Consider the following 126428-nt stretch of genomic DNA (forward strand, 5'->3'; position numbering starts at 1 on the left):
CCCCCCCCCCCCAGATTCCAACTCGAGTCTCAACTATCTTCCTTCCTTCCTACTCTTACCTTCACCCCACACCTTACCCTCCCTAACCCTAGCACCCACAAACCCTATCGCAGGCACTAAAAGGCTAATTACAAACCCACACCCACATCATCTCCAAGTGGCTTCGAATACCTTCGGGTCCCGGGAGAACATCTCATCTGGGCTCATTCCCACCCCCGATATGAACATGGGGGGGGTGGGTAAGTCCCGTTTCAAGATGATTGGTAGAGTGTGATTACCTTTTACTTGGCAAATGGGGTATTGAGCAAAGAGAGATGACGATGATGATGATGATACCGGGGATATGGGAGATATATTGGGGGGGGGGGGGGCGGAAATGTATCGAGTTACGATTTGATTACACCCAACCCAACCCAACCCACTGTTTTGGACAAAGTATGAGTGCATGGAACCTTTTTGGCTTGGTGTTATGAGTGGGAGGAGGATTTCACATTGCGTTTGCTTCAAACATGCGACACGCTGCGTGCGGGGGGGATTTCCTAACTTCTCCGAGGCGAATAACATGTGATGTATTTCATTTTCATTCCTGAATGCCCTCCCCTCTTATCTAATCCAGACTTTTCTCCAGCAGCATACACTAAGGGGTCGGGCACAAGTAAACTTTGTGCCGACGCCCCGTGGCTGAAAATGCTGGAGGCGGGGAGGGGGGGGGAAGGCAAAGAAAAAAAAGGGTTATGTACTAATCCAGCCTGATCCGAGACGAAACCCCCTTCCCAGCGGACAGGTTTTAACCAAGAAAAAACTATAAATATCTTCAAGACATTATTCGACCTCTTTTCTAAAATAAACTCGACCTCGCCTGCTTCCGGCCCTCACTACATACCTCGTAGCAAGGGCGTTTGACACGAGGCTTCGGTGGGGGTATAAACATGGCAAGCAAAGAGGCAAAAGTAGCCGCTGCTTGCCCCAATCCCCCCCTCGTAAAACTCGCTAAACTTTCATGCAAGAGAATGAGAGATTATGAGAGAAAGAGAGGAGTCAATGAGACAAAGCAGGCATGAAGAAGAGAAGCTAAGCAAGCAAGACACATAGCCACAGATCTAGAGGCATACAATCTCAGATCGAGGAAACAAAAGAAAATCAGAACAAGAGCCCGCTGAAACGTTCCTCATAAAAAAAGACACCTGACTCTGACGGCTCAACGACTTACAGCGCCATACCAGGAACCGGCTTCCGATCAGGAATGGGAAGAGGGCCGGTAGGGGCTGGGGCGTTGGGGTTAAAAGGACTAGGACCGGGAGCTGGGCCACGTCGTGGGTTACTAGCTCCACCTGCCGAGTTGGATCGTTGACGACCACCAATCTGAGGTGGAGGTGCCATCTGGGGTCCGCCGCCGTAAGGACCGGGGGACATGGAACGTTGCGGGCCAGCAAAAGGTGCGTTGCTGTTGGCACGGCCGCGAGGAGGACCTTGCTGGGGAGCATTGCTATTGGCACGACCACGAGGGGGTCCTTGTTGAGGACCGTTGCCGTTAGGCTGCATTTGACGAGGGCCGGGGCTCATGGGACGAGGACTTTGGGAGTTCATAGCGGGCGAAAGAGGACGTGGCTGAGGTCCACCAGCTGGACCCATGGGCGGGCGGATAGGAGGGCCGCGCATGTTACCTGGGGGAGGGCCTTGACGGGGCTTGACAGGGTGCTTGGACAGACATGTACGAGGAACGACACCTTGCTGAGAACGGTCCATACGGATACAGAGGGCCTAGGGATGATTAGCGGGTTGATTCTGACAAAGTAAAGATGACTGCTTACCCATCCATCATCGTATTCATGGAGCATGCGAACGAGTTGGCCAGCGCGAAGTTCAAGTTCATCTTGCATAGAAGGCTTAAAGTCAAGTTGGACACGATGTACGTTGTTGGAACCAGGAGCGAGGGCCGGGCTCTGAGGGGCGCTACCAACAGCGGCGCCAGCGATAGGAGGAGGACCAGTGGGCGCGGGACCAGGAGACGCAGGGAGACTTTCGGTAGCTGGGGGACTGAGCGGAGCGTTTGTGGAGTTGGCACTGGCTGTCGGAGGGGCAGGGAGCTCGGCTGTAGGGGCTTGAGAAGTAGGAGGAGGAATTGACTTGGCTGCAGTCACAGCAACAGCGACAGGGGCAGCATCAGCGGCAGCGATTGCTGCAGCGGGATCAGCAAAACTGGCGCTGGGTCTTGACGAGTGCATGGCAGAGTTCAGTGGGGAGGCATTAGGAGGCGAATCCGGAATGGAGGCTTGTTGAGTATCGACAGCAGCCTTGTTTCCGAAGGGGTTGCTAGGTGGGGGACCAGATGGCGTGTCAGGATCTTTGAAAGGGTTAGCAGCAGGAGCGTTGGATGCTCCAGGACGCTCCCAGGCACTCGTTGGGCGCTCAGCAGCTGCCGAAGGTGAGAGGCTCTGGGCTTTAGTGGCTCCAGCGGCAGCGGCTCCAGCAGCACCACCAGTGTTGAGCAAGTTTGCTGCACTCTTGCGCTGCTCGAAGCTGGGGTCGAACTGAGTAACAGGGCGAAGGCTCAAACGGGGCGCAGTCTCAGCGCTGTGGGCAGAACGAATGCTAACAGCTGGGGCGGCAGCGGCCATGACCTGAGGTGGTGGTGGAGGAGGTGCGCTTCGCATCTCAGTCTTCTCATTCTCCGCGGCAGCAGCAGCAGCCATCTGCTTCTTCTTACGGCGGTATACAAGGAGGATTCCGGTCAGGATAGCGCAGATGACGACAAGGATACCGAGGGCCAGACCAGCCATTGCGCCAGTAGACATGCCACCGTCGGAGCCGGGGGCAGCAGTGGAGGAAGCTGTGGCAGAAATGGCGGCAGTAGCAGAGATGAGGCCTGCAGCAGATGAAGCTGGGCTTGGTTCGGGAGACTTTGTTGCGAGCATCAGGGTGGACGCTGTCTTGGTCGAGCTCGATGGCTGGTCGGTCTGGCGAGATGGCTGATCGGTCTGGCGGGACGGCTGGCTGGTTTGGCGTGCAGGCTGGTCATCGTCGTTCGAGTCCTGAGTAGAGGATGGTCTTCTTGTGGGCCTAGCTGTCTCCTCGGGCTCGTCATCGTTCTGGGCAGCGGTGGTACTCTCGCGAGCGCGGGTGGCAGGTGGAGGGAGGGCAATTGGCTTCTGGGTGGGCTCAGGGGCGTCGTCGCCTCCCTCGGTAGCAATTACGATCTCGGTGACAATCTCGACGGGTCCTTGACGTTGTCGGCGCATGAGATGCGCGTGGGCGTGCTGGTAGGCCATGTCGTGGATCATGGCGTACAGGCGATTAGGAGGTTATGGGACCAGGTCCAAATATCGCTTCACAGGAACCGGCTCTTGTATCGAATGTGCGGCGTGGTGTTTGCAAGCAGTGAAGGCGGATTAGGTACGACGTGGCGGGGGGTAAAGACTGGTGTTGTTTATGTTTAGGTGGACTAGGCACTATACAGAAAAGAGGGTAAGTTGTAGGCTTGTGTAAAAGAGCGAAATGCAGCAGGCAGCGCTGGGGGAACGAAGGACAAGACGACAACCCGGCCGCAGGAGTACGTGATGTCGTCAAGGGAATTAAGAGGCGGCGTGAGGGTGAGCGAGCGAAGGGGCCGGCGAAGAAGGAAAGAAAGTAGTAGCAGCGCGGCAGAGAGAGAGAGACACACACAGGGCAAGAGCGACCATGCAGCCACGCTCGAAACGCCGGGGGGTGCCTTGCCAGGCCGAACCGTGGACGTTGGCCCGTGCCACCTGTTCATCTTTCCTGAACAGACATTAGCCTGCGTCTAGCGCCAGGTACCCGCGGCCCCTGATTGGCCACCCCATCTAATTTCCAGCCCATCTTGACGCTCGTCGCCCGCCCTGGTCTGCAGATGGGCCGCCCTACACCCCTTATCAACCATCAACTATCAGCAAATAGCTACGCACAGCAACAAAGTTCGCTCTACGGTCTCGCGCTGACCCCATTCTTTGTCGTACTATGACGTGGCTGATGCATACTGCGCCTTCTCCTTCTCTCAATACCCGCCGGCGGCATGGCGTGCTCGCGGAGCAGCGCGGTAAGAGGATCCCAGGACCTGCCAGCTCGTAATTACCGTGCGGCTCCATGGCACATACTGGCTGCTTTCTTAGGCTGGCCCCCGGCACGTCGTAATTTCGCTCGTCATCAAAGCGGCATGCCAGCGCCGCAATGCCACACCCGAGGCTAATGCCAGGCTGTATGCTTGCGACAGTGGCTGCGCTCGCGTGCTCTGCTCTATTGAACCATGTACAAATGTGCAGGGTACTGTCCACATCACATTGCTCCATGAGCGCACGCGGGGTATCAGAAGCAATCACATATAGCAAGGATGTCTAGTGGCCGTTGGAGCCACCACGAGCAGCACCCATGTCCACAACAAACAAACAAAACATACCTCAACAGTGCCCACTCCATTATTCCGAGCACGAGGCTGAGAAGAGCGTGCTTCCGGCTATAACCTGGTGTTCCATGCTAGCTTCTGAAGTAACATGCGTACAGAGGTCAACGCTACTTCAGCCAGGCCCAGTGGCGCTTGGGGGCGAAGATAATAATCAGCCAATGCTGTGGGGCTGAGAAAAACCTGCACCACGCGACAAAGCTACTCCAATTCAAAAAAAAACTTTCGATATAAATGATTAACTTTGAAGATTAGTCATCAAAAACATATCGAGCCTTCCTAGCTCAGTGGTAGAGCGCGTCACTAGTAATGACGAGGTCGTCAGTTCAATTCTGGCGGAAGGCATTCTTTTTGCCACACGGGACTGGTTTTCCCCACGAGTCACCATCATGAACCTCTGGGGCAATATGAGCACAGTTTTTTTCTTGCTTGTAACGCTGTTGAGGCTCATGCGCTCAATCCCCAAGATATCCGCTGATCTGCTTGCAATCATTTGAATGTATGGTTGGTCCCAGACATATCTTCAGCACAACCCTCGACTATTCCATAACACGTGAGCAGTTCATGTACAATGTACCAAGCCCCAACATGGCCGTTGCTTGCTAGATTGTCGGACATTGCATTGATGCGGGAGAAGACTCGCAGGTCAGGTTGCCACTTTACTTCGTATATTGAAAACGCTCACCAGACCAACAAGATGTGTCATTTGCATTTCGGGTGTTTGATACGGGAGTCCCTTACAATAGACGTGCAGCGGTGTAGATAACGGCATAACATCTCAACCCAATGGAACCTCTGATGATGGCCGAGTCAAAACCCTGTATGAAAGACAGTGACCCCATGGTTCAAGAAAGCGGAGCAGTCGTCTCGAAATATTTTTTCTACGGGTCGCACAAGGTGGTTTGGTGGAGCGTTCGAGCGGTGTACGTATGCGAGGTGCTACTAGAGGCTGACTGATAGTTGGTGGGGAAAATCTTGAGAGCTTTGGCACAGGATAAGTGGGGCCAGCTACCTACTAGCGCCTAGTTGACAATCCGCATCTTCTTCGCATCCCAACATCCCGAATTCACATGGAAGCAGGAAAACCCAGTAATCACACGCCATAGCAACAACTCAAAACTTTCGCTGCGATCGCGAAACTTACCCTGTCAGGTCGCCGGGGCGACTCGCACTGCTACAGCACGCTGGCGTCTATTAGAGGATCAGGATTCCGAGTTTAATTTCAGGAAAGGCGTCGCGTCTCGAACACATGGCCCGCACAACTCCTATTCAAAACAGGCCATACCGTTCGCACAAAGTACCAGCATGTACAAGATGTCGTTCGAGAAAAATCCGCTGTCATATCGATATTCCTGGAGAACCATGTCTGTCGTGTCGAGAAAGACGACTTAAGTGTCAATATGTCGAGGGCTCCAGCACGAGTTCTCCTACCGAAGAAGGCTCAGATAAAAGGCCTTCGAAGCGACGCCGACACAGTGAGCCGGAGGAAGGGCCATCTAGGCCTCGCTCGGCCCCAATCTTACATAAAAATGTTAATAATCCCTCGGCATCCATCATGCTTGCGCCACATTTTGCGGAGGACATCGATATCTTCAATCGCCATATTTCGCAACATCGAAAAGCCGGCGGTGAGACTGAGCACTCCAACTACCAGACGTTGTTGCACGATGCTAAAGACCCGGTCGTGTACCTTACGGTGCCGAGGTTCCGAACTGGTCTACCACCCAACAGCGGCTGTGGAAGAGAGCAAGTGGAGATTGTGGAACAGATCATGGGACCCTTCAGGCGGGAAGTCGTCGAACTCTACTTCAGCGAGATCCACTATCATCTCCCCATTCTAGATGACGAGATGTGCGAAACGTTACGAACGGACCAATACGCCAAAGTGCCAAACAATCTCATGTGCGTCATCTATGCACTTGCATCGGCACATTGGGCCAAATCAGATACACTCAAGATGCATCCCAAACCAAATTCATATTATGTTTGGAACAAGGCCATTTCCGCGACCCTGGAAGACTTCCTTAGCCCGGGAATGTCAACCATACAGGCCGCGGTGCTCGACCAAGTCGGCCGTCCTTCGGTTTCCATCATCGGCAACATCACTCTCTGTGGACGGACTGTATCCTTGGCACAAACTTTCGGTCTTCATAGAGATCCTTCAAAATGGTCAATTACAGAAAACGAAAAGTCACTCCGAATACGGCTGTGGTGGTGCGTTCTCATCACCGACCAATGGTCTAGTGTGGCATATGGCGCGCCCCCTTACGTTTCGAAAGGCTACTACGACGTTCCGCGGCCAACTGTCACATCACTCATCGGAAATAGGGCCAGCCCACAGCAGAAGCAAGCTACTACTTGTTTCATATATTTGTGTGGCCTGACCGAATTACTCGCGGAAATCTTGCCTTTTGTTTATCAGATCAATCCAGACCGGTTACAGCTTTCCCGGGAAATTGATCGCTTCAAACTAGAATTGAACGACTTGGAAGCACAACTTCCGGAATGGCTTCCTCTACCAAATCGCCCAGGAACAGCTATGCTTTGGCTCTCATTTCTCTCAATCAGACTCGTTCTTGCCCGTGTAATCTTCCGCGCAGCAGTTCTCGATGGTGATGGCAGCATTGGCCGAAATCGTATGGACCAATTACGCATTGCATCTTCAGCTGTTCTCGACTTCATACTTGCTATGGGTGAAACCCAGTTTCTGGACTTTTGGTTGCCATACGCAACTCACCTCTTGGTACATGCCATCACGGTATCACTTCGCTGCACCGTCGAGACGCAGGATTCCGAGATACGAAATACGTCTGTCACGCGCCTTGAACGCGTCATTGCGCACATTCAGCATGCGCGGGACAACTTTGACTGGGACATTGCAAATTACTGTCTAGAACGGTGCGCTGATCCGGTATCAAAGATTGCCTCGCTAAATGCAAGAGAGGTACCACAACCATCGGAAACAGAGCCTGCGAGCGTTGTTGCAAATGGCAATGGTACTGAAATGCATACGATGCCTAACTTTGATGACGCTTCTTTCCTGCTGTCGGATATCTTAGATCCCAACGCATTTGATTTTTCGTGGGATGCGTTGTGGGACACTCCGTCTGGCATGACAAACTTTTCCATCTGAGAGTAGATGAGCAGCGAAGTATAACAACTTGGAAAAAGGAAAAACTGGCGATTTCAGTGTGGGACGATCTATCAACTAATATTATGCTAATGAGTGGAAATGACTTGATATGCTTCTTTCTATCTCTAGTTATTCGTAACGAAGGTTCTACGATCAAGTATGATAGGCATTTAGATATTTGCTGTGCAAATTAGATTCAGTTCATATTTCTGACATCGATTGTATTTTCTGGTGAAGATAAAAATAACTCTCTCCACTCATTTGTGACTCCGTTGACTGCTATATCTTCTTACGTACTCTATGTTCTGTGTAAGCTGATATTTTAGGACCGATGTCGTGATCCGCTAGTGGCTCTCCTTATTGGCCATCTCCCTAGCCTCAATGGGTGACCCACATCAAAGTCTGTAATCAGTCCAGCTGAATGGGACCACTTGATCTGAACCTCACCCCCCCGTCTGTCATTACGATCATTTTTCCTTTCTAACCAAGCAGAAAGACCCACAGGGAAGAGGATTAGAGTAACACGCCAACCATGTTCTGCACTCGTATTTCCAAATCAGTGGCATCGCGCTCCCTTGTCAAGTCCAGTCATGCGGTACCATCCTCCATTCGGAATCTTGCAACAGTCGCACCAGTGCAGACAGCTACCCGCAATCACAAAATTGTCGTGATTGGCGGTGGCTCAGCTGGCATTGCTCTCTCCCACCAACTGCTTCGAAAAGGAAATTTTGCCCAAGACGACATTGCCATTGTTGATCCCGCGGAATGGCATCACTACCAACCCGGCTGGACCCTTGTTGGTGGTGGTTTGAAGAAGAAAGAAGAGCTCCGTCGCCCACTAAAGGACTTGATCAACCCCAAATTCAAGTTCTACAATACAGCCGTAGGAAGCCTAAACCCAGAGCAAAACTACATCACTACCGGTACCGGGGATAGAATCGGATATGAGCAACTTGTCGTCGTACCTGGAATCACGCTGGATTACGGAGCTGTCCCCGGTCTGAAAGAAGCGCTTGAAGAGAAGGAATCAATGGTTTCCACTATTTACGATTATGCATACTGTGACAAGGCATATAGCAATATCCAGAAGTTCAAAAAGGGTGATGCGGTATTCACCCAGCCAGCGGGTGTAGTCAAGTGTGCGGGTGCACCCCAAAAGATCATGTGGCTTGCGTTGGATTACTGGAAGAACGCTGGGCTTTACCACCCTACATCTTCCAGCGAATCTCCAATAAACATTGCCTTTGCAACTGGCTTGCCAAAAATGTTCGGTGTAGACAAGTACGTTTCGAGAAAAGCTCCCAGCCTCGACCTTACACGCCCGTTTCGATGCTAACACCCCCCCGACAGATACAGCCAAACCCTCGAAAAGCTCCGTGTAGAACGCGGCGTCCAAGGCCTCTTCCAACACGACCTAACCTCCATCTCCGGCAACACTGCCACCTTCAACGTACCCAACCAAGACCCCGTCAAACGCCATTTCGACTTCCTGCACGTCGCCCCCAAAAACGTGCCCTGGTCCTTTGTCAAAAACAGCCCCTTGGCAAACGAAGCCGGCTACGTCGCCGTCTCAGACAGCACAACCCAGCACACCAAATACCCCAACGTCTGGTCCATCGGCGACGCCTCCTCACTCCCCACCAGCAAAACCGTCGCAGCCATCACCGCCGAAGCACCCGTCCTCGTGTCCAACCTGCTCAACCACATGCAAGGGAAGCAGCTAGAAGCCGAGTATGATGGGTACACGTCATGCCCGCTGCTTACGGGGCAGAAGGAGGTGCTGCTTGCGGAGTTTAAGTACGGCGGTGTGCCTAAGGAGACGTTTGGGAGGGTGTTGGGAGTGGATCAGGGAGTGCCTAGGAAGGCGTTTTATTGGTTGAAGAAGGAGTTCTTCCCCTGGGTGTATGGCAGGTATCATGTTAAGGGGGAGTGGGCGGGGCCGAAGGGGTTTGCGAAGTGAGTATAAGGGGGGTTGGGAGATAGGCCTTGGGTCATGTGGTTAGGAATGGATGAGGGAAGAGAGAGATGCACAATATACCCTTGTGAAGACGCTCATGTACTTTTGGAGTAATAAAAAACGTTTGCTGCACAGTAGTAACGTCCCTCACTACGTAGCGAGAAACGCCATATTAGTCGTGAGCAAGCGGCACAAAAGCACAGACCAAAATTCCTTAAGTAGTAACAGGTTACACAAACGCGTCTCCTGTTTACATAATCAGTCCTCGAGCGGCTGAGCCTACTGATCAATGAGGCAAGCACCAGCTGGAAACTATTGCTACCTTCAAGCTAAGCATTCTATCGATAGCTGTACCGAAACTTTTCTTTAACCTCCAACAACTGGAACGTACCTTCTTCAACACTATATTTTGAACAACAAAGAGCAGTAGTATGGCAACCAGCCTCCGCCGTCACGGCCCCAAAGTGACTGAACACGGTCCAGAGAACAGTATGTCAAGTGCATCTACAAATAAACATCTTCGAGAGTTGATATGATGAAATAGTAGAAGAGGTGGTACAGAAAACTATAGTGTCCTACGCAACACGAGCGCTCGTGCCATACAGAAGGGATGAAGAACAACCGGATTTACGTGGAGGCCAGGCTACCGTGTTCAAAGCAACTAGAACGTTACCATCGCGCGGACTTCGACGCAAGGTTGAGACTTTCGCAATTAAAGAAATATATATCGGAGACAGAAGAGCCCGGCGTCAGCTGCACAAAGAGATCGAACACCTTCGGCTTTGTCAACACCCAAACGCACTCCAGCTGAAAGAGGTATACGTGATTGAGCAAGAAGGGTGGACGGACAGAACATTTCTTGTGACCCAACCATGGGCGCAAGCATCACTACAAAAACTACTTGAAGATATAGCAAATTCTCGCGATGGCATGAGCCGACATTGCTCATGGTACAAACCCCACAGTCTTGACCCTTGGCCGAGTATCGTTCGGGAATGCGTTCTCGGGCTCGAGCATTTACATAACAATAAGATTCGACACAAAGATTTGAAACCAGACAATATTCTTCTCGTCGATGAGTCGGATGGTGCTTCTCTGGACCCCAAAGTCCGTGTCGTAATTGCGGATCTAGGAATAAGCAAAGGATACGTGGAAGCCGAGAATACCACTTTCAATGGCACAGAGCAATATCTCGCCCCCGAACAAAAAGCTCAAGCATCGAGTACTTATCATTCCGACATTTTCTCACTCGGTTGCAGCATTTCATGGATCCATGCCCTCCTGAGCTCGAGGCGGTGGGAGCTGTGCCAGGAGAACGAACAGGGTATCTTCCAGCTAGAAAAGCTATACCAAGTTGGTTTCTCCTATAGCTTCAAGGAGGTGCCCCCTCTCTTGAAACAATTACGCCAAACTCATGAAGGTACTAAGCAACCAGAGATGGTCGGGTTTCTCGTTACTCTGGAGGACATCATTATATCTACACTGCTCAAAGAGCCCGATGAGAGACTAAGCCTGCAATCGGTTCTTGCGAAACTCGATGATTACGACGCTTCTTGGCTATAATCGGAGTCTTTCATGATACTCGATCTGTGCATCACTAGCGGCAATCACACTCAAGTCCTGGAAATCGATTTCTCTTCTGTCACAAATGACGCAGAAGCTTTCGACCTCATCCGAGAACACTGTTCAAAAGCTACCTGTTACTACAGCCTGGATTGGCTTCGGTGGCCCGAAGAAGCCAACTTAATAAAATTCTCGTCAACGAATGCATTTGAGGTGCTCGAATGCTCATCCACAGCTTCAAGAACTAGCTTACAAGCCGGGGGGTACTACGAAGATTCTGCGAGGACAGAGTGTTTTCGTGGTAGTCTTTTCATAAGATACTTTTGGAACCCATTGGTGCCTAAGCCTATTTCAACAGGCAGGCAATCTGAGAAACTTCCCAAACGACGTGTAATTATCCATCATCACAGGGACGGATCACACACAGTCTCGACTATCCAGGATCCTCGCTGGGGTGTTCAGATTGTCAAAACATTCCCCTTCAGTATTTACTTGGTCACAGTGACTTTCACTTTGGCTCTATTCTTGGTTGGATACTTGTTTTACTCGGATCGTATTCCTCCTGAACTAACCCCTCTGCCTATATATGCATGTTTTACGTCCGGAACTACGCTTATTATTTGGTCTATATGGTTTCGATATTATAAGCAGCTATGTCAGTGGCTTAGCTAACATTATGGTTTTGTGGGTGGGTGGGACCAAGAGGTCCAGAGGCAAGCAACTTTAAACATGGAGCAAGGCACGCGATGGGAATCGAACACGAGCTACCATGCCGATGACCTAGGGCGAGGAAGGTACAGCGCAGAGCAAGACAAACTTACTCCATGTGGTTTTGTTCCGGTACACTGCATACAGTGTCGGACAATCAACGGCTATGGCCGGCTAGCAGGGCCGGGATCGCTTCAGTGGATGAGGCAAGCTCCATGTCATTGTTATTGTATTCTCTGCAGTTGAATAACAATGGAACAAGAAATACCCCGAACGCAACTACTAGAAAGCTAGAATCTTCTCCCCCTCCAATCCGGTGGACAAAATTCCCAAGACTCAGCGCAGGCCACCACCCTACCAAAATCGTAGCTAGTAGTGATGGATACAAAGTACAAGCTATCTGTGAGTCTTTGGGGGGGTTTTTTTTTCACCGGGTGCCCCCTTAAGTATACCGAGTGTGCTCGCGTCCGCCTCTTAGTCTTGCTTTTGCTGAACATCGAGCCGTCGACATAGCTGCTCGGAATATTGGATCGTAGCGATAGCACATGGCTACATCGTTATATGCGGTGTAAGTTGTCCCAATGCCTAGGAGCGTTGCTATTAATATCACTTATTACCCTACATTCTTTACTCTCACCTTCTTATAGCCTCTTCTACTATTAAAAGCTAAAGTATCTCTTACTTTTCTTAGCATACATGATTTCTCGGCAAGCAATGAGAGACGTTAGACCCCCCAGGGTGCTTACGTACATCACAAGAGCACTGCTCAACACCACAACTTCACAAGCACAAGTGGCACATTGATAGAGACAAAGGATCACATTCAATCATATATACATGGCATTTGTAGTTATCCTCTTTTCGCATCAGTCCAACCTTGACCCGCCCATTGCATCCACTACAAATACACCCCCTCCTTGCGCCCCAGCATCCGCAATTACAAGCGCGATAATCCAGCAATCTCCCTCGGGGCATGGTAATTAGGCACCTTCATGTCGAGCGCGCTACCGCTGTAGCCCAGGTCCTCAGCAGTGAGCACGGCGCACTTCTCGCCGATGAGGAGCGCAGTCGAGTACGTGTTGCAGCCGACGTTGTCGGGGCAGATTGAGAGATCGGCGACCTTGAGGCCCTTGACGCCGTGGACGTTGAGGCGCTCGTCCAGGACACCGTGCTTGACGATTGAGTTTCCGTTCTTGGGGGCCATGGAGCACGTGCCGAGGGAGTGCCAGGTGGTTTCGACGTGGCCTGTGTAAGTATAGTTAGTATGAAAGACTGGTTACTTGGGAGTGTTGAGGTGTTAATTGTGGGTGTGGGAGGGGAACGTACGCTTGACCCAGTCTTCAACGTGCTTGATGTCCTCGTTAGTGTAGTGTAGGTCCTCAAAGACTTCTTGCTGGTTGGAGTTCAAGAAGGTAGGCTCGGGGGCGCGGCCCTTCTCCACAGGGAGGGTCCAGGATCCGTGCTGGATGTTAGCGCTGAGGTTGCCGGGGAGGGCGTATGCGTTGGTGGTTGCGAGGTCCATGTCACGTGCGCGGGCAGGGCTGTCATAGGCGTAGAATGGGTGCATGGACTGGACTTCTCCAGCGTAGGCTTCCATGCGACGAGCAGTCTCACGCGACTTGATGTATCCCCAGACCATCGGGGCCATGTCGCGCTTGTCGTTCATGAAGCCAGCGTCGAAGTCGGGTGCCTCGTATGGATTTGGTGATACAATGTGCGTAGATCCACGAGAGAAGGGGTATTCTAGGAAGTGGAACATCGTGAAGAACTTGCCTGGTGGCATAACCATGTGGTCACCGAACCAGCCAGCAATGACCGAGTAGTGCATGACTGGCTTGTCGGGCTTGTTCTTGAAGTAAGAGTCCCAGCCAGAGCGGAACTCCTTGCATGGCCAGCTGTCCATCATGTTGAGTTCTTCCTCAGTTGGTCGAATCTTCACACCAGCTTCAATGCCGTTGGTTGCGAGTGGTCCGGTGCCGTTGATGTTCCATTGCTGGAAGACTTGCTCTTGCACCTTGGGGTCACCACGAACAAAGTCGTCAAACGACTCTACATGTGGCTTCGCGCGGTATGTCGCGAAAGTCAGGCTATAATGATGTCAGGTAAACTGCATTTCAGCCGTCAGAAAGTAGACTTACTAGTGATCCTGGAAGTTGAGACCAACACCAGGAAGATCAACCAGGGGCTTCACGCCGGCCTTTCGGAGCTTCTCTGAGTCACCAATACCGGAGCGCTGAAGGATGAGTGGTGAGCTCATGGTACCACCGGAAACAATAATCTGCTTGCGGGCGCGAATGGTCCTGGAGTTAACCTGTCCGGGTGAAACAGGCTTGGTAGGAACGACCTTGACGCCGACAGCACGGTCACCCTCGAGAATAACCTTTGATAGAATATTAGCAGCATGAAAGCGTCATGAGAGAAGTTACATACCTTTTCAACCTTGTTGCTGGTCAACAAGTGCAAGTTCTGGTGAACGGCGCGGGTGCTGTGGATGTAGCCGTGAGCAGAGTCAGAGCGACGTCCGGTATCACGGTTGATCCACTTGAGCCAGTGCTCAGCACCGTGGCCGGTGACCAAATCTTGAAGATCATCGGTGGTGGGAATGCCCTGGGATTCGGTGGCACGAAGGAAGTCTTCCTTGATAGGATATGTGTAGTTACCAAAAGAAACCTTAATGGGTCCCTCGAATCCGTGAATGTCGCGGTTGTTGCAGGCTCGCTGATAAGTCTCATGCTTCTTCATGAGAGGAAGGAGTTCCTTGGTAGTCCAGCCCTTGGCCTGGAAGTCATCATAATCGGAAGCAGAGGCACGAGTGTACATCTGAATTGTGTTAATACTACCACTTGATCTGGTCTAATCATGATAATCTTACCATGAAATTAATGGAGGATCCACCTCCAAGGATGTGCGCACAGGGTACAACAGCACGGCGTCCATCGAGCCATTCCGAAGGTCTGGAGTAGTAGAAGGAAGCAGTCTTGCTGTCCAACTTCATGTTCCTGGGATAGATACCCGGACGGAAGACCCATGGGTTGTTGAGATTATTTTCACCAGCCTCAATCAAGAGGACCTGGAGATTATGATCAAGATTGGCCAACCGGCCAGCAACGACACATCCGCATGATCCTCCACCACAAACGATAATATCAACCTTGTAGTTGTCAGTTATTGCGATGACATTACGGCAAGCTAGTGCTTTGGTCATCGTACCTCGTCCGGAATCGTCATTCTGATGGCTCAAGTAAATATCAAACTGTAATTGAAACAGTATACACTTGCTACAAGTTGACCGCAGTGAGCAAGTCAACTGGGCATGATAGAGATCTCACAAAGGCAGAAACGACGTCCCTTTAAACTGTCAAACCCCGCATGTCCAGAATCTCCACGTTCATCGAGGACCCACTCTCTAGGCTGTGTCACTATGCACTTTCAATAGCCGTCCATCCGGATAGTAACACGGTGCATGCATTGTGACGAGGGATCATGTACCATTACCCCAGCTTCCCCACTCAAACAGGGGTGGCATACAGATTCTAACTTCTGCTGGAATGCATGATGGGCCCCTGTCCAAGGCATTCAAACAAAGGCGAGACTACAAAGTTGCGGATCCGCAGAAGGATGGTTGTTGTACCGACGATATACAGGGGTGGGTCTGGAGATGATGATTGGTCCAAAGAGCTAGGATAAAGCTGTTTCCCGGGACTGGGGTACAGGCCAAAAGCGGACGGGGGGAATGCTGCAGTGGTCGTATGTTGGTAAACTGGGTGCGGAGAAGTATCACATCTAGTAAGGAGAAATGCTCGGTTGCGTGTGCAGGCCCACTGTCAGATGTAAGCTGTGCGGAGCCGGAGCTGGGTGGTGAAGATGGCGCGTTCAGGCTTCCAATTCCAGCGTATCAGGTCCTCGGAGAGGAGACAATGTACACGTCCTTGACTAGCAGCGAGTGACACGTGCAACGAAGCAGTCGAGACGAGGCGCGGACCAACAATGATCTACACGAACTCAAGTTGCTGGGGATCGTGGGGAGTTGATTCGGAGGAAGTAGTATGGTAGCTGACTGCATCGCACCGTTTGGAGCTCCCTGGAGCTCCCTGAAGCTTCCCCGTCCTACCCGGATGACGGCTCTTGGCTCCCATGCGCCTGCGGTAGGTTCTGTTGGGCGCACGTTGGTCTGCGGGGGTCATGCCGCGCTGACGCTCTTTTGGATGCACTTCTCTCTCTCGTGGAAGAATGCGGATGTGGGGTGCAGGACTTCCTGTGCCTCATGCTGAGGGGAGTGTAGCTTGGCGTGAACGCTAGTGCCAGAGAGTGCGGGGTTAGCCCCGCCCCGGCGTACGGGGAAGTGATAGACCAGCCACTGCAACCATCTCCTCGAAAGCCGTGTTATGCTCTGCCGTCAGCACATCTTATCACAGGTGGTGGCATGTGTCGGCTGTTGAATGTCTACTAAGCTGCAAACTATGTGACGTTATCTTTTGCGGCTGGGCACGATCCGACTCCAGAGCGTAGCCATTATACATTGACTCGCAAAAGCGAGTATCGCCAGAGGCTTTGGTTGTGCTTCTCAAGTCTGCATAATATTGGCTGCGGGAATGCGGAGATCAGCAGACGTCTCGGCGCACCAAGGATTGCATGTTAACTGTGAATCTCGTATGAGGCTGATCGATCGAGAAGACACATAGCAGTGCTACTAAGATCGTATCATACCCATCGCCAATCCAATCCAGATATGCGGCCTCGTGGTGTGCTCTGCAGCTCGAGTAACTCTGCGTGAATTTCTTTTGGGCACACTCAAGTGTCAGAGATCTCCGCCTCAACTCCAGTAAACAGCATTGTTGCAAGTCTCTTATGTTGAGGTTCGAGGTTGAGACAGCTAAGCAGGGAAAGTAACTTTCCGCCGAGCGGTCAATCCCCTGTACAATGTAAGTAGTGTAGTCGCAAGCCCTGGCTTAGTCGTCCCAGGACCACTCACTCGACGGGGGTGCGTACTGTCGATCCGAACGGTCCTATTCAAAGTTTACCAGCCTCGAAAGGTTTCTGGTCTAGCCTAGTAGATTCGCATGGCACCGAGACTGTGTACAGAATAGAGTGGTTTCAGTTGTGTCGAACCGTGTGTACATAAGCCGGTACCTAAAGTTCATTGGCCGTCATACGCCCATATGAGGATCCGGTCAGCCCACAAGAAACTTTCCAATAATCTCCAGAACGCCCACAAATCTAATAATACATGGTTCTCGTATGTCAAAACACCTCCCAACACAATAGGGTTATCGATCTTATAATAGCATCCAAATTCCACCAACGCCAAGGATGCATTTTGAAAGGAGTGTAGGTGAAAGACAGGGGAAGTACAAATACCCAGCGTAATACAAGAGGAACAAGATAAACGGAATCCTAGATGACCTCGTGTCGTTCCCAGCCGGTTGGCTTTTGATGCGCAAGGTCCTTTGTTGGGTGTGGCACTTCCGGATTCCGATACTCGCTAACGTAGGGGTTGGGATCCTCCTTCTGGTCGAGGTTACCAAAGGTGTGGTTGACTTCTCGATGCTTGCTTTCATCTGCGCGGACTGGGGTGGTGTTAGCGTGCTGTGCAATACATGTCGATAAAAACACACGTACTGTAGAGAAGCAGATCGCGCATTGTGCGGTGACCCTCTGGCATCTGCCAGTAATCAACCGCAATCTCGGGTGCTTCCATCTTCTCCCATTTGGGAAGACGGCCTTCGTCAAGGTCTTTGATCTGACGCGTGTATGTGATGACTGCCTCCTCTTCAAGGTATCCAATGAAGCGGTGGACAGTGCGAGGGCTTAGGAGGTAGGCGAAGAACAGGGCGTTGCAAAATACACCTTGTGCTCCAAGTACCATGAGGCGCATAAAGGGTCCAGGGCGTTGCATCTTCAGGAACACAAGCAGGTGCATACGCTCGTTGTAGCTTTCTTCTAGTAGGCTCTCGATCCTGGAGAGTGTGCATTAGTGAATGTGCAATGCCTATTGCGCAATAATACGTACCATCCATTGTCTCGCTTCATCCTCCGCATAGAATGCAGGTGGCGTAGCATACCGGCTACCATGCCAGGAACGCCTGCAACGCTCTCTAAGAAGACATTCCGAATCAAATACTTCTCTTCCGTCATGGCGAACTGCTTTCTTGCTGCCACTGGGTCTTTGGCATCCACATCCACAGGCTTTGGGTGCTTGTATCCTGTCACCCTATCGAGACCCCAGCGTAGGACCTTGACGGCGATCAAAGCAACTTTATCGGACATGGTCTTGGCTTCACGGTGAGCAACGATGACTTGGTTCATCTGCTCTTCTGTGTATACTGGGAGTTGTCAGTGGCTGATGAGTCAGACAAGCTCAATGTATGTACCTGGATGTGGCCATGCTGCCTGCGTTTTGCGAACTTTCTCTGTCGGATGCTTCTCAAAAAACTCTTTGATCTTGGCTTCACCACTGGGCGAAGAAGAAAAGCTTCGTCTAGCGTTTGAAGTCTTGAAGTGTTGGGTCACGATGAAGGTGGGTCGAAGTCCGGCATTGTAGCTCTGGAAGGACTTGATAAGGTGAGCGGTGCCCCGTTTTGAGGCCGCTGATCCGTATATTGCTGCTCTAGTGGACATCATATACGGCGAAGAGTGTGTGTGTGTCAAAAGAGGTGAGTGGAGAACTGAGGATGTCGTCCAGGTGGTGTAGTAGTGAATACTGATGTGTGGTATGAGAGACTACTGAGGCACTCATGAGTCCTTTAATAGTCATTGATACAAACGTAAACGAGACGCCGATAACCAAAAAATCTTCGATTAGTACTCGTGCTTTCCGTAGACAGCCACTGATGACGCCTAGTCACCAAGGGTGAAACAGGAATGGCCATGGGACGCCGTAGCAACATTACGGCATCTCCATTCCACGGCAGCGCCTACGAGCAAATAGGCATTGTCTAAGATGCCGAGACAGTAAGCAGACCTGTCGAGAACAGACGCATAGGTCGCGTGCAGAGACGAGTTCGAAGCGGCTGAGCAATTCAATACTCAGCTAACGAGAAGAAACCGGAACAAGGCAGCCAAGCCTCCAACTTCCGATTGCAGACATTGGTCAAATACCCCTGCAAAACCGACACCTGAAGTTGTAGATCTCTTATATTTAGTACCGATGGTATTGCAATATAATGGAGAGCTGATATCCCGGTTTTCTAGATGTTTTAAAGTCCAAGTTGACCGTGTTGGTCGCATCGAATGCTTTGCAACTCATCCCGGGAGATGTTCGTCGGGCTTTCGGGGACTCGCTATCCACAAAGGAAGACCCACCTGCACCCTAAAAACCCGGCAACAACGATGACTGCATCTATTCACCGATGAGCCAAACGCCATCCGATTGGAACTCCAAAGCCAGTGAAAGGCTGCCCGCGCTTGCGCATTTCAAATACTCGCTACCAGTATACTGTATATCAAAGGCTACTCAAACAACAATGATAATAGCAAACCATGAACAGCCAGGTGCATCCCAGTTGAACAAGTAGAAGCTTAACAGAACGAAGAATATCTAAAAGACACGAATACAACTTCTAGAAGGATTGGAAGAGTAAGCGCATCCTTCTACGCCGAGTACGCGAGATAATGCATGTTGCAGCTCATCCACACTGTGGCGCAATCCCGGTCTTTCTGTTTTAGGTTAAAAATACGCGAACCCGCAGCTTCGTGGTCGGATGTGTGATACTTACGAAGCACAGAGAGATAGCCACATTGTCTGCAACAAGCTCAGGTGGGAATACAGATGACATCAGGTGAATCAGGCACGCAGGTATCACAGCTGCCTGTGAAATATTTGCAAAAACTAGTTTCCATCCGTCAAACATATCCATCCCTCGTCAACTTGGTAGTTGGCCCCCAGTAACGAAGCTAGCCTCATCGCTGAGGAGGAATGCAACCACATTTAGCATTTTGCAGAGCGACAACATACCAGGAGAGACGGCATTTGTTCTGATGCCGGGATATTCCTTGGCAGCGCTCCGGCACAACCCAAGAACGGCATGTTTGCTAGCAGCGTAGCTAGACAAATTGGCCCACCCAATAACTGCATTGACACTCGCAGCTGGAAACATGAAGAAGACATAGACGATGATATTCCAGCATATCCCAACCACATAGCAGAGATAACCGACTAGATGAGGGAGGCGGAATGCCTTGTCGTGGGGTAAGAAGGATGGGGATCGCTTTCGCCAAACGAGTAAGGCTGTTGGAATGGCGAAGGAGAATTAGAGTACCTGAATTGCCACACCGAAGAATGAGTTGAAGGATAGGAGAAGAAAAAAGGGTTCATTAGAATGAAGGACATAGGATGAGTCGAGGGGGGTGACTGCAAACCTGTAGTAGAGGCCGAAAATAGTAAATGACCTTGAAAAGTTGAACAGAAGGGAAGATGGAAAGTAATGCACATCCCAAATTATAAATCTTGGACATTTTTTTCAAGGTAGATGTAAAGTGTTGCGATGATGTTGAAGACTTCACAAGGCAAGAACGAGTGCTAGGGGTGAGAAACGTAGGATTGGTTGAATTGAATCACCAGAGCAAAGACGATGTTGGAGGTGATGAGGAATATTCCAGCTGCCATGGAGAGAACCGGGAGAACAAGGCAGCTGTGTCGCAGATGTAGGACACTATTACAACAAGAGAAGCGTAAAGCAGCGTCACGGTGCCGCCTTGTGCAATAGCAATGACTGAAGATAGTGACGATGCCAGCTAACGTCTGGATGCGCTGAAGATGTTGTTTTCATCTTAAACGAAGGTGGCTGTATGGTCCTTGAACACTTCCTCTCAAAGGACCAGATTGAGTGTATCACCAACGATCTAGAGCCGTCGCTTTGCGCTTTGCGTCCCGGATTGGACAGTGGCGATGAGCATCCGACTCGGTTTTTTCGGCGAGCAGATAAAACGACTCAACAACTTGGCTACTGTGCATATTTCTTCGTCCAACAATGGTGTACTTGGTTCGGACAGTTTCCATGGGATCTGTGATAAGATGTTCCTGCAAGAATCTGGTAGCTTTTGGGTAAAGTATGCTTAGGTAATCAATACATTACTAACTACTATGCATACGTTATCATTTACCAAACTTCTCTGGATAAGTTCCAAGTAAGCCCCTCTAATAGCGGACGCTGAAGCCACTCTCATCGGGCTTTGTGGCAATGTCAGAGTGGTCGACTTTGGAGACGGATGAGGCTGGTGGACCCTTGTGCAGGTGGTGGACGAAGTCGTTGAGCTTGTCGTCGGTGGCCTGAGCTTCGCCCTGGACCTGGAAGGGGTTAGTGCGTGTGAGGTGTGGTGTGGCGCGCCATGCCATGGTAATAGCATTGTGAGTGCATACGCTTCCGTCTGATGCATTGGTCACGAAGCCCGTCACACCAAGACTGCGGGCGGTCTTCTGGGTGAAGGACCTGAAATTGACGCCCTGTACACGGCCCTCGACCTTGTACTGGATCTGTGCAAAGTGATTAGCTTCTGCCACGACAGCAGCCACTTGGCATGACAGCGACGGACGTGACGCACTCGCTTGGCCGACATTGTGGGTTTAATGCGTTTGCTTGGATGGGGGGGCGGAGGGGCACGGCAGCGCTTCAAGTACAGTGCAACGAATTTCGATGCTATAGGCAGGGAGAAGAGTACAGCTATGCAGCAAGACAAGACAAGACAAGACACACGAGGGCCAGTCAAGCCACTGGCTCGTCGGTGATACTATGGGCCAGGCGCGGTGCAGCAGGGCGACGTCATCGCAACTGGCGAAACCTAGACGCTACTGCGACTGCTACTGCTGCTGCTGGTACCAGAGTACCGTTGGGGGAGGTTACCCCTGCGACGTCGCGGATGGTGGACGGGTGCGGGGCCAGCGTGAGAGGTGCTTTTGCTGGGAAGATGGATGCAGTCGCACGCAGAGAGGGAGCTAGGAGGACAGCCTCAGCCGCCGCAAGGGGCCAGCGCGGGTCAACGGGCGAATTTCTTTTTTTGCCCACATGTCCAAAGTAAAGTATGTACAGTCAGCGCCGTGTTGCTCGCAACCGCAATGTGTTCACGGCTGCCGGAAATTAGTCGCCGCGAGGGAGCGCCGGGCGGTGGTGACGCTAGTCTCGCGTTGTTTTCGGATACAATCTCGCGTCGCTCCCCAGTCGATGAAACCTCTAATCAAACGCCCCCCCTTTCGCCCCAGAGTCACATAGCAACAACCGCACTTCGCCCAGGTGGCTCCGCAAACAACTGCGAGTCCTTGAAAACCGCCCTCACGCTCCGTAAATGCCGAGGATTCGTACAAAGCACCGAATCTCTCTGCTGATAAGGAGTCTGACGACTGCCACGGCTTTGCACCTTCCCCCCCTGTCAACCACAATGGACACCACCACATCCACCTCGCCGCCCCAACGCTCCACGTCGCCCGACCCATGGGCTACGCCCTCCCTTGCCATCGGCGCCATCCCGCCCCTCGACCGCTCCGTCTCGACAGCTTCGTCGGTCTCGTCAGTTTCTGGACGCTCAGCAGGCTCCCGGTTGTCCGATGGCGGCAGGCGGCGTGGATACATGAGGCCTGAGGGCACCGAGTTCTCCGAGTCTGCAAAGAGCAGAGAGAGCGTCATGAACCTCGGCACTATTGCCCATCTGCAATACTACTTTGCCAGAACTGGTCTGCTTGACACCGCGACTGGACGAATAGCAAAAGGTCGCAAGCCCGGATCGCGAACAGCGAGCGGCAACGAGCCACTCTCGCCGGGGCTCGATGCAGAGTTTGGTATATTATCGCCTGGATCACCAATGAGCGAGCATCACATGGGCGAGGGCTTCGTCGAGTCGCCGCTTGACGAGACGCCCTCCATGACCTGGGAGGACCCTGAGCCCATGATGCTCCCGCCTACCGTTAGCACATACAAGAACAACCCCATCTACGTACCCCCGCCACCTGACATGACAGTACTTCGTCGCGAACTACGCGAATCGCTCGCCGAATCCATGAAACATCTGCACGAGCTCGAGAAGGGCTTCTCTGACATTCAGCCAGACGGAAAGACAGCAAAGAACGGTGGTGCTGATGCGTCGGGGTGGCACGAAGTTCAGGGCTTAAACTTGCTGGATGTCACGACGCTGGCCATCAGGGCTGCCAAAAACTACTACACTGCACACGAAGAGCCACAGCGACTTTATGCTATCAAGTCGGAACGTGAGATTCGCAAGGAGCTGTATGATACACTCGAGGTACTGAAGCGCCTGGCTATTCGTAACTTTGGAAACGGTGTTCAGCCATACGAAGTAACTCAACTCAAGCAGTGGGTTGACGATATCAGCGCGCTTCTAGATACGGAAGAAGAGAAGGAACGCGAAGAACAAGAGGCACGTGAAACATGGTCGTGGCGCGATGGCGACTGGACGGGCAAGGAGCGAGAGCGAGAAGTTCTCTTTCTCCGATCGTTTGACGAGACGAGCGCCGAAGCCCTTCCAGAGTGGACAGCCCCTACTGACACCGAACTCCCGACACCCTTCCTTGCTACACTCCAAGACGGACTGAGACTGGTGCGCCTGCACAACACGCTAGTGCGAAGATCGAAACGACACTTTGAGCAGATCAAGACATACCACACAGACACAACGAAGCCATACCGCTGCGCCGACAACCTGCGCTACTGGGTCAAAGCGGCCGAGCTGCGCTGGGACATTAAGCTCGACGTCGACGTCATGGGCGTGGTGCAGGGCAAGGATGCGGAGGCGTGGCGCAAGTTTGACGCCGCTATTCTACAATGGAGCCAAGGGGTGCGTGAGGAAATCACGCTCGAGTGGCTGAAGCAGAAGAACCAGGCGAGAACACCTACACTACAGATCGACCCAAACTATGAGGCGCTGTGAAGTGGCCAGATGATGGCAGATGCGAGGGCTGGTTCGCCGATTTCTTTCGCTGTTTATGTTTTTTTGCAAGTATCATCCTTTTGTAATTTGCACGATGATTACGTCTTCAGACTCTCAACTCCTTCTTGGCAGAAGTCTTAGTAGTGTAGTTTACCCTTTTTATTTCTTTTGTCTTTTCGGGAGAAAGCCCTGGATGGAAGCTGGGCTCCCTTAGTATCATTCGGCTCAGAGGGCGCTGGATGGCTGGCGACTTGAGATAGATACCCCCTTTTTGGATCAGCGGCTTGCAGTCAGATGTTGTATGAAATGGAGTCTCGTTGAGAATGAAAGGTGGTGCCAGGGTGTGTGAGTGTGTGTGTGTATGTACTATGTAATGTCTATGTAGGGTTATACGGAGATGTATCATTGGTAATAACAGTATTTGTCGTTGTCATAGGAAGAATCGTAGTAGTCATCTGAAAAGGGGGGGCCGGGGCCCAAATGGTCCAGACGTGTCTACATGCTAAGTAGATGTGCAGCAGTGTGGTCCACGTGGTTGGAGGGGCGCATTTGTGTACAAAGTGTACAATGTGGGTACATGTGTATGTAGTATACTGACAGGTCGTATATGTGTGCACAAGGCGGGCTTGGGGCGCATAGTGAAGTCATGTGCTCGTATATCCAAGGCATATATAGCCACTGCACACGCTCGACGGCCGACCGAGCGCCTCTTTAGCGTTGCAGAGTTGGAGGGGCTGGACGCATTGACAGCATTGCGCGCAGGGGGCTTGCTTGCGGAAATTGAGCATAGCGGCACTCGGTGTCTCAAAGGCGGGACGCTGTGAACTGTCCTGATTGCTGGGGGAACGTGTCGTCCAGGCGTGGCTCATTTGCATACGACGTCTTATCGCGGCGGGAACAGCACAGAGGACACTGAAGCCCATTTGCATTCTCGCCCTCTGCTGCAGGCCGCCTAGTGCCTACGTACTACATACATACCTTACATACACAGCCGCCTGTCCATACACATACCACCAAAAGAAACGCGTGAAGGCGGCTGACGCGACGTCGGAGCCGGCCACCTCCCCAAGCCCTCGAAGAAGCGACTCATCTCCCGGTGCAGCGCATCCGTGCATCCAGCGCACCTCCGGCGTGCGCAGCCCTCGCCCTCGACTGAACGCGACCTGGAGATCTTCTCGAGGTCCAAGCAGAGAAATGCTCGATGAGCCACCCGGATGCGCCGCCTCGAGTGAACAACAGCAGCAGCCCCGCGACTGCCGTTGACCTGCCAGCGAAGACACCGCCCAATCCATCATCAGCCCCATCGCCAGCAGCGTCATCGCCCAAACCCCTTCGTCCCACGCCTCCACACCTCGAAAGCACCACCAAACTCGCGCGAAATGTCTCTCCGGGCCTACTGGCGCGCATGAAGTTCCTCAACCAGCCCGCCGACACCCACTCCGCTACCAAGCCCACCGTCGACGTCGGCCGCATCGAGCAGGATCGGCTGCGGCGTCTCGACGAGTTCCGCAAAGCCCGCAACCTCGACATCGAGCGCCGCGGCACTGCGTGGACGGCAAGGCCTGGCCAGTCGACGCCCACCCTCACGCCCCTCATTCCCCAGTCGACGGGCGGGAGCGTGCCAGCTCTCACCATGGAGCCCGACTTTGAGAGCGACCGCAGCAGTGTCGTCAGCACCAGCGACAAGGTTCTGCCCTCCGAGTCGGATGCCGATGGTGAGCTCGACATGCAAAAGTATCGCTTGCCCGACGTCACCAAGCCCGAAAAAGCACTCGGCCAGACGCTGGTCGCGACTGCAATGACATCGCCCATCACAAGCGCGACAACAACACCCCCAGCAACCACACCTGCAACTGCAACTGCAACCACCACATCAACAGTACAAGAGGCACCCATCATCAGCCCCTCGCAACCACCACAACCACAACCACAACCACCATCCACGGTAGCCGCCCTCCTACCACCATTGCCCATCCAGGCAGAACGCACACTACCCCCAACGCCGCCGCCCAAAGACTCGCCGCCGCTACAGGACTCGCCGCCGCTGCCACCACTGCCGCTGGCCGACCCCGACGAAGCTTCCGTCCTCGACGACAACAATGGCATCGATATCGAGTCCTACTTCCAGCGCCGCCACTACCCGCGTGCCGGCTCCATCTATACCCTCTCCAAGGCTAGCTTCACCAACCAGATCCAGCAGCTGACCTCGATGAAGCTGCCGCCTACCACCATCGCCTCCGAGATCACCGCCCTAGCCTCGCCAACCCAGGCCGCCCGCGCACTGCACAAGGCAGCCAACGACATCCGTCTATGGGTCTCCAAGATCAAGGAGGTCCTCAGCGGCCTGGACGCCGACGACGATGTCGAGTGGGCCGCTGCTGCTGGCCGAGAGGGACTCGCCGAGGTTGACACCGCAATCAGCAAGTTCGAGGGACTTGTCAATGTCTACATCGGTGCTATCGAAGACCTCCAATCGCGCTCAGACATTGCCCTGCTGCCTACAAGAGATCAAGTCACCCTCGTGAGCCAGATGGAAGACATTGTAATGAGCTGGGGTGAGATCAAGCAGACCCTCAAGGGTATCAAGAACCAAGTCGAGATTGCCATGGAGTGGGAAGAGCTGTGGAACAATGTTTTGGGTGAGATTGGTGCCGAAGTCGAAAACCTCAGCCGCTTGGTATTCGAGATGGAGGAGCGCAGACATCGTGTCATCTCAGATTCAGTCGCCGAGGCGCCAGAAAAGTTCGACATCAAAGAGCTCGAGAACATTGTCGAGGATATCCCGCGAAAGCAAGCCATTCTCAACAGCAAGCGGTTTAGCATGCCCACGCTGTCCATCCTGTCTCCTGTTTCGCCGCTCCCTCAGATCGAACAGGAAAACTCTCGACTACTGGCTCTCTTCGCCAAACTGCAGCCATTGCGTGCATCGCTCGACTTCCTTCCCATGCGACTCAGTACTTTTCAAATAAGGGCAAAGACCATTTTCCCCTCTGCTTGTGACGAGCTGGACCGCAGGAGGGAGCAGCTCGAGGCCCAGGAGAAGAAGTTGGAGGCCGAAGCAGACGCACTTCGAGAGGAACTGGGTGAGGATAAGTGGGTACACAGCTTCCGCCAGGCTGGAAGCAAGGCTGTCGCCATGTACGATTCATGCATGAAGAGCATACAGAGACTACAGCAAGCCATCGACGACACTGACGACGAGAAGCTAGCCTCACGCATTGCCACGTACAAAGACAAGAGAGACCACTACCCGCCGTCTATGAGGCGTGTCCTGGAGTTGATCGACATTGAGATGAAGCACAGGTCTACCGTCAATGGCGAGATTCTGCGCATTCAACAGGATGTACGGTCCAAGGTAGAGGATCTTGAGACAGTCACTGGAAACATGGACGCCATCCTGGAAGACTTTACTGCCAGACGCAAGCTTCGTGACTCTGTTTCTACCGTCCTCTCTGCTCGCACCGAAAACTCGTTCGCTCATTCCAACATGGGCACACCAGGCAGCTCTCCCGCTTCAAGCGTCATCATGAGCCGCAAGAGTAGTGCCACGAGCTCCGCTGTTCTCCCGTCGGGCAAGAAGCCCCGTCAGCCCAGTGCCGCGTCATCCAAACCAGTGATGCCCGCGAACCGACGATACTCGAGCATGCCGCAAAGCACAGCTGCTCCTCCTCGCAAGTCCCTGCCCTCATCTCGTCTGGACTTTACACCTTCTCGCGCCACAGCTGGCACATTGGCTAGCCAAGCACGCGTGAAGACTCCCACCGACAAACCGGGACCCAAGCCTCGCTGGAACTCGGATACGCATCTGCGTGACACAATCATTGGACACAACTTCAAGCCGTTGTCTCTGAGCACACCATCGCCATTCCGAAAGGACAAGGACACGCCGAGTGGATCTGCACGAAGCTCTTCAAGCCGTACGTCCATTCCTGTAAGAAGCCCATTAGGCCGTTCCTCGAATCTCTCGCCCGCGATGTCTGCGAGGTCCACGTCGACCAGCCCTGCCTTGCAGCGCCCGGGACGACTTCTGGCGAGTCCGATGGAGACACCGGAAACACCTGGAGATGCCAGGCCGGCGCCTCGGTCAACACCGGCATCTTCCCCCCAGGCGAAGACAACCACGCCTGGGTCAAGCCGCCGCGTAACCACTGCAAGACAAGATGGTATGAGTCCTGGTGGTGAGGAGAGCCCTGCGGCCCGTCGCGCGTCTCGGCCTTCCAGTTCGTCAACCAATCATCGCACCGGTATGTTCAGCTCGAAGCAACGACCTTCGTCAGCCCCAAAGCCCACAGAAACCAGCCCCGCTTCGACCTCTGGGCGTACGATCAGCAGGCTCGGCAATGTGAATGGAGGAAGGGCCAGCAGAGCCGGCGAAGCACGCACCGATAGTCGTATTAGCGGGCGCCAGTCAAGCCAAGGACAAAACAAACCTGTCTGGAGGTAGGCGCTCACAAAGCGGACATTTTCTGCCGGGAGCTCCGACCTTGAAGTGAACGACTCCCCTATCCAGTCTTCTTTCAAGCAAATAACGGCATCCTCATGTCGATCAATGTCGTATTGACAGCCTTTTGTTCCCCAACACTTCATTTCACCCCCGGATCCTGGCTTGATTCGCACCACCCCTATTCACTAGTACCGATTTTAGCTAACTAGTTGCCTTTTTATCGTTTTTGCGCCTTTTCCTGTTACGGTGTTCAGGAGCGGCTCCCCCCTTTTATTCCCGATGTATGGCATCGACTATCGATCTCAACTCTGGAAATCATCATTTGAGTGATTTTTCCTCACTTGGGCGTTTTTGGTGGTTGGGAGAAAGTATCCTATACCCCGGAGTTTTTGTTTTTTTAGCACTGTTTGCTTGTTTGCTTAGCGCCCCCTCTTACTTCTTCCAACAGCAGCCGTACGGCATGTTCGGAATGCGGCGATACCCCCCTCATGTCAAGCTTTGGTGCGTTTTTGAAAGCGTTGTAGTTTGTTGTCAAGCATGGCGAACATTGTATATGCAGACTAGATTGGTATTGTAGGGTTCGATGGGCGTAGCATAGGAAAGGAAGAAGCGAAGTGTTTGGTGAGGTGGTGGATATCGAGGTGAAGCAAACTTACACTATGTGTATAAGTTGGGAGTTTTGCCATTTGATTAGTAACGTGCATATCCATGCGTGGCGGAACACCAACTGTAACGGACACAAATACAGGTACTTAGACTTTGCATCCTTAGACAACTTCTGAATATATCTACAAGTACCTAATACAAGAATTACTATCATGTGACACCTTCTTTTTAATGTACGCAGCAGGCTTTTGGAGACATAACCAGCAGAGCGTTTTATTAACACAGAGCTAATACTATCTATCACATTTTGTCTATTTATTGGCATCTTCGTCCCCATGTTGTTAAAGGAGATACGAGTTACTACAGCATCCAATAGGCCAACGACAGCTACTTTCTTTCACTTTCTATGCGCATTGCCGAATATATCTATCAATCATACACCGGCGACCTGTAGTAGAGGTTTTATCCTCTACATATTATCTGTCAGCAAAAAAACTCATCCCGATTCATTTAGAGGCTAAGCTAGATCCCGTAAAGAATTTGCCAGTCTTGACTTTCTCTTTCTTACCTTTACAAGTCAAGAACCCAGAGGACCCAGAGTCACATTGGCAGCAATTCCCATCACCCCTGCACTCTCCTACGTTTTACATTTTAGCCAACAAAGTCCCTTTTAGTAAGATGGGTTTGTTTCGTTGCACATACCTCCTACGCCTTTTAGGAATCGAGTGTCGCAGGTGTACTTTGCGGTTGTGGTGCTGAGGGTTAGGCTGAATGCTAGGGCGAGAAGGAAACGCATTTTTTTGGTTTTTGAGGAGAGAGAGAGAGGTGGGGGGGGGGGAGATGGGAAGAACGAGGAGGTGAAATAAAAAGGTATGGAGGTGTATGTTAACGTATATAGCGCACTGTGCGGAATCGGATGAGCAGCAGTAGAGAAGGTATTTAAATAGATTAAATGTCTTACCCAACGGGATTATTTCGCTGGTATGGCATGACATGGATACTTGGACAATCGTATCAGACGAAGCGGAAGATAAACGCGGTAGTTTCTAAACATGGAACAGAAGACCCGGGTTGGAGGGAGGGGTCCCAAAAGTAATAATAATTACAGTTCTTAGTCTCTCAGGTAATATCTTACATCAAATCTATCTAGAACGAGTGAAAGTTTTGTGTCCCTGTAAAGTAAGCACGCTGCTTTTGGATATGCTGGATAAAAGCATAAAGCAGTAGTTATATATTGGTATTAAGCGGAACTTGTTAATAATACCAGAGTCTTTGAAGTTTTGATGGAAAAGATGTGTTGTAGGACGAACGCTTTATAGGAATCTATGTAACATGATCAAGTAGTTCTTATACCAACAAGCCCTAGAAAGCCCAGAAGGAAGTCTCGTCCGGATCGTTCGTATTGAATTTACTCAGCCCCGAACTCACCAGGTGGATATGCTTTCCAATTGTAGTCACGGAAATAAAGCATGGGCATGGTCTAGTTAGTAAGTGAGAGAGACCACAGAGTAGACCGTACACACACACCCTTTCCTCTTTCCCGTATTTTAACTGGCCCTAAGCTTACTTGCAGTAAGTACTGTAACCCGTATAGCGGTGGCTAGCGCCGCCCTTCACTCGGACTTTACTGGGACTTTGTATCTGCATACCTGCTGTTTCGTTTCTGTACTTGAGTGAGTTTATTAAGCTATATGTCTTTTTAATCTCTATTCTGTACTTTTTTGTTGCTGAACCAACTTATATACTACCGTCGATACATACCCTCTAACAAGGAAAAGTATTTTCTGTATTGTTTAAACTGTTTGAACGTAGCGTTATGCGCTGACATTTGATTTGAAGGTACTGCTAGGAACATGGTGTTTACTATAGCCAACCGGCAACTGGAATCAAAGACTTCTTCAGCTCTAATAAGAGTAAAAGCTTCTTTATACACTAGTACTTTCACTAAACGTTGTATCATTCAATCGGCTAGCGCTTACATAATAAAATAACGCACTATCTAGTGCTGATATTGCCCCTTTTTTTCTCCTCTTTAGGCAAACCGAATGTTTATTTTGCTAGCCCGAGCTTTTGCAATCTCTTCTCTCTTACTGGAAAGTCCGTTTTTTTGCTTGGTCTGGTTGGGGAGATTGCTGGCCTAGGTATGCTAGTAGATAGGTAGGTTAGCTTAGCACGATGTGTAAGTAGTAGAGGGAAAAGTATGGCAGTGGTCGCATAGGGCGTGGGTAGAGGTAGACATAGGGTTACTGAGACCTACAGGTAGGAGTAGAGGTGGGCTTACATAAGATCTGAATTCCTACGACCCAATTTACTCACCGTACGCTGGTTAGATGGTTATTGGATGCGAATGTTCACCGCTTGCTGACACGCATTCAATGGTACTGAGCATTGTGCGTTTTATGCTAATACCTCTGTAGTCCTGTTGGTTATTCTTGCTTACAAGGACTACAATACAGCTAAGGGTAAAGAGCACATTACCGGTTTTGTCCATGGTGTACACATTATTCGGCACAAGCAAAGAAGTCATAGAATTAATACCACTCAGATATTGAACATAGTAATTTTCCCTATTCACCTTTTTAAGTATTCCCACCTCTTTCTTCGTTTCCCATTCACTTCTCTCAACCCTATCATCTACCACCGTACATCCACACATCATATCCTCGCATTTCACCCACACCTCCACCCCTTTCGCTCCATGATGAATCCGCATATTCTCCAAAACCCTTCACTACCGTGCTTATCGCATAGTCCCCGTGCATAATATCGATCTCTTGGTCGTAAAATCGCGCCTCGGGGGCGACCTACCCAGCACCTTTTTTGCTTTTGCTTTTGTTTCTGTTTCTCGCGAGTGGGTTCCTTGTCGCTTTCGGTGCCGGAGGAGAAGGAAGAAGAGGGGTAAGAGGAGGGTGCGGGGGTGTAGGGGAGGAGGAAGGGGGGGAAGGTAGGTTCGTGGGGGTGGTTCTGGGGACTGCCTGGGGTATTGGAAGCGGTGGCTGCAGAGGGATTCTTGTTGGTGTGGGAGCGGAGGAAGAAGTTTGTAAGAAATGTGGTTAGTTTCTGGAGGAGGGTGGAGATGCTGTATTCAGGGTTTGTGTTGGTCGAGGTGCTGGTTGCTGTAGAATCGTTAGTGTAGAGACTGTAGTTGTTGTTCTTGGTGGTAGAAGATTCAGCTCTTGTCAAGTTTCGTGCGTCAAGGAGTTCTTGTGGATGTAGTTCCCGGCCAATGTGGGGGAGTGTGAAAATGGTTGGGTAAGTTTTCTTGCTTGTTGAGCTTGGAGGAAGAGCAGTGTACTGCTTTGCTGGATTTGAGGTCTGTCCTTGTGCAGGGCCAGTGTACAGAGTATTAATAGATGATGGTGTTTGTTGTTGAGTGTATGTAGTCATTTTGAAGGAGGTGGTGCCTATTCAGGCTGCTTTGCATATGGTGCGGAGGTATGTATATGTGGAAATGATGTTCGCTCAGAGACGGAAAGAATATGTGATGTGAGAATAGAGAAAATGCGGGCATTTCATCCTGAGGTTAATATAATAGATGGGCAGCGATGCGTCGTTAACCACGTTGCTTATGAGGTGCTGTTACCTTGCTGTCGGAGGACATCACCTGCATCCAGCTCATCATGTACCATTGAATAATATTGCCAACAAGGATATTGACAGTAATTGTGGAGAATGAAAATGGTACGAGGTATGCTTCATCAACAGCATTCCATTACACCCTTCGACATTAAAGATCTTTGACCAAAGTCACCACAATACCATTCACACCAGGACCACCACTCTCTCCTCCGTCCAATACCTGCTGGCAAAGCTTAAACCCAATACTTTCGTAAAACGCCCGAGCCTTTACATTCGCCTGCACCATATCCAAATGCACCCCGCTCGCCCCCAACTCCCTAGCTTTATCAAGGAACCTCTTCATCAGCACAGTCCCCCACCCCTTCCTCTGATATTCTTTCAAGATATCAATATGAATATGCGCCGGATACCGCCGTAAAGTCTCCGGCCACGGCTGCAGCATACTACAATCAGCCTCATACACCGCTTTCCGAAAATGCCTAATATCCTCTTTTTCCATGAGTGACGCAGCATCATCGTCGCCACCGATGTGTACATCAGGAGGAGGAACAAGCGTGCGGTCTACACTTGGAGCAAACTCTTCGCGCCAGCGCTGCGCAAAAGACAGTGTGTCTGCTGTGCCGATGCAGTACCCAACTACGCGCCCGTTGCCGTCGTCAAGCACGAAACATGTTTCTGGTGTCAGAGCGACATAGGGCCTGTACCATAGGTGCGAACCTATGGTACGTGCGGGTTCCCAGTCGAGAACTGAGTCGATGGTTGAGAGATACTGGGAGGAGTGTGGTTAGCACATGCCAACGGGTGATTTGGTTGTGATGAATGTATACGTACTACGTGCATGCCATGCTGGAAGTCACGGGATGCGTCATATGGTCGTACAAACGGCGTTGCTTCCGCCATTTGGTGTCGGAGTTGGAAGGCTTGAGGGTTGAATGTTTCTAAAGCTACTTTCACTTTTATATAGCTACTCTGAGTTCACGGCACGAGAGAAGGAAAGGCTGATCGAAGCGATATGATACATAGTTATACGTGAAATACGAAATGTATGTCAGATAGTGGCAGTGCTAGTCGCGAGGCTGCGGAGATGGAGGGGTTGCATCCGTTTGTGATTGGCTGCTCACTACGGTAATATATATTTCTTGTCATCCACATGAACACTGAAGATGTGTGTGTAGGTGCCTAGTTTGGGAAGAGATAATCAAAATGATGTTCAGGGCCATTTGAGTCCGAGGAAAAGTTAATTTTCTTGCGCGCGACAAGGATTTCTTGCTACCCAATGCAACAACTCTATAGTCAAGAATAGATATATTGTGAACAAGTAATAAGAAAGACAGAAGGTGTGAAGATTTCTTGTTAACTTATTATGTGTCGGACTTTTCGAAGATTTCAGGTCGCTCGTTGATAAACCCGGAATTCCACTTCCTCTTTTAGTCTCACCCGCCCTTTCCGTAGGTTCGGCCCCACGCGTTGCCATAACCCGGTCACTAGCAACGTCCAGATTTGATTTTTCGTTTGTTCTACCAAAGCTGCGAAGATGATTTCGGAGATACGATGATCCTATTGGACTCCCGTCAAAAACAAATAGCTTCCGTTGCCGCAAACAGAACGGTCATCTTGCCTTATCTCACATTGCACATATTTAGTAATCACACGCAACGGATTATCATAAAAACACCTCTAATTCCTTTGCAGACAGCAATTTATATACAGTAATCCGAGTAAGCGTTGATTCATAGTCCGTGTTACGAATAACAACAAAGTCATTCACTCAAGCACATGAGCTGTCCGAGCCCAGTGACAATAGTGTTGGATAATAGTGGCCCACCAAACGCCAAAAGACAACGATCACCTCCCCCAATACCATGAAGATCCGCCATTTCCCCCCACCCTAAGTAAAGTATATGTAACGGAAAGGGGTATGCAAGGCCCAGCATTCCCAATTGATGAATGTCCACAAAAACACTGCATGATACCAAGAAAACGCTCACAGGTAGCGATAATCTGGAGCACGAGATCTGCGATTGCGACCTCGAGGATTAACTGGTTGCCTATCATATGCATCATTATCCTGTTGTCCCTGTGCACCGCCCCATTGCCCTTGCATTTGTCCTCCGCCCCATCCATACTGCTGTTGCTGGCCAAACTGCTGACCATACTGCTGCTGTTGACCATACCCAAAGTTCTGCTGGGGAAACCACCCTTGTTGTGGCCCTTGCTGTTGGTGTTGCGGTGGAAAACCCATCTGGTAGCCATTTTGGAAGCCCATTTGGTTTGGCATCTGCATGGGCATTGGCATCTGCATCGGCATAGGCATCGGCATGTTCATTGGCATGCCCATTGGTTCCATTGGCGCATTTTTGAGCATTTCCATTTGCTGAATAAATTCCTGCTCCATCTTCGACGCGGGGTCGGCTGCTTGACGCATTGCTTTTGGTGCGGTTGGTGGCTTGATATCTGTCGGTGGCTCTTTGCGCTTTTTAGAAGAAGTAGAGTCAGTATCGGAGACCTCGTCCGCCACTGCCGCAACAGAAGCACTAGTAGCACTAGTAGTATTTGTAGTGTCATTTGCGACGGGAGAATTAGCGTTGTCAGTAGCATGGGATTGAGAAACTGATTCATTTGTTGAAGCAACTGCTGCCTTTGCTGCCTTCTCCTTCTCTGCTGCCTTCTCTGCGTCGTATGCCTTGAGAGACTTGACCATATCATCGTCGGCAATAAGATCATCCATCAAAACATCCTCCTTTGCACAGTTGGGGCAAACTAAATCACCATCTGCAAGCGCGTTGTCGATGCACTCGCGGCAGTATGTCTTACCACAACATGGAGTCTTGACAGGGTCCACAAATCTCTGGTTGTCGATTGGACATTCGAGTCCGCGTTCGCGGAGCTCCTTGCTGGCGGCATCAGCACTCGCTGCGCGCGCACGTGATGCATTTGTCTTCTCTTGAAATTTATCCCATGCCTTTGTGTCTGTCATGACCTGTACATATTCTCCATCAGCGTTGAGCATGATGCCCTTCGCAGCTTCCTCGTCGACAGGCTTCTCAACCTTCTTCAGGAAGGACTGTGGTATACCAGTCGTGCGCTTGGCTTGGAAAGCGGGTTTAAAGTCGGGGTCGTCGTTGGTGGGGCAGGCCTGTATCCAGTGGCCTTTGATGTTGCAGCGACGGCAGACGTAACCTGGTGGCGGTGGGTGCGACGGGACGACTACATTCTTGGTGTTGTTCTTGCGATAGACCGGCTTCGCGTGTGAAAGAGCCTCTTTCTGGGCATCCCAAGCCATGGCGGATTCTGCCAGGAAAGCTGCCTCGGCATCTTCTGGTGTTGCGTTGTTCGCTTGAGGTAGAGGGGCCGCAGGCTTGGTTTGTGTAGTGATTGCGCGTGACGGCGCCTTGCCTGTGACATAGCGTGCTGCCCTGCCCTGTCCTTTGGGAGCAGGTCGCCGTATCGCGATGACGGTGGAGGATCGTGGTATCAGTGTAGTATCGTCCTTGTATTCTGAAGCTGGATCATCTTGCGGGAAGATGTGGAGGTTGAAGTCGGTTCCATCGCCCAGGCCGCTCGCGCTGATGATCTCCTTCTTCAGTTCGAAGACGCTCAGATCGGTGCCATTGAAGATTATGCGCTCGCTGTCCCTAGAGTTTTTGAATTTGTAGAAAATGGACGAAGTCATAGTGGTGTCGTGTGTCGTGCGGCTTGGATTGGGCGTGTAGTGAGAGAGGCGTGTTGTGACGAGGGATAGCAAAGGTCACCTTGGCTTTGCTTGAGTAAGCGTGCACGGGCCACGTGTCGAGAACCCCAGAACGCCACAAGCTGGAACCTGTGTTCGCAGGATTGCCGCATCGCAAAGAAGGTTCCACGGATCGTCAAATGGACACATTGTATGATAGAACAGATAAGCTATGAAAGACTAACCAAGTATTAAAACTTACACGGTACAAGAGAAGAAGGGACAAGCAAGTTTTATCAGCAAAAAACAAGTGCATAGTAAAGACAAAGTTCGAAGAGTAGAACCTAAAACCGAACAAACTGTGGAAGAACAGATATGTCTCGCAGGCTCTTCTTGCCGCATTCAAAAGGACTCGACTACCTACTACTCTAGAGCATCCGCTTCTAGGCGCCTTTAAGCATGTAAGCCCAGAGGCTTCCGTGGCGCTCCGCCGAACATGACGGTCACATGACTAGAAGATCTCTTGTATATCCCTTTATTGTATATGCCCTTCTTCAGAAGAGGTCACGTGTATTAACCACAAAGTGCTATATAAGAAATAAAAACATTAGCGAAAGCAGTGCGATGTCAAAAAACTGCTCATGAATGAGAGGGTAGCATACCCAGTGTGAACGAGCACATAGATATGAGATGTGCTTTCTAAGAAGCCTATGAATTTGTAAGCATGCCAGGGGCGTCAGCAGACAAAAATACGATCAACAATATATGAGCAGTCTATATAACATGAAGAATAATCATACAACAGCTGCATCTTCACCAAGACAGACAACAAGAGGAGCGGACAAAAGAAGCTAGCTTAGCCTATGCGGCATACTTCTATAACACTTCTCTTATTGTTCCACCGGCAGATGAATCCAACCCCCAGAGTTCAGAGACATGCACTCGACCCAGAGCCACTAACCAATTACCAACCAGCATACCGCACCACCACCATCACACAAGAGCCATCCAGATCCAGACTCACCCTGCACCCCGCAGCCAAGAAAACCGCGCACACGCATATGCACACATGCTCACATACGCCCTTCCACAAGGGATCCATCGTCGCACACCCGTCGCGCGTATATCACCACTATACTAAGCACAAGGATATATACAAGATCGCGGCAAAAAAAAGCAAGCAAAAACGAAAGTGGAGAGAGAGAAAAAAGAATAAAAGGACTCCAAAACAGTAGCTGCAAGTACGTACGTATACAGCGGGTTAGAAAAGTGGAGAAGATGGGGGGGAGGAGGGGAGAAGTTTTACATTTGACTACTAGTGGACACGTCTAGAACACAACGTACTTACTACCAGGGCATGACGGCTTAGCGCCAAAGCGATCGATCGAAGATGCTGGAAGCAAAAGACAGAAAAGAAACTTTTGCCCCGAGCCAAAGCACATGCGCGGAATCGCGGAATCGCGGAATCGGGAGGGTGGAGGCGTGTCTGTGTTTCATATTCTTCTGGTGCTCTTGTAACGCGTATTGGGGGGGGGGGGGGGGNNCTGGATTTTCCTTGCTCGCAAATCGTGCTTCGGGCGTGTCAAAACTCTGCAGTCATGCCATTTTGCGTGACGCCTGTCTTAAATGCTGTGTTAAGTTGTTTCGGGTAAAAAGGGGAAAAGGTGAAAATCTGATGCAAACATGCAAATGGTGTGGTTTATTTTATGCTTGTGCTTTACAAAAAAAAACTTAACTAGTATATACAAGAATGGTCGTTTCTCTCTTTCCGCCAAAAAAATGTTCGTTATTTACAAATAGTCCTTGTCTTGTAAAAAAAATTGGTGAAGACAAAGACTGGGGGAGTTTCTCCACGGAGGATTAAGCGATTGGGATAGTTCCACGCTACGGTGACTTTATCCGGCTTGCCCTTCATCAACTCGCGACGCAGGTTGTGCAGTAGTTTGTTTTCTTCCCTGCACTGCATGGAGGTGCTCTAGTACTCGAGGTCCTTGGCGTGCCTCTTGGTCAGAGCCTTGACGGCAGGGCCGGGGGCAGGGTAGCTGGAGAAGGAGGTGAAGACGTTGAACTTGATACCAGGGTCGTTGGCCTATTAACTTATGTTAGCAGTGCTCTGGTATGTCAATCGGGTGAAGGGCATATTGATCTTACAGTGTAGAAGCTGGTAGCGGGAGTGCCACCGCTGAGCTTTGCGGTTCCAGAGCCCTCAACCTTGAAGTTGACGCACTGGGGGTATGCTTGGGCACCGTTGGTCTGGCCGGCGGCGTGCAGCGCGATGATCTCGTGGCGAACGACGTAGTTGCCGGGAGCAACGTTAGGGAAGGTAATGTCCCAGGAGAAGTTGTTGGCGATCAGGTCATCGGTAGCCCACTTGCCGGGGTTGCTGCCCGACTTCCATGCCTTGGATGAAATCTTGGTCCACTGAAGGCTGGAAGGGTTGACGGAACCGCAGTCGCCGTTGCAAGGAGCAATGTACTCTTGGACGGGACCGACGTGGCTGACGGGCCAGGTATCCCACTTGAAAGTGACCTTGCTGCCTGGCTTGACGGTTACATAGGCACCGTTGCTCTTGCCCTGCTTGTGGCAGACAATGGCAGAGGTAGCAAAGGCATCGGGAGAGACGAAGCCGTTGTCGAGGTTGTCGGCCTGCCAGCCAACAGTGGCAGGAATGGGGTTCTGGTACTTGAGAGCAGCGTTCCAGCCCTGGTATTCCTTGCCATCAGCGATGACTTTGTCAACGTGACCGTGGGCTGCCACAAGGGGCGCAAGAAGAACGAGGAGGGAGAGCATGATGGTGGTGTTTGAGAAGGTGGAGTGAAAACGATCGTTTCAAACAATGTAGAGAAGAGAGTGGAAGTAAAGAGGCTGTTGCTGAGAAGTCCTGTTGAGCAAGACCTTGAGGCTGGATTCCTTCTTCTTCATATACTCGTCGCCATTCTTCTAGCGTCATTCTTTCAACGCCTCCGCCTACCTTCGACCAGGTTTTCCGTACGCCTTGCAATCAAAAGATTCATTTCGAAGCACCTGTCTCCCCGGCTTCTGAATTGTGGACCATCCGATTGTGGAAAGGTCACCCCCTGTCGCCACGCTCTTAGAACGTGACTGAACGTTGAGATTCCAGTCCTGTGACTGGGTTCTGTCGATGTGATAGGCCAGGTGTGTAAAAATGGGGCCAGGATTAATATCGCTGGTGCAATATTCTCCTACACGTTGGTGTTAGGCAATATATTCTCGGCTAGGGGCGTGGCGCCTACTCGCAAGGTCACCAGCCATATGCCAGCCTCATTGAGTCTATTGTGGAACATGCCATTCCCATAAGTTCAAACAGTGGAATCTCTTTCGGGCCATTAACGGAAGGATCATGGCCGCATGAATTTACAATCGGTCTCGGTAGACTTACGGCCAAGCCGGTAGCCAACGGTCGCGCTGGTGGTCAACAATCGCAACACATCGCTTTCAGTACAATTGCAGACAGCCATCTCTGATGTCAACAGCCGATGCACGGCAGTCAGCTGTTGCACTACCGTTACCCGACATGCACTAACTTTCTAATCCACGAGCTTGGAAGGTATTACTCGCAGCATTAGCATGATGATCTTGAATGGCTTTCGTGCTAGCACGTTATGTCCGATAGGGTGTGGATCCTTGTAGAGGTTAATTTGAATAGATTAGAGGCGCGGACCGCTCAACCGAACTTCAACCACATTCGTACAACACCAAGGTGCCATGAGTCTGAGCCTGCAGATGGTCGAAACAACCAAGGCAAACAAATTGGGGAGGATATCAAATAGGAAATCTTGACGTCAGGCACCTTCTGCCCGAAATGGCACACTGCGTTCGACGAATTTCTGGTAGCGTCGGACTTGAAGAAGGTTATCATGAACTCTAGGTTCATGATTCAAAACACTGACATTTGATTGCAGCATTATCTAGAAAGTAAGTTCTCGTATAATTTGGTGTGTCTGAGGGTAGTTGTGGTAGATGCATGTGTCCGGCGTTGGGTAGTTATGTTGCCTGGGAATTTCGCAGGTTAAGAACATCGCAGGTTGCATGCCGCCAACGCTTTCAAAGGCTTTTTGAGAAGTTTTGAGAAGCTTTCAGCGTTGTCCTCTGCTCCACTGGGTAAGCCTTGTGCGCTGATTGGGTGGCTGCCTTGTAACACGAAATGCTACAGATTAAGTTCAGGAGCCCGGAACGCGCCGTAGTAAGGTCGTCTTGTCAAACGTTGGTATCCACATTTGGCTCTCTTGGTATAGGCAAGGATCACGAATAGGGAAAACCGAAATATGATTACGTGGTTGTTGGCCAAGTATTTACTACAAAGGTGTCGCTGATTTGGATGGGTGATTAGGGCGATTGAGCTCCCAATTGTCCCTATGTTCAGTACACAGTCTTTGGATCCGCACAACGAGTAGCTTCCGCATGTGCTCTTTATCAGCCCTGAAACGACGGACCTACTGCGTACATACATGTGCATGTATGAACGGACATATTCTTGTTCGGCGCCAAGGGTATCATGTACTGAGTGGGCGAATAACAGTCTTGCATAGGCAAAGTCAAGGTTGAAGAAGTTTGGTCTCAGCAGCTGCACCATGTGCTGGAATTGGCGCTGCGATAAGAGAAGGGTTGTGCAGGGCCATGGATCCAGTGTGCCCAACAGCTAGTACCTGCACAAAAGCATCGCGCTTCTCGGTACCGCAAAGACGCGTTGTGGGGGTCATATGATATCGCGTCATGTCGCAAAGACACGTTGTGGGGGTCATATGATATCGCGTCATGTCGCAACGCCTAGGACGCGGCTACTACTAGATACTTGGACGTTGATGGAAAGCACAACGACGGGACAGGCAGAGAATAAGCTGCATGTGAACGCGCTAGGACCGCGCGGGTGAGTGCTGACCGATACCCGCGATCGACGAACGACGCGCATCGGGTGTGTCACGGGCAATTGGTTGCGTCATTTGCTGTCGCATCGTCATTTTGGAGGCCGGGGAGTGGAGTGATGGCTGGTATGCGCGGTCAAGAATGGGATTCGAGAATGTTTATGCTGGTGGTGGCCAGCAGCTATTTTTGAAGCTCGGAAAGTGTGGAAAACATGGTGGGGATGACGCGTCATGCCAGGGCGGACCCAAGAAGGCCACTGAGGCGGACGAACAACAAAACCACCGGCGAGCCCAATCAGCAGCAATGGGAGCAGGCGGACCTTGGGAAAAGAAAGGAGAGGGTGAGACGGAGCAATCCGCAGGGCTCGCAAGGCGCAACAACAGAAGGGATGCCGGATGGTTAAGGCAGACTGCGCCTCGGCCGAGGGTGCCATAGGCTGGGCGTGATGGCCGTTTGGGACTGTTTTGCACCGTGCAAGTCTTATTTGTATCTTCCATAGTAGGCCGGGCTGGGGTGAAGGAGGGTGGGTGAATTACGCGTTCTTGGGACGCCAACAGCTTCGGACGACGCAGCTCGACGTCGACCGGGTGGGGAAGGATAAGCCAGTTGCGGCGGGCGAAACCCAGGCCCAGCCAATGGGAGACGATCGACAAGACCTAAGGCTTCGAGGCCGACGCAACCCATTACATACGACGTACGGCGGTTTGGCAAGAAAAGCTTGCGGCATCGACAAGACAAGAGATCAAGCAGGCAGGTGGGCGCAGCCGTCAGCGCGCACGGCGGACTCGAGTATATAGCTACACCAAGGCACCCAAAGCGGCTTGCGCCAAGGCATCCATTCTTCCCACCCTCCCCACGGCTCTTCTCTATTGCTCTTGCTGGCTTGGTGTGACGTTGGCCACATCACCTCATCATCGTGTTCGGTAATCGTAAGCATAATACGATTGGCTCCCTCTCTTTCGTCCATTCGCACCCTCCAGCATCTTCCGGCACTTCCGCTCTACCAGGCCCTCGCCATTCACAAAACATCTTTCATCCAAACACTCTCTTTTTCATTCACTCACTGCCCTCTCCTCGTCATAACTTCAATCGCTCCCTCAGCCCCGACCATCGACTATTTGCCATCTGCTGTACCCCGCTATTACACTAGCCCACTTGCACTACACCACAACCATCATCATGCCTCCATTCGCCCCACCCTCCGTGGTCCTCCAAAAGAGAGACAACATGGGTTTCAACCTCGCTCCCGCTCTCATCATTTTCCTCGTCATTCTCGGAGCCGGTGGCCTTGTATGCTGCGGCTTTGCCATTTTCCGATTCTATGGCAAAGACCCTGATTCAGAGGCCTCTCTTTACAATCGCTCGCCCGAGCAAGACGCCTACATGCGCGAAGTCAGAGAGCGCAACTGGTCCAGGCTTCCCCAATTGGGAATGATGAAGGGCGTAAACTATTCACAACAACAACATGCCCATGCACCCATGAGTCCAAGGTAAGCCCTGTCCACTTTCACCCCTCACCATGTCCCGACGCTGACCCTAGTAGCGCCAGCAACACCACTTATGGATGATGCACAAACAAAGCAACTTTCTGCACATTGATGCAGTCAGATAAGATACGATGCCATCACTAGATGCCACCGTAGTAGCCATATTGGCTAAACATTCAAATACGATCAAGAATGCACGATGCTACGACCCCAAGGCGCACGGAATGTAATTATTTCGAGAAGTTTTCGGTGCATATACGCACCCTTCCAGTATGGATAAGAGGTAGTACGGACTCGATACAAGAATCTGCATCGAGTCTGCGGGTTCGCTCTGCGTTTCGCACTGTCCGAGTATCAGCTGCAGAGGCGCAAGTGCGGTGCTGCCGACCAATGTGATTAAGGTCTTCACGAGCGGTTACGATAGTGTCTAGGTCCTAGGGGGGAAAGCTTACCCGAACACAGATACGGGCGCTCAACTTCCAGCGACGGACCATGAAGTGGGGATGAGGTAGTTTATAGAAGCCGCGACTGAGTGTTGTAGGAGTTCCAGCTTCAGCCCGATTATACCAACGGGCCATGTAATCCAGGTCGGATTTTTCTTTCCTTGTGATCATGCTGCTGTTGTGATGTTCCCTTGTAAGTCATCAAACTATACGACGTTCCTGGCCTTGGCTACTACTAGCATGGTGAAGTGCATTACAATGACCCGCATCTCCTAAAGTCTCTTGGGTAAACACCGACAACTAGTCACGTTAGACGACATGCTGCATGGTCCACCGCATCGCAGATACTTCCAACATGGGACTAAAATAATAAGCATTACACATGTAGAACGCAAGACCCTACAGATTAACTACATCTTTCTTACCCCAAGTAGCCTAACACATAGATACACTACAGATGATCGAGATATTGTAATTGTTGCGACATGCACCAAGACGTGCCTGTAGTGCAATTAGGAGTTACCGAACAACGCGTTAGAAGATGGTCGCGTATACCAGCATTTACCAAATCTCGCTTGCCAAGGAAGAAGATGATCGTCTGCTTTTGGCGAAAAAAAAAAGATAAAATCAAAAAGGAAACACCAATATCTGAACGGATCCCTCCCGTGTACTATATAACAAGAGGCAACACCAATGTGCGGAATCATTGCGTGGAGACTACACGTTCCACCACGTCTCCGGCAGTTTTTCGCAACCGGGCCGGCCTTGGTTACACTATTCGGGTCATCTCTTTGCGCCGCCATGTCGCACTGGAAGTGGATCCTCCGTACCTGATTTGCACATATACCGGTATGTTGGTTAGAAAATTTTTTCTGCCCTATCATTTCGCCTAGTCCCACAAAAGTCTCCCGGACATGGACATGTCAATGCTTTTTTTTCTTCTCTCGAGACTTGCAGCCGGAGTTGCTCCGACGGGGGGTTATGACATAGCTGGGACCCATCTACTACGGCTTTTGCACTGTTGTCCAACCCCCAGCCTTGTTTTTTCTTTGGGTCTGGCCGCTGGGCTGGTATAGGCTGGCGGATAGTTGCTGGACGGAGAGGAATAGTACTGCATAGCTTGAGCTATCTAGAAAGGCTGCTAATGAAATCAAAAACGTTGTTGGGAGGTTGCCCAGGATCACCCCTCACGCTAACGCCTTACGGTTATGTCTTCTTTTCAACTACCGAATACTTGGGTATCCAGAGGCAGAGCTCCTTTCCGAACACTGTAAGCCCGTTTGGAAAAGCAAGAGGTTATTGTATGTTCCCCGCCAATCTTGAGTTACATCGCTGCTGTAGTACTGAGGTGGTAGGCCAGAATTATGTATATGGGCCACCAGTAACTAGTATTTCTCTGTAATAATCAGTAATGGAGTTTATTCGAAGAAGAGCCTCATCATCATTTCTAACGTCTCTGCATACAAAACTTATGCCTACTACCACTACAGTAGATGTAGTTACTATCGTGCCCAGAACAGGCATGCCTACCGCCCCCGCTGATCGTCCCACTCTCAACCCCAGCCATGGCAACCAAAAGCACCAAGACTTCCCCGCATCTAGTCATCTGACTAGTCCTATGCACTAATTGCTGGCCACCGATAGTCTTTGACCTTCTTCATTTGTACAATCTCCGACTATCGGCTGGCACTTTTTGATCCGGATCGTCAGCGGAGTGACGTCGGCGTGGCCAAAGTACATGAGTGCTTGGAATAGTTCGGTGAGGCTCACATCAGCCATGCTACCGTGAACAGAGGTTACCACAGCCATCCGTGAGCGGGGATAGGGCCGATTCGGAATGCATTACGGCGAAAAGAGCACAGGTAACGTAACCATGGCCAGTTGGTTATGTAGTACTACATACATATGTAAGTGCTTGTAGGCCATTGTACGGCTTGGAGCTCCCGCTTGCTCTTCGTTGCACCTTCGCTCTACATTCCCTTTCCTCAATACTGCAGGTCCATCTTGCTACCTGACTGCAACATGCGCAACAAAGTGCTACTCGGTGTGCTTTCCAGCGTGCCTTTGCTAGTCTCAGCACAATGCCCAGAATACAGCGACTACGCGAAAGTGGTACATGAGCCGCTAAGCTCAGGCAAGTACCGTCTTGCCTACCAACGGCCGTCAGAAGAGTGCCGCACCTTCAAATCCCAAGGCCTTGAAGACCTCATCACCCGCATGAAGGACGTCATCAAGGATCCGGATCTATACCGCCTTTTCCAGAATGCATATCCCAATACGCTCGACACGGCCATCAAATGGAAGGGATATGCTGCTGATAATGCAGAAGAAGAATTGACTTTTGTCATTACTGGAGACATCAATGCAATGTGGTTACGCGACTCATCGAATCAGATGCAGAGCTACCTGCCACTGCTGAACGCGAGTAGCGATGCCAATTCCATTGCAAGTCTATACCGCGGTGTCATCAACTTGCAGGCGCGGTACCTGCTCACATCTCCATATTGCAACTCATTTCAGGCACCCACCGAAAGCGGTATCCCTCCAGCCACCAACGACTACGCGAATACAGATCAGGTCCACCCTACATACTCTAACCAGAGTGTATTCGAATGCAAGTATGAGCTGGACTCGCTCGCGGCGTTCTTGCAGATATCCGCCGATTACTACCAGGCAACAAGAGACGTTGAGTTCTTTGGGAAATTCAAGTGGGCACAGGCTGTTGAAGCCGTTCTCAACGTAGCAGATGATATGACGCTCCCTACATATGGTGCGGACGGAGCTGTTTTGGATAGCCCATATACATTTCAGCGCTCAAACGTACTAGCTACCGAGACGTTTTCCAACTATGGAATCGGAAATCCAGTCGCCAATGGTACAGGCTTGATTCGAAGTGGATTCAGGCCTAGTGACGATTCTACCATCTACCAACTCTTTATTCCTGCCAACATGATGTTTAGCTCATTCCTGGCGCCGACTGCTGAGATTATGGGAAAGTTGAATGGCACCAACACCAAAGCGCTTGCGCAGAGAATGTCTGCACTCTCAGAGTCACTGCGCAATAGCATTGAAAAGCATGCGACAGTTGATCATCCGACTTTCGGCAAAATCTACGCGTTTGAGGTTGACGGGTATGGCGGACGCACCATCATGGACGACGCCAACATTCCGGGCCTTCTCTCTGCGCCCTTTTACAAGTACCCGGTCAATAACGAGACGTACGCCAACACGCGCAACTTGGTTCTCAGCGCAACAAACCCCTATTACATGAGGGGGCCTGTTATCAACGCAATTGGCGGACCACATGTAGGATTGGGTAAGGCGTGGCCTATGGCATCCATTGTACGAATCCTAACGAGTAATGACGATGCTGAGATTGTGAACGAGTTGAGGCAAATCGTTAGCAGCACTGACGGGTTGGGCCTCATTCATGAAAGCGTAAACTCGTTCAACGCGAGTGATTGGTCAAGGCAATGGTTCTCGTGGGCGAACGGGCTTTATGGGCAGATGCTTTTGGATCTTGAAGATCGCAAGCCGGCATTGCTGGAGACGAGTTTCCAGTAAAACTCGGGAGGCTAGTCCTGTCACGGACGGACGATTATCGGAAATGCAGTCATCCTATGCCCGTCAATGCACCAGGGCTTGAAACCATGTGCTACAAATGTCATATAGATTGCTAGGCAACGCCCGCTGTGACACGTCGTCATTGCTTTTTGCCCTTTTGCTCGACAAGTGACCCTGCATGCAACTGACATGTGTTCAAGGGACGAACGATGTGAGGTGGAACACATGCCTGCAGCGTACCAAACCCGTCCATGTGCGAAAAAAAACAACAACAAAAAAACACACAGACAGGCTGTGCATGACACGCGCGCACCCGTTCCCGGACGTAGGCGTTTGCATTTGCAGCATAGCAGAATCTAACAAAACAGGGTTGATGGATGCCGGCACCAAGGGTTCTCGTGGCCGTCATGGCAACGTAACAGGCTCCGCTTCCAAGGTATGCAACGCAATGCAATGCAAAGGGAGGCCTCGGCCTGGTGATACTAACGACTGGCCATGCCCAGCTCAGCAGTGAGACCTGTGCCGCAACCAGCGCTACACTATTGACTGTCAGGCGTTTGTGACGGCCACATGCTTTGGCTACATGTCTAGGCTGGCCTTGGGGTTGGGGCGAGGCTCGCCGTTGGTGGGAGCGGGGGTCGTATGAGGAGCCGGCTCCGTGATGCCAATGGTGGTCGTGGTCGTGGTCATGGTCATGGTCGTGGTGGAGAGAAGCAAGCAAACAGCCCCCACGAGATAATCCATGCCGTGTCCTCAGCAACGACCAGGACCGGAAACCCGGCGACCATGCTGTTGCAACGCCTCGTGGACGCTCGACCTGCTGTGAGTGGGTCGCTTGGTCGGTAGGAGACGATCGTGCCAGGGGCCTGCGAGTTAAGCGTCACTGTGTGGCGGCCCCCAGCGTAACCGCGCGCTCCCTTGAATCGTGTCTGGGATGCCGTTGGCCAGCGACGACAGGGGAGCCTTGAATCAAGCAAGATGCGATCTACCGTACCTTTTCAGCTCCTCCCGCGGACAACATGCCCATGGCTTGGCTTCCTGAACCCTATGCGCACCCTTTCTCGTTCTCTTGCACTCGCACATGAACCAGGCCCGTCTGCTGCTGCGCGACCCAAACTATCCGTCGTCGTGCCAATTCCAAGGTAAACACTAGCGGCATCGATGGCCTCATGTGCCCCCGAGGGCAATCGTCTGCCGTCATGGAGTTTGCACGGCTGAGGAAATGAAGGAGCTGAAGTCTCCTCTCTGGTGGACGGCCCCGCCAGCCAACGGGAGCGCATCATCGCATAAGCCCGATAATGCACCTCAGAATCTGGCGTGTTTTGAATCAGGCATCTAAATCCATCTGCTCAAAAGCCCTCGTCTGCTTGCCATTGCTCTTTTTCTTCTTCCTGGCATAGCGAGAAGGCGCCAGTGGCTGGCTGTCATTCGCGTGGTGGCTCCCCCCGAACAGAACAACCTACATCTCCGACCTACGATCCGCCGCCTGCTCTCTTTCCTTTTCATACCCTCTTTTACTCAGTATACACAGGCCCCTCGGCCCGTTTCGCATAGAGTGTTTCACTTAGCCGACATTTCAGCGATTTGGACGTCGATGCTAAGCGCTCAGCCTGCATCCTCCCCTCACCACCTATATACCAACATCATCCACAGGCGCCAAACCCACCAATCTTGGCCCTCCCCAACTGAGCCTCAGTCTCCACAATCCAACACTGTGCTGCCGGTCGGCAACAGCCTGCATAAAACATCGAGGCTTTTTTGTTTGCTGCGGAAATTTCCCAGGCCGGCTCTCCATTCCCCAGGCAGCGTGTGCCTCCCCCGGTCAGCCTCGCCGTAATCCGACATACGCCCTCGAGGACTCGGTTTCAGCATTCTTCTAAACGCTTGACTTGCGCCCACCAATCACTGAATTGTTTTGCCCCGTTTCCTGGACATTCCTCTGACGCGGCCATACACAAGGACCAGGCTCAAACAATCCAACACATACTTCTGCATGGACTTCTATATTTGACACTCTTGGTCCCATGCAACTCCTCAGACTGAGCCAGGGCTTAGACGCATACGCGCTTCAAAGTTGACAGGCCTTGCCGTTATCAGCCTAGATTCTTCCGCTATCGTGGCCATGGACAACACCACGCTCCACACTTTTCTCTTGTATGTCTACCCCCTCTGTGCCTCCTACTTCAGTGCCCGTCGCTCACCCTCGTATCAAGCCACTGCCCTGCCGCACTACGCAGTGTAGTATTACTTGGATCCTGGGATAACTTTACCCGGTCATATCCACTGGAACTCGACTCACGCGGGGGCCGTAATATATGGAAAGGTTGCTTTACTTTTTCTGACATTATCTGCGACGGAGACCTGACCCAGCAATCACCAAAACGGGACGGACCACTTAAGATGGGTGGCACATATTGGTACTATGTAGGTTATCTGCCCTGCTAAGAGGCTTCGGAAACTGACAGTAATATAGTACAAAGTTGATGGTGATGAGGAACTCCACAACCCTGCTGAAGAGTCTACGACATTTTGTCCTCTTCTGCCAGGTCAACGCCTCAACGTTCTGGATGTACCTCGTGAGGGACACAGTCGCAGCGCCTCCGATACGACTTCCGCTTTTACACGCAATCCCAACGATAGATATCTTACGCCAGTTCCACCTACGCCTCCAAGGTCGCATCCTTCTGCACGGCCAGCGGGGACTCCAGAGGCATCTACGCTTCCTTTGCCTTCGCCCTGGACCCCGCGGTCTGCTACACATGCACCCATGGATTGTTTCTTGTCGCCGCACAATGTGCGCCATGCACGAAGTGCATCGGCATCGCCCTACTTGCCTTCTACTCCCATCTTCGCAGACTTCAAGGCCCTCAAAGACAAGCTAGCCTCGAAACGAGCCAACTCGAGAAATCGATATGGATCGAAACCCAGAGAGTTGGACATTAGCTCGCCTGTGCTTGTCAGTGGTGGAGAAGATCTCAATCTCATCCCTTTATCAATGTATCGTCCATCAGTTGAATCAATACGAGAAGCACAACCAGAAACTACGCCGCAACAATCTTTACCTTCATTGAGAAAGAAGTTCTCCCCATTAGCATCACATCCTGTGGACCCTGATCTAGACTCGGCTTTTGGACCTGCCGAGCTATCGGCCATCGAGGAGCGCCCCACGCGCAGACGATCGCATGTGCCCTCATCAATCATCACCAGTGAATTCCAGGTCGAGCAGTCTAGACTTCGTGCCAATTCAGCAGATACACGGCGAACACGGCACTATCTCTTCTCCAACGATCCATGGCTCACCTCACCCAAGTTGATGCAAAACCCTCAAGAGAAGGATACCGTGGTGGAGGATGACACCCCATCCGCCCCTATCTTATCGCGCCCCTCAAGCTACCTTGGAGCCCCAACGCCAGACGAGCGCCCTACATCTAGCCATGGCGAGCGCCCCAACCCAACATTCCGGAAGTCGCTCCTCGACAAGGAGCTTCCCGCACTTCCCCGTTACCTAATACCCGCACCCCTATACGCCTGCAACCGCTCTCCAACCACGAACTCGGAAGCCGAACAGTCAGAAGACGAGTTTGAAGAAGCGGATGACGAAGAGCGCCTGGATAGCTTGAATTTGGATTTGGATTTGCAATTCCAACAAAAAGCCCGCAGCCACTTCTCTACCTGGAGCAACGATTCCATCGGCTACACCTCCCCCATCTCAGACGACGATGAAATCGTCCTCTCCCCAACCTTCAGCTCCCTCACCAGCAACGACAGCGATGGCGAGATACCCCAGGGCCTCTTAATCCGCTACTCATACGCGGACCCCACCCCTTCCTCTCCAACACACCTCTCGCACCTCCTCTCCCAAATCCAGCTCCAAACTACCACAACCACCCCATCCTCTCCCTCTTCCTCTTCCTCCTCCTCCTCCAACAACGACGAAGACGAAGAAGAAGACTACGACCAAGACGATACCACCTCCACCCACCGCATCTCCACCCCACCCCGCCTCTCCGAACTCCGCATCTCAACCTTCGGCTCCGACCTCTTCTCCTCGCCCCCCTCCTCGCCCCACATCCTCTCCACAACCTCCTCGCGCCGCTCCTCGCGCCGCCAAGCCGCTTGCTTCGGCCTCGGCTTCCAGTACAGTCTGCCCGCCGACGAGACAACGAGCAAGAGTACGCTGGCAGAGAGCGAAGTAAGAGGTGTAGAGAGAATCATGCATCAGCGCAATATCAGTGTGCATAGGGAGAGCGCGGTTAGTCGCCTTGATGCCCTGATGGAGGACTTTGGCTTCCTCGGTGATGCCGTTATCTGAAAGTCCCAGATCCCACACACACACACACACACACACACACACACACACCTTCTTCCTTCTATTCCTGTGCGCTCTGCCTTACTATGCGATTATGCGCGCGCAGGTTCGACACTCATATATATATATATACCTTGATATCATGACATTACCTATCTCGAGATCTTAACGGCCGATTACAAATCTTAGAAATTCCTGAGCTTTTTTTTTCACGCGTAGCCACCGCTTCTGCTTGTTTTTTCTTTTTGATACCTTGCTGTTTTTTCTTCTTCTTCTTTCCCGGGGCGGTTGGGGGGGACTGTCCNCGCTTATCGNCCCCCCCCCCTCCCCACCTTTTTTTTCGGGCTGTCTATAACTAGCTTCTTTTATTATATATATATATATATACCATTGACGACTTTTGTTGTTGTTTATTGTAACAGCGGGATTAAGCGAGTAGTTGGGTGCAATATAACTTTGGATATCTTGATGTATCTTCTTCTTCTTCTGTGTGGTGAACATGTGTGGGTGCTGTTGTCATGTATTGTACCTAAAGCAGTAGAGCGGTGGGTGCAGAAACATTTGCATGCAAGCTTGTTTGCTTTGCAGATAATGCATGGCCAAAAACCACCATGAGAATAAGTAGATGGTCACTTTGTGGAAATAAAGTGTTACATGCGTTCCTTGTCTTGGCCGGCAACCCTTTTCCTTGTCGAACATTGAACACACGACATGTTCATTTCACATAGCAGGACGACTATATGCTGTGCAACTACGCAATGATACATCGGCTTCCACCTAGGCGGGCACGTCATAATCTTGTCCTTCAACACAAATTCATGTCATTTCCAGCTTCAAGTCTATCTGGACCCCTCTACATCTAGCTTCCCAGGAAGAGCCCGGGGAAGCTACCCTCCTCAGCATAATTGTCCACTCCTTACTGCTGGCAATATATTCCGTTTGCGGATTCAACACAGATATGACATTGTTTATGAAATGGTGTAGTTTTCGGCAACAGACTTTACGTCTTTGGAGAAGCTGATCTCTTGACCCATGGAGAGCAGGGTTACAGACGAGACCTGTAGTCTTGGTTAGCATACTCCTTCTACTGTGCCTATTTTTTTTTGAAAGCAAGCGTGATGACTATAACAAAGACTTACATCTACATCCACAAAAGGTGTGCTCTTGCTGAAGCGAATGCTCATGGGGAAGAATTCAGAGTCACTGCCGGCTTGAGCCTCAAACTCAAAGCTGCCGGAGCTGTTCGCTTCGTCAACAGCACCAATGTTCCACTCAATGCTGTCGCCGCTGACTTCATAGACAGCGTCAAAAGATGACACGTTGGGCTCGTCCGTCTGGTAAGGAATAGTGACGGTGACGTCCTTGAGCGAGTTGCCACCAGTAAGCTCATACTCGACTGTGATGTTGTACATGTTACCAGAGTCCTCAACCCAGACGCGGAATGTGATGGGTGGGTCCGAGATATCGTCTGGTCGTGGCGCCAGCTTCCACTTCATGACGCCAATACCCATGTTCGATGGGAAGCCCTTGCTTGTGTCGGCAAGCTGGATGACCTTGTCGTTCCTGAAAACTGTCTTGTCAACTTTTGGATGTGTCATAAGTTGAGCACCGCGAGTGTCTCCTGTAGCCAGGTCAAGCTTGACCTGAGTGAAAGAAGCATCAGTGATCTTGAGTTGCATCTCGCCCTTGACTTCAAACGACTTAAGAAGACCTTCGCGGTCGAGTCTCGCCGAGATGGTCTCGTTGGTGGTAATATGAACAGGTTCGCGGTCGGTCGAGGTCGATTGGCGTGCGCTCGCTGGGGCTGCTACAGCGGATGCACTTGGCTTAGGTGCAACAAGCGGCTCCTCTTCAGCTGGCGCGACCTCACCAGTCACTTGCTCGTACATGTTGCTGGTCTTGTTCTTCTTGCCGAGCTGCATACCCTTCTTGCCGAGAGCCAATGGCTTGCTCGACGCCTTCTTCTTCTCGGCTTCATACGAGTCGTAGGTGTCGGCAACGTTGGTCGTGGGCACGCTGGGTGTGAAGGTAGGATACGATGGCGACCGACCGCCCATTCCACCTCCCATGCCGCTTCCCATACCTCCTCCCATGCCTCCGCCTGCTCGCTGTGATCTCGACATCTCCTTGCGCTGCATCTCGAGCTGCTTGGCCCGGCGCTTGCGCTCTTCTGAAGCCTCAAGCTCCTTGTTCCGTGCGATGATCTCTTGAATACGCTCCTCGTGTGACTCCATGTCCAAGAAAGTCTTGATCTGGCTTATGGTCAAGTTCTCCCTGTATCCCAGTGTGACAATCTCATCAAAGGCCGTCAGAAGCTCGAAAGCGTTCTTGAGAATCTCGCGCTCGTCGAGAGACTTGCATATCGAGGAGCAGACCTGAGCGAAGAGGTGCAGAGTGTTGATGTCTTGGAGGATGTTGGATTGTAGGTTGGTGATCAAGACCATGTAAAGTTCGTCGAGGGGCTGGTAGACGTAGCGCACGTTGTCCTGTTCGCAGGTGGTATGCTGGGTTCCACTGTCGGCGAGCTTGGGGAAAGAAGCGAGGAGAGCCTCAATGCGGGAGCGCTGCATTTCCCGGAATTGGCGCGAGAGGACTGCCTTGCCGCCTCTTGTGCATATTGAAGCCGCGAGGACCACCTGGCTTCGTCAGCTTGGTGCGGGTGGACAAAGGGTCGACTGCTATGTGTCGTGTACAATTGCATACCATTGTGGCTAGTGTCTACCTGATGGTATTGGGAAGAAGGTGGGAGAGGCTGAAAAGCAGTGGTGACTTGGGTGGTAAGGTTGTGGACGTGTAGCCGCGTTGCTGGAGATGGTGGGGAATATTATTGAGACGGACAGTTGTTCAAGACAGCAAGCGTATCTTGAAGGCAGGTTCCAGGAACAAAGTGTAGCAGAGCCAACCAAAGATGCTAACAAGACCGAGTAGGTTGTCTCTGGGTATTACGAAGACGAGTTGACAGGCACCGCCTCTAAGGTGCAGCTGCACCCAGTCGCAACACCTGGAGGTTCCAAGTGGACACCTGGAGTCACGTGCACGCGCATTTGCCTAGCGCTGGCTGCCATTGTTAAGTAGCCTCTCCGGCCCATGCCCTCTACTAGTCATCACCAGCAACTCTTCAACTGCGAATCCCGCATCTAGGCAGCCTCTCTTGTGCGCTCAGATTTGCAGCCCTAAACCGATACGACAGAAACACTGACCGCTCCGGCTTTTCCGATAGGTTTACACCAAGTGCACGTAGTGTACACGTTCTGCTGCCACTTGCCCGCTCCCACCATTCTTCTTTCCCGTACTAGCGCCAACACCGCTGTGCGCACTTTGTCTCATTTCCACTGTCCTCATCACCCTCACCCTCACTCAGTCCACATCTTCACGACTGCAAAACTATCAGAGACCGCCTCACCATGCGATTCTAGCTTTTACCTGCCACAGTGCACCCACTATCAAGTTTGCGTCCCTTTATTGCGCTTTGTTGCATCGCCACCTTGTGACTTGCACCAAGCTCTGACGCGCTCCCCACGCTCCTTTATCTACGCGTTTCGACCGATATACATACCTAGACCCACAAACCCCTTTGTCGCCATCCCACAGCTATCATGGCTACTACTACGCATCCTACGCCTAGTTTCGACATCACTGCAGCCGATGACATGGACTTGCACTCGGACGATGGCATTCTCGGCTACAACGATGGTGACATCGAATTGGATTTAGAGCCTCCGCCTGCATATGGCCCGGACGATGATGTCTCTATCGGCGATGCTGCCTCGGCCAATGGAATGGATGCCCAGATTGCTCCCGGCGGTGACAATGATGATTACATGGTCGACCAGGAGGATGTCATTGAAGAGGACTATAGTTACCAAGATCAAGACGTCGATGTGGATGTGGATGTGGATGTGGATGTTGACGTCGATGTCGACACCGTTGCCGAACAGCCCGCTGCAGCCCACCCCGCCGCAACTCAGGTGGAAGCTGAAGTCCAAGATGAAGACCTACTTGACTATTCTGAAGAGGACGATGATTATCACGACACAGCGCTTCGTTCACCCTGGTTACAGCAACATGATTCTATGCAAGATGAACCGGGTCCGGTCCAGGATGCACCTGCTCAGCAAGACGAACCTCTTGAGATGCAGAATGTGCCTGCTCAGCAGAATGAACCCTCTGAGACCCATGATGCGCCCGCTCAGCAAAACGAACCCCCACAGGCGCAGGATGCACCAGTCCACCAGGACGAAATACCTGCTGATTTACAAGCTCTAATGTCCACAAACACAAGCAAAAACTCACAGAGCCCACATGCGCACTCTGACGTCGTTGCTGACGGAAGCACGAAAGGCGATAACAATGAGATCTCAACCTGTGCTCAGTCAGCTGATCCCAATGAAGAAGATGCTCAGACTGATGGTGACGATGGCGGCATTACGCTCAAAGACCAAGAGGAGCATGCAAGTGCCGAAAGTGGCCACAATCACATGCAGCCTCCTCGCCATGATCATGATGAATCTGCTCAAGTCAATGAACATGGGGAAGATGCTTCTGTTCAGCAGCTACCACCTGTCACTGTGAATTGCATGGGCGAAGAGCTATGGCTTTTCAAGCAGCATGACTATGAGAACAGTGGTGACTGGCTCCTTGCTGACGTATCAGTGGCCAAAACGAGCATGTCGGATCTTTTCCAAGCATGTCGTTCAGCATTGGGCCACGAGGTGCTGAATGGAATGGAGATTGGCTTCCGCTTTGATCACTTTCAAAACATGGAGCTGTTTGAAGAGAACACGGCTTGCGTAGCCATCTCCCTCGAACGCCTCGTGGGCTATTACCATGCGCTCCATGAACAGGATGGTAACAACGATCCAGACTCGTTTTACGTGACTTTGATGTATCGCCCACGCTTCGCTACCTTGCTCGCAGACATAGCAAGATATGCTGACAACGGACGTGGCTACTCTGGGCTCGAAGCTGCTATCGCTGCAGGCGAGACTAACTTTCATAGTGCACCTCTTGATCCTCCAGCCGAGGAAAACACCGAATGGGATACTGAGGGGCAAGAACAGGAGCAGGTCCAGGATCAGGAGCTGCAACATGGGGATGATGAGGAAGACAGCTACGAGAGAGATGCGAGTGAGCAATCAGAAGAGAAAGGTTCGAACGGACAAACGTATGAGGAAGATTTGAATGACGCTAGGCCCGCAGAAGATGCAAACGAGCAAAGCAATATTGAAAACCAGGCTCCGCAAGACGTCAATGTCCAAGTGCATGCAGGAGACCAACCTGAGCTAGAGGATCAAGACAATCAAGATGAACAGACTTACGCAGCAGCTGAGCCTCAGCAAGATCCTGGCCAGGAGTATGGCCATGAAGAGGATGGCACGCAAGACTCTGTCGAGGAAGGGGGTGTTGAGGTTGGCGAAAGCGTAGAGGCTGCGACTGAAAACGTGTCTACCGGAGGCCATGAAGAGGATGTCGATGTGGATCACGCACCACAGCCTCCTAGTTCTAGTGAAATCTCTACAAACCCACAAAGGGTTGAAGGCTACCCTGAACAGACACGCTCACAGTCTCATGAGCAGACTGCAGCGGAACTGGAGGCCCGTCGCTTGCAAGAGGAAGGCGACATTATTGATTACAGTGATGGAGAGGACGAGGAGTCCGCTGCTGTCGAGGGGGTTGAAGAAGCACCTCATACTGAGCCATCGCCCTCGCCCGCCACTGTGCAAGGCGACGAAACATCCAACGCGGAGAGGCAGTCACCTGCTGCAGGATCGCCAAGTATTGGCAAGCAAACAAACGCAGACGAGGACCAAGGCAGCTTCGACGCTACAGAAGACCCTAACGTCGACGCCGAGCAGGACTTTGACAGTGATCCCAATGAATACTGGGAATACGATGAAGCCCTTGAAGCCCTTGAAGAAGTCGACCCTGATGAGTCGCAATCGGATGAAGTCCAAAACGACAGCACCAACTTTGGGTTTGATGGCGATGCTAACCAAGACTATGGCGGCTATGAATACCAGGACTTGGTGCAACAAACAGAGGCGGAATTCACAAATGGAGAAGATTTTAATGGTGGTGAAAACACTGCAACGGATGGCGATTACTCGACGAGCGCGAATGATGTCTTGGATGTGGACAATGCGCAGTGGACTGTCGACCAGAACCTAGGCCAAGACGTTGCGGAGACGACGATGGGACATGAAGACGACAATGTCGAGGCTCAAGACGAAGAGGATGGCGTGGCTGGACAGCTCGGCAGTGCAACGTCTTCGGCTGCAGATCCTACGACGGCCTCGTCTACTGATGCCCATGATGTGTCTTCACAAGGACGCAAGCGATCTATCGACGAGGCTGGACATGGAGTGGACATTGCATCCGACTCTATAGGTACGGCGATGGCCTGGTTACCCTTGAAGCGAAACGCAAACGCTGACTTCGTATATGTAGACGCCAAACGCGCGCGAGTGTGAAGGCGCCCCGTCCTCTGAGTCTTCGGGTCTTCAGACATACTAACAAGCAGTTACATGGACACGCCATCCTGGAATCTACCCAAGTTTGAACTAATACAAGTGTATACTAACTGTAGGACCGATATTGCAATGCACGACGAGATTTTGAATTATTTTTTTCTGGCTTTGGCGAGGGGCAAAAGGTAAGAGGGAAGGTAATCTCTGGCGATTTTCCTTTGTTATACCCCGGCACCACCTTCCCGGATTGTGACTTTTGCACTGGTTTTGGTTGGCTGGCGATTGGTTTGTAGTGCGAACAACGACTGACGTGACGTTGTTTGCATGGTCGTTTTGTTCTTGATGGGGTGGAGGGGAATAGAGGGCGCGAGGCAGTTTGAGCGATATACCCAAGTGCTTCGAGGCACTTTTTGCTTTTTTTCTCCCAACGTAGCCATAAGGCCGTAGAGACATGTTGAGGCTCTCAATAAAAGACTGCAAGGCTAATGTGGGGTTTTTACTATTTGCAGCTCTTTGTGACGATTGCTCAGCGTGGCCTAGGAAATTAGGCTCCGGTTGCAGGCGATGATGACACGAATGGTCTAGGCTCTCCATAATTTTGTGACCAGGTTGTGGGGAAGAGGGTTACGAGGCCTGCTATTTTGGGGCGACTAAATACGGCATGACGAGGCGCAGTTTTTTTTAAACATTATCGACAGCCTCAGCGGGCCACGTGGTGGAGAGATGTAGATAGTTACGAGGGTGCACGACAAGAGGAGAGGGTGCACATTGACACGAGGCCAAGGGCTCTGGCATGTAATTGAGAGGCGGATGAATGGTTGGGCGTCTTGTTGGTAAGTAGTAGAGACAGAGGCCGCGTCGACTGCGTGACAAAGGGATCGGCAAGCTATGACCTTTGCGTTGAGTGAATCGGCCGTGAAACGTTGGGGCGGGCTGACTGGCGCGTCGGGGGAATCGTAGAGGGTGGCACGCCACCTGGGAACGAGCAAGGCAAGGCAAGGCCCGACAGGTGTTTCTCCTTGTTGGCGCAGACTGTCCATGTCCATCCGACGGACCAATACTACTACATATGGCTACACTCGAATACGCCCACGCTTTCTTGCCTTGACACGACGCTCGCTTGTTGTTTTCTTTTTCTGGCCTGACGCTGCTCCTTATGTACTACTACCATTACTACCATTCTCTCTATTTGTACCACTACTAGCCACTCACTCCCATTACCACCAACGACTGTGACGACCTGGCCTGCTGCCCTCATCGCATCTGTCTTCGTTTCGTCCGTTCGTTTCCAAGACGCCTTTGCTCGACACGACACAGTCAAGCACAGGTTCCTTGGCCGTGCTTTGGTGAAACACGCAGCGCCTCTGCGCAAGCATTCCCGACCCAGACTGCATCGTTGCTGCTGCAGCGTCGCCTCCTCAGCACCCTCTGCACACGCCATTACCAATAGTGCACGACGGTAGCCGCCGCGTTGCTCTGTTCGGCACTCGAGGTCACGATACGGAGGCCTATCGATAACCCGCCTGCGCCCACACTGCACCTCTGCGTCTAGCCCGCCGCCACGCCACGCTGCGCTCCCCAACCCACCCTAACTTCGGACCCCGTACACAGCAGCTTCCACCGCGCACACCCTCTCCCACACACACCTCTTCGACTCCAGTCTTGCACCGCGACCCGTCCACTCCTCCCTCCATCTTCTGGTCGCGATTCCGCTGAGACAGGTCGCATAGACCTCTACCCGGCGCCATCATGGTCGAAGACAAGTACGTTAGATGCGCCCGCACCGCCCTGCCGCCAGCGACGACGGGCCACTGACTGTGACGCCAGATACATAGGGCTCATGCTGGCCATGAGTTCGTCCCTGGCCATCGGCGCGAGTTTTGTAATCACCAAAAAGGGTCTCAATGCCTCCATCGAGAAGCATGGCTTCGACGGAGACGGCTTTGGATATCTCCAGAACCCCGTGTGGTGGGCAGGCATCATCACCAGTGAGTGCGCCTACATCGCGACACGCTGCCACTGCCCTTTGCAGCGCTGACTTGCTCTACAGTGGTACTCGGCGAGATATTTAACTTCGCTGCATATGCCTTCGCCCCCGCCATCCTCGTGACCCCCCTCGGAGCTCTCTCCGTCCTCATTGGTGCTGTCCTCGGCTCGTACTTTTTGGACGAACAATTGGGTCGTTTGGGCAAGATTGGCTGCGCAATATGTCTGATCGGCTCCGTCATTATCGTACTACACGCGCCGCCGGACAAGGAGGTTCAGTCGGTCGAGGAGATTCTGGACCTTGCTCTACAGCCTGGTACGTCTATCCCAGCTTCCCATATGCCTTTGTACAGCAGCGACTAACAAGGCATGACTACAGGCTTCCTCTTCTACTGCGCCTTCTGCGTCGTCTTCTGCGTCTTCATGATCTACAAGATCGCGCCCAAGTACGGTCGCAAGAACCCCCTCATCTACCTTTCCATCTGCTCAACATCCGGTTCCGTTTCCATCATGTTCATCAAGGCTTTCGGTATTGCGCTTAAGATGACATTTGCGGGCAACAACCAGTTCACGCATCCTTCGACATACGTCTTCGTCATCTTGGTAGTCGGCTGCATCCTCACTCAGATGAACTACTTCAACAAGGCGTTGAGCCAGTTTTCCACGAATATGTACGTCTCCATGTTACATGCTCCGTCCATATGTGCTAACTTTTGCGACTTAGCGTGAACCCCCTCTACTATGTTACTTTTACTACCTGTACACTTGTTGCTTCTTGTCTTTTGTTCCAAGGCTTCAACACCACGTCTGCGGTCAACACTATTTCTCTCCTTTGTGGTTTTCTTATTATCTTTTCTGGTGTATACCTTCTCAACCTATCGCGCGAAGACCCCTGCGCCGACCCAGCACTTGGCTCTCGGTTCGACGGTCCGCCATCTGATGCCATTTCTGGCTTCCCTACAAGACGCAGTATGCAATCACGACGCAGCGGAGATCCTTACGAGCACCAGTCGAATGGCGTTATCCGAAACAGCAGGTCTAGCTATGCAGATGCGGGGGACAGGAGCGCACTGATGCACGACTACGATGCTGAGAATCAGTTCGAGCTGGGCGATCTTGCCGGTGATAGCGATGACGATCTGGAAAGTGGGCGCAACACAAAGCGACCCAGCTTTGACGAGGAGACGCGCCTGAGTGGCAGACTCAGTGGGACAGGCAGAGGGCGGGTACAGAAAGAGTCTGTGCAACCAAAGAGGAATCATTCAGCGCGTCGATAGAAGGACGATGAAGTGTGTGCATAGAGAATTTTGCTATCCTGGGTCGTACATGGGTGTGTCTTGCCCGCTTCGTGACTTGGGAATTAGATATGGTTTGTGCAACACATTGCACCGCACAGTGGCGTTTACGGCTCTTGTTGTAGTATTGGTTTGAGGGATTGGGAGATGGCCCCCGAGTTAAAGGTGCCGGCCACTTGTATTTGTACTACGATAGCATGACATGGATACCCAGAGGAATCCCGGCGATTATGCTGGGTATCATTTCTCCACAGATGAATACCAGACATTCATATTCCGAATCATCAAGACGCGTACGTTTGTGCAACCATGAAGCTGAGGCGGCCAGATGGGGATTGTGGCTACTGTGTCAAAGTGCTAACTACCAGAATATTGCCCCGCGTCTCCTTTTGGTGTGACAAGGCACGAGTAATCTGCGAACGTGATAGCGCGACTGCGCTAGTCATGTTCAGACTAGAACGCGCTTCTACAAACAAATCATAAGCACTGAATACACACCCCAACTTCTTGCCCTTTCCACACAACGGCCCTCGAGGCCAGCAAATCAGCAATCATGGTGACTGCAAACCCATCCCAAGAGCGGCAGCTGCTGCTACAGGCGGAAAAGACCCTATTACATCCAATTCACCCGCATCTGATATCCTACTGCCCTAGCATGGATCTTGTTGCAGTAGTCACGGATGAAGAGAGTCTCGATGTCTACAGAATCAACGGCCAAAGAGCTTTTGGTCTGAAAAGAAAGAGCGAGGATGTGTGCGTCGATGCCATGCAGTGGGAATTCAACGGCAAAAGTATCGCTGTTAGTTGGAGCGATGGGAGCACAGATCTGATCAGTGCAGAAACAGGCAAGGTTACGCACAAAGATGTCATGCTACCGGATGTCGAAGAAGGAAGTGGTAGCATGACGGAAGAGGCTCCAGCACGGGTCAAGTGTATGGGCTGGGGTCTGAACTTCATCAATGTCGATGCTGTAAAAAAGAGGACAGGCTTAATGTCCAAGACGAATGGCGCCACTTCTGAAAAGACTGATGCATTCGGGAACCCTACAACCGAAGACTGGGATGCTTTCAAGGACGACACAACGTTGGAGGATTTTCTGCAGCGACAGCCAGATTTCCAAACTTTGGATATTGCACCCGACCTGCCAGATCAACTTGCGATGATGGACGCGGAAGCGCTATTGCCCAAGCTTCCTGCGATACCGCTCCCACCAGCACTACCGTTCATGCGCATATCGCAGGCAGATTCCGGTGCGTTTGGTTCTCAAGCCGAGGTGGATTCGTTACTGCATTCACATCACTTGAAGGATCATAACTCTGTGGACATGTTCATCCGTTTGTCTGACCGAGGGACCGTACATCCATCAATATACGATTCGCTAGAAACGGTCAATGTCCAACTGCCAAAGGCATGGAACACACTACAGATGCCGCTGTTACATACAAGCCATCCATACAGCTGTACTCACAGCCTTTTGATGCGGACAATCTCTGCCGCATCACCAGCAAGAAAGAGTATCGCCTTTGTTCCGCTCACCCTCAACTTCATCCCTACCGCGGGAATCTACCTCCATCTCATAGCCGCAAAAACATCACAGTTACAGAACCTTCTTCTATATATCACACAAACCCTGCAACGGATCAGAGCTTTCTTCAAACACGCGCAAGATTTACCGCGCAAGTTTATGATGAACATCAGCGAAACCCTCGAAGAGAAAGAGCTGGGAGACCTAGTCACGAATCTGTTCCATATAGCATGTACAGGAAATTGTAACCCTACAATGAAAGAATGGCTGGTCGACGAGTTGGCAGAAGCAGGCCATAAGCGTTGGGACACGACTGTCACATCGTCCTTTACAACACTTCTTGCCCTTCTTCACGAGAACCTTATCCCAGCGTTGGACCGCTGCTCCATTGTCATATCACGTTTGCGCGGTCTTGCGCAGTTTCATGATCGAGACTGGATCTTCAGCGGACCCATCACCGACTTCTCAGCACTTCTAGAAACGCTGAAAAATATGAGGCTGCTCGCTCATACTGCTATGCTCTATGCAACAGAAGAGAAGCGCCAATTCCACAGCTTCAGCAAGTGGCTGCGTTTCACTATCGATTTCCAGGCTACAGAGCCGGAATCTCAATCGCGCGTTGAAATGGAACAACGGGATCCGGGAGTCGATGTATCACAAGTCCTTGCATATATCCAGTATGGTCTCACCAAATCTGATGTTGCTCTCTACTTGGGGCCGGAAGCTCAGTTAGATCCTAAAAGTCGAGAGAAGGAGGCAGCAAGCTATGAAGACACAAAGAGGGCGATTGCGTTATTGAAAGAAGGCGCGACGTTCAAGGAAGAGGCACTGTGTTTGGAACATGTACTGCGACATTTGGCAACAGGTGTAACGGGCTTACTAAAACAAGTGAGCAAATGGCAGCAGGCCAATATTCAAATGGACTCGGGGCTTGTTCTCGAAGACATGGGAGCTGAAGATGAGGAATCGAACATTGTGACAGATATGCGAATGGTATCTGAGGTAAGTAGAATATCCCCCAAGTCCAACGTCAACTACAATACTAACTTCTCAAGAAACCTTCCGACACAGCCTCTTCCGACACCATATCAACCTATATCCTCTTCTCGTCAAAATCCACACCAGCCCACTTGCACATCCACCGCCTCACCCACACCCAGAGTATATCCCACCTAGCGCGCGATCTCCACTCCCACGCCATATCCACACTGGACTTTAGCACGGAAACCGACTCCTCGACCAAGATCCTCGACGCCAAATTCGCAGATGACGAAAACTTGCTGGTTCTGTTACAAACCACACAGTCAGATGGCGACCGCAAGAAACACTCCAAACCAACAAACGTCATCGTCTCTCTGCCTTGTACACATACTACTGTGCCGCCACCGATTCACAAACAGCAGCACCACCAGCACCAGCATCAAAAAGAACAGCTGATATCATTCACCCCCCTTACTTCCCCCGCTTCAGTCCCATCTTGCCTGCTCCCTCAAGGCAAACCCGTGTCCCTTTCCTCTCGACACACCATCCCTGTGGCGCCAGAGGACATAGAAAAGCACACGCGCCACGTATTCGAAGGCCGTTTCACGCCCCTCAAGTTGGTGGTTAACGGGCGAAAGGACAGGAGGGTAATTGTGGTTTTGGGAAGCGACAGGAAGCACTATAGGATCTTGGATATGGATTACAGTGTCAAGAAGAAGAGGAGGAAGAGCAAGGTCAGTGCACATGTGGAGGACGACAACGATGACGACAGTGGGAGTGATCAGGATGGACATCAAGGGTATACAAGTCAGCACGTAGATGGGGATGTCGAAATGGGTGGGGCATAGTGCTGTCATGTCAATTTATTACACTTGTAGTTACCACAAGACCGAGCTTCAATACATCATATCAAGCACACATGCACACACACTTTCAAAAGTACAGACCAGATGCATTTTTATCGGAATCACATTCCCTAAAGAACCTATCATGCATGCAAGCCACAGTAGGGAAAAGCCTAGCTTGCCGACAAGTTTCCATTTCGTTATAACGCCCGGCCACCCGCACAGAGAGGTATGGAGAGAATAACCGACCGCATCATCGTCGTTCCTGTCGTTGAAAAACGCCACCACATCACAGAAAACCACTCTAGTCCTTTGTCTTCTGAGTACCACGGAGCAGACCTGTCCTCCGCGCGGCAATGAGACCGGCCTTTTGACCCTGGGTGGCGTATCGGGAGATGGTCGAGGCTTTACCGATATGCTGGTGGTTACCACCACCGTGGGGATGGTCGACGGGGTTCATGGCAACACCACGAGTCTTGGGCCAGCTGTTGCGCTTGGCAGCGAACTATGGTTTTGTTAGAAACTGAAGCTCATCGATTCGACAAAGATAAAAACGTACCTTGTGCTTGGCGCGCGACGCCTTCATGAGAGGCTTGTCTGTACGGCCACCTCCAGCGACGATACCGACCATACCACGGCATGAGCTGGGAAGAACCTTCTTGGCACCGGATGGGAGCTTGACACGGGTCTTGCCCTCATCGGGGTTGTGGCCAATGACAGTAACGTAGTTACCGGAGGTACGGCCGAGCGCACCACGGTCACCGTTCTTGTCTTCGACGTTGGTGAGGACGGTACCTTCAGGGACGGAGTGGAGGGGAAGGACGTTGCCGATGGTGAGAGCAGCGTTCTTTCCGGCGTAGATGAACTTGGGTGGGTGTCAGTCTGCTGTTCTTTCCCCCGCGCATGATTTCCATGTGGAAATTTCCAAATACTGACCTGGCCGGTGTACATTCCCTCGTTGGCGATGAAGGTCTCGGTGTCGTGCTTGAACTTGTATGGGTTGCGGAAGGAAACCCTGGCAAGAGGAGCGCCTATTCAAAAAATGGTCAATTGGAGTCCTAAATTCCGCATTCTGGCACCAGTTACTCACCACGACCAGAGTCGTGGACGATCTCCTTTACGACACCCCGGATGTATCCATTGCGCTCAGCCTGTGCCCGTTAGCCCTCCGTTCCCAGTGTATGCGTATCCCAATTTTGCCATAGGTCGCGGGCGGCGGAACATACGTAGTCGAGCGTGCGGAACTGGGCGGGGTTCTTGTTCAGGCGGGTGTTGGCCGTGAAGATGGATCCGCGACCCTTACGCTGGTTGCGAATTACCCTACCCATGGCGACGGTGTTGTTGTGAGTAGGAGGTTGTCGTGGGAAATCTCAAAGTCGTCAATGAGCGAGAAACCAAAGTGTGTAGATCCGCTTAGCAAGCCGTTTTGGACCTAGCGTCCACACGGGCCTCCAACTCTCGCCTTGCGCATTTGCGCCGCCATGACCGAACATCAGAACATCAGAACATCAGAACATCAAAATAACGGTACGGCTTCACTGGGGTATTTTGTCAGAAAAGGTTCACTGGTTGGATTTGAATGGGATAGTTGTAGGGAGCGACACCTTGGTGGGCTGCACGCCTGTCATCCTCTACAATAGTTTTGCACACGTGCTCTCTATCTCGAACCGTCATGCTATCGGCGTCTGTGATCAACACAGCGAGAGTCGGGTCATCTCACTGTTGACTTTGACTCAAATGCAATCTCCAGCCATTAAGCTGCTACCATAAATTTCTGTCTTCATAGGCAGGGTTGCTTGTCATTGCGACTGCTCTACTTTTTTTTTCCAGAGCCTGCAATGAGGTTGATGTTACTGCAGACATCAACGGATTATTACATTGTGCAAGTCAGTATGGTGACGATATCGTCAAATTTTTTGCCGCTTCTCTTGGAAGTACAATCATATAGCTTTCGATTGTGAGACTGAAGTGTTGATGAATGCAAGTTTACTAATTGTAGCCTTCGACGCGGCTGTGCTCAGCGACAAGAGTCAGATTAGACTGCCTATGTTGATCGACATTGCTGTTGTCGCAACATCCTGCAGAATGGCAACAATCAAGGTCTGTAACGAATCACTGTCTGTAGCAGTGCCAGAAATTCCAGGTACATTTTGTGCGCTGCTGAGGAGCTCAGTGGCGTGATAATAGTCAGCCTACGAAGACTACCATGAGTAGAGCTCTGCACCGTAAACACTCCACACAATCTTTTCACCTACAGTTCTTCTAATCAGTATTGAAGCGATGGTATGCAGCATTCTAGATTTCCCTAATGTACCCCTATAACTCAGGAGATCTGTAGTGCAGCCTCATCAGTCCTCATCTCCCACCGCCTTAGTCAGCCAGAGGGGGGAAGGGCAAATTAGATATGTCTCAGGGGTTCCAAGGTTCTGATGTACCAAATGAGGGCATATCTTCTGATTATGTCGTTACTCGACGATCAAACCATCTCCTATACAACTGCTGTTCGTGTGTCTGCCATTTGCCCCAAAACAAGAGATTTGGTACAAACGCCACGATGAGAAAGAAGGGACTCTCACCTCAACCATCGCCAAAAAAACGCATTTAACCAGCCTTAACCTGAACCAACACCAACCTCAGATTCCGCAACAATGAAACTGTTGAGGTTATATCATGTGTGTTGACGAACGGGATGACACAGCGGCACAAAGGCAACCCCCCCCCCTCCCCTGCTCAATTTATATGAGCCGCCCCGTCCCGAAATCTTTTTTTCCCACCCAATATTTTCTATATGTGGTCTCAAGTAATCAAGTAAGCAAATAGCGACAAAAAAGAGACTTATTTTGCCCCCCCCTCCTACCTGGCCACGTGGTGTGTCACAATGCCTGTTAAAAACAACAACAAGAAGAGCCGCTGTATATTTAAACTTTAAGCAAGACTTTTTAGGTTTAGGAAATTTGCTTTATTGGGGAGGGAACGCATCTGACCCGATGCCCGGGTACCCACTTGGTTAAGAACCTTCGCCACCAAAAGGGCGTTTTAAGAAGATGTGTGTGTGTGTCTTGATATTTGCCCGATAAATCATCCTGCCACCGGCTGTTCAGCCCCAGCCCAGCCAACCTAGCCTTGTTTTAAGCAACACAATGTTATGTATCTCCGTCCACGCGCCGCCGCCGACATCCGAGCCCGCGTTTGGCAGCGGTAATTGGAAGTCTCACCTGTTTACTAAGTAAGATGGGGCAGCCAGCATCGCTAAGAATATATATACTTTTGTGAAAACCTAGAACAATAAATTTAAGTAAGAAAAGGAAAAAAAAAGTCACTTGTCACAATGATAAGAAACACAGAAGATGAGGAAGTTTTTTTTTCGGTTCATAACCGGGCAATTGCTATTGTCATCCAAACGAGGGAGAAACAAGACAATGTGTATATTCAGGGTTTCCCCGTTCCTACAAGAAACGAGTAAAAAAAAAAGTATGTACAAGCCAGGGTGTGTCAAGGCCCTGAACAAATAGAGAAGAAAGAAAGATAAACACCAATGAATCAAGCAACAGCAGCGGCAGCACCCCCTAAATCAACACCCCTACAAAGCTCTTGAAGCTATCATATTTCCTCTCCTCTGGAGAGGAATTGATGATTGCGCAAGCCAATGTTTCACAAATCTCCCGAACCCCTGGTTCATTCCCCTTGAGCCAAAGAACGGACCGCGCCCACAATTTAAGCAGCGGAGACAGTGTACTGGGACTTTCCAGCAGCGTTGCCCCAGCCCTCAGTGGAGATGGTCTGGTAGTCCCACTGGTTACCAAGGTTCATGCCGAGCTTGGCCCAGGCGTCGAAGTGGCACTTGGTGGTGATGGTACCGCCGGTGGAGCGCTTGCTGACGCGGTTGCTGATGTACTGGACGAAGGTGGTCGTGCCGACGATGGAAGGCTGGTTCACCTGGGTGTGCTGCCAGATGTCGTAGACGGAGCCGTCGCAGGTGACTTGGCCCATCTTCTGGCCCTGGGCGGAGCCAGAGCCGCCAGAGGTGAAGTCCTGGATGTAGTACTCGACGAGCTTGCTGCCCTTGGTCCAGCCGTAGAGAGCGACGAGGACAGTACCGGCCTGGGCCTGGGTGGAACCAGTGTACTTGACGGTCCTGAAGGAAAGGAGTTAGTATTGATTGATATTTGGGTCTAGAACACTGTGTGTGGCTTACCTGGTAGTACCTTGCCTCCAGCCCTTGCCAAGGACGAAGTCCTGGGCGCCAGAGAAGGTGACGGAGTAACCGTTGCTGGTGGGGTTGTACTGGATGTTACCACCAGTCTTGTAGTTCTGGTTGTAGTCCTGGCGGGCAGCCAAGTGCTTGGGGCCGGAGAACTCGAAGTCAGGGACATCGGCAACGGGGGCGGCGAAGGCAGAGCCAATGGCGGAGAGGCCGAGGAGGACGGAGGTGAAGGCAACCATTTTGATAGATTGAAGATTTGTTTGTGTTTGTGTGAAAAGAAGCTGGTTCTCGCTAGGAGTGAATTGAAAAGAGGGTGAGTGAAGTAAAGACTGCTTGAGTGTTGAAGATGAAAGGCTTGGTGGTGAGCTTATTCGGTCTTGGAAGTCTTGACCTATATACTTAGAGACGGTTAAAGAGCGTGGGTGCACACCGCAGGAAACATATTGCGGTTGTTTCACCCGCTGTCTTCCTCCCTGTGTCATGGGGCCACCTCTCGCCCCTCGTTGCCCATGGATGAATCGTCTGAATCGTTCTACACTAGTGTCTTGATGTATTCGTATCCAATGAGCGCAATCGGCCCTGCCCCTGGGCGTGATGCTATCCCGCATTTCAAGGCGCGTGCCAAGTCGCCATCCCGACAGTTAATCAAGCTCCATCACGGCGGTGGATACTTCATATAGACTTTTGTGGGGAAGCCGCGCGCTGAGTGGTCCAGTCGTGCAGGGATTGTCTTGCTTATTTACCTCGGCAAAAGGCTTGGGCAAGGCTTGGATCGCTTGTGTTTCCTTGTCGATGAAAAAGGATGTTACCGGTGGGTATAGTGTTATGCAATGGCAGCTTGTCTGTAAATGAAATATGGACGTGTCTGGTTTGAGGTAAGTGGCGGTGCGTCATGCGTCCCTATGCCATTGCGCTGGAACGGGAGACCCGCCGCGCAACCTTCTCGGTACTTCACCGGCACACCTTAGATACTACAATATGTTCGTCGTCCGTGCCCCGCGACTACGGCTATTCGAAATACGGTGCGTAAACCGGTTGACAGCACTGCCTACTGGCTAGGTAGGTGGCTAAAAACTGTCGGCCCTGTTAGGGTACAAAATGTAGGTAGTAGTCACTTGTAGTCTTGGCTGTAACAGGACGTCGTAACCCGACCCTCTGTGCAATTCACCACCAACTGCGTCTCCCCCCTCGAGGCAATCATCCAATGCGCCTATGAACAATTCTCATGCATTGGCCAATATTCTCTTCATGTTTCTCAAACACTACGGGCTCTTGTGGATATGAAACATTGATACGCCACAAGCTAGTATGATGCTTCCAGAATATAGTACTACATGAATCGCGCCCGGCACCCAAGGCCCCAAGCAGACTAGCATAATCGATGGAAAGCTGTAACAGGACCTAAATACGGATCTCTACTTCCTAATACCGGCGGGATAATCGGTTTCAGTGATCGAATTTGGGTAGACACAGCCGTAGGGCGGTCGGATGTGTGTAAATCGTTTGACACGCGTGAAACTACTAGCACTTCCCCACTCTCCAAAACATCGCTAATTTCCGACATTCTTCTCGAATCTGTTTGCCGCTTGTGCCTGGGCTCCTCAAGGGGCTCACTCGTGTGTTCCAGACTCTACGCCATCTTTTCAACTGTCGCCAGAACCGATTTACACACGTCTACTCTCCAGCCTGTGATGATTCTGAAGCAATTGTATTGAAAAGTCCAGCGGCTACGACGTAACCGATGACATCGATCTAATAGGCCAATCCGCAACGACGCCGTGAAACCGCCACGCAAGCCCTGGCCAAATGTCGCCTGATATATGCAAGCATAATGAATATGCATAAACAACTGAAAACTCCGACTATGCCGGCTATTTGCCAACAGCCTATTGAAGACAAACGCCACGGTGAACAACGCAAGCATCCATCTATCCTTCACCAAACCCCGCTTTACCGCCGCGTACCCTCGATAGCCTTCTCCAAACCGACGATCCTCAAGCTCTTCCCCCTTCCGAGCTTTCCGCTCATGAGACCCGCTGCGGGAATAAGCTTGTCGTCCCAGTGACGGAACAGCACCTTCATATCACGAGGAACACCTTCTAGTACAACCGTGGTGACGGGCATAAATGGACGGTCTTCTTCTGACACGGCGAGCATACCGTACGCTTGCGCAAACATGAGAGCAGTCGAAAATGCAGGCGCTTGAGTGCGGGACAAGGGGCCAACAATACTGCTACATGTTAACACACGTCCACATATATGATATCGTGTCACGGCTGACACGCAAAAACAGGAGAACTTACATGTACATCTCAAAGAAGGCATCAAGTACATAGATGTTTTCCGGCTCCAGGTCTCTCTGCGAGAAAGGCATGATCTCTTTGATCTCCGTCTTGATAGTACCCTGAGGTGACTTGGGCGTGAGTGGCGTCTGTGGCCTTTGTTCAGCAGCGTTCCAAGATGGTCTTCGTAGCAGCGGCGCGAAAAAAGAGCTGCTCACCTGGAGTGCTTGGCCCCAGCCTGCCTGTTGGCTGGTCGTTTGTTCGATCTTATAGAGACGCGCCCGATATTTGTCGCAGGTGGCCTTGTAGCGCCAATGGTCTGCCGAGCGAGGGATGACAGGACCTTTCGAAGGGACTGGTGAAGGTGGGAAGGTTTTGTTGAGAAAATCATGAGGTTCGGCTCCTTCATCGATCTCATTGTAGTCACCAGTGGGTGCCAGGTCCATGCCCATGAGGCGTGCACCAGACAGCTCCTCAGCGGAACATCCACGACCCTTCCACAGATAGACTTTACCTGCGGCGGTGGTGATCAGGTAGGGAAATGCCGAGCAGAGACTCTTGAGTGAGAAGTCGACTTCGTCAAATGCAAGGTGACCAATATGACGACGACCACATAGCATGAACTCTTTTGATCCAGGCTTCACACCACGCCTGGTGATGACAATGCCACCTAGAGCCTCGAAAAAGTTTGGGGTCTCCTGTCCTTGCCGAATGACCAACAACCGTCCTTGGCTTTGACGTGCGTGGCTCTTTGCAAATATCTGCACATCTTCTATTGTAGGCTCTGGTACACCATTGCCAGCCCATAGGTAGACGTCGGTATGTCTGGTTCCCTTGGAATCTTCGTACACATGTGTACACAAATACATTGAGTCTTGGAACAAGATGTGCTCCTCCTGCACTGGAATAGGCAAAAGCTTTCCGTCGCTTGTCACTTCGTCTATCTGCTTGCGTACAGTACGGATCTTTCCTGTGGGGCCCAAGTCAAATGGCGGCGACTTGAGAATGTCCATTGTGTCGATATGCTCTGGTAGCTGGCCTTCTGTTACTGGGTCTTCGTCAAAGAAGTCTGCAAACATGCCATCATTCTTCTTTGTGGTTGGCGACGTGACGGGAGGCTCAGAGAATGGCCTGTTTGCACTTCCCGGTGGTGATATTGGTGTGCTCTTGGGCAGCTGAGAGAGTGATTCTCGTGACCGAGATGCGACCAGTCCACCTAAGCTTCCCAGGCTGAAGCCCAGCCCCACAGGCTTTGGCTTTGGAGGTAGTGCCTTCGCTTCATTAGGAGATTGAGGGTCAGCTTGAGGAAGGCCGGGTAGAGCTTTCGAATTCACCTCAGAGCGAATTAAGCCAGCATCCTTCATTGCAGCTTGCTCATCTGCTTGTGTAGGAAGTTTAATGGGTGACTTAGCTCCCGTTGGCACAGGTGATGAAGATGCAGAGGATCTGCCCCACAAAGCGCTAGCATTCTTGACTGATGAAAATGTTGTCTTCTCAGGTGACGAATCATCCTTAGCGTGTGAGATCTCGACATTGGGGGTTGAAATTTTCTTGAGCGGTGTCGACTTGGGACTCTCTGCTGTTGACTTGGGCGGTAATGTGGGCAACGGTCGCGAAAATCGAGAATGAGGAGATGGAGAGGGAGAGGATGACGCCAACTTTGGTGACTCAACCTGTGCTGGTAATGGGGACTTTTGTGTTGGGGTGCTCTGCGACCCAGACACCCGCCTCTCCGCTTCCAGAGATGCAGGTTTCTTTGGAATGACTGGTGATGAAGGCTTGGATGAGATGATAGATTCTGGTCTAGGTGAGGCTCTGGGCGTCGTTTGAGATCCGGAGATCCTCTCTGGCTTCTTCGGGAGCTCAGGGGTTGGAGATTTTCCAAAGTTTCCAGAAGATACCCGTGGTGATTTGGCTGGTGGAACAGGCTTTTCGGTCGCTGACTGCCTGGCAGGCGTCCTCGCTACTGGTCGCTGCTCTGGTTTTCCGTTAGTCTTAGGAGGCTCAGAGCTAGAGAGGACAGGCTCGGAATTCACCAAAGGCAGAGCAGCAGTAGCAGCAGCAGTAGGCACTTCCTCTTGAGCCTGTTCCGACTCAACAGCCGCCTTTTTCGAGGCCGGTGCCCTTCGCTTAGGTCCACGGGCGCGACCTTTGGTCATATGTTGCAGTTCTGGTGCAGGTCCGGTGTTTCTCTCTTGCGCCGGCCTGGCAGTTGACCCATCTACCTCAGCACTTGATGTAGATTTGTCAGTCGCTTGAGAAGGTGGGCCTCGAGCGAGCATACCGGCTAACGCAGGGTTGAAACGATTCGCAAGCTTGCCAGACATGGCTGGTTCTTTCTTGGCAAACAAAGGCGCAGGTTGCGCAGACTGCGCAGACTGAGCAGACTTGTTATCTGGCATAGGCCGAACAACTCCAAGACTCTTCCTTCTGGCGAGAGCTTCCGGCATGGGCTCCTTCTCTTTAGGTGGTGCCGGAGCTCTGGCTTCACTATCTCTGCGTTGCAATCCTTTCTGCTTTGCGATAGCCTCCGGGACAGGAGCAGAAGGTCTTGAGCTCTCTGACTTCTTCAGCACAGAGCCCTCTTCTTGAGCTTTATCAAAAATGGTTGATTTCCTCTTGATGAGGCTCTCCCTGAATTCATCTTTTCGGACCGAAGGCTTAGGGCCCCCGGTTATGTTCAAAGCTCCTTTGCCTCTTGTAATGTTTTCTTTGAGGATATCGGGGGCAACGTAATTCTTTGTCTCTGCTTTTCTTAACCTACCAAAGACATTTTGGAATTCGTTGACTTCGTCCTTCTTCGAGCTATCAGATGCAGGCTGACGTGACTTGAGCCCCGCACGGAAATCCGTCTTTGGCGTCGTATCTGTTTTTGCAGGTGAAACACTGCGGCCAGTATCTGCGGCGAATCTTGAAGCTACGGGCTTGGTGTCCACTGAAGCGGGTTCTTCGGTCGCTGATGGTATAACAGGTGTAGGGGCATCGTCGAGATTCTTTTCCGGGACGTCTTTTACGTCTTTTGAGTCTTTTGAGTCTGTGGGCTCTTCCAGAGGTTGTGCTTCTCCTGAAGGTTTGGACTCTTCTTTTTTGGCGAAAAGAGGCTTCGGTACTGCTGCTGACGCAGGGCTTGGAGATTGTTCTTTGAGTGTTTCCATTTTACTGGACACACCTGAATCCTCTTTCTTGGGAGACTCGGACCGACGCAGACCAACGGGCTTAAGTTGTACTATGTCCTTGATTGGTGATGTCCGACCAGAACCGGAAGATTCACCGAAAGAACTGCCTCTGCCCAGGTCAACACTACTACGCTGTTGTTTAATGCGGTTGATCTCAGCCATCCACGCAGGCTGGGCGGGAGGGGCTTGCTTTGGCTTTGGAGATTCTGGTCTACTCAGCGCACTCTCCAACCAACTTGATTTCGTGGGACTCCATCGCTTCGAAGGACTCGCAGGAGAGTTTTCGTCCTGCGAGGCATCCTTGTCGCTGAAAGTTGCGCTGAAGGTTGATGCGACTGATTTGGCTCTGCTGTGACGGGGTAATGATGGCTTGACAAACTCATCCTTGGGCGCGCTGTCCTTTTCTGTACCGGTGATGGTTGCATTGCTGCGACTCGATGTAGGGCGGGTCGGCTCTGTGGAGTTGTCCCTTGACAAAACTGGCCGGTCAATGTTTGAGAGTGAGCCATAGACACTTCCGCGATTGCTCAAGGTAGAATTTTGCCTGCTCAAGCCGGGGGGCGTTTGCGTGCTCCAACGCTTGCTCACGCTGTCACTACGTTTGAGCATGGCACTCTGCACAAAGCCACCCATGCCCTTTGTTGGTGATGTCGAGCGCTCACGCTCTGGCGAAATTCTCCCTTGGGTAGGTGACATGGCGAGCGCGCGAGCTGCACGCTCAGTGTCTCCACCATCAACTGAAGAGCCCTGCTCAGAGGGTGGAGCAAACTTTTGCGAATCCAACACAGGCAGGGGCGTTTTGCCTTTTACTACCGAATCCGAATCGCCGCCCGAAATCGATGTGCTGGTGGAAAAACGATTACTCATTACAGTGCTGCCGCGGACGGAACCACCTCGTGAGCCTGGTGAGCTCGAGCGCGCGCTCTCTGCCGGCGGGCTGCCAATGTCTTGCTCCACGGTCGAGTCGCGCGACATGCCCGCCAACTGCCTCCGACCCGACACCGACCCGGTTTCTGAAGCAGTATCATCTTGGTTCTTCCTGAAGGCTGCAGATCCCCTTCCAATATCGGCCGTCTGACGAAAGAAAGCGGGATCCTTTGCGCCTAGTGAGGCTGCAATGGAGCTTCTTGACATGCTGGGCTCGGGCTCGGACTCGGAGGGTTCGGGGGTATTGCCAGAAGACGGACGCTCGGGGGATCGCGATGCCACTGAGAGCGGGCGCCGTATACTCCCCGATTGTGGGCGCTGCTTCCACGACAAGGTGCCTGACCTTCCCAGAGCGGCAGCGTTGGTGGCGGGCTTCTTGGGCTCCATGTCTTCGAGGGTCATTGTTGTCGATGTTGACGTGGGCCGCGGGGGCGGGGAGCTGGTGAGCTGGTGCAGCGAATCATCGCGGGCGGTATCGCGTGCTGGCGGGCTCATGGTAGGAGTGGGTGTCGTGGCAGCCTTCTCCTGTATGGCCTGGGGAGTGCCAACGACGGAACGGGGCGACTGGGGAGTGTATGGCTTGTCGGGGGAAATTGAGCGGGCTCGTTCTGTTTGACAAAGGCATCAGCAGCTGCCAACTCCGGCCGAATGCAGTCACCACGGAATAGAAAAAAACAAACCTGCTCGTCGCGCTAGTCTCTCGCTGCGGCCCTGGATGAGCTCCTCTTCCAATTTCTTGACGCGCTCGGCGTCCTCTTGATCTCGCTGGTCGCCCAAGCGCCGGATCCGCTCTACAAACTCGGATGGGTCGACGTCTTTGTCGTCCGACGACATGGTGGACTGTAGCGATCCGAGAGGTGGGTGCAAGGGTTGAGGCTGCTCGGCAGTGGGTGGGATCCCAGACGTACGAAGACGGACCTGAGACTAGTAGAACGGTCGTTAAATTACTTTGACTCGGCTACCTCATGCTTGGCTGAGATGGCGGATGCGCAGGGCTGACAGGAGGGAAAGAGAAGGAGAGTGGGGGGGCGGAGGCCAGGCCGCACCGTCGTCAAACGAACCAAGGCAAAAGAAAGCGACAGATGCAGGTTCTCGAGACGACCTTGGAGCGTGTTTGTTTATTATGCTACGTACATATCAACGTCGAGGCTGCGTCGCCCGCTCCACCGTGCAGCGGTTGGACCTTGTCCAGACCAATACCGCTGCACTAAATACCCGCATCTACCCTTGGGGCTGCGCTGCGCTGCGCTGAGCTGCGCTGCCCCCTTGCCCGTCCGAGTCCGATGCCGCATCCAGTCTGTGCCTTCTGTGCCTGACGCGTAATACGACCCTCGCTCCAACCCACGATGCCTCAATACAGGAACAGGCGGGCTTTGGCGTCCTGGACCACCCACTCCAGCCCCTCGCGCAGGTTCATTCCTGTCATGGCACTACACGCCATGATGTGCCACTTGTGTGTCTTGATGGCATCCAGCTGCAGACCCTGTGCGCAGTTAGTACCATTGGCCTGCCAACTACACTCAACAGTTTCCTCAGCCCCAAGCCCAACGCACCTCGCGTATCTCGTCCTCGCTCATGGACCCGGCGACGTCGCTTTTGTTCTTGAAGACTAGCAGACTGGCTCCGGAGAGGCGCTTCTTTGGTCAGACGGTGTCTTGCCGTGCCATATGTATTTGGACTAGACGAACCTCCTCAAGCAGTAGCCCTGCCAGTTCTTGCCTGCAGTCGTCTATCCGCTCACTGTCCGTCGCGTCGACTACCCATATGAGCGTGTCCGTCTTTTCAAAGTAGTTCTTCCAGTATGTCCGCAGCGTCTTTTGTCCGCCGACGTCCCCTGTTCTGTCAGCATGCACTCGTGTCCGAGCAGGCAGGTCAAAGTACATATGTTTAATTTGTAACTACTTCATTAGCCCGGACTCGTGCACTCGGCTCGCCCTACGTACCCATCGTACTCGATTGTTTTGATGATAAAACCGAGCGTCGGGCTGACGCTATTGACATCCTCATTCATGATCTTCTTCACAATGGTCGTCTTTCCCGCATTGTCCAGACCCCTAGTGCTGTCAGTCCTTGCCACAACAATTCTTTTGCAAACACGCACAGCATCAGGATGCGCATCTCCTTGTCCTTTAAACGAGCTTTTCGTAATATCGAAAGCATCTTGCGCTGCTCAAAATCTGAGAAAATGGTCCTACTAGGCAGAAGCAAGACAGTGACAATGGGCTTCCTAGAGCCATCTTGGAGCTAAGCCGTTTGCGGACGCCTGCATTCAACGCCAACTCGCTACGCTGCTTCAGAGCCAACGTCTTTCCTTGTAAGATGATCGACACTGCGTTGATGACTCGAACCAGTTAGGAAGTGTATTTCCTCCTTTACTTTATCGAGACATCATGGCAAGTGTTCTGATCGCGTAACCTATTCACATTGGCGATAGCTGTGTTGCTCCCCTGTATGCTCTTTCCTACAGACAAAACGACTGCCTAGCATGTGAAGACTCATTGGACATGAGCACCTCACCAATATATACGCACATTCTATGGTGACAAGGTGAATTCAAGTGAAGTGAAGTGAACAAGCATTCACCGTATGCTTTAGGCAGTTCTGTCCAAGTATATAGAAGGCTGCATCATCCACCATTCCATCTCTCCACCTTCTGCTTTTCGTTAATGCCTCTTGCTTTACTTGGAAATCTCCCGATACCCGTTCCTTCTACACACTCGAAGAAGGTTGGCATCAGGAACACAGCCGTGGAGGACTCCCATCTTTGCACTTCACTATCGCAGCCACCGGAGCTTGAACCGACCAGATTGGAATCTTTCGATACCCAAACCAATATGTCGAAGCAACAGAAAAATGGTTATATCACTTGGCAGCAACTGGCAGACTTTGTGCAGGCCCCAGTAAGTGAAGCCAGCCTTGTGACCGCATCATGTCTCACTGTCCTTTTACACTCACACGCCAACCGCGGTGAGAGCCACAATAGACCTTTCTAGCACCCTCACCATTCCCCGCTCTCAACAACACCTCATCATAGTTTTCTATTACTCACTACCTACCCCACCCTCCCCCACTCCAAATTATCCAGCCCTTGTATGCTAACAGCCGAAACGACGACACCGGGGCCACACAAACATCACTTCCGTCGACCTGCTAAGAAGCCACCGCATCACGAAAGTGATAAGAAAGCGGATGAAATAGCAAAAAATACCCAAACCAGCGCGCTAGTACAGCAAACTGAGTCACCATCCCAGCCTGAACATTCCCGACCCAAACAACGTGCGCAGCCAACTACCTCACCATCCCCTCACCACTCCAGTCCACCTGCACTCGCCCAAGCTTCATTGCTCAATCAAGAAGAGACTAAAAACGCACTCAACCCCCCGGGCTCGCGGCAGAAGAAACGTTCTCACAACAAGAAGAGAGGAAAAAAAGAGGCCAACATGACTACGCTACGAAAAGAAGCCTATATTCCTCCACACCTGCGCAGCTGTCCCCCTTCCAACAAGGTCTCAATTCCGCCACACCTGCGCAACCGTCCCTCTGCCAACAAAGCGACGATAAATCCAGAGCGCAACAATGTTGCTACCAATGGCTCGCCTTCTTCCTCGAACAAGTCCAAATCCACAGTTGCGACTAAGCCTGGGTCAGTTCAGTAAGTTCTTCATGACATTGCAGGTTCAGACTGCTATTTTTGTACCTCCGTCCCTCTGACATGACCCAAGGAACCGAAACAACATGCGCGAGATAACCTCACCTTCACCAGCAACCACACCGCATGAGCCTGTAGAGCTTGAAACTAAAGACATGGTTAACCCCGAAAACATCTGGGGTGGCTGGAACGAACCTGAAAATCAAGACATCGCTACGCCCGAAAATGTCTGGGGCGGCTGGAATGAAGATAAAACCAAGCATCCGCATGCTTATCAGAAAACTGCTAACCTGCGTTCGAATCGTGGCCCCCAGCCGTACAAGAGGAAGCCTTGGCCAAAACAAAGGGACATGAAGTATGTTCCTGGCAACAGCGATAGCGGTGGTGGTGTCAACTGCTGGTCTGACAGCAACGGAGACCCCAACTACGATGTCAAGAAATTGCTAGACTGGAACGGCGATTGGCTACCTGCTCCCGAATCATGGTCCGCTCGGAGAGGACACGAAGACCGTCATCTTGGTGCGCATGTAGAGCAATGGATGAATGGGCACTCACAGGAGTGCACCAAATCCGTGTACTACCCACTCAGTACTTTCAGTCCTGAAGATGGACCCTGTAAGGAACTGGCACCTCATTACTGGCTCGAGGCGAAAGTTGAGGGTGGCAACTTGAGAGAATCTTGGAAGACAATCTCCACCTCGGACCCAAAGCCACTAGATGATATGGACCTTGCTGGTTATGCACCTTGGTGGGAGATGTACGAGGACGTGTTCTATTCCGAGGTGATCCACGAGGACGGTCAGGATGAACTGCATTTCAAGCATAGGAGCTGTTACTTGAACGGTCTACCAGCGCCAGAGGCAAGGATCGACCCTACTGATGCAGATCATCCTACCACTCCTCTGATGCTGGCTTCAGCTGCAGAAAAGCTTGAAGACCTACAAAAACGTAGGGAAGCTAAGGAACGTCGCCTGTTGGCCAAACGTAATCGTCCAGTCCCGAATTCGACGTTTCCAATGGAGGCCATGGAAGATCGTCGCCTGCGCCCTAAGGCCAACATGTACATTCGTCCTGTCCAGCCAGCAGACGTTGTTGGCATTGGAGTAAGTCTGAACTCGAATTGTCCCTAATGGGTTTGGCAAAGATATATAGACAATGGTGTAAAGTTTTCAAACTAACAATATTGGCAGGCGATTTACAACTACTATGTTGAGCACACCATCTACGCAACCGAGTTTGACGGACGCACTGAAGATCAAATTCGTCAGCGAATCAACACTGTCACCAGTGCAGGCCTTCCGTACTTGGTCGCAGTGTCAAAGAGCAACCAGTCCAAGGATAATCCCGGCTATGTCACGGAAAAGATTCTAGGCTTCATCAGCTTGGATGACTACTGCAGCCAGGCATCCTCATTCCGCTACACTTTTGAGATGGAGCTGTTCGTCCACCCAGGCTATACGAGCAAAGGTATTGGCAAGTGTCTCATGGATCGTCTTCTAGAGATGGCGGACACAAGCTACCGCCCTCGCGGCGGGTATCAGTACGTCAACAACTTCGAGTACCTCAAGACCGGGCCATCAAGGGTTATCAAAACGATCCTACTCAACGTCCCTCACGAGAATGGGGAGCATGCAGAGACCGGATGGCAGGGCCAGTTTCTCCACGCCTGCAAGTTCCATCGTGTTGGTCGGCTCCCCAAAGTGGGATATAAGAACAGTACCGTTATAGATGTTGCCATCTATGCGCACCACACCAGTGAAGAGATCAATGCAGGTGCCCGTCCTACTGTAGCAGGATAACCCGGCTTGACATGTTGCTTGACGAAAGGTGAGTTATTCGAGTGGATGCTAGAATGTGACTGACCAAGCATTCAGATCATGTAACGGTTCTTATTCCACTGCCCTCGTATCTCATGAGACAAAAGCAGTTGCACAAATGGGATTGTGTCATCCTACACCTTCTATCACCTGCTTTACTGGCTTAGCGACAGTGGGTTACGAGATTGATTCTTTGCTTTTGCGTCTATCAGCCATACACATGAAGGATTCCAAGGCCAGTGGCTGTCAGAGATCCTTGTCCTTTGATATCCATGTTGCTTTTGAAGGAATCACGTATGACGGAGGATGAGAGTCGTCAGTGGTATCAGATTGACCAAAAGTTGAACTTTTCGGGGCTGCAAATGCACACTTTCTCAGACACTGCACAGTAGATTTCTCCTATTCCCAAAATAAACCATCGATAGTGTGAAGAACGCTCCGATGATTCTGTATGACGACTGTAATTGTGTCGATCCCCCTGTCGCGTCCCGTACCCCGCTAATCCTGTAACGCGTCGACGCTCCCACACTCATGAAGCCACCAGTGACGTCACAGCCCGCCCCAAAGCTTGATCTGCGCAGTAACACATAACCACGCCGTGGACCAGTTGAACTCGAGCTGAACAGACATCAATTCATCAGATCTACATGTGAGTGTGCCTTATTAAATATCCCTATCTTCCCAACTCATACTAACCACAAACCGGACATTTCCAGATCTACATCTGATAAACCAACCCTTAGAAAACCATTCAACGTCGATAGCGTTTTTGAAAGGAATCGCGTAATACATCACTTCCAGCCAGGATAAAAGTAACGAAAAAAAGGGGGACCTCAAAAACCTCAGTCCAGCCAAACAAGAAACCAAAATGGCGCAAGACAAGAAGGAAGAACAACCCCAGCAAGACCACATCCCCACCTCACCTCAAAACGAAGAGGAGGAACAAAGCAAAGGCACTGGCGGCCTCTTGAGCGCAATCGGAGATCCAGTCGGTACGTCTTTATCTCCTTTTCTCTCTCACCCTTCGCTTAATCTCCGTCCCTCCCGAACCAACCTATCACCCATCATCACAACCCCCCAACCTAACCATCCTCAAAAGGCAACGTCCTCAACACGGCCCTCCGCCCCGTCGGCGCGCCACTCGAAAAATTCGTGACGGGCCCTCTCGGCGAAGGTCTCGGCGGCACCACACGCGGAGCTCTCGGCCCACTGATGGGCAACGAAGAAGAGCGTTCTGAACTGCTAGGCGGCAAAAATGTAGATAGTTACAGTAAGCCTGAGAAGATTGCGGGAAAGGAGCAGACGGGGGATAATCCGTTGGGGTTGGATCAGACGGGGAGGTGGGGATTTGAGGATGAGGGTAAGAAATAGAAGAGTTTAGTTTGATATCAAAAGGGGGTATATGATTTTGTTATTGGAGAAAGGAAAGGGAAGGAAATCAAAACATTTCACTCATACCACTATCTCCCAATACGCCTTCTTCAAAGTACTCGTGCTCGTGCTCGTGCTCCACATCTCCTCCATCTTCCTGTGCATGTCGCCGCGATCTAAATGTATCATCTAGCTCCTGCACCGTACCCGTGCTATCTCCGAATCCCTCTTCCTGCATGCTATCCCTCGTACCCGGTACCGGGGTGCGACCAGTAAGTATATCATACAAACTATCATCGGACCCCTCTTCTTCTACTTCTCCCTCCTCTTCTTCTACTTCTCCCTCCTCTTCATCCTCAGGTTCAAACTGCAGAATCTGGTCTTTGCCCTCAGGCCACACGACAACGGAAGCTTGAGTGTGCGCGAGTGCGAAACAAGGCTTCTTATTACTATTTGCAGGACCGCAGAGCCAGGATAGCGTCCAGCGGGCGGGAGTCGCGACTGCGGGTTTAGCAATGTGAGGAACTAAAGAGAGGATGGATGGCGGATGTTGGGTAGTCGCTGAAGAATTTGCCGAGGAAGCAGATGCCGCGTGGGAGCGCTGCGAGGCAGTGTACAAGTACACGACTGGGTCGTCGTGCGTGGTTTGGACAAGAAGACGATTGGGGTCGTACGGGTGCCAGAGGAGCGCTTTCACAGGCGCGTACATGATGAGGATTGAGCGGGGGCGGAGACTGCGCAAGTCCCAGATCCAGACTGTGCAGGGTGTGCTGTCGTCTCTACTTGCACACATTGTGCCTTCGGAGTTGAAGCTGAGCATGCCAATGCCTTGCTTTAGGAGCGCGTTTTCATTCTTTTCTAAAGCGGCTTTGGGAGGCGTGGCGGGCTGTGGTGTGAGTGTGAAACTGCGGGTGCCCACGTTATCGACTTGCTCTGTATATACGGGTGCGCTGGGTACGTCGATGACAGGTGTGTGGTCGAGGAAAAGGATGGGTGCGAATGTGCGTGTAGAAAGTATGCGAACACGCCGGTCCCAGCCGCCAACTGCAAGTCGTTCATGTCCAGGGACCCATTCTAGGCTCTTGATGCCCAGGCCTTCTACATCCCATTCGCTGACGTCCTCGGATGCTTCGCGGATTATTGTGCGATACAAGTGCCCGTCGGCTGTGTATATGCAAAGCTTGTAGCCTGCAGACGCAGCGTCCCAGATGGCCAGCCAACGTCCGTCGCGACTCCATCTCAGACCCGCGGCATCCGTAGTAGGGAGTTCGACTCGATTGAGAACCTTGTACGTCTGCGGTGCAAGTAGTAATAAGATATCGGTCCCTGATGCACGACACAATAATGCCAGAACACGCCCTTGTCCCCTTCCACTCCTCAATCCAGTATCGTCAGCAGGTCGGTAGCCCCAGCCCTTGCCATCTTTACCAGGAAACTTCGGATCGCGTATCTCCACTACCCGTCCCGTCTTCAAGCACCATATCTTAACACAGGCGGTAAAATCGGTCCAGACAAGTACCTCGTCCTCTGTTCCTCCAAACTCTACGTGGACATTCTTGCCCATGCCACCGGAGCCATTGCTAATTACAGCATTCCATTTCTCGTCGCGGAGGTCGTAAACGCGCGTTGTGTCATCATCAGATATGAGGACGCGATTCGAGCAGAGGCGTGGTGTCCGTGATGAGCGTCGGGGAGGTGTGGTGGTGGGCGAAGATGTATGTGTCGATGAGGTCAACGGCGGGATGACCGCGGGTGACCAGGTAATCTTTGACGAGCGCAAATCATGGCTGGATGGGAGGGCGACATTACGGACCACCTCAAAGGTGTTGAGGCATCGTATTTGCAAACGTGCGCCATTGACACATGCAGTATGTGTCGCGGTCGGCGAGGGAACAGACAATGTGGTGGCTGGTGCGGATCAGTAACTGCTGTGTAGAATACTGTATTTATCGGGCACACATTTAATTTGCTGGGATATCTCCATATTCTCCATTGCGCTGGACATGGGCGGTCCTCTCAAGTGGCTTTGTCATAGTGGTGTTTGTGCCCGGTAAACAAAAGGGAGCGACGGATGTTCAGCCAATGAACGTTCGAATTGGCCGCAACTAGCGTGAACGCTACGCTGTCCGCCTGGCTCACAGGCTTGCTTGCTACGGCAATCGTTCATACGTACAGAACTTGTAGTTGAAACAGACCATCTGATTCGACAATGCATTCAGAGCCATTGTAATCCGAGTCAAAGATACTGTGTTTTGCAGTTCCAAAGACTTGATCTCTACTACACCCAAACGCACCAACAGCGGGGGGTGTTTGTATGCACATCAAAGTACAGCAAAAAAAGGTATATGGACAGGCATGAAACATACTGAATATAGCCTTCAGGAGAGAGCATATCCAATCTGAAAGCACGGCCGTGCAAAAGAAAATGTATATGGAGAAATGGTGAAGAAAATGCCCAAACGCTTGCTTGCCAAATCACTGAATTCGATACATACATCAACCGTCATCTTCATCGTAAACACCTCTAAAAAGTTCATGTGCTGTACACAGGGGCCTTGGTCAAAACTGTCTTGCCACGAATCTGCACTGCAAGTCCGACAGCCAAGCGTACACGGGGTGGTGTAGACTCGTCTTTCGTACCAGTGGAGCTGCCTGGTGCGTTCTGTGTCAGACTCTGCTGACTACCTCCTTGACCAAGAGAAGATTCTCGCTTGCCGAGGGAAGCAGGAGTGACTCCTGCCTTCTTGGACGTGGCGAAACCAAACATGCTGCGTTTCTTGTCCTCTTTGGACGTCTGACCAACCTGCGGTTGAATTTGATCTTGCTCTGCGACGGAGATGCCATCTTCTGGCTTCGATGCCATGCTTCTGATAGAAATTCTGTCAGCATCATCCAGCTCGACTATGGGAGCTGTTAAGGCGGGTATGCCGGATTCCAGCTTCATCAAGTCGTTCACGATGCTGTGGCCTGGCGGGAAGTACTCAATTTGCACTTCTCGGCTTTCTAATGGCAAATGTTGGGCAATACTGATAGCAAGCTCAATGATCATTGGAACACCTCCATTTAGGTCCGGAGGTGCGGGATCATTCAGGTGAATCTGAATAGATGCGATCAATTTCTCATTGAGTGTTTCAGTCAATTTCTCTCGATACGTAGTCGCCTGAGGAGCTTTCAGAGTATCCGCAAGGCCTTCTATTGTGGCAAGCCGCCAGTTGACGATCTTCGCAGCAAGCGACTCTTCATCTTCTGCACTATGGCAAGGGGGCGAGAACTTCCGGATGTTCGACACAATCGACTGCAATTGTGTGGAAAAAGCTGGCTCGAGATCCGGATGAAAGTATTTATCGAATATGTTCTCCACTAGCCATTGAGAGATGAATGCACGGCCGACTGCAGTCATTTCCTGCTTACCAGTTTCCACAGCTGTCTTGTTGACTACTGGGTGCAGCCACTGTGGTATTGACTTCCAGTCCTTGCGAATGGAAAAGGACAGTTGTGCTATTAGCCCGTCTAAGCGGTTGAAGCGGGTAGAATATTCACTGTCGTCCCATGATGTGCGCGAAACAGATAAACGCTGGTTTGCAAGAGTGTTCTGCAGTTGGTGGACTTGGGTTTGTTGTTCGAAAAAGTATCTTTTGACCTTTTGGTATTTTTCACCTGCAGCCTGTCAAACGCAATGATCTCTCTGTTGGAATATCGTACTTACGTAGAACATCATGATCCTTTATTATCTTTTCAATCTCCTCGTCGGTCATTTCGGACGCAGATGCGCGGGGTGGAGGTGTCGCCCGCCCCATTTCTGAGCCTTGTTGACCTTGCTTGTCAGCTCGATATGGTTGACCTTGGGAGGCTGTAGGTACGACGGTAGCGTCGAACGTTGCGAGGCCTGGAGACACAGGCGGCTGACCGAAAGTCTGGCCTTGACCGGACGGGGGCTGGAGCTGAGATGACTCTTGCGACGGTGCTCCTGGTTGTGACTGGCTACTCTCGTTCACTTTCCTCACAGTGGTTCTGCTATTGCCCTGAGCACTTGGTGTCATACCCTCCTGCCCTTGCTGATGCGATGCGCTGTTCAGTGAATGTAGCTCCGAAGATAGAGGGTGCTTTCCCTGCTGCGATTCGTTGTGTTGGTAGGGCGTGGGCTGAAGAGGTGACGGCGGGGCAAGCTGATGGGACGAGGGCGGTCGGCGTTGTTGAGACTGCTGTGGCTCGATTGACTGCTGTACAGTCTGAGGATGGTGCTGTCGTATGGCTTGTGGGTGGTGCAGTTCGGTCTGCAGTTGCGCGATCGGCAGAGCAGTCTGAGGCTGGCGCTGCTCTGGTTGGGGCTGAAGCTGAGATGCAAAGTGAGGCTGCTGCTGCGGATGATGCAGACTCTGTGGAGAATTCTCTAGCGACGATTGGTTATGCGCTGACGGAGGCTGTTGCTGTTGCTGTTGCTGGTACTGGTAATAATTCTGTTGAATGTCTTGTACTGGAGCCCCTTGCCCATGCGGCTGAGTGGTCTGGGACAAAGAGCTTGGCGCGTTTTGTGGAATGTACGACTGAAAGTTGCCCGACCCCGTTGAACCCTGAGTAGAGGGCTGGTAGCTGTGCTGTGGCTGCTTGCGGTGAACTTGCTGTTGTTGCGTTGGCTGTTGTTGTTGCTGCTGTGGACCTTGACCTTGGTGTTGCTCGGAGCCGTACTGATCTACCCCGCCTTGGGTCGAATAGCTGCCCTCTGTGCTCACCCTGCCAAGTGGGGGCCGAACGTAGGGTTCCTGATGCAACTGCGCACCAAAAGGCTGAGTGTGTTGCAAGTTTTGCTGATATTTGGAGTCTTTGGGAGGTACTTGAGGGGACTCGTCGCTTTCCTGCTGGAGAAACGGATCAAGGTTGTCCTCGTCTTGCTCTCGCGACGGGGGCAAGTGGGAAGAGGACCCCTGGTGCTGCTGCTGCTGCTGCCAATGCTGCGGGCGGCTCTCTGCCTGTGCGTGATACTCGTGCGCCCGAGGGTCGCTTTTCCGTACCGACTGTCGCCTGCTTAGGCCGTTCTTCTGAGCCTTGGGTTCCTCGTCCTTGTGTCCTCTAACGCCAGCTGCAATGCGACTGCGCAGAGACTGCTTCTTATTTTCTGGGCTGCTGTATGCAGGAGGAGGAGAATGAGGCTGGTAGGGGACGTGGTTTGGCGACTCGTGGCCTGCCTGAGATGTAGGCGGCGTGCTAGGCTGTTGCTGGCAGTTCTGCGATGGCTGGCCTAAGGAGAGATGTGCACTCAGTCTGTGAGTTGCATTTCGCAACGAGTGGTATTCGCTGTATTGGCCCTGGGAACTTCCAGAAGAGGTCGGTGGTTGTAGAGAAGGCTGCTGGCTATGGACAGACGGTTGATGGGCGTCGGAGGCCTGGTATCGCTGGGCTGCCGCGGCTTGGTCGCTGGCTTCCTTTGCAGATGGCACAGGTGATTGATCCCTTACGGCGTTATCGACAGAGTGGTGCGACCGGTTCGACTTTGTCCATGGAAAGTTAGGCATTGCAATGATGACAGCTCCAAGCTCCGCCGCGAAGTAGGTTGATGATGGCGGGGCGGAAGGTGATGCGCCCAGCTAATAATAAACCAAGCCTGAGCAACGGTTGACCTAGGCGATGATTGCACCCGAACGAGACAGCATTGCGCGCGGTTGGACAGCTGTCTTGAAAAGGATGGGATGGGCTACATAGATGCGCGTCTTCCGCCATCAGCCCCAGCCCTGCCCGCACGTGCAGGGCTGACGAGCAAATGAAACCAGATGCAGGCGCGAGTCCCAATCCCGGTGCAGCTAACTGCACAAGGAGATGCTGATATGGCGGCGGTGGCAGTGCTGACGTCCCGCGATGCTGCTTTGGTAGTCTACCACAGGCATGTTACTGTGCTACGCCTCTTAGTCGCTTTCAAAGTGTACTAGGTGAACGCTGTAGTATCATCATTTGTCATGGCGGATGCAACGCACGACAAGTACGCCAAGTGGGGGAACAGTTCACGTCTGTAGATATCTATGGGCCCAGTGGAGATTCTGCCTCGAAGAGACACCCAGCCTTGCACTCAATTTCAGCCTGCTATCTTGTTACCGAGGGTATATAGCATACACGTGCTATTTTCCCACGAGAGATGTAGTAATTCTCCTCAGGTTTGCCCATATTCATCACCACCAAATCTGATCAACCCCACAATATCTGACAGCCAAACACAATAGCACATCACCCAAACTCGACTTTCCAAAGTCCCATCTCACATATTTTAGCCTCGGCCCATGTCGGTCCTTTGACGCGCAGGATCAGCTCGACGCCCGGCTGTTCCTAACGCTGCGTAGTCAACAAAGCGGCCCTTGGTAGTATACCAGGCGTCCACGATCAGGCCGCCAGCCTGAGTCAACTCAAAAGAAACCGCTACCATCTTCTGCACAAAGTAAGCAAAAAGTATTTCGACAGCTTGACGTCGCAAGGCGGGGGGCTTGTTTGACCATACCTTACTCTTACCATTCGCTACAACATCACGTATCGCGCGCTATGTATGTAGCAAGTAAGTATGGTAAGTACGGCACCAATCGGATCTTTGCCTCGATTTTACGCCCTCCATGACATGTCTCTGGCTCATGTTTCCCCCTGCTGCTCCACAGTCAGGCCCCAGTCTACTCTATTTTCGGCCGCCGGACGTGTACTAGCTTTATTTGCGATATTCCATTTGCTAGGCATCTGCAATATTACTCCATCATCTTCTTACATAGCCTTTAGTGCTGCATTTGGTATTAGATACTTGCTCACCATACTTCGTCACTCTGACTACTAGATTCTATCTGGGCTTCACAATTGCATCGGTGGTTTTTAATGACTAAAAAAAAGGAGCTTGTGGGGTTTTCAAAAGGAGTGCATGTGTAAGTCAGAGCGGTTATGCACGCCTCCTTCAGATTGTTGCCTCGAAAAAACCAACACATGCAGCATTGCGGCGTTGGGCAAGGAACGCCGCAACAATATGACATCGCGCAGCGCTTCCTAATCAGCCTTGCGTTCTCACTACATCGTCAAGATCAAGGAAGAAAAGGTCCAGTGTCAAACATGGTATCATTTCCTTTGTAGAGAAAACATGACTTCGTAAATCAAAAGGTTGATGTACATATTACTGAGCTTCTTCAACATAACCCAACGCCTCGCCGACCTTAACTTTTTGCCCTTGTTGAATATTCCAGTGGAACCCACCTTTTCTCTCGCCACGCGTACCACTGAAGCCTTCGTCCAGACTAGGTCGGATACCCTTCGGCGCTTCAAAGACCAAGACAATCGTACTGCCCAACTGGAAGCCACCCATTTCCTCGCCGCGCTTGAGTGCGTACCCTCCCAGGACACGGCTTGCGCTCGTGTAGGAAGCTTCAGCGAATCCAGAATACGGCTCACCACGGGCAGCGGCTTCTTCCGCAGCACGGTCCGCCGCAGTGTCGGTCGTCAAACTGTTTGTGCGTAGTTCGCGGTCAAAGTTAATTTTGATGGAACCAACGTTAGTTGCACCGACTGGAGTGTAGGAAAAGAAACCCCAGCGCCATCTTCCTAGGAGAACGACACGTTCGTTCAAGGTAAAAAGACCGGGCATAGTGCGTTGTAGGTAGGGGGATACACTGTAGAGCTCGCCGGCAAAGTGACGGCGCGACTCAACGACCCATGATACAGGTGAGTGGAACCGGTGGTAGTCGCCTGGCGCAAGATATACAACGCAGTAGTAGAGAACCGTAGGTGTCTTTAATGAGGCGGGCGCCCACCATGGGCGCTGTGATTCACTCAAAGCAAGGTCGGCACGTACTTCGGCTTCCGACGATGGCTTTGAAGGAACTGACTGATCCGTCGGCATTTCAGCAGGCTTTCCATCCTTTGGCCATGGTCCGGAGAAAAGGTTTGGTAGAGTGTATGAGATGCCATTCACGTTTGCAAATTCCTCATCCGCGCGCACAGTGTCTTCTTCGTCTTGTGGTGTTTTCTCGTGCTCACTAGCGCGAACTTGGGAATTTGCCACATTTTGCTCTGGTGTACTGGGTCTTGTAGATCCTAGCAGAGCATCCAAACTATATGTCACACCCTTGACTTGCTCGACTTCGCCGTGCTCGATGGTGCCAAATTGAATGATTTTGCCGTCTGCGGGAGAGAGAACTGCGTTGGGGTTGGGGTCCAGAGGACGTACCCCGGGTTTGAGGGTGCGGTAGAAAAAGGCGGCGAGGTTGGGGTATACGTGTAGATCTGGTTCCGAGACTTCGGAGAGACTAGTAAAAGTTAGATACAGGGTCGATGATGGTTATTGGGGTGACTTGCTTGACACCGAAGATCCAAGAGTATAGCTTGAATCCAGGTACACGAAGGTAGTAGGGTATGTCGATCTCATTGAAGCGACCCCACAGTCGCGACAATGCCTTGAGAGGAAGGGTGGACATGACTTGAACGGTCCATGGTCCGCTCGGTCTTATTCTCTCGCGCTTCTTCGGACGACCTTGCTGGTCCACCACGTTGCCATCCGCATGCCTTCTCTCGGCTTCTGTATGCTTTTCTCTGCGTTGTATGCGATATAGCTGGAACGCACCCAGGAAACCAATGCCGAGTGCAATTGGTATTGGCTCCCACTTGACTTTGGTGTTCTTGAGTGCAGAATTGAGCCGCGACCTGAAAGACTCTTTCCTGTGGAAATTTTGTTCGCTATATGACGCTCGGGTCGAAGTGAATGTGCGAGAGGGGGCAGAGAGGCGCGCATGTGGGTGTGTGGGTATATTGAATCGCGGACGGATGGAAGCTCGCATGAGCTGGCGCGAACAGGGAGTCGCCATGTTTACGATGCATGCATTTGCGATTTCTACCTTTGTTTTCTCGGCCACATCAAGATGAGGGGATTCGCAATGGCAAGGCGGGAAGATGACGGCGAAGGCGTCGCGTGGTGTGGGAAAATCCACTTGAGCGGCTAACCCATGACGTACCCACTGGGGAGGGCTTAGCGCCGTTGCGGCCGTGGGTTCGGAGGTGTTTCCACGAGCATCCAACACTTACTGTCGCATCACATGCGCATGTCGTGAAGACGTCTTGAACATACAAGGGTAGGCGGCGGAAAGTCGCATCTGTAATACCCAGGGCTTCGGCAGGACAGCCTGATAAACTCTTCCTCACTGCACATGGCAACCGATGTTGTAGTTGACGGCGAATCCGGAGCTTTACTCTAAAACGCAACGTATACAAACACGTCGCCCACTCCCAAACCGAGAACCTTCTATCGCTCTCACCATAGTCGCTGCTGCACATGGAAGGCATGACGGACGCAGAGCAGACAATCAACCTCAAGGTCCTTTCGCCTTCAGCCGAACTAGAGGGCGGCATTACCCTCGCGGGCCTCCCCGCTTCCATCACGGTCAAAGAGCTCCGCAGTCGCATACACGATGCTGTGCCCTCCAAGCCTGCTCCCGAGCGCATGCGCCTCATATACAGAGGCCGAGTGGTAGCCAATGATGCAGATACTCTGACTACCGTGTTTGGCGCCGACAATGTAGGTTGCTACTATGGCCAAGTAGGTGCTTGCTTGCTAATCAGAACCATAGATACGTGAGAACAAGGACCAAAGCCTTCACCTCGTCATACGAGAACTGCCCCCAACTGCATCTTCTCCTGTTCCGCAATCGTCTTCTGTCCCACCTCACCTCTTCCGCTCTGCAGTTCCAGATGGCCCAGCCGCGAGCCCTCTGCAGACGAATCCATTCCGGGCTATACCACAGACACGACCGGCTTCACAACCTCAGATGCCCCAGCCCCACCTCCCCCCTCATCGCCTTCCGGGACAAGTGAACCCCATTCCCATACCGTTACCCGCACAGCTCCATCAAACATTTGCTCAAGCAATGGCACAGCCAGGACAGCAGGATGATGAACATCCTTCAGATCGAACTGGCGAGCAACCAGATCAAGGCACACAGGTAGCGGGAGACAGGGCGCATACACCAATTCCTTCAGGAACATCGAATTCTCCTGGGAACGGCGACCAAGGGATCAGACGAGATGGCATTGCGCCTAATGGAGCACGATGGACAGTTACGACCTTTAACCCACTCAACATAGCTGCGCGACTCCCGCCGCCTGTCGTTACTTTCCCTGTCCCGCATGCACTAGCCTTCGGTCGTCCACCACTCTCTAGCGAGAATCAGCGGTTATTGCCTCGTGTTCACAGGATCTTCTTGGAGACAAAACGAGAGATTGATAACATTCGAACATTGTTGCAACTGCCGGGGGCCTCTGATGCACAGAGTGGAGGGCTCCTCACCTCAGATCTACCTTCCTCGTTGAGTATTCCTGCATGGCGAATCGAACGACTTCGTCAGCACCTGAACACAGTCAACCAAAATCTGGATGTTGTTGACCGGGCTCTGACGTTGCTTCCTACGGAGCCTGAAGTGACGGCACTCAGGCGCTCAGCTACTGAGTTAAGGGTTGATGCTGCGGAATTGAGTATTGTGCTCGATCGTCAAGAGGGCGAAACGGCCAGGTCTACTTCAGATACAGCACCAGGGGAGCCCATGATAGCTGCGGCAGCGTCAATTACATCACAGGCCCGAGCAGGAGATTCGGCACACACTGTACCGACAGATGCGCCTGCAGAGCTGTTCCTTTTGTCAAGTCCCCAGGGTCCGGTCGGAGTTCTCTTCGATCAGCAGGGCACATACACCACAGCCCCAATGGTGCCCACTCTACCATTCCAGACTTTCTCGAGTCAATTTGCACAGAACAGACAGCTCATTACTGGTCTTGGACAGCAAATGGCACATGGGACAAACCAGCTGCATAATCAGCTAGCTAACATGCAACCAACACCAACAGCTCAACCAATAGCTGTTGGACAGGCTCAAGGTCAGGACCAAGGTCAGAATCAAAATCAGAACCAGAATCAGAACCAAAATGATGATCAGAATGGGCTGCAGCCAGAAGAAAACGATCGGATGGCTAACATCGCCGGACATTTGTGGCTGATCTTCAAGCTCGCTGTCTTCGTCTACGTCTTCGCCGGAGGCGGTGGTATTTACAGGCCTGTAATGCTAGGTGCTGTTGCTGGCATCGTCTATTTGGCACAGATTGGTATGTTTGAGGATCAGATCAACTACGTACGCCGTCATTTTGAAGCTCTTCTTCCTGTTGGCGCTATGGCCGAACGCGCTGCGCAGCCCGTCAACCAGCGCCCACGAGGCAACATATCGCCCGAGGAAGCAGCAAGGCGAATATTACAACAAAGACAAGAACAAAGGTTCGCCTGGTTACGTGAAAGCTTGCGTGGAGTCGAGCGCGCTTTCACTCTCTTCGTTGCCAGTCTATTCCCCGGTGTAGGCGAGAGAATGGTCCACGCACAGGAAGAGAGAGAGAGACTGGAGAGGGTGGCAGCACAGGAAGAGAGGCAGAGGCAGGAAGAGGAAGCTAGGAAGCGAGAAGAAGACGCCCGAGCACAGCAGCAACAGCAGACCGACGAGAAAGCTAGTGAAGTCAGGGTTGAGATGAACAGTGAGGCTACTCCAAGTAGCAGTTCAAAGGGCAAGGAGAGGGCTGAGGAGCAATACGCTGAAGGTTCAGCATCAGCTTCGTGAGGTAGCGAGAGGTATACTTTCTTTCGTATATGTTTATAGGTTTTCGGGTTCCGCTCATCACATGGCACCTTTTTGTACACATTGCAAGACGAGCAGAGTCGATTAGTTATTAGCGGTATTCTATGACATGCTCTGCTAAGGAATTTCATCAAGTATCTATTAAGTACATACCGGAAGCTGAACATGACACGATGCACAAAATGAACCTTTCTGAATCCCTATTTCCCCTCCCATACACCCCCTCGTCCGTTCCATAAGTATTTAAGCAAAAAAAGCAAAAACGCTATTGATAGATCCCTGAGGGACCAAGAGCCCATTCAACACCCTGTGAGTATCGTACCACCAACCTGCTCGTCTGACAAATGACGACATCAGCAGTAAAGAAAGGGGTTCGTTACTGCACAGTACATGTCTCCTTTTTGGTACCGAGCTGCAAAAAAGCAAAATAGACGCGTGTGAGCAGCAACAAGGGTGCGGGAATCTAAGGTAGCATGTGCGTACGTTGAACCCTGGTTTGTCCAGCTGCACGCTTGCATATGGTGTTGGTACCGAGCTGGACGGCGGGTGTATCTACCACACAAACGAAAAGAGGGTGACGACAACTGGCGTGATGCGGAACGGCACGGCACGGGGAAGCTAACTGGGGCGCAGTCGAGCGACGTGAGTGAGCAAGGTGGCACAGTGTTAGGATGAGATAGTGTTGGAGAGAAGAGTATCATCTATTCATTCAAAGCATTATCATTACTGGCCAAGCGTGGAGACGACCCTGCAAGAAACGATAGCGACGACACAAACGTCCCCCCAAATAAAAAACGACAAAGAACAAAGGGATATCGAATGCGACCCTCGGGAAACATCCCTCGGTACAGATTTGAGAAGTAAAGAACAACTAGCCACCCAGGCAAGTGAAAAAAAGTGGAAAAGAAGGTTGAACTGTTTTCTTTGCGTTTTTTTGTTCACCAGCGACGACGCAGACCAGAGTCACCAGGGAACAAGATGCCATTGGGATGGTACTTGTAGCGCCACGACCGCCAGTTAGCACATGTCCTGTGCATCTCTGCGTATCCATCTTGGGCCTTGATTTCCGATTCGCGCTCGAGGAACTGGACGCCGAGACCGGCGGCAACGTGGAAGGGGATGTGGCAGTGCATGAGCCATGCACCAGGGTTGTCGGACTCGAAAGCAAGGACCAGGTAGCCTCCAGCGGGAAGATCAGCCGTGTCCCGGCGGATAGGGTTGTCCGTCTTCAGGGTCGAAATATCTCCGTTCCAGACTGCGTTCTCGACCTGTGCGAGGACGTAGAAGTCGTGGCCGTGGAGGTGGATGGGGTGAGGAAGTGGTGGGTTGGAGCTGTTTTGTTGAATGACCCAGTATTGCCACTGGAGCTTTTATTAATACCCAGTAAACAGCATTAGGTAGAACAGACGACTTACTTGGTGTTTCTCGTCGACCGCAAACACGTGGCGGTTGTTTCCGTAGGTAACATTGCCATCCAACACCGACTGCAAGGTAGGGACTTCAAGATCAACTCCCATGGGATTACCGTTGACGAGCCACTGTACTAAACCCTGATTCTGCGTCACATCGCTAGTCCAGTTAGGGTTGAAGCCCACGCTCAGCTGTTCAGGCATCTCCTGAGGAACAGTCGTCTTGGCATAGGGTACAACATTCTCATCGTAGCAGCCCGATGGAAGTGAACCAGTCGTATCTGGGTCTTCATTTGGAGCACCGGCATATCGGAAGATACTCCTGATATTTGCCGCATTGGCATTGGGACCATCGCATCTACCGCCAGTACCAACACGCAGCCAGTAGTTGCCCACAGCTTCAGTTGCATTGATGATAACTTCATACCGTTGACCTAGCGACGCTGTTAGTGAAACATTCATCAACAGTGGCTCTTCCGACCACATTCTCGTGGCCGGGGTGTCGTCACACAGCACGATGTTGTGCTAAACAAAAGGGGTTTGCATGTGGACACAACTTCGGTTCAACTTACCGACTGCAAGGACCAAGCTGTCCGTGTAGAAGGGTTCGATGGGCGTGAAATCGGCCGAAATGACCTGGAACTGATGCCCATCGAGGCCGACATGAAGGTAGTTGTTGATACCAACATTCATCAAACGCAGCAAGTGAGATTTTCCTGGAGTTAGGATTGTCTCGGCGTACTTGCCGCCAAAAGATGAGGTCATGGAGCCATTGACAAGGACATTGTCAGCAGTTGGTGGGCCATTTGCATGAACGGCTGCAGCGTTGACGGTGAAAGTGGTTGCGTGAAACCAGTCAGTCATTGGGAAAGCGCCAAGATCAATATCGTAGTTCGCCGTCGAGGGTCCTTTTATGATCAGAGGACCCACGATGCCGTCACCATACTGCACGGAGTAGTGCGAGTGATACCACTATGGCGGTTAGCCGTCTTTCGAAAACATGTCACACGCAGTATGTGATACTTACGGTAGTGCCGTATTGAGTTGCTTTGAATCTGTAGAGCTTGGAGTCACCGGGTGCGATTGGGCATTCAGTGATACCATTTACGCCATCTTGTTCATTTGTCCCGAGTTGCCTCAGACCGTGCCAGTGTATACCTGTGCCGTTGTTTTCAAGGCCATTGGTAACTGTGATCTCTAGAACATCTCCCCAGTTGGCGGTAATAGTCTATGATTCATTAGAAAGGAATTATTGGCATTTTAAAACAAGACTTACTGGTCCTGGGTATTGGCCATTGATCAAGAACATCGGCCTTTCAAAACCATCTGGAGCTCCAGTGGTATTGGTGATGGTTAGATGATACTTGACTGTCTTTCCAGTATCTGGCCATTCAACATCCATGTCAGTGTCGATGTTGAAGTCGTCAATCCAGCATCCTCTTGACTCTGGACCATGATTACAGGCAGTCTCATATCCTTGTCGTTTGGTGTGTCCACTGAAGAGACCAGTGTTCTTCCAAGGAACCTCTGGTGTTCTGGGGGCGAGGCTTTTATGAGGTACGGCAGATGAAGTGACAGTGGATAAAAGAAGCCCAAGGGCGGTAACCACCCTCGAAATTGAAGAGACCATGATGTAGTAATGAAAGCTCAAGAAGAAGACGTAATCGCAAAGGAAAGCTACCGGACCCTTCAAAAGTAGGGTCAACAAATGCAGCTCCGACCAAGATTCTGATGTACAAAGAAAAGTGAAGGCTGGCTGGCGTGCTAGAGAATGGGTGGTACAAGTAATATAAACTAAAGCATGGCAGACTGGCCCTGATTCATTAGTGGGTCGAGCAATAGCCCTAGACGGCACGGGTAACTAGTGTTGGAGTGTTCCCACCACTAGTAATTGACATGATACCTCCATATCAAAGTGTAGCCGCGGCTTGTGGCAGAATACCAAGATCGCCATCACGAAGGCGTGCGGCACATGAACGGTATGGATGCTGATTATGACCACTTGCCCGGAAAGGTGAGGACGAGAGACAGCTGCATATCAGCCCTAAGCAGAAGAACGGAGAATTTTAAGTGGTTGAGGAGGTGTTGAATGTCGGTATTGCTTGCGTTACACGACCGAATGCAGCCAGACATACCGATGCTGGCTCCAAACCTCGACCAGGGACGACAGACCAGACGGTCGGCGAAGCTGCAGGCATGGCTGAGCTGTGTACTTTGGGGAAGCCACTTCAGCAGGCTGTGGAGCGGCTGCAGGGGGTAGTGGTGCCCTGGCTATGCATGAAGCGGGGTCTCAGAGGACTAGTTTGACATGTCGATACAGGGCGTAGACGGTATACTATGGATAGCACGCGGACCAGGGCCCGGAACCGGGCTCTCCATGAAGTTGAGCACCGTCTCCGAGGCTTGGAAAGCTTGATAGTCGAGCAAGCGAGTAGAAGGATCTCGAGAAGGACAAGCGAGTCGCGACGATCTGTACTAATGTGATAAGCGCTAGTCCGCATTAGGCGGACGTCTCGGACTTCTGAGAGGGGTCCCGAACTTCTGCTCTGACGACAACATCACCATCTCATAACCCTGGCCTCTGAGAGTGCATCGCTGTCCGTATTAGGCCCAATCTGGCATTTTCACTCGCATGCAATCGCCTGATTGGAATTGTTTCCACTGTTTCCATGACGTTTCGTCCCAAACGAAGACTATTGATATGCATCAGAATGCACCGGCTGCCTTAGCTAGGTACAAGTGTGCAGCTGAATCGAGGCCTCGATTTTTCGGTACAGCTTGCAATGCTTACATCTTGCCACTTTGGAGCGCCTGAGTCGAAAGGCTGTGTGCTTTCCAGCGTGGCTTGGAGAGGAGTGTTAGCATCCGACAGCCTGCAGGCGACCGGAAAGATTTTGCTAACACAGAGTGTGGCAATCATAGACTCGAGTAGGCCTTGCGATACATACAAACTGGAGTAAAAGCGGAGAATCGCAGAGCTGTAAGACCCTTTGCGGCGCCACCTTACCGGTGAGGCTTCACGGGCGTTTGCTCACAGCATTACTCGCGCCATGCAGAACGACCTTGCAGAAAAGAAACGCTCAACAGCATTTCCTAAGATCTGATATTGCTGTACCGAAACGCCTTTGTGGGGATGGGCATGACAGCGAAGCGCGCCACAATATTGGAGAGACAATGTGTGTCTGCTTACTTGCAGCCTAGCAAAGCTCCATGCTCAGCTCGCCGTGGCTCATATCACTCCACCAGATGCAAGACACCAACTTGCGTCATGCTCACCGTGTTGTTGTCGAAGGCGGAGTAGGATCCAGACACACGCCAGTTGACGTAATAGTTAGCTCTAAGGTGTCTATTTCCGTTACACAGTCAGCGCTACACATCCAAAGAAGAAACTGAGCATCAGTAAAACATCTTGTCAAGTTCTCGGCTCTGGTCAGACTAGAGAAAAGTAACTAAACATCGCCGACCAACTGACGCCAGAATCAGAAAGAAACACCATTGTACAGTTAAGGCCCAGGCCGCTGCGGTCTAATGTCGCTACTGCAAAGTACCTGATCCCAGCATCGTGCTTATCTGCACCAATGCTCGACCCTGGTCGCCGTTGATTCAGAAAAAGCTCCGGGACTAAGATGTAGTCGCATGGCTGTGCATAATAGGTTGAGCCGATCAAGGGTCATCAACACGCTTGTTTGCTGATCAATTGCCGTTAGCCGTACAACCAAAGACACGGAAAAAGAGCCGCCCGAATGGACCGAGAAATTTCCTGATAGTTTCAACATTCTACCAGATCTACCAGGTGTAACGGATGAGCCAGAAGTATCATTGACGGCATTTGGTGATTGTTATGTTAGTAGTGGAAAAGAAGTTTACAATATCAGACCGGACTCACACGGTAGGAACACGGATTTCTCATCATCCGTATACCTTGTTGTATCGTCATACATGGTGATCATATCCTCTGCAAGTAATTCGCCCCAACATCCCCATAGTCAATGGTAAGCTATAGGTGAATAAACCCACATTGTTCCTGCATTGTGTACTACCTACGGGCTCTCCCGTACCGGCAATCACTCAACCAAGTAATCTTGCTTCCGAGATCTAAGGCAGGGTATCTCAACAAGCGAATATGTATGTATTGATGACGAAACCCCCATGTCTGGTCTCTGAGAGGGCCATGTCCATACAGCCTGAATGATCCTGCCCATGGTGGGGGATTAACGGCAAGGTATTACCTTAGACGAGTTGGAGAGAAGATATTAGTGGAGAGACGATCAAGATTGTTAGGTAGATCGAAGTACAAAGTCGTTTGGTGTTACGCTCATGTTGAGCAACAGCAGCTGTGTCACTATCCCCACTCATTGAAATCTCGTATATGCAACGGATGCGGATAACATGAATCGAGTGGCGGTACGCTGGCGACTCGAATGCATCGCAAGTAAGTGACCCCTTCTATCTTTGTAGTGGTCCCTTGCAGCCATCAAGACATGGTCTTCGCCACGTGCGCACACCCACCGTGCTTGACGCGCGGCTCGCATGGAAGCCCCATGGATTCTGTACATAGTCTGTAGATGTGGCGTATGTATCAGCACGTTTCATACATTGAACACGCGCCTCGTATAGGGAGTAAAAATAGTAAAACTTAATTCTCAGCGTAGGAGATCATGCTCCTAAGCCCTACGCTATGACAGATGGATGGCGTTGACTCGAGCACAGATGTATACTCGATTAGCCCCCACGCTACTGCTATGGCTAAATGTGAATGTCGCACGCATATATGCTATGGCCGCTTCAGTGCATGTGTTAACTTTAAGGGGTCAAACGACATCAGCCTGAATGTAGGCCAATCTATTTTCTGCTCCAGGGATGGAGTGACCAGACATAAGACGCACTGTAACTCAGCCTAGACATAACCAAGCTTTTCTCCACAAAAGGCCTGCCCGGATGTCTTGTCGATCGCTCAACAAACCTTCTCAGTACCAGAAGTAAAACCGAAGGAGGAGTCCACTTCCGCACTGTCCTTCAACCAAATATGCGCCATGACTGACAAAGCAACACCACAAACACATACTCGAGTGGTCTTGATACCCACAGTACCCCAATCTTCAGGTCAGATTACCAATTCTCAATGTATCACTTAAGATCCATCAGAATAAAACAAGGAGACCCAGCATAGTTTAGCGAGCGATAGTGAAAACATGGGGAAATACGTTGTATCCGGGACTAGACAGGAGACCGTAACTTCGCTCAAAGAGTTATCGACGTAGTATCGATTAGATAATGGAAAGTTTATAATGCTGACACATGTAAAGCAAGCACCGGCGTCGCATTTTTTACAATAACACCAACGAATATCCATATCATTTCTTGACAAGGCTGAAAAATACCAAGCCGTTGCGTAACGCATTATACCCAAACTCCACATATATCAACATGCTAACAATAACCCAGACCAGATCCAAAATCCTCTACATCACCATCTTAAACGCCGGATCCCGATCATCTCCTCGTCCTTCAAACTCAGCATACTTCCCACTCGCCTTATCGCGGTTAATCTTCCACACCCACGCCACGTTCGCTGCGACCCTATTGTTCACGTTAGCCGCATATCCAGCAAGCAAACAATGTAGATCCACATGTACACACTAGAAAAGAAAATGAAGAGGAGAACTTACAAAACCCAAGCCGCGCATAGCAATCCCAGCATAATGCTATGACTCTTATGAAAATGCGGCTTCTCATTCTTCTGATACGTAAAGCTCGCGACGAAACCACCCGCATTCGCAATCGCAAGCTGCAGCGCCGACGTAGTCGCACGCTTGTAGTGGCCAGCAGAATTATTGCTGTTCCAAGAGAGGATACACGGGACGGATGAAAACATGCCTGTAGCCATGAGAAACGTCATTCCGTACTGCACTTTCGGGTTTGTCGATTGGCTGATGACGCCGTAGCCGATGATGGCAATGGGGAGGGTACACAGCATGACTGGGCCGCGGAGGGCGAGGCGGTCGGAGAGAATGGCGACGAGGACGGTGAAGACGGAAGCGACGGCGTAAGGAATGACGGTCCAGAGCTGGGCTTTATTGGGGTCCTTGGCGAAGCCGTTGTTGATGATTGTGGGGAGGAAGAGGCCGAAGGAGTAGAGGCCTGAGAGGATGGAGAAGTAGGCCGTGGCTGTGAGCCAGACTTGGAGGTTGAAGACGCCGCGTTTGATTTCGGCCCAGTCGAAGCGTTCGTGCGAGGCGGATGCTTCACCGAGTCGGAACCGGGCGTGGGCTTTTTCGGAGGGAGTAAGGAAACCGGCTGATTCGATTGAGTTGGGGAGGAAGATGGCGGAGCATGCGCCGACGAAAACGGTTATCAAGCCCTCAACTATCAGGATCCATCTCCAGCCTTCGAGTCCGCCTGCTGGACCGATAGCGTTGAGGCCTCGAGCGAGGAGTCCGCCAAAAGCACCGGAGAGGGAGGCTGCAGTGTAGAAGATGCCTATCCGTAGAGCGAGCTCCTGTCGGCGATAAAAGTGTGAGAGATATAGCACCTAGCAAGGCATTAGCGAAGAACGGATTATTGAATCGCCAAAAGTCTTACCATTCCAGGCAGTAGGCCTCCTTCTGCGATTCCAAGCAGCGCGCGAACAGTAGCAAAAGACGCGAAATTCGTTACAAATCCCAAGCACATGGTCAAAATACCCCAGATGGCTGTGAGAAAGGGCAACCATATCTTTGGCGATACCTTTTTCAGCACCAAATTGGACGGGAGTTCACTGCCCAAGAGTCAGTCTTCCGGACTGTATCTGCCACACAGAAAGCTTACCTCGCAATGTATGTAGCGTAAAACACGCAAAGACCAATAGCATACTGGTGGTCCGTAAGGTGAAGATCCTTCTCCAATCCCAAAATCTTTGCATTGCCCACGTTTGTGCGATCAATAAACGAGCACAGGAAAAGCAGCGCAAGAACCGGGAGGATGCTAAGAAAACAACAAAAATTACGAGTCAGCCACGTAACCCTTCCAAACAAGGATTGAGATAAAGATATCGAGGGGAAAAAATGGGAGGAAAATACATACCGAGAATCCATCTTAAATAACAACCCACTCGTCGCCTTCGCATCCTCCATTAGCCCCTCTTCAAACCCCTCACTCCCACTCCGCTCAACCTTCTCATCCTGCATCTTATCCACGCTCATTGCACCAACGCAGTCAGCCACGGTCCAGTCCACACCGTCCTAATGCCCAACTCTTAAATAATCACGTCTATCCCGGAGGCCCCCAAAGAAAGAAAAAACGGGGGGGCGGGGGATGAGTGTGAGAAATAAACAAGCCGTCACACTGAAAGCAAAAAGCCTACAGCGTTATCAAGCAAGCAGCGTAAACATCCAAACCAGCCACCAGAGCAGCAGCCTCCCCCATCCTTTTATAACCCTCTCCAACCCCAGCTAACCCCCCCTTGCCAGCGCCTCCTCCCCAACCCCACGGGGCATTTCTCCACCGCAAGTCAGCACTGCACACCGTTGCACGGCTACACGGCGGCTCCACCACACACACCCTCCCCGCCTAGGCTTTCATTGGCCGCGTCACGACATCCACACCCCGACCTTGTGCGTTAGCGGGTAAAAAGAAGCAAGTCCGGTTGCCCGCCAACTGACGGTCCTTTTTTTGCGACCGAGAGTACATACACACACAAAGAGCTTTGACGGGGTACCTTTTTATCAATAGTAACTCTTGACGTGTGTATGTCGTAAGCGGTAAATACGGGGGTCTGAGCGTGTTTTTTTTGGGTTACTACTGCTACAAAAAGGGTGTGGAGTTTTGAAGGGGGGAGGGCGGGGATGTGCCGGTGTACTACTACCAAGCTTTTCTAGTTACAGGAGCTGGGCGAAACCAAGAGGGCGAAGCATTTTCGCTTGCGTGGTGCTTGTGTGTGCTTGGCTCCATTTCTGTTTGGTTGCGCCGCCGCCCCGCGTCAAAACTTTGGGGAACTTTGGGGTTTTTTGGGGGGGCTACGTGTGTTGAACCGGAATTTAAGAGGCTGGTTAGCTTTATCAAAACTGAGCAGGTAGATACGGTGACGCGCATACAATAGTGCAGAGTGTCTTTTTTTGGGGGGGAAGGGGCTTGATAAGTGACATACGCGCTGGATATGCATGCGTTGCGCGCTTCTAGACCCGTCCTGTCAAGCACCTGCACCTGCTAGATAAAGAAAAAAGGTGGAGACGGAGATATACCCGCTACACCGCACTATGTACAAAGAGCTACTACTGCAACATAAAGCAACAGAAACTGACACTAATACTACTCCATTGTCTTGAGATCACTTGCGACTTCAAACTTCGCATCCGTCTTCGCCTTGATATCCTCAACACTAACTCCCGGCGCCGTCTCCGTCAGCGTCAAGGTCCCCCTCTTCCTATTTACTTCAAAGACACACAGATCGGTAATGATAGTGCTCACGCACTTTGCTCCTGTAAGCGGCAATTTGCACTCCTGGACAATCTTGCTGGAGCCGTCCTTGGCAACGTGTTCAGTCGCGACGACGACTTTTGTAGCGTCGGGATTGCTGACGAGATCCATGGCGCCGCCCATGCCCTTGAAGACTTTACCCGGCACCATGTAGTTGGCCAGGTCGCCAGAGGCACTGACTTGTAGAGCTCCAAGGATAGACACGTCGACGTGGCCGCCGCGGATCATACCAAAGGATTCGGCGCTGTCAAAGGTTGAGGCGCCGGGGAGGAGAGTGACGGTTTCTTTGCCGGCGTTGACGATGTCTGCATCTACCTCTTCTTCTGTAGGATAGGGGCCCATACCTAAAATTCCATTTTCGGACTGCAGCCACACCTTGACGCCATCGGGTACGAATGATGCTGCGGCTGTGGGAATGCCGACGCCTAGGTTGACGTAGTATCCCTGCTTGAGCTCCTTTGCTGCGCGACGAGCGATACGATCGCGTCGTTCGGTGGCTTCGTTCTTTGATGAGGCGTCTTTTGAGGCAGCAGGTTTTCGGAGCTTCTTGATTTCAATGTTCTTGGGCGCGGTGGCTGGGACGATACGGTCGACGAAGATGCCAGGGAGATCGACGTCGTTGGCGTCAAAGGTGCCTATAGGGACAATCTCCTCGGCTTCGACGATTGTAAGGCGTGCGGCTTTGGCCATGATGGGTCCAAAAGCTTTGGTGGTGTATCTGCTCATGTGGTCAGTCAGGTTCAAGGCATTGGGATCCCTCAACTCCTACCTGAAAACACAGTTACCAGCTTCATCGGCCTTGTGCGCGCGGATAATGGCGACATCGCCTGTCAATGCAGTCTCCATGAGGAACTTCTTGCCATTGAATTCTCTAACCTCGCGCTTCTGTCCGTAGCCTACAGCTTTACCCTCCTTGTCAAACTTGGCTGGAATCTGGCCATCTTGCAGCAATGTATTTACCGCCGTAGGTGTGTAAAAGGCTGGGATGCCTGCACCACCAGCTCGTATCCTCTCTGCAAGCGTACCTTGCGGACAGAGCTCAATCTCAATGCCGCCGCTCAGATACTGCTTCTCAAGCGCCTTGTTGTTACCGAGGAAACTTATAATGAGCTTCTTGACTTGTCCGTTCTTTGTAAGATGTGCCAATCCTCCTACGTCTTCAATGCCAGCATTGTTTGAGACGGCTGTCAACGAATGTAATGACTCGGGCCCACGTTTTTTCATCGCTGCGATCAGAGTCTCTGCGACACCACACAACCCGAATCCTGCGCTCAGAACGGTGGACCCAGGCTGTACATCGGCAACTGCTTCGTCTGCATCTTTGAAGAGCTTCGATTTCGAGCGGTCAATTGTCGGCGCGCGCTCACTGATGCAGCGCAATTGACCTGTAAGCCGCCATCGTGGTGGCAGAGTTCGCGCAGCTCGCAATTGTGGAGGAACAGATCGCCGGGCGCATAGCCGTGAGGGAAGAGCTGTGAGCAGCCGGCAGGAAGCAGGCAGGGTATCCATTGTGAAGTAAATTACAGACGTATTAACAGCGTGAACAGCCTAGTTAAATCATTTGAGAAAGAGTTTCAACAAATGCCGACTCATCCAAGCGGGCGACGATTTCGCAGTCGAGCTCCGAACATGGGTCCTGGGGCGCGTGCGACAATGGCATTGCAACTCTAACGTCATGCATCTCTGGATCCGTCGGTGCCAGTTCAAGTGCCGAACGGCGAGCGACCTTGGAGCTTGGAGCGGGGCTTTGTCTGCCGCCTCGGTCGGATGAGGTTTAGGCGCGCTGCCGTCCTCCTGGCGAAGCCCGAGGTTCATCCACTCTCTGCGTCCACACACTAGGTCGCTCGCTAGTCACACGAGCAAGACCAGCCGTCCCGTAATGCGGAGAGTCGATACACATCTCTGCCGTGCCATCAGGGAAAGTTGAAGTCCGGAAGATTCATCCAGTCTGTCCATAGCGGGTTGGAGTCGTTCCACGGCAGATCGAGCAATGCTGTAGAGAATAGATCCGAGTTCGTAACAGTCTCATTGACCTCATTATAGGACATTGCAGAGAAATCTAACCTGTCCGGCCAGTAGCCGCCTACTGGATCGTGCTCCAAGGGCTGGTTGTTAGGGTTCGACATCTCATTGTGCATCATGTTCGAGGGCGAAAGGAGATCCGGTATGGCCATTGAGGTTGGTGCAGGCTCCTGAGGAGGTACGGGCGGTGGCATCTCAATGTCAGGCGCCTGCTTAACTAAAACGCGCAAAAATCTACCATACACGACTGATGCGCCGTTCCGGTGGATAGGTGTACTGCCAATGCGCTCCAGGACAGTTGCCGTATCCTCTATCAGGTGCCGCACGCTCGGAGCAAGGCTCTTTTTGTTGCCACTCCCCTCAGGCACCGGCGCGCTTAGAGCGAGCGCTATGCTGGCTGCAAAGCAAATCATCGTAACGGTGTTGTTGGGCATGGACTTGAGACGCGCCTCGCCTTGGATTGCTGCGCGCATGACATTGAGCGCCGAGGATAACGCAGACTTGCGAAACGAGCGCTTGACTTCTGGCGGCGCGCTCGGATGGTTCAGAAGCATTGAGTAGGTCGAGAGTCGTGTGTGCGTGACGAGTATCTCAACATAAGGGGGTAGGCTCTTGCTCTCTGGGTCACTTATAACTGAAGGCCATGCCTGAGACCAATTGTCGAAGAAGCCCTCAATGGACTTGTCGATTTCCTGCGCAACCTGGGAACCTACTTCGGCCGAGCCATAGTTGTCACATCGCGTGCGGACTTCGGCAAAAAGGTTGTCCAGATCGCGACGCAATACTGCCATGGATACCAGTGGACCGTCTTGGGCATCTGAGTGCTGGTGGTTATGCCATTTATCGCTGTACTGAATCAAGCAGGTCTTTGGTACACAATAGCTGCGGCCACGAGCGAGGCACACACCGCGCTCTAGCACAAACAGCGCAATCCATACCCTTTCTCTCCGACGAAGCAGTCGCTGACCCCATTCGGAAGTCGGGTCAACGTCCTCGAAACCATCCATGGCTAGTGCTTTTCTTGCGTCAAGACACTCTGCTTTGGGCATTTGCCTCGTGAGCTCCGGACCAAAGGATGTAGACGGAGTGATGACTTTGTCTAACATGAGATCCAAGGAAATGGACAATGCCGTAGCTAGATAGAGACTTGTGTCGTCGTCACTTGCATGCGACCCTGGGGGCATCCACGGTATGCTTACCATGAATGCCAAGACGATTTCAACAGATCTGTACTTTCGAACAATGACCTGTTCAGCTAGGAACCTGCGGTGAAGAAGTAGTCTTTTGGCCAAAGCAGACGTTTCTGGTAAGAAGACAGCGGTCACAGCCAGCAACGTCGTAAATAGAAAGGCTGAGCGGTTTCGGACAAAAGGTAGAGTATGCACCACTGGGTCTAGACCCCAGCGCGTGTGGGCTAGTCTTTTGTGGAAACTGCGTCTTGTCAGCTACTGAATGGAATTCTTCTGGCAGTACGTACTATTGGAGGAGCATCTCTGCTTCATCTTTGGTAACCAATCCTACGTCAATTGGATCCAACCCTGATCCTTGGTCCAAATGCGCCTTCATTGGTAAGAAGAAGTGATGAACATCGAGGAATGCACTTTGCTCGCTACCAGTAAACCTGCCTTCTGGGCTGGCGACACTTGTATTGTACGACTGTGGCGTGGTGGCAATTCTCAAGTCTGACGCGCGGGCTAGGAGCTGAAGCGGATTCTCTACATCTTCAACGGCAAGCTGATCATCGCTTGAAGTACAAGCAACTTCTTTTGCTGGCACGTAGGAGGATTCCGTTAGTACTGGTGGTGATTTTGCATCTTGACTAGGGCCATCGTCTCCCTGTGCTTCGTTCAAAAGCTGTTGCAAGTGCTGTAGCGTGCTTTGATTGGCAACTACGTCTGATTTTCTCTTCTTGATTGCTTCTTCTACTTGGTAGATTGCCTTCTCCAACCCGGATCGTTTGCTGGAACCTGTAAGCTTAGCTAGTCACACCAGAAAACAAAACTCACTTTTTCACACCCTTTTGCCTACCACTAATTACCGGTATATCAAGTCAGCGCATGTTTCGCAATGGATTTGTATGGAGACGTGACGTACATGTGGAACTCGGGTATAATGCACTCGACGCCTACGCTCGAGCATCTTTCACATACAGAAGCGCCTTCTTCGCGCCTGCATTTGATCTTGCTTTTGCGGCAGTTCAGACATGCCGCTTGCTTGACGTTCATGTCTTGTGTGGTCTCTTGGCGGGCTAAGTGTTAGGAGTTTTGGTTGAGGTGCGGCGCAGATGACAGCAACATGGTAGACGGCCAGCAATGTTGGTCAAGTTAGATGTCTGCAAAGGAACTAGCAGCGACTTGAATGTTGGAGGTACACTGCCGACGGTAGCTTCGGATAATCCGAGTGTGAGGGACATGCTAGCCCGAGACCGGCATTGCGCTAGCTGGACCCTGGCCTGTAACGTGGGAGGGACGAACGGCACAGGTGCAGGCTTCTAGGGCTGCATGTAGCGTGCATCATCTGCATGCACTTGCTCTGCCAAGTCGTCTACTATATAAGTGCAAGTTGCTATTTGTAATGAGAAACTTTGCATTTAAAAATGTATACCTGAGGTATCGGCGTTCCAGACCTCCAAATCTACAGCTACTAAAACAATACAAACGGCGGAGTCGGCTCCGACGAGGTCAAGTGAAAGGCGGCGGCATAAAAGTCAATCGAATCAAAGTACACGGACATACGAGCAATCTACACACGGTCACAGCTATAGCTTACTTTCGTTCTGCTTCAATCGTATAACGCCCTGTTCATGTCAGCACAGTTCACCATGACAGACGGGAGTAAGCCACTTACCTCTTGGACGCAGCTGGCGATGAGCGTGCCATCCTTGGTATACATTCTCTGGGAAACGAGACCACGGCCATCACCAGCCCAAGGGGTCTCCATCTCGGTGAAGATCCATTCGTCTGCGCGGAAGCTGCGAGGGTTGTGGAAGTAGATGGTATGGTCTAGACTAACCATCATGCCAATCTCGGGCTTTGCGTCTTTGCTCTTTGCCAGGTCCTCTGCTTTCCTCAGTTCACGTATGCGCTGCTTATCTGATTCATTGAGAGAGCTTTCGCGCTGGAGCTCGGCGTCATCCATCTCGAGCAGCTTCTTGAGCACGTCCTCGTCGATGCTCGACCTGGCCCTGCTCTTGCGCTGGTTTGAGTAGCGCAGGAGCTTGTGCGCACGTGCGACGGTGCCAATGAAGTAGCTATCGGACATGTATGCGATGGCGGAGAGATGGGCTTCATGACCGCCAGCGGGAGAGATTTTACCGCGAGCCTTGATCCATTGTCGGCATCTTTTGGTATGGGGCTTATCGGAGTCGTCTGCTAGATATGAGCCAGGGCAGGCTAGAGGATGGTATGCGAAATCACTTACCGTTTTCAATGGGCAACAGTTGCGTCTGAAAAGGACTTTGGCCATCGTTGGGCGTCCTTAAGTCGTCACTACCTTCCTTGGGCGCCGGGACGTCTGGCATGGGGTAGATGTGCTCGACCTTTTGGGCGCCTCCACTGTTCTGGCGAACAAAACTCATGGTCGTGGTGAAGATGACGTTGCCCCTTTGCCGGGCCTGCACTGTCCTGGTTGCGAACGACTTTCCCGAGCGCACCCTTTCTACATGGTATATGACGGGTATCTCTGAGTTACCGGCAAGGATGAAGTAGCAGTGCATCGAGTGCACAGTGAAGTCGGGGTCAACCGTCTTCTGGGCGGCGCTGAGTGTCTGGGCAATGGCAGCACCGCCAAAGATACCGCGCGCACCGGGGGGATGCCATAGAGGACGAGTGTTTGTGAAGATGTTGGGATCAATGTCGGCCAGCTGCGTCAGTTCGAGGACGTTCTCAATGGCCGACTGCGAATGGTCGGCGGGCGGGGGGCGGATGAGGGTGGCCATGGTGGTGGCTGGTAGTTTTTTCTGTTTGGGAATTATGTTGTGTTCTGTGAAAAGGAGGTCAGTGTAGCAGGATCAGATGCAAAGCAGCAGCAGCCAGCGGCTGTTTGAGACTTTGGGCGTCGTCATTTCCGGCGCACGTCAAAGCAGCGCAGACGCGCATGAGCCGAGGCACAAGGACCGTCGGCCATGTGGGCACTTGTCGCGCCGACCACGTGACTGGCCGCTGACTAACCCAGATGGCGCCAAGGCGAGGAGCAGGCCGGCTCTGGGGTAGAAACGTCATACTGGGCTTGCCGGGCCCTGCGCAGATGCGTACCTGACTTGGTGTCAGAAGACTACCCACTCTTACATACCTACATGGTCAATGTTTCATCTGTCACCTGCTGTCCGTCCTCGACGCGCGCCCGCCTCTGCATGCCTGGTGCATTGTTCGTACTCGTTCCTCTAGGCGCCTTGTATCTGCATCTTCCCTGCGCCTGCGCCTGTGCTTGTGCCTGTGGAATGTTGCGGCCCGCCGCTGCATAGCCTATCTGTACATACACCACCATCCCATCCCGCTTCACCTGCCTTGCCTCCATCCTCGTGCCACACCTCCGCCGCCCACAACACCATGGCCGCAACCAACCCCGAGCTGCAGGCCAAGCTGCAGGAGCTGGACCACGAGCTTGAGGAGGGCGACATTACACAAAAAGGGTCCGTACCGCTGCACAATCACCGCCGTCCGCCTCATTGCGTGCGCTAATCAGTCGCATAGCTATGAAAAACGCCGCACCGTGCTGCTGTCGCAGTACCTAGGACCCGACTTCGCTGCCCAGTTGCAGGCCGACCTGAACCAGCAAAACCCATCACAGCCAGCCAGCGAGGGCTCTCGCTCCCGCACCGCATCCTTTGCTACTCCGTCCGGTCCGAGCCCATCACAGCGACCACAACCCCCGCATATCCAGCTCCCCCGCCCAGACTCATACCATGACGCTTCCGCACAGGGCCAATTGGGCGCACCTATGCCATATGCGAACGCCTCCGCCGCCGCCTCCGGGGGCTCGCAGTACATGGCCTACCCACCCAGCCAGGTCGGCCGTTTTCAAGAGAAGCAGCTGGGCCTGCGCACAAATTCGCTCCAGCGCAATTCCTCACAGCTGTCGCAAGGGAGCGAGACGTTCATTCCACGGCCTCAAACGCCTGAATACAACCACTCGCGTGAGCCCACCATGATGGGCAACTACGCCTTCAATCCAGACAACCAGCAAAGCTTTGATGGCCAATTTGGTTCTCCGGGAGAGGCCAGTCGAAGAAGCACTATGCTCGAGGTGAACCAGGGCTATTTTTCTGATTTTACAGGCCAGCAGATGCAAGACCATCGCGACTCGTATGGGGGACCCAACCGCTACTCGTCGGGAGATGCCTTTTCTCCTACCGCCGCGATCCCACCCCCCATGATGAACCCCAACGATCTCCCCTTGGGCGCTGCCGAAACCATGATGCCGCTAGAGCCACGCGATCTGCCCTTTGACGTCTACGATCCTCACAACCCCAATATCAAAATGTCAAAGTTTGACAACATTGGCGCTGTCCTGCGCCACCGCAGTCGCACACAGCCAAGGACAACTGCCTTCTGGGTCCTTGACGCAAAAGGCAAAGAGACGGCGTCCATCACCTGGGAAAAGGTGGCTAGTCGCGCGGAAAAGGTGGCCAAAGTGATTCGGGACAAGAGCAATCTTTATCGAGGCGACCGTGTGGCATTAGTGTACAGGGATACAGAAATCATTGATTTTGTTGTGGCGTTGATGGGCTGCTTCATTGCGGGCGTTGTAGCGGTACCCATCAATAGCGTCGACGACTACCAGAAACTCATTCTTCTCCTAACGACAACTCAAGCTCATCTCGCACTGACCACAGACAACAATCTCAAGGCCTTTCATCGTGACATTAGTCAGAACCGTTTGAAATGGCCGAGTGGGGTAGAGTGGTGGAAGACGAACGAGTTTGGCAGTTACCACCCTAAGAAACATGACGATACTCCAGCTTTGCAAGTACCAGAGGTTGCCTACATTGAGTTCTCGCGCGCACCTACTGGTGACCTTCGCGGTGTGGTGCTTAGTCACCGGACTATTATGCATCAAATGGCTTGCATCAGTGCCATGATTAGCACGATACCTACCGACACCCAAAGCCAAGATACATTCAGCACTAGCCTACGGGATGCAGACGGAAAGTTCGTTGCTCCAGCACCGTCCAGAAACCCCACGGAAGTGATCCTTACATACCTTGACCCGCGCGAGAGCGCTGGTCTCATTCTTAGTGTCTTGTTTGCAGTCTATGGCGGCCACACTACCGTATGGCTCGAGACCGCGACCATGGAAACCCCAGGTCTATATGCATATCTCATCACCAAATACAAGGCCAACATACTGCTAGCGGATTACCCGGGACTCAAGCGCGCCGCATACAACTACCAACAAGACCCAATGGCTACAAGAAACTTTAAGAAAAACACAGAACCCCGCTTTGCCCCCGTGAAGATCTGTCTGATTGACACGCTTACTGTGGACTGTGAATTTCATGAGATTCTCGGAGACCGTTATTTCAAGCCTCTGCGAAACACCAGAGGGCGAGAGCTGATTGCGCCAATGCTCTGTTTGCCAGAACATGGTGGAATGATAATATCTGTACGCGACTGGCTGGGAGGAGAGGAGCGCATGGGATGCCCATTAAGCATAGCAGTAGAAGAGTCAGATGATGACGAAGATGACGCAGAGGATAAGTATGCAGCGGCCAATGGCTACTCCAGTCTTATTGGTGGTGGCACCAAAAAGAACAAAAAGGAGAAGGAGAAGAAAGGCCCGACAGAGCTTACAGAAATCTTGCTGGACAAGGAAGCTCTAAAAATGAATGAAGTCATTGTTCTGGCTATTGGAGAAGAGGCAAGCAAGCGTGCAAACGAGGCTGGTACCATGCGAGTCGGTGCCTTTGGATACCCTATACCGGATGCGACACTAGCCATTGTAGACCCCGAGACAAGTCTTCTATGTTCACCATACTCAATAGGCGAGATTTGGGTAGACTCACCTTCGCTATCTGGTGGCTTCTGGCAATTGCAGAAGCATACAGAGACCATTTTCCATGCCAGGCCATACCGTTTCGTTGAGGGTAGCCCCACGCCACAGTTACTTGAACTCGAATTTCTGCGTACTGGACTCCTCGGCTTTGTTGTGGAGGGGAAAATATTCGTCCTCGGACTGTACGAAGATCGCATAAGACAGCGTGTTGAATGGGTAGAAAATGGTCAACTTGAAGCCGAGCATCGATACTTTTTCGTGCAGCACCTGGTCATAAGCATCATGAAAGCCGTGCCAAAGATCTACGACTGGTAAGTGAGCTTCCAGTAACGCAATAACTGTCTAACGTATCATAGCTCATCGTTTGATTCTTACGTAAATGGTGAATACCTGCCAATCATTCTCATTGAGACGCAGGCTGCATCTACTGCGCCCACGAATCCAGGCGGACCACCACAACAATTGGATATACCCTTTTTGGATTCACTATCTGAGAGGTGTATGGAGGTTCTTTACCAGGAACATCATTTACGAGTATACTGTGTGATGATTACAGCACCCAACACACTTCCACGAGTCATCAAGAACGGACGGCGAGAGATTGGCAATATGCTTTGTAGACGAGAGTTTGACAATGGCTCTCTGCCCTGTGTGCACGTAAAGTTTGGCGTTGAGCGATCAGTGCAGAATATTGCGCTCGGTGACGACCCCGCTGGCGGTATGTGGTCATTCGAGGCATCGATGGCACGTCAGCAATTCTTGATGCTCCAAGACAAGCAATACTCGGGTGTCGATCATCGCGAAGTCGTCATCGACGATAGAACATCAACTCCACTCAATCAATTCTCGAATATTCACGACCTGATGCAATGGCGTGTATCTCGGCAGGCCGAGGAACTTGCCTACTGCACAGTCGACGGTCGAGGAAAAGAGGGCAAAGGCGTCAACTGGAAGAAGTTTGATCAAAAGGTTGCGGGCGTAGCAATGTACCTGAAGAACAAGGTCAAGGTCCAGGCCGGTGACCATCTCCTTCTGATGTACACGCATTCAGAAGAATTCGTTTATGCCGTTCATGCATGTTTTGTGCTTGGAGCTGTTTGCATACCAATGGCGCCAATTGATCAAAACCGGTTGAATGAGGATGCGCCGGCTTTGCTGCATATCCTTGCAGACTTCAAGGTCAAAGCCATTCTTGTCAACGCTGACGTTGACCATCTGATGAAGATCAAGCAAGTATCGCAGCACATCAAACAATCGGCCGCTATCCTCAAGATCAGTGTGCCAAACACATACAGCACAACAAAACCGCCAAAGCAATCTAGTGGCTGCCGCGACCTCAAGCTCACAATTCGACCGGCATGGGTTCAGGCAGGCTTCCCAGTGTTGGTCTGGACGTACTGGACGCCCGACCAACGTCGTATCGCAGTCCAGCTGGGCCACAGCCAAATCATGGCACTGTGCAAGGTCCAAAAGGAGACATGCCAAATGACAAGTACACGGCCGGTCCTTGGTTGTGTCCGAAGCACGATAGGACTTGGTTTTCTTCACACCTGTCTCATGGGAATATTCCTTGCCGCACCCACATACCTAGTCTCACCTGTAGACTTTGCACAAAACCCGAATATTCTGTTCCAAACACTTTCGCGGTACAAGATCAAGGATGCATATGCAACGAGTCAAATGTTGGACCACGCCATTGCACGCGGGGCTGGCAAGAGCATGGCTCTACACGAGCTGAAGAATCTCATGATTGCGACTGACGGAAGACCACGCGTTGACGTTTGTAAGTGAACGTTTGTATGAGAGGACTTTCATGATTGCTAACTAGATGCAGATGAAAGAGTGCGTGTGCACTTTGCGCCAGCCAACTTAGACCGAACCGCAATCAACACTGTCTATTCGCATGTGTTGAATCCAATGGTTGCATCACGATCGTACATGTGCATTGAGCCAGTCGAGCTCCATCTCGATGTTCATGCTCTGCGACGTGGCCTTGTCATGCCCGTTGACCCCGACACAGAGCCCAACTCTTTGCTCGTCCAAGACTCGGGCATGGTGCCAGTGAGTACACAAATATCCATTGTCAACCCAGAGACAAACCAGCTGTGCTTGAACGGCGAGTACGGCGAGATCTGGGTGCAGTCCGAGGCGAACGCTTATAGCTTCTACATGTCGAAAGAGCGCTTGGATGCAGAGCGCTTCAACGGTAGAACGATTGACGGAGATCCAAATGTGCGATATGTTCGTACAGGCGATTTGGGATTTTTGCACAGCGTGACACGGCCCATTGGGCCTAACGGTGCGCCTGTTGATATGCAGGTGCTTTTCGTTCTTGGAAGCATAGGCGACACGTTTGAAGTCAATGGATTGAATCATTTCTCTATGGACATTGAGCAGTCTGTCGAACGTTGTCACCGGAACATTGTCCCTGGAGGCTGGTACGTTTCTTTAGTTCGTTATTACCTGGTAAATATTCACTAACACTTCACAGTGCTGTTTTCCAAGCAGGTGGGCTTGTTGTTGTCGTTGTGGAAATCTTCCGACGCAACTTTCTCGCCAGCATGGTGCCGGTGATTGTCAATGCAATTTTGAACGAGCATCAGCTGGTTATTGACATTGTCTCGTTCGTGCAAAAGGGCGACTTCCACCGGTCTCGTCTGGGCGAGAAGCAACGCGGAAAGATTCTCGCAGGATGGGTCACGCGGAAGATGCGCACAATAGCCCAGTACAGCATACGGGATCCTAATGGACAGGATTCTCAGATGATGATCACGGAAGAGCCTGGTCCACGGGCTAGCATGAGTGGAAGTATGCTTGGGCGAATGGGCGGCCCGGCAAGTATCAAGGCCGGGTCGACAAGAGCCCCGAGTCTCATGGGCATGACGGCGAGTATGAACAATCTATCTCTTGCACATCAGCAGCAACAATACCAACAGCCCGGTATGTACGCCCAACAGCAAGGCATGCACCCCCAGCAACAACACCAATTTAGCATGTCCAACACGCCACCACAAGGTCCACCACAAGGCGTAGAACTGCATGATCCCAGTGACCGTACGCCAACAGACAACCGGCACTCTTTCCTTGCCGACCCGCGCATGCAAAACCAAGGCCAAATGAACGAGATGGGCGCCTACGAACCCATGAACTATCAAAACGCATATCATCCGCATCAACAACAATACGAATCTGAAGACGGGGGCAGCGGACTCAGCGGCCCCGTGCCAAATGTGCTGCGGCCGGGTCCTTCATCCGGGTCCGTAGACGACCACGACCAAGCTAACAACAACAACAATATGTGGAACAACCGCGAGTACTATGGCGACACCCCGTCATATGCAGGAGGATATCATGAAGACGGCAATATTCATGAGCAACTACAACACAACGAGTACGCGAGTAATGCGTCATATGGCGGAAATCAAGGCCAAGCCCCAGGTGCAGGCGGAGGGGGCGGCGGTGGTGGTCTCCGAGTAGCAAATCGTGATAGCACTGACAGCGAGGGCGCAGATGACGACGCTTGGAGACGCGATGCCCTTGCTCAGATCAATTTTGCGGGCGGCGCTGCTGCTACTTCCGCTGGAACACCAGCTGGTGGAGCTTCTTCTTCACAGCCGGGCCATGCGCAGTAGACGACACTTGTTTTAATTTCGTATATAGAGACCGGTGTATAACGCAGGTTTCAAATTAGAAGAACATACCCATATCAGCTGTTGTTTAAAAAAATGTTTTATTTTGGGTTTCTTCTTGTGGGTGATTGGATCGGGAGATTTCAAATGTACATCTCGCTATTCATAGGTGATGTTTCATAATGTAGGGGGGAAGGAAAGGCTTGGAGGACATTCTTGTGATATTGGACTAGGAGTGTGCCATGAATCAAGGTCTTGAGCAACGAGAGAAAGCGGTGAAGGGCGGGGGGGAAATAGGTGGTGTGCACGTAGCTAGGCGTATAGCCAAAAAAAAGCCAAGGAATGATGACACGGGACGGCACACAAACACCTTGGTGGATACGAAACATGACAACGCCCCTCAGTCAGCAGAGTGTGGTTCGAAAGCGTACATACATACGGACGTATGTAGTCATGTTATCCCATTGCCACTGCATCCTTCTCTCATGACACTAACGTGACCGGACGAGATAGGTTGTCTCTGCCGCAACCAATATCTACGCATCTCATGATAGTTTAAGCGCCAAGTCAATTGTGCAGTTCCTACGTTTCAGCCGCGAACCAGGCGAACGGGATAAGGGAGGGAGAACCCGTCTTGAATTAATATTTCTTCCTAGGCAATAAGATCTAGAATCTTCGGAAGAAGGTCGCCCAACGGTCGGCGGCAAGGATCTAGTAGTATGAGGCGAACGAGGGATTTGCAAACAAGATTGAAGAAAGAGGCGGAGAAGGAGAAAAAAAATATTGAAAGCACATATGGGGTTTACCAAGACGGGATGTATATTAGTATCAATCTTGTTTTGTTGGTTAGTTGCTTGTGATTTTGACAATTGGCTTGGCAATCTACACACGACAGCATAACAAGCTGAAGGGCAAAAAAGCTTGATGGGTGTCTGTATACGGTGTAGAGATTGCAAACGTGTTTCATGTAGGGAAGGTTCCTCCAGGCGGTTGGATGCCAAGAACGGAGATTGGTGGAGCTGAAGTTAGTGGTTTCATGTGGAAAACAGGCCCGGGGAGAGTCGGTGGGCTTTTTTAGGTTCTTTCCTTGCAGAAATCAGTTAGCGAAGGGCGAGAGCGGGCCAGATTTTTGGGTCGGTCGGTTCAGCGACTGACTGGGACTCCAACGGGTGTCACTGCGGATACGTATCATTTGATCGTGGGGACCTGAGAGGGCTGTGTGGCTTGGAGTTTTCTCGGCAAGCTCATACGCTCGGTCCCAGACCGAGTGATTGTCCAGATCGTGGTCTCGCATCGGGGGATCAATGCTGGCACAGGCGTATGTACAGTGAATTGGAGCTTCGTTTTGTGCGCTATGGAGTGGGGTGGAGGGAGATGGCGGTGACAATGACGATGGTGGTGATGTCGCAGCTGACAAGGATTCTGCCGTAATTGTAAGATATTAAAGCCGGCATGTGGACAATGCTTACGTCGTGTACACAAGAGCATACGCTACAATAAGCGTTGTGTTAGATTCGGAGTGAGGATGCCGTTGGGCGTGGAAGCGTGTCGCTGTCAATGTGTTACACCAAACGATAGCGCATGGCGGAGGAAGCGCCACACTCTAAAACCATGCATTGAAGAGCCCAGAAGTGAGCGGGTCCCGAGGTTTGGCGGAAATGACATGGGTGGAACCGCAATGTGAAGGATTCGACGACTATACCGATTTTTCCAGTCACTGCGTCGAATTTTGGCCAACGTCGACGAGCTGAAGCGTGGCTTGTGAAGGATTACCAGAAGCGTTATGCCGCCTGGCAGGGTACACGCTATTGTTTGACAGCGGGTGGGGTCCAAGCAGGCGGCGCATGAACAAATGTTTCAACGTTATCGTGAAGTGAGCCGAGTCACGGCAGAAGGAGAGCGACACTCCGGCGCTGGTGTTTTGAAACTGGCTCACGCCGAAGCAGCACCACGGTCAAGCGATGCAGTTGAGGCAAGCGTCGCAGGCGAGATGCAATGGCAGCATGGATGCAGCCAGACGGGCAGAGGAGCGGACAGTCAGCAATACAGGACTTGTGTTTGCTTTGTTTTGTTTGGGGTATGGGTGTGGGTGTGCGAGGATGAGCTAGATTGTAGCTAGGATGGAGGTAATCTTGTAGGTTTATTGCCTAGAAGACTTGGTATTCCGAGGTTGAGTGGCAGAAGCAAATAGGTCGGACCCGATTGCCGGGTAAACAAGGGCTGGGAAGAGGAGGGCACCGAGGGACAATTTCCCCCAGGTTGGCCATGCGTGGCCGTCGAGAAGGGCTATTCATGAAAAGAGGACGTTGGTCCGTCTCGACCCGCCGGCCAGTGTGGCGGCGAAGGGGGCGTGGGTGAGCCGACAGAGACAGCAATGGGTTGTGACAAGCACGTGCGGGTGGGGGGCGACCGTGCCGCTGCGAACCAAGCGCGCGCATTGGTTGACTGTGGTGTGCATGAAGAGCGTATACTTACACTAGCAGGCAGAGAATGCAGCGCCGTAGGGTAGAAGGCGTAGGGTGGCGACAGCGGCGGCCTCGTGGCAAGTAGGGACGAGGGCTGTTGAGTGGTGAGGGTATGCTAGTATGCTAGTCGCTGCTACTACGTAGGCGTGGCCGTGTAGGTACGTGGCGCAGACTGCTGGCTTGGTTGCTGGCCTGCTGGTCTGCTGGCCGGTTAGCTGGCCTGGCAGCTCTCTTGCACAGGGCAAATGCATCGTGTCGTGCCCAGCGCCGGCTCTCGGCCTTGGTAGTGCACTAGGCGTGTGAATAGCTGTCAGCACGCCCGCTGGCGGTTCGCGCCATGGTGGAGATTTTCTACGCGACATGGACGACGACGGCCTCGGCAGCGTGAGGAACATGTCAAAATGAACCCAGGGGTGCATCAAAGCCGTTTTACCTGAACAGATGAGTGCGATCTCCGCCAGGATATGTGATGAAGTTGACTCGCTTGGACGACGGTTTTGGTGTTGGCCTCGAGGCTAGAGCCGCACATGTCATCGGCCGGGCATGGCGTCGGGGCCTGCACAGTTCCTGCAGAAGAGGGCGCGAAAGAGGGATGAGACAGACGGGTGTGGCGGGTGATAGTGCGTGTGAGAGGGAAAGAGAGTTGGAGAGAGGGAACCATGGTGTTTGATGGAGTCGTCGCGCGTCGCGCATTGCCCGTCGGCCCATCATGGCATCGTCATTGTCATTGTCATCATCATCGTCATCGGTATGGTCAGTAGCAATCATAATCATTCTCATGGCCGTGTTGGCCGTGGGCAGTTAGTGCCTGTGGCGCGGCGTCTGCGTGTGTGTGGATCGCCAGGCACCGTGGCCTGATTGGCACGCGCAGGCGAGGGTGGACATGGATTGATACAGCGTGGACAGTATGAGTAGTAGAATTCGAAGCAGCAGCACACAAGCACGGCCGGGAGTCGGCACGCGTGAGAGGGCGTGTGCAGGCTGGGCGGCGGTGCCGATGTGGGATGGCGATGCGTGGTCGGGATAGGATGGATGGGCAGTCTGGCGAGGGTGGGCTGAGGGGCCTTGGTTTCATGGCGCTTCCAGGCACGCGGGCCTGAGTGGCCAGCATTCGCAGCCTCCGCCGCCCCGTTTCACCCGCTAGCAGCTGGTCGGACCAGGCAAAGCCAATCGTCCGCCTGGCCCCGGCGCCTCCCCCTGGTCGCTGCCGGCCAGGCCACCCCCTCGCGCGAACCTCATATCCACTGTTTCCCTCGCTCCCCCTCTGACCTCACGCTCGCCGTCCCTGCTGTCTGGCTCTCTGCCCACATTCGTTTCCACTGTTCCTCACTCGCTACGGGAACCAAAAAACACCCTCCCTGCCAACTGTTGCTTGCTTTAACTTCACCCAACCCCCGTCGCCCGTCACACCATCCCAGACCCCATTCACCCCAACCGCGCCGTTGCGACTATCAATCTCTTCAACACACTCACAACACACACCCTCGTTCATTCACGCCCGATACTGTGCAGGCCACTCCCGCCCCTCTGACACCATTGTGCATACACGACCGCTGCGAGCCCACTACCATTTGTAATGCATTTCCTGTGACCACGCTTGTCCTTCTCCCATTCCGCCAACGCCTATCGCTTCGCCTCTCGACTACGAAGCGCCCGTGGGACCACCTAGCTACACAGCAACCACATTCACAACAACACCAACCCTCACTCACGAGCACCTGGTAGTGCGCCTCAACGCTCGCTCATCGCGCAATTCCTCCCCCTTACTATCCGCCAACATGTCTCTCTCCGCTCCCGCTGCCAAGCGCCATCTCCTCTCCAACTGGAATGCCGCCCAGTTTGAGGAGCTCAAGTACTCGTATGGCCTCACTGGTGTGGACCAAGTCGGCAACTTCATGTGGGTCGACACCTTCCTCTACATGCTCGTAGGCATCTCTGGCATGCTCCTCATTCTCCGCATCTCCAACATGGTCTGGAAGCACAGCCGACACATCACCGCAATGGGAAACCCACGCCAAAAGTACTGGGAGACCAACCGAACAAGCTGGTGGCCCTGGCTAAACCGCCATATCCTCGTCGCCCCGCTCTGGAAGAAGAAGCACAACGCCCAGTTCCAGATCAGCAGCGCCATTGACAACGGAACCCTCCCTGGACGATGGCACACCATCATGCTCTTCATCTACGTCGGCCTCAACGTTGCATGGTGCCTTGCTCTCCCCTACGACGTCCTTGACTACAAGGAGACGCTCGCTGCCCTTCGCGGACGCTCTGGAACCCTCGCCGCCCTCAACCTCATCCCCACTGTCCTCTTCGCCCTCCGCAACAACCCCCTTATCCCTCTTCTCCAGGTCTCGTACGATGATTTCAACCTTTTCCACCGCTGGGCTGCCCGAATCACCATTGCCGAGGCCATTGTTCACACTGCCGCTTGGCTGTACAACACCAAGGCTGGTGGTGGATGGCACGCCGTCGTAGCTGCTCTCCACACCGAGGGCTCTTACGGATGGGGCATGGTCGGAACTGTCGCCTTCACCTTCATCGGCATCCAGGCCTGGTCACCATTCCGTCACGCCTTCTACGAGACCTTTCTCAACATCCACCGCGTCATGGTCATTGCTGCTCTCCTCGGCTTGTACAAGCACTTGGAGCTGCACACTCTCCCCCAGGTCCCATGGATGTACCTCATCTTCATCTTCTGGGCAGGCGAGTGGTTCCTCCGCCTATGCTCCATCTGTTACTACGGCTTCAGCCTCAAGCAACGCTCGTCCATCACCGTCGAGGCCATGCCTGGCGAAGCTGTCCGTCTAACCATCAACATGGTCCGCGAATGGACCCCCCGTCCCGGATGCCACGTGCACATGTGGATGCCTCGCCTCTCCCTCTGGTCCTCGCATCCATTTTCCGTCGCCTGGGCTGCGACCCTGACCGATGAATCCAAAGAGATGACGCTTCCCACTCTGGAAGGCGACGTCACCATGATCAATGGCCAACCCAGGAAATCAAAACAAATCAGTCTCATCTGCCGTGCCCGTACCGGACTCACCCGGCAAATGTACGAAAAGGCAAGCAAGAGCCCCAACGAGCAATTCACCACATGGGGCTTCATTGAAGGCCCATACGGCGGCCACCACAGCCTTGACTCGTACGGTACTTGCGTGCTGTTTGCCGGAGGTGTAGGCATCACCCACCAGGTCATGTACCTCAAGCACCTTGTCAATGGCTTCAACAACGGCACCACTGCCACCCAAAAGATTGTCCTCATCTGGACAGTACCCACACCCGACTGCTTGGAGTGGGTGCGCCCATGGATGGACGAAGTCCTCCGCATGAAGGGTCGCAAGCAGTGTCTCCGCATCAAGCTCTTCATCTCCAGACCAAAGGGTCGCGTCGAGAGCAGTAGCGACACTGTCAAGATGTACAGCGGCAGGCCTAACATGAGGAGCTTGCTGGAGGAGGAGGCCAAGCACCGCGTCGGTGCCATGGCCGTGACCGTGTGCGCGTCTGGCGGCATGGCCGACGGTGTACGACACGCAGTGCGGCCACTGCTTACCGAGGGTTCGGTTGATTTCATAGAGGAAGCCTTTACGTATTGAAGCGTTGTATTGCACGTCTAATCATGTCACATGTCGTCTTTTGAGAAACCGCTCATTACATCACTTCGCTGGCCTACTCTTACAAACGCAATCCAGGCAATCGCTTGGTTGCACCCGCACCCCTAGGCCCTCCGCTGACCCAAACTGGCGCCGCACTAGCTTGATACGCAAGGCTAGCACGACCATGGGCAAGCCAAACAACAATGCGCGCGCTCACCCTCAACATCGACACAGTCGACTGCCTGTATCTATATCAAAACACATAAACTCTTTTTTCCTTCTTCCATAACTCTTGGGTTATCTTTTTGTCCTTTTATTTTCTTTTCTTTTCTGTACATACACCTCCTTCGTAATCATTCATCCTGTTTTCTACCCACACTCACGCTGTCATGTCTCTCCTTGAATCTTTTGATCATTGTTTCATCTACAAGCGCAAAACTTGCATCATCTGGGCGTTTCTTCCTTTTTCGTTTTCTCAGTTAGTCAGTCTTTATGGCGCCCTTTTTTGCATGCAAAAGACAGGGTTGCGAAGAAGAATCTATACTAGACACCTGGATCTAATTCCAACAAAACAATCTCGTTCCACAAAAAAGCAAATCTGTCCCCCCTTGCAATCGCATTCAACAATGCGCGTCGTGCGTAGTGTATTTTTTTTTCTCCCGCAAAACATCTACAGTGTAATGTATAGTGTAAACCAATATACCTAGTGTGACAACAAAACATCGGATCCGATCGGATCGGAGTGTACACCCAAATCTATGGCAAAACCTCGGCTTGATCTCCGTCCCCTTGTTGTTAATAATACGAACAAGTTACTATAAACATCACCATCATGGAAAACCCTTGAAAGGGATTCCCCAGTCACATATGACACACCCCCGGAGCGCACGCACGCTCTAAATTCCGGCATTAATGCACACAACAAAACACCGCCTCAACAAGAGATCCGGTGTCTCTACTTTCACCGCTCGCGAATTTTAGTCACAACGGGTGAGAACGTCTGAAGCTTTCTAGCAAACTATGCAAGCCGCCCCGGTGTTTGGGCAAATCGAAAACACACCCCACTTGAACTAGCTAGGTGTAAGTTACGGGTAGTATTAGCAAAAAGGGCAAAGGCAAAGCATAGCAAAAGCACGTCAACAAAATTGCGCCCGAAGCGCCGGAACGCCGCAAAACGTGGCGGTCAGCCGTTCGTGGCGCTGCGCCCCCGATTTAGCATCCCCACTTCCGGGCGCTTGATTGGGCCATGGGGGCGCAGGCGTGGCGTTTGGCCTTGTGGCCTTCCTAGACGCTGTCTGGCTGCGAGCTTGCGAGTGATGCGACTCTCTCCACCTTTATTCGGTTTAGACCGGCCAAGAGTGGCGGTGACTGACGACGACGACGGGACCCGGTGTGGCTGTGATTGTGGGGCGCGTTTATGCGCCTCCGGACGACGTAGCCATGGTGTGCTTTCTTTGGAAGGTTTGGGCGGGTGGGGTAAAGAAGGAGGGGTTGGAATATAAGAAAGCGCTCGTCTGGCGAAGGTGACACGTGTGAGCTTTCGTTTCCTTCTTTCTATCCTATACTTACGGTTAAACAAGAGACAGATTGCATTGTCACTTTGTAAACTCTTTTTCTTACCTTTGTCCCCATTGACCAAGACAAGGTCAGACCGCATCTACGATTAAGTTTTTTTGCTTTCCCTGTGAAACCGATTCAACGGTTCCGCATACTACCACACGTTTTCATTCGTTCCGGTAACCCGGTTTTCGATTGAGGAGAAAGAAAGACTTTGGGTACGAAATCGGAGACGAGAAGTAACAAAGCAAAAAAAGAAATAAGGAAGCATGTCTGGATACGGGTACAACCAAGGTGGAGGTGGAGGATACGGACAGAATGAGTACAATGGCGGACAAGGCGGATACGGGCAACAGCCTCCTTACCAGGGAGGAGAAGCCAGTCAGTACTATGGTGGCGGTGGACAAGGAGGACCACCACCTCAAGGTTATCCCCCACAACAGGGCGGATACCCACCGCAGGGCGGATATGATGCCAATGCTCCTCCTCAGTACCAGCAGTACCCCTCTACCGCCACGCACTCGTCCAACTCCGGCCGCAACTCGCACAACCAAGGCTACCAGAACCAGTATGGCGGAGAAGGTGACCCAGAGGGTGAACGTGGTATCATGGGCGGCCTTGCTGGTGCAGCAGCAGGAGGCTACGGCGGCCACGCCCTAGGCGGCAAATCTGGTCACGGTACCGCCGGCGCCATTGTAGGAGCCCTCGCCGGTGCCTTTGCCGGCCACAAGACCCAAGACGCCGTCGGAGAGCGATGGGACGAGCACAAGGAAAAGAAGAAGGAAGAAGAAGAGCGACGCCGCTGGGAGGAAGAAGAAGAACGCCGTCGTAAATACGGCGGAGGTGCCGCTGCCGGCGCTGCCGCCGGCGCCGGCTTCGCACATCATCAATCGCACGACCAAGAGCGCTCTGCCGGCGACTTTGGCGGCAACTTCTCTGCCTCGTCCCAAGACATCCGTCTCGACGCCCACGGCGACTACGTCTTGCACGCCCAGTGCCGCCGCACCGACGGCTCAGTCCAAGCCTCGTCTATTGCGCTGAACCGCTACCTCGCCAACGACGACGGTTCCTTCCGCTGGTCCGGCTCCTCGACCGACCGCAGCTCCGGTAGCGAAAACACCTACACCGTCCAGCAAGGCGACACGCTCCGCGCTATTGCCTCGCGCTACTCGCACTGCTCCTTTGATGAGCTCGCCAGACACAACAACATTTCCAACCCCGATCAAATCTGGCCAGGCCAGAACTTGAGGATTCCAACCGGAGGCGGTGGCGGTGGTAGCTCTGGTGGCTTTGCGTCGTCGGCAAGGAATGTGAGGTTGGTTGGTGGCGGGCAGAGGCTCGAGGCTGAGCTCGAGAGTCGTGGGGAGTGGAGGCGTAGGGAGATTAATCTTGATGAGAGGATTAGTAACCGGGATGGGTGTTTGGTGTTTGTTTAGGTACATTCACCAAATATTCGTGGATTACAAGTCTCATAGAGAGATGGATGGATGAGAGGGGTTAGGGAAGACAAAAAGGTTGATGTTGTCTAGGAAGCTTTATGAATATCATGCATATGTTAAATTGTTGATTACTTCTTCAATACCCCTTCCCTTTACTTGCTCACTTCATCGGCATCCATATACAGGACTGTGTAATCCATCTAGCACTTCTTCATCCTAAACTCTCCCCCGCCTAATCCTTACAACTCATACCCCGCACAACCTCCGTATCCACCATCAAGCTCAACTTCACTAACCCCGTAATCATAGCGCTGTCTTGGGTATAATCCAGAAAGGCCCAGGGACTACTTCGTTCTGCCAAATTGAATCATACGGGCATCGTAGCAGCATAGTCGTTGGCAGAATTCCTTCCCATCGACCTCGCTCATCGCACTCCATCTTTCCTTCTAACTACTCGCCACATTCCTTTTCTCGCTGCCCAGAAACTAACCTCGGCCGCGCAGTATTCGCAGCATCGCCATTGGCCTTCTGCTCCGCATTGAACAATTGCACCGTAAGCGCTTGCTGGGGGTGCTTGAGCGCGGGTTTGCTGAGGAAGGATGTCAAGTTCCCCGAGAGGAGTTTTGAGCGGGATCCGCTTGTTGCTGCGGGGATTGTGTTTGATGAGTTCATGGTGTTATAATTTTTTTTCCCATGCGTTGGAGAGATAGGTATATATGCAGTAAGATGTGGAATCAATGGGTCATGAAGTTTATGATTAGTGTAGTGTACAGCAGGTTGTTGGAATAGACATATACATAAATAGCAAGAAGTGAAGAGAAAAGAAAGGTCATCTGCGCCTACATCTTGCACAGATCCCGGACTTGTCTTGCATCCCAAACATCATTGTGGAGAAGAAGTTGCGTAGGCCATGCAACTTTTCGGCCTTGTTAACGGGGGGTTCTCATGTTAGGGTTTTACTTTTCCGTGTCGTGGTATGACGTATAACCAACCTACCGCATTAGGCAAGAACAAAAAGTGAGCATCGAACACTGTCTCGCACTTGACCGTTGAGATGCAACAAGGTCCTGGAAATTAGCCTTGGCAGCATCATCCCGGACAGTCGAGCTCGTCGGTGCCAAAAAAGGAAATGCAGGGACGGAATGAGTTTAGCGGAGCAACCGCTCTTCCGGGCTATATTGGGGTTATAGTCCGGGATGTCACCTATGTGGCCGATGGACAGCCGAATGATGTCTCCATGTTGCACATCACGCATAGCATAGCGAGCTGATCTCCATATATGTTCACTTTGAACACACACACAGAGAGAGAGCGTCTAGTCGATCATCGTACCTCTCTTTAAACGACAGCCCATTCCTAACGATACTACTTACTAACATTTAATTACCAAATACGACAACCCCGACCCTTTTTTTCCTTTCTTCTCAGGAGTAGAATGTCACCACAGCCACGATCTGGGCGACCAGTCTGACCGTCTAAAAAAAAAGGGGGGGGCGGCACCAAGGGCTACGAACACGCGTCTCCCATAAAGCAAACCACCGAGATAAACACACACAAACACATGCGCGCGCGCTCGCGAATGATAAACGCCCTGGTTCAATAAACTCTTTTTTTTCGTTGATAGCCTTGTTGCCAAGACGATCGCAATGATAGAGTAAGCATTACTGTACCTGATAATCCCCCCCTCCCTCCCTCCCTTTTTTTGTAAACCCCGGATTTCCCGAAGAAAAACAAGGTCTCTTGCCAGTTCTTTAATTATGAAATGACTCCCGGATATTTGTTTTCGTCCGGTCAAAGGGGTACAAAAAGTGGTCACCTCGCGACTGTGAGTGGGTACAAAGGGGAAAAAAAGGGCATGTTGGTCAATACGGAGGTGCCTTTCAAAAGTATTGTCTGACGCTAATCTCGGCGCTTCGGTGCAACTCTTCTTGGCGCAACTCCCACCTTTGAGCTGAGGGGCTGTCTAATCAGTCTACCTACTACTACGTAGCTATCTTTTTTACTATGGCTCCTTATACTGATGTATATACCCGTACCTTAGTAATCGCGTTAAAGTCACCTCCTATTGGCAAAAATACGTCACAAGTCTCTG

At 51.8% G+C, this 126428-nt stretch overlaps 44 protein-coding genes across 44 annotated transcripts; 18 read left to right on the forward strand and 26 right to left on the reverse strand.

Moving 5' to 3' along the window:
* Positions 1-1206: 1206 nt before the first annotated feature.
* Positions 1207-3281, reverse strand: COCVIDRAFT_107699 (hypothetical protein; the record flags this gene model as incomplete). Its single annotated transcript, XM_014697924.1, has 2 exons — positions 1207-1761; positions 1812-3281. 2 exons carry the CDS (start codon positions 3279-3281, stop codon positions 1207-1209), a joined length of 2025 nt encoding a protein of 674 aa, XP_014553410.1.
* Positions 3282-3781: 500 nt separating this feature from the next.
* Positions 3782-4431, reverse strand: COCVIDRAFT_18682 (hypothetical protein; the record flags this gene model as incomplete). Its single annotated transcript, XM_014697916.1, has 3 exons — positions 3782-3901; positions 3975-4251; positions 4412-4431. The coding sequence occupies 3 exons, from the start codon at positions 4429-4431 to the stop codon at positions 3782-3784; spliced, it is 417 nt and encodes a 138-aa protein (XP_014553402.1).
* Positions 4432-5969: 1538 nt separating this feature from the next.
* Positions 5970-7547, forward strand: COCVIDRAFT_29359 (hypothetical protein; the record flags this gene model as incomplete). Its single annotated transcript, XM_014697925.1, has 1 exon — positions 5970-7547. One exon carries the CDS (start codon positions 5970-5972, stop codon positions 7545-7547), a length of 1578 nt encoding a protein of 525 aa, XP_014553411.1.
* Positions 7548-8079: 532 nt separating this feature from the next.
* On the forward strand, positions 8080-9507 carry COCVIDRAFT_107704 (hypothetical protein; the record flags this gene model as incomplete). Its single annotated transcript, XM_014697926.1, has 2 exons — positions 8080-8828; positions 8898-9507. 2 exons carry the CDS (start codon positions 8080-8082, stop codon positions 9505-9507), a joined length of 1359 nt encoding a protein of 452 aa, XP_014553412.1.
* Positions 9508-9935: 428 nt separating this feature from the next.
* COCVIDRAFT_40542 (hypothetical protein) lies at positions 9936-12021 on the forward strand (the record flags this gene model as incomplete). Its single annotated transcript, XM_014697927.1, has 5 exons — positions 9936-9993; positions 10049-10756; positions 10859-11025; positions 11074-11620; positions 11771-12021. The coding sequence occupies 5 exons, from the start codon at positions 9936-9938 to the stop codon at positions 12019-12021; spliced, it is 1731 nt and encodes a 576-aa protein (XP_014553413.1).
* Positions 12022-12712: 691 nt separating this feature from the next.
* COCVIDRAFT_29361 (GMC oxidoreductase) lies at positions 12713-15003 on the reverse strand (the record flags this gene model as incomplete). Its single annotated transcript, XM_014697928.1, has 6 exons — positions 12713-13020; positions 13102-13862; positions 13914-14155; positions 14206-14595; positions 14648-14926; positions 14986-15003. 6 exons carry the CDS (start codon positions 15001-15003, stop codon positions 12713-12715), a joined length of 1998 nt encoding a protein of 665 aa, XP_014553414.1.
* Positions 15004-17169: 2166 nt separating this feature from the next.
* COCVIDRAFT_29362 (hypothetical protein) lies at positions 17170-18393 on the reverse strand (the record flags this gene model as incomplete). The annotated part of the gene is made up of 4 exons (XM_014697929.1): positions 17170-17342; positions 17395-17732; positions 17786-18098; positions 18147-18393. 4 exons carry the CDS (start codon positions 18391-18393, stop codon positions 17170-17172), a joined length of 1071 nt encoding a protein of 356 aa, XP_014553415.1.
* Positions 18394-20911: 2518 nt separating this feature from the next.
* On the reverse strand, positions 20912-21330 carry COCVIDRAFT_40545 (hypothetical protein; the record flags this gene model as incomplete). The annotated part of the gene is made up of 3 exons (XM_014697930.1): positions 20912-21061; positions 21134-21247; positions 21316-21330. The coding sequence occupies 3 exons, from the start codon at positions 21328-21330 to the stop codon at positions 20912-20914; spliced, it is 279 nt and encodes a 92-aa protein (XP_014553416.1).
* An 816-nt stretch (positions 21331-22146) lies between these two features.
* Positions 22147-23649, forward strand: COCVIDRAFT_107661 (hypothetical protein; the record flags this gene model as incomplete). The annotated part of the gene is made up of 1 exon (XM_014697931.1): positions 22147-23649. The coding sequence occupies one exon, from the start codon at positions 22147-22149 to the stop codon at positions 23647-23649; it is 1503 nt and encodes a 500-aa protein (XP_014553417.1).
* Positions 23650-24850: 1201 nt separating this feature from the next.
* COCVIDRAFT_18689 (hypothetical protein) lies at positions 24851-28093 on the forward strand (the record flags this gene model as incomplete). Its single annotated transcript, XM_014697917.1, has 1 exon — positions 24851-28093. The coding sequence occupies one exon, from the start codon at positions 24851-24853 to the stop codon at positions 28091-28093; it is 3243 nt and encodes a 1080-aa protein (XP_014553403.1).
* Positions 28094-28745: 652 nt separating this feature from the next.
* COCVIDRAFT_107669 (hypothetical protein) lies at positions 28746-28913 on the reverse strand (the record flags this gene model as incomplete). The annotated part of the gene is made up of 1 exon (XM_014697932.1): positions 28746-28913. The coding sequence occupies one exon, from the start codon at positions 28911-28913 to the stop codon at positions 28746-28748; it is 168 nt and encodes a 55-aa protein (XP_014553418.1).
* Positions 28914-31025: 2112 nt separating this feature from the next.
* Positions 31026-31226, reverse strand: COCVIDRAFT_107668 (hypothetical protein; the record flags this gene model as incomplete). Its single annotated transcript, XM_014697933.1, has 1 exon — positions 31026-31226. The coding sequence occupies one exon, from the start codon at positions 31224-31226 to the stop codon at positions 31026-31028; it is 201 nt and encodes a 66-aa protein (XP_014553419.1).
* A 143-nt stretch (positions 31227-31369) lies between these two features.
* Positions 31370-32086, reverse strand: COCVIDRAFT_40548 (hypothetical protein; the record flags this gene model as incomplete). The annotated part of the gene is made up of 1 exon (XM_014697934.1): positions 31370-32086. One exon carries the CDS (start codon positions 32084-32086, stop codon positions 31370-31372), a length of 717 nt encoding a protein of 238 aa, XP_014553420.1.
* Positions 32087-32426: 340 nt separating this feature from the next.
* COCVIDRAFT_40549 (hypothetical protein) lies at positions 32427-33178 on the reverse strand (the record flags this gene model as incomplete). The annotated part of the gene is made up of 2 exons (XM_014697935.1): positions 32427-33047; positions 33110-33178. 2 exons carry the CDS (start codon positions 33176-33178, stop codon positions 32427-32429), a joined length of 690 nt encoding a protein of 229 aa, XP_014553421.1.
* Positions 33179-34262: 1084 nt separating this feature from the next.
* COCVIDRAFT_18692 (hypothetical protein) lies at positions 34263-35951 on the reverse strand (the record flags this gene model as incomplete). The annotated part of the gene is made up of 1 exon (XM_014697918.1): positions 34263-35951. The coding sequence occupies one exon, from the start codon at positions 35949-35951 to the stop codon at positions 34263-34265; it is 1689 nt and encodes a 562-aa protein (XP_014553404.1).
* Positions 35952-37923: 1972 nt separating this feature from the next.
* COCVIDRAFT_107724 (lytic polysaccharide monooxygenase) lies at positions 37924-38738 on the reverse strand (the record flags this gene model as incomplete). Its single annotated transcript, XM_014697936.1, has 2 exons — positions 37924-38037; positions 38100-38738. 2 exons carry the CDS (start codon positions 38736-38738, stop codon positions 37924-37926), a joined length of 753 nt encoding a protein of 250 aa, XP_014553422.1.
* Positions 38739-40990: 2252 nt separating this feature from the next.
* COCVIDRAFT_40552 (hypothetical protein) lies at positions 40991-41516 on the reverse strand (the record flags this gene model as incomplete). Its single annotated transcript, XM_014697937.1, has 2 exons — positions 40991-41322; positions 41369-41516. 2 exons carry the CDS (start codon positions 41514-41516, stop codon positions 40991-40993), a joined length of 480 nt encoding a protein of 159 aa, XP_014553423.1.
* A 495-nt stretch (positions 41517-42011) lies between these two features.
* On the forward strand, positions 42012-42400 carry COCVIDRAFT_107720 (hypothetical protein; the record flags this gene model as incomplete). Its single annotated transcript, XM_014697938.1, has 2 exons — positions 42012-42322; positions 42376-42400. The coding sequence occupies 2 exons, from the start codon at positions 42012-42014 to the stop codon at positions 42398-42400; spliced, it is 336 nt and encodes a 111-aa protein (XP_014553424.1).
* Positions 42401-44784: 2384 nt separating this feature from the next.
* COCVIDRAFT_107710 (glycoside hydrolase family 125 protein) lies at positions 44785-46326 on the forward strand (the record flags this gene model as incomplete). Its single annotated transcript, XM_014697939.1, has 1 exon — positions 44785-46326. The coding sequence occupies one exon, from the start codon at positions 44785-44787 to the stop codon at positions 46324-46326; it is 1542 nt and encodes a 513-aa protein (XP_014553425.1).
* Positions 46327-48448: 2122 nt separating this feature from the next.
* Positions 48449-50638, forward strand: COCVIDRAFT_40555 (hypothetical protein; the record flags this gene model as incomplete). The annotated part of the gene is made up of 3 exons (XM_014697940.1): positions 48449-48480; positions 48540-48750; positions 48800-50638. The coding sequence occupies 3 exons, from the start codon at positions 48449-48451 to the stop codon at positions 50636-50638; spliced, it is 2082 nt and encodes a 693-aa protein (XP_014553426.1).
* Positions 50639-51603: 965 nt separating this feature from the next.
* On the reverse strand, positions 51604-53341 carry COCVIDRAFT_40556 (hypothetical protein; the record flags this gene model as incomplete). Its single annotated transcript, XM_014697941.1, has 3 exons — positions 51604-51693; positions 51775-53271; positions 53339-53341. The coding sequence occupies 3 exons, from the start codon at positions 53339-53341 to the stop codon at positions 51604-51606; spliced, it is 1590 nt and encodes a 529-aa protein (XP_014553427.1).
* An 890-nt stretch (positions 53342-54231) lies between these two features.
* COCVIDRAFT_18697 (hypothetical protein) lies at positions 54232-57105 on the forward strand (the record flags this gene model as incomplete). The annotated part of the gene is made up of 2 exons (XM_014697919.1): positions 54232-57022; positions 57083-57105. The coding sequence occupies 2 exons, from the start codon at positions 54232-54234 to the stop codon at positions 57103-57105; spliced, it is 2814 nt and encodes a 937-aa protein (XP_014553405.1).
* Positions 57106-58851: 1746 nt separating this feature from the next.
* On the forward strand, positions 58852-60365 carry COCVIDRAFT_18698 (hypothetical protein; the record flags this gene model as incomplete). The annotated part of the gene is made up of 5 exons (XM_014697920.1): positions 58852-58865; positions 58930-59090; positions 59153-59404; positions 59468-59759; positions 59813-60365. The coding sequence occupies 5 exons, from the start codon at positions 58852-58854 to the stop codon at positions 60363-60365; spliced, it is 1272 nt and encodes a 423-aa protein (XP_014553406.1).
* Positions 60366-60936: 571 nt separating this feature from the next.
* On the forward strand, positions 60937-63737 carry COCVIDRAFT_29375 (hypothetical protein; the record flags this gene model as incomplete). The annotated part of the gene is made up of 2 exons (XM_014697942.1): positions 60937-62910; positions 62964-63737. The coding sequence occupies 2 exons, from the start codon at positions 60937-60939 to the stop codon at positions 63735-63737; spliced, it is 2748 nt and encodes a 915-aa protein (XP_014553428.1).
* A 301-nt stretch (positions 63738-64038) lies between these two features.
* COCVIDRAFT_29376 (hypothetical protein) lies at positions 64039-65062 on the reverse strand (the record flags this gene model as incomplete). Its single annotated transcript, XM_014697943.1, has 5 exons — positions 64039-64239; positions 64294-64599; positions 64671-64765; positions 64825-64885; positions 64961-65062. The coding sequence occupies 5 exons, from the start codon at positions 65060-65062 to the stop codon at positions 64039-64041; spliced, it is 765 nt and encodes a 254-aa protein (XP_014553429.1).
* A 2386-nt stretch (positions 65063-67448) lies between these two features.
* On the reverse strand, positions 67449-68177 carry COCVIDRAFT_107703 (glycoside hydrolase family 11 protein; the record flags this gene model as incomplete). The annotated part of the gene is made up of 2 exons (XM_014697944.1): positions 67449-67869; positions 67930-68177. 2 exons carry the CDS (start codon positions 68175-68177, stop codon positions 67449-67451), a joined length of 669 nt encoding a protein of 222 aa, XP_014553430.1.
* A 1711-nt stretch (positions 68178-69888) lies between these two features.
* COCVIDRAFT_107722 (hypothetical protein) lies at positions 69889-75157 on the reverse strand (the record flags this gene model as incomplete). Its single annotated transcript, XM_014697945.1, has 3 exons — positions 69889-70168; positions 70242-74931; positions 75004-75157. 3 exons carry the CDS (start codon positions 75155-75157, stop codon positions 69889-69891), a joined length of 5124 nt encoding a protein of 1707 aa, XP_014553431.1.
* Positions 75158-75674: 517 nt separating this feature from the next.
* On the reverse strand, positions 75675-76483 carry COCVIDRAFT_29379 (hypothetical protein; the record flags this gene model as incomplete). Its single annotated transcript, XM_014697946.1, has 6 exons — positions 75675-75806; positions 75877-75957; positions 76012-76157; positions 76205-76221; positions 76267-76377; positions 76425-76483. 6 exons carry the CDS (start codon positions 76481-76483, stop codon positions 75675-75677), a joined length of 546 nt encoding a protein of 181 aa, XP_014553432.1.
* A 506-nt stretch (positions 76484-76989) lies between these two features.
* Positions 76990-79771, forward strand: COCVIDRAFT_107676 (hypothetical protein; the record flags this gene model as incomplete). Its single annotated transcript, XM_014697947.1, has 4 exons — positions 76990-77223; positions 77575-77975; positions 78046-79075; positions 79163-79771. 4 exons carry the CDS (start codon positions 76990-76992, stop codon positions 79769-79771), a joined length of 2274 nt encoding a protein of 757 aa, XP_014553433.1.
* Positions 79772-80657: 886 nt separating this feature from the next.
* Positions 80658-81160, forward strand: COCVIDRAFT_29381 (hypothetical protein; the record flags this gene model as incomplete). Its single annotated transcript, XM_014697948.1, has 2 exons — positions 80658-80781; positions 80889-81160. 2 exons carry the CDS (start codon positions 80658-80660, stop codon positions 81158-81160), a joined length of 396 nt encoding a protein of 131 aa, XP_014553434.1.
* A 67-nt stretch (positions 81161-81227) lies between these two features.
* Positions 81228-83153, reverse strand: COCVIDRAFT_40566 (hypothetical protein; the record flags this gene model as incomplete). Its single annotated transcript, XM_014697949.1, has 2 exons — positions 81228-83068; positions 83120-83153. 2 exons carry the CDS (start codon positions 83151-83153, stop codon positions 81228-81230), a joined length of 1875 nt encoding a protein of 624 aa, XP_014553435.1.
* A 540-nt stretch (positions 83154-83693) lies between these two features.
* Positions 83694-86670, reverse strand: COCVIDRAFT_29383 (hypothetical protein; the record flags this gene model as incomplete). Its single annotated transcript, XM_014697950.1, has 2 exons — positions 83694-84817; positions 84867-86670. 2 exons carry the CDS (start codon positions 86668-86670, stop codon positions 83694-83696), a joined length of 2928 nt encoding a protein of 975 aa, XP_014553436.1.
* A 1619-nt stretch (positions 86671-88289) lies between these two features.
* On the reverse strand, positions 88290-89973 carry COCVIDRAFT_40568 (hypothetical protein; the record flags this gene model as incomplete). Its single annotated transcript, XM_014697951.1, has 2 exons — positions 88290-89418; positions 89468-89973. The coding sequence occupies 2 exons, from the start codon at positions 89971-89973 to the stop codon at positions 88290-88292; spliced, it is 1635 nt and encodes a 544-aa protein (XP_014553437.1).
* A 464-nt stretch (positions 89974-90437) lies between these two features.
* COCVIDRAFT_29385 (hypothetical protein) lies at positions 90438-92757 on the forward strand (the record flags this gene model as incomplete). Its single annotated transcript, XM_014697952.1, has 2 exons — positions 90438-90680; positions 90733-92757. 2 exons carry the CDS (start codon positions 90438-90440, stop codon positions 92755-92757), a joined length of 2268 nt encoding a protein of 755 aa, XP_014553438.1.
* Positions 92758-93713: 956 nt separating this feature from the next.
* Positions 93714-95814, reverse strand: COCVIDRAFT_107663 (multicopper oxidase; the record flags this gene model as incomplete). Its single annotated transcript, XM_014697953.1, has 5 exons — positions 93714-94136; positions 94191-94618; positions 94757-95156; positions 95212-95412; positions 95461-95814. 5 exons carry the CDS (start codon positions 95812-95814, stop codon positions 93714-93716), a joined length of 1806 nt encoding a protein of 601 aa, XP_014553439.1.
* A 3832-nt stretch (positions 95815-99646) lies between these two features.
* On the reverse strand, positions 99647-101365 carry COCVIDRAFT_18709 (hypothetical protein; the record flags this gene model as incomplete). The annotated part of the gene is made up of 5 exons (XM_014697921.1): positions 99647-99764; positions 99854-100716; positions 100767-100941; positions 100992-101147; positions 101247-101365. The coding sequence occupies 5 exons, from the start codon at positions 101363-101365 to the stop codon at positions 99647-99649; spliced, it is 1431 nt and encodes a 476-aa protein (XP_014553407.1).
* Positions 101366-102470: 1105 nt separating this feature from the next.
* Positions 102471-104147, reverse strand: COCVIDRAFT_107709 (hypothetical protein; the record flags this gene model as incomplete). Its single annotated transcript, XM_014697954.1, has 2 exons — positions 102471-103359; positions 103408-104147. 2 exons carry the CDS (start codon positions 104145-104147, stop codon positions 102471-102473), a joined length of 1629 nt encoding a protein of 542 aa, XP_014553440.1.
* Positions 104148-104551: 404 nt separating this feature from the next.
* Positions 104552-106885, reverse strand: COCVIDRAFT_40573 (hypothetical protein; the record flags this gene model as incomplete). The annotated part of the gene is made up of 4 exons (XM_014697955.1): positions 104552-106091; positions 106138-106620; positions 106667-106690; positions 106755-106885. The coding sequence occupies 4 exons, from the start codon at positions 106883-106885 to the stop codon at positions 104552-104554; spliced, it is 2178 nt and encodes a 725-aa protein (XP_014553441.1).
* Positions 106886-107441: 556 nt separating this feature from the next.
* On the reverse strand, positions 107442-108597 carry COCVIDRAFT_107749 (hypothetical protein; the record flags this gene model as incomplete). The annotated part of the gene is made up of 2 exons (XM_014697956.1): positions 107442-108031; positions 108081-108597. The coding sequence occupies 2 exons, from the start codon at positions 108595-108597 to the stop codon at positions 107442-107444; spliced, it is 1107 nt and encodes a 368-aa protein (XP_014553442.1).
* Positions 108598-109895: 1298 nt separating this feature from the next.
* On the forward strand, positions 109896-115285 carry COCVIDRAFT_107690 (hypothetical protein; the record flags this gene model as incomplete). Its single annotated transcript, XM_014697957.1, has 4 exons — positions 109896-111964; positions 112010-113436; positions 113488-114091; positions 114145-115285. 4 exons carry the CDS (start codon positions 109896-109898, stop codon positions 115283-115285), a joined length of 5241 nt encoding a protein of 1746 aa, XP_014553443.1.
* Positions 115286-117134: 1849 nt separating this feature from the next.
* Positions 117135-117401, forward strand: COCVIDRAFT_40576 (hypothetical protein; the record flags this gene model as incomplete). Its single annotated transcript, XM_014697958.1, has 1 exon — positions 117135-117401. The coding sequence occupies one exon, from the start codon at positions 117135-117137 to the stop codon at positions 117399-117401; it is 267 nt and encodes an 88-aa protein (XP_014553444.1).
* A 167-nt stretch (positions 117402-117568) lies between these two features.
* On the reverse strand, positions 117569-118408 carry COCVIDRAFT_18713 (hypothetical protein; the record flags this gene model as incomplete). Its single annotated transcript, XM_014697922.1, has 3 exons — positions 117569-117727; positions 117758-117841; positions 118181-118408. The coding sequence occupies 3 exons, from the start codon at positions 118406-118408 to the stop codon at positions 117569-117571; spliced, it is 471 nt and encodes a 156-aa protein (XP_014553408.1).
* A 1117-nt stretch (positions 118409-119525) lies between these two features.
* On the forward strand, positions 119526-121340 carry COCVIDRAFT_18714 (hypothetical protein; the record flags this gene model as incomplete). Its single annotated transcript, XM_014697923.1, has 1 exon — positions 119526-121340. One exon carries the CDS (start codon positions 119526-119528, stop codon positions 121338-121340), a length of 1815 nt encoding a protein of 604 aa, XP_014553409.1.
* A 1826-nt stretch (positions 121341-123166) lies between these two features.
* Positions 123167-124333, forward strand: COCVIDRAFT_107679 (carbohydrate-binding module family 50 protein; the record flags this gene model as incomplete). Its single annotated transcript, XM_014697959.1, has 1 exon — positions 123167-124333. The coding sequence occupies one exon, from the start codon at positions 123167-123169 to the stop codon at positions 124331-124333; it is 1167 nt and encodes a 388-aa protein (XP_014553445.1).
* Between the last annotated feature and the right edge of the window lie 2095 nt (positions 124334-126428).

The sequence above is a fragment of the Bipolaris victoriae genome, assembly GCF_000527765.1.
Source record: "Bipolaris victoriae FI3 unplaced genomic scaffold scaffold_87, whole genome shotgun sequence".
NCBI lineage: Eukaryota > Fungi > Ascomycota > Dothideomycetes > Pleosporales > Pleosporaceae > Bipolaris > Bipolaris victoriae.